Source organism: Neltuma alba, unplaced genomic scaffold (genome assembly GCF_004799145.2).
Source record: "Neltuma alba isolate B1F8T4 unplaced genomic scaffold, ASM479914v2 tig00004558_pilon, whole genome shotgun sequence".
Classification (NCBI taxonomy): domain Eukaryota; kingdom Viridiplantae; phylum Streptophyta; class Magnoliopsida; order Fabales; family Fabaceae; genus Neltuma; species Neltuma alba.
In genome coordinates, this window is record NW_021633765.1 from 421,414 (window position 1) to 563,400 (window position 141,987).

General features: G+C 33.2%; 3 protein-coding genes and 1 long non-coding RNA gene across 5 annotated transcripts; all 4 read right to left on the minus strand.

Moving 5' to 3' along the window:
* Positions 1-2,331: 2,331 nt before the first annotated feature.
* LOC114745205 (probable disease resistance protein At4g27220) lies at positions 2,332-3,705 on the minus strand. The gene has a single exon (XM_028933355.1). The coding sequence runs from the start codon at positions 3,703-3,705 to the stop codon at positions 2,332-2,334; it is 1,374 nt and encodes a 457-aa protein (XP_028789188.1).
* Positions 3,706-11,007: 7,302 nt separating this feature from the next.
* LOC114745211 (uncharacterized) lies at positions 11,008-103,402 on the minus strand. 2 transcript variants are annotated; one of them, XM_028933360.1, is made up of 14 exons: positions 102,976-103,402; positions 102,579-102,759; positions 102,300-102,389; positions 102,098-102,190; positions 101,066-101,161; positions 100,840-100,890; positions 100,471-100,482; positions 100,256-100,339; positions 100,064-100,156; positions 14,416-14,508; positions 12,385-12,468; positions 12,191-12,283; positions 11,880-11,966; positions 11,008-11,771 (listed from the first exon to the last, which is right to left on the minus strand). In XM_028933360.1, exons 1-14 carry the CDS (start codon positions 103,345-103,347, stop codon positions 11,206-11,208), a joined length of 1,995 nt encoding a protein of 664 aa, XP_028789193.1. In that variant the 5' UTR covers positions 103,348-103,402; the 3' UTR covers positions 11,008-11,205. The 2 variants fall into 2 exon arrangements, with proteins under 2 accessions (XP_028789193.1, XP_028789194.1); XM_028933361.1 differs by lacking the exons at positions 100,064-100,156; positions 100,256-100,339; positions 100,471-100,482; ... (4 more) ...; positions 102,579-102,759; positions 102,976-103,402 and adding exons at positions 14,815-14,898; positions 62,878-62,970; positions 63,451-63,507; positions 65,558-65,672; positions 66,028-66,502.
* LOC114745212 (uncharacterized) lies at positions 78,638-83,294 on the minus strand. Its single transcript, XR_003740180.1, has 3 exons — positions 83,083-83,294; positions 82,915-82,982; positions 78,638-79,067 (listed from the first exon to the last, which is right to left on the minus strand). It is a non-coding gene; the product is annotated as an uncharacterized LOC114745212 (long non-coding RNA).
* Positions 103,380-118,732, minus strand: LOC114745206 (uncharacterized). The gene is made up of 12 exons (XM_028933356.1): positions 118,717-118,732; positions 116,392-116,460; positions 112,493-115,303; positions 111,551-111,748; positions 110,712-111,419; positions 109,514-110,353; positions 108,984-109,385; positions 106,590-107,327; positions 105,415-106,245; positions 103,984-104,718; positions 103,443-103,800; positions 103,380-103,414 (listed from the first exon to the last, which is right to left on the minus strand). The coding sequence occupies exons 3-12, from the start codon at positions 115,283-115,285 to the stop codon at positions 103,380-103,382; spliced, it is 7,638 nt and encodes a 2,545-aa protein (XP_028789189.1). The 5' UTR covers positions 115,286-115,303; positions 116,392-116,460; positions 118,717-118,732.
* Positions 118,733-141,987: the final 23,255 nt, after the last annotated feature.

Sequence of the window (141,987 nt, forward strand, 5' to 3'; positions counted from 1 at the left end):
AAATTAAACTAAATAAATGCAATGCAATTTTTGGGGGGTTTTTTTTTTGAAGGAAAATAAAAAATAATGAATAAAGAAAATTAATCAAAAAGCAAAGGGAATCAGCAAGTAAAAAATTCAGAGATTTCTCTTCAGGTACGGTAGAGGGGACAACTTAGGATTTGCATAGATTTAACCTTCATAACCTTAATCAGTTAATTAGACCAAAGGGAAGTGATAAGAGAGTGGAATTAATAAACTTAATTACCTACTTGAAACAAAGGGAACCCTCAATTTCAAAAGCCCTTAAACTATTAGAGAACTCATAACAGTATAAGGTTGGTTGATTAAGCTTATTAAAACCAATGAAAAATTAACTCAATTAATTTTGGAAATTATGTTTGAAATTATCCAATTAAACAATTAGACAATTAACCAACTTAATTAAACAATTAAGAGGCAAAAGAACCCAAATTTTGCAATTCAAACCACATTGATAATTAAACTCATAATGAAAACTCAATTATAAATTCAATTAACAATGCAAAGGTTCTAAACATAAATTCCAACAAGTGTCTAAACACAAATAAAATCCAAATATCAATTTAATCCAAGAATAAAAATTGACAATCTAGAACTAAATTGTCTCAACAAAATTACGACTTGAACTCATTTAAAACTAAACAATTTCAAGTCCTTGAATTAAAAAGATAAATGAAACATCACTCCCTTGTGGTCTTCAAGTGCTAGCCCAAGGCTCTAGTCTCCTCCATGCTCCTCCCAAGTTGCCTCCCTATAAGCTTAAGCTTCCATGGTATTATCTCCTCCCTTCATGATATTGGGAATCATGGCCACCATAGTTAACGGAGAATGGAGAATGAAGATGGGTGTATGTGGCACGTGGAATGGAGAAGTTGATGATGATGTTGACTAGATGGCTCTTGTGCGTGGGACAAGGAGGTGGTATATGGTGGATATATGGGGTAATATTCAAAGGAGAGGGTTGATTGAAATTGGTGGGTGAATGACGTGAATGAGGGGGAGGAGAATTGGCGTCCAAAACTTGTATCCGTGCGTGAATCAATGGAGAATGGAAAGGAGGTCTCCTTAGGCGTGAATTCCTTGTTCTCAAATAAGGAAAATATTTTAATGGGAGAAAAGGAAATTTTTGTGGATCCAAAGCTCAAGCCCATTAGTAATTAATTGATCCACTTGATATTAGCCATTCGATTGTGCTTAAATCCCAAGAAACAATCTTGCACCATTGGATTTTCTATATGCTCTTTCTTGACCTACAAGAATTTAAGTGCATCCATTAATGTAGATTATATCTAAATATAATCAAAAATTAAATATTAAATCTGCACAAAAATTAGGCAAGAAATTGCAAAACTTTCTAAAAATAATCTTTCTAAAAATATGAGACTTGTTTCCAAATAAATAGGAAAAATTAATTCCAAGTCAAAATAGGAAATCACAAAATATCTATATTTTTAATCCAAAATCTCAATTTTTATGCAAAATCCAAAAATCAACCAATTAATCTAATTATGCATAAAAATCCAATTAAGCTCAAAATTATCATTTAAATCCTAAATTAATGTGGGATAAAATATATAAAAATTGGGCTTTATCATGTCCCTTCGCAGAACCCAAGCCCCTTTGATTTGAATTTCTAAAACAGTCAAGTTTGTCAAATGCCTAAGTTCAGAAAGCGAAGCATTTTTGTTTTCCTCAATTAAATCTTCTTGGTCCCATTTGATGGAGGTACTGCCCAAATACAACTCCTCCAATTTGGTCAATTTTGATATAATGTTGGGGGGGAAGATTTCAATTCCAGAATCAGTCAAATTCAACATTTTAAGTTGAGTTAATTGCCCTAGTTCCTTAGGCAATGTTGTCATAGATGATCCTTTAAGGTTGAGAATTTTCAAATTTGTTAAAGCACCAACATTGGTCATGTCTCCCAAAGTACAATAATATAAACAAAGTGTTTGAAGGTCAATGAGAGAATGAAAAGATTGAGGCAATGAAGGTATGTGCATGCGGGTCAAATCTAACACTTTGAGGTTTTTCATTCCCTCAAAGAAAGATTCTGGAACACTTAAAGGTTCATTCTGATTATCCAAGCAGAAAAGTTTAATATTTGGACACTCTAAACTTTCAGGAAGCTTTGCAATGTAACAATCTTGTGACATGATTTGAGTGCATCCTTGGAAGAATTCCTCTGACGGCCATTTTCCCAGCTCATCACCCATTCTAATTTTCCAAACATGTTGATCTCTTGAAGCAATTGAGACTGCTACTTCATGTACAACATCATGCATTTTAACATTCTTGTTTGAGTTGTTTTCAAGCAATAGACAGGATGCCTTTTAAGGAACCAATTAACCTATGAAGTTGACGTCTTATATCATTTAGAGTATAAATTTGCTTGAATATGCCCAAACCCATACCATATGTCAACAAGTCATCGACACAAATTTGTGGACCTAATAATCCACAAAGTAAGAAAAGTGCCTTCACATCATCACCTTCAAGATGATTGTAGCTAAACTCCAAAGCCGAATAGATTTTCTCATTCACCCCTTCCTTATCAATAGTCTTTAGCTGGTTTAAGGCATCTTTCCAAGAATCAATATCATCTTTACCTTTTAATGCTCTTGCCACTGTCACTATAAGAACAACCAATCCTGCACATTTTTGAGCTACTTGGATTGCCACATCATGCAAACTAACATCTTTAACAACATCGCCCACCATATCTTCAAACAATCTCCAAGCTTCATCTTCATTTAAAACATCTATCAAGAAATCTTTTTGAGTTTCCATTTTCTGTAATATTTCTTGATTTCTAGAAGTCAACAATAGTTTGCAACCCTTATGATCATTCAAAGGAATTCCAAGCTTTTCTAATTTGAGTACATCCCAAATATCGTCCAATATGACGAGGATACTTTTCTCATTTTTAAGCCTTTGCCTGAGGCGTAATGCTCTTCCAGGTATGCTCGTCTCCTCAAACCGAAGACGCAAAAGATCTGCCATTTCACGTTGAATTCTTTCAAGTTCTGCAGTTTGGGATATATTAACCATAACAACTTCATCAAACAACTTGTGATCTTTAACCTGCCTAGCAATTTCTTCAACTAGAGTGGTTTTCCCCACTCCGCCAAGCCCATAGACCCCAATCCGACTTAAGTTTGGGTCTTTTAGGGCCAATATAATTTCCTCTTTCTCTTTCTTTCTTGAGCCAAGCTTTTCGCTGTTTGTAACAGAAGTGGAGCCTACTCCCTCTAGACCAGGCAAGAATGTAAGTGGACCAATGTTATCTTTTCCCTGCATTACTTCAGCAACGTCTCCGACCATCTTCTTTGCTTTTCTACTGAGTTGATGTCGTGACTTCAAATCAGGAAAAGGCCACCTGCGGCAACCAGCATTCTTATGACGAGGATCATTACCAAGTTTCTCTACCGCTTCTATAATTTTATCCGCTTTGTTCAACCAGTTCTGTGCACCATCACAAATTTGCCGTGCACTTTTTCTTTCTGCTTCCACTCTATCGCAAATAGTGTCCTTTGCTCTCTTCAGCTCCGCAGCTTGATCCTTGAGATTCTTGAAATTGTCTTCGTAGAAAATCAAATAACCCACTTGCCTTGCAATGGGTGCCACGGTGTAGTCTACTATCGGCTCTGCAACTTTTGCAACAATGGACGAAGCAATCTCCATTCTTGTTTCCTAATTTAGCTGTGCAGAAACTCAGATAAGATCAATGTCCATTAACATTTCACAATGGGTAAGATATTATAACTTTAAAAATTTAAAAATATAAGTACTATATGTATTGTCTTTCAACAGAAAATGCATTCTAAAATGATCATTTTTTTCTAATATATTATGTATATTATATATGATTAATATTATTATTTTCTGTTCGAATGAACTTTAAATTAAATTATCTTACAGTGTTGCGAAAAGTTTTTAAACAGTAAAAGTTGAAGAAGCAGAATATAAGTTAATACAAATTGAAAATAATGAGAACACGCAAAATCACTGGCCAAAAAAAAAAAAACACCCAGGGTCTAGATCTTAAATGCACCCTTAAGCGTTAGATATAACATATTCAAATTTTCATAAACATTGAAATAAAATTACTTTCTAATTTAGGTCATCATCCTTGAGTGAAAACAAGGTATTCCTATTATATAGAAAACCATTTTCAACTTTTTTTTACCACATAACTTCTGAAATTATATTTTTTAAAAAAATATGTCTATCAATTTTTTAGAAAATGCATTTCACCACGAAAAAAAGAAGAAAAAAGAACACAGTGTTTGATAAGTCATGATTTTTATATATTTTATGTCATCTTATTCATATATTGTGGGGATAGTTTTAGGCTAATTTGAATTTATTAGACAATATTTAGATTTTTACCCAATTTTAAGAAATAATACAGCTTTGAATTAATTATAATTTATAAGATTATTGCCCTGAAATTGTTATTATTTTTTTTACTAATTTTATGATGTTTTTAACACCCCACATCTTTTAAATGATGATCTTGTTTAATTTTTGTAGGTTAATAAAGGGCAGATCATAAAATCTTCGGGTGTGGATTTAGTCTAATTTATCCTACCCATGGCGAGAGCCCATGGACCAAAATCTCCAGTCTTTGGGGACTCCAATATTAAACATTTAATCTTTACCAGAGAAATATATTAATCATTTAGTCACGAAGGAATTGCAATCAAATGTCACAGAAGAGAAATAATTATCAACAGTTTATAATGACAAGTCCTATAGTGAGAATGACAACTTCTATGACTTGTTTTTCAATTGTTTTTCTTACTTGTCACCTCATTATAATTCTCTTTTTAATCATTGTTATATTCTCTCCTCAGCTGGGATTCTATTTCCTTCTATCACTATCACGGCGTTGAAATCTTCAAACCGTAAATTCCAAAATGTGATTTGATGGGAGCTTAGCTTCTACGAGTTTTATTGTTTCTATGTTGGTATTTGTTTATTGCCATGTATTCTTATTTGTTGAAAAATGTGCTTAAATGTTAAATATTGTAGAAGTGTCCACGAAAGAGCAATTTGCATCTAGAAGTTTTTTTTTTTTAGTTCTTGTATATCCTAAAAGTTTATTTTTGTGCCCAAAATACCTTACTATTATCCATCATTAAGTTTGACTATTAAATTATACGGTTTAACTAATATCTTTACTAATTAAATTTAATAGCAGATAATAGTTCAGGACAAAAATGTCATAAAATAACATTTCCATGACATATAGGAGCCAAAAAAAACTTCCAGATATTGAGTACTTTTTTGTAGATACTTTTAAAATATTTAAGCACTTTATCCTTTAGTTGTTAACTATGTTTCAGCTTGTGTATTTTGTTAAACTTTTTTAATGTTTCAATGACGTTTATCTTTTTGTTAAAAAAGTAGACATTATAATTAAAGACCAAGGGAGGTCCAATAGGGACATTAGATAAATATTAAAAAAATTATATCATTCCAAAACAATGAAAAGGTAAACCTCAAAAAGATTTAAAAATATTAAGAAAATTAGTTAAATTAGTTATTTGTCATAAATATATATTTATTTACCTAAGCTATCTTCTTTAATCATATGTATTGGATAATTGGAATTATCTTTTTTTGATGAGAACCCTTTATAATCAATGGGGATATTTAAAAAAATGAGAAATAAAATAGACCAAGATATTGTATTTAGAATCAAATTTAACCTTTTAACAAATTTTTATATTAACTACTGAAGGGTAGTGTAAAAAAAACCACCATAAATCCAGAGGCATTGGAAAGGAAGCTTAGATAAGGAAGCTGCAAATTGAAAAGGCCAAACAAAACGTGCAATCACAAGATCCATAGGAGAGAAGAGCTTACAAGGAATGAAGACAAAAGCTTTGCCCACACACGAAGAAAAGCACCTTGGAAATCATTCTGAGGACTACTCAATAATTTCTACCTTACTTGCTGTTTAGTCCTCCAAATTATTCTTGTATACTTTCTTTTCTCAGATTTTTGACTCATGGCTTGTCTATCTTTGAACATCAAGCGCATCTTAAGATCAATCATTTATTTCTTCAATAATATAATTTTTATTTCAAATTAGATATTTTAATCTAGTTTTAACTTTCTACTGAGGTATTTCATATTAACTCATATATACAGATCTAATCAATATTTCAAATTTTGGGGTCTTTCGTTGTCTTATTGATTTGAACCTTTTTAGTCGCCTTAGGTTAAATCAAAAATAAAACCAAATTATACAGTAAAGCACAACTCGGGTCGAGTCTCTTGAAGAGCTTTTTATTAATTCCTTAGTTAACTAAGTGACAAAGAATTGAAATGAGGGGTTGAAAAAGGATTTTTCAATTAATAAAACTAATTAAGAGAGTAAGAAATAAATCTAAACTACTTTTTTGGTATTTTTAAGAAAGAATGAAAAATGCAAATTTGAATTGTAAGAAATCAATAACAAGAATGCTCTTGAGGAATGAATCAATGACTATCCTAGCTTGTTTAATGATATGGGAGTAACTTAAGTGGTTAAGACTGGTTTATATAAGTTATTCCTTTTAAATTAATACTCAACTAGAATATTAATTACTTGTTAAATTCACTTCAAGCATAATTTCTATACAACTCGCATAAAAATCACACTAACAATGACTTAACAAAGGCATAAACATAAATATATGTATAAACCAAGTACTCAAACTTATAAATACCAATCCAAATCTCAGCAATTCCAATCCAAACCAAGAATTACAACTAGCAATTCTTAGTTTTAAACCAAATATAACAAACTTCAAACCAGAAATCATCAATAAAATAGTCTAAACTAAGGACTAGAATTAAACTCCCCTTTGTAGCTTCCAAACTCAAGTCATTGAATTCAATCCCAAAGAGCACAGCAAACTCAGCCTCTCATAGTCTTGAACCAAGCTACAACTCGTGCCAAAGATTCAGTAGTCATGGAGGATAGATGGAGGAGAAGAATATGGAAGATTATAAAGAGTGCAGCTGCCACGTTCTTGACCGAAAAGAATAGGTGAAGACTGGAGGTGGAGAATTGCAGTGTGCGGCGGCGTGATATTGCGTGCAGCTATGAAGGAACTCACGGTGTGTGAGTGCGAGTCGGTGGTATATATAGGAAAGGAGTTGGGGGGTGGCGGCGTGGTCTATGGAATTGAATAAATGGATTTGGAAGCTGTGTATGCGTGTGGTGCAAAATAGGCGTTGGCGGCGTGATTGTGTGTATATATCCTCCGTCTTGCAATTGATGGATTTAATATATAACCTAATATCTTTCCAAAATCCATGCCTTCCCTCTCTTCCGTCCCTTTCTTTCCTTTCTTTCCTTTTTTTTTTTTTTTTAATTCTTTTCCTTTTGTTTCAACTTTCCTTCTATGTTTATTTCCTTTTCTGAGACCTGCAAAAGATAAATTGAGATACTATCATAAAGTCTAAAATCAATTATTTAAAAAGAGATAAAATATGATAAGATTTTCTTTTAAATTTCTAATTTTGTGCCACCAATATTTAATTCAAAATATCTAAAATCAATGCAAATTATTCCACTTTAATTGATAAATATCCCCAAAAAGACATTAAATAATGTATTAAAATAGGGATTTATCACTTATATCTTACTTTTAACATTCCTATAATTATCAATATAAAAAAATTTTGAATTATTTTCAAATAGTATGTTAAAAAAATTACAATTCTCAAATTTCGGGTGAGTAAGAAAAGGTTTGAAATCTAAAAAGTAAGATTAAATACATGAGAGTAGTCGCTCAAAATTTTACATCATTTGAAAATTATTCTTTTCAAAGAATAATTAATGAAAATTTTTTGTTAATATAATCTTTGTTTCATCAAATTTGTCCTTATTTTGGTTTTGATCCCTCAAGTTTCATATTACAGTAGGGGTGTTCAACTGTGTCCTGTCCCAGTGTCTCGTTCCTGTCCCAATTATTTTGGGACGGGACAGTCCGTCCCAAAATCTTTTGGGACGAAACGAAAGCGGGATGGGACAAAATTGTTTCAGGACGGAACAGGACACAGGACGAGGGTGTTCCGTCCCAGTCCCGTCTCAATATATTATCTTTATTTTTAGCTGTTATATATTTGTTTTATTTACCACTGTAATAGTATTTTGGTAATGATATTTATCAATTGTTATTTTTTTATTTGTTTATAAATTGTTTTTGTATGAGTTACATGATATTCTTTGTAGTAAATATGTTAGGTTTGTTTATTTTTTGTCTCTCATGATTACAAAAAACATTTTTCTTTGTCAGTATTTTGTCATTTTTATCTATTTTTCTCACATAGTTTTTATTATAAGTTTTTACATTTCTTGTATAGTTAGTTTTCAAATTAAAAAAATTACCAAAAAAAAAGATGAGACGTCCTTGTCCCGTCCCAGTCAGGTCTTGTCCCAATTGGGACGGGACGAGATACAGGACGGAAAAGCCGTCCCGTCCCAATTATGGGGACGGGACTGGGACAGGATCGTCCCTATCCCTATCCCATCCTGTTCTGTGAACACCCCTAGATTTACAGGTTTTGTTTTGTCAATAGACAAAATGGCCTAAGTTTTTGTTAAATTATAGATATTAATATATTAAATGAAAAGAAATTTGAGGAACTAAAACCAAAATAAGAACAAATTTAAGAAATCAAAATTGTATTAACCTAAAAATTTTAAACGCCGATCGAACCCTTCCATTTCATCATATAGAAGATATTAATATTACATACACACATGTGTATGTGTGTATATATATATATATATATATATATATATTCTGTTCAATCCATTTTATTTAGGTTTGGTGTCTATTAAACCGAACTAAACTAGATTCATTGAATCACTATAATTTAATTTATGGGTTAGTATAATTTTTGGTCACTCAAATTTATTTTTATTTTGATTTTGATTCTTTAGGTTTTAAAATATAGGTTTTGATTCCTAAAGGAATAAAACGGTCTAGGGTTTTATTAAATTATAGGGACTAATGTTTTAAATAAAAAGAAACTTAAGAAATCAAAACTTATGGTTTAAAATTTGAGAGTCTAAAATCAAAATAGGGACAGACTTGAGGGATTAAAATTTGTAGTAATTTAACCCATTTAATTTAGTCTGGTACGGTTTTTTAATTTTGGTTTGGTTTTGCTGACCCCTAAATCAAATCATTCCAAATTAAAACGGAAAAAAATAGTAAAGGTAAGCCTCGGCGAAAGACTTGTGGAGAGGATGCTTATTCCAAATTTAATATACAGAGATTGAAAGGCACTGGAAAGGACGCTTACCGAAAGTGAATGTGAAGGAGAGGTGATTTTGGGGTTGTGTTGTCCTTTAATTTCCTTTGGAACAAAAAGAGACCAATTAAGTAAACAAGAAATATACTTATTCATGCCATTCATAATCCAAGTACAAATATATTCTAGACCTTACCCGAATAGAATTCTGAATGATCAACACCAAACTGAACAATTCTCTCGTCTCTGCACTCTGGTGAACCTCAGATGCAAATGATGCAAGACTTTCTGAGGCAGATTTCTTTTTCTGTTTTTGAAAGAAACGGGATTTTTTTTTTTTTTGGTTTTGTGAAAGAATTTGTATGTTTATGATTAACGACAACAAAAGAAAAGGACCAAACTCAATGCAGAAGAAGATTAAAGATGAGAAAGATCTTTAAACGAAGGCACACATACTCTGTTTTTTTTTGGAAACGTGGCTTATATTAAAAAGAATGACAAAAGTTTGATCAGAAGATTGAGAACAAGCAATCGACAGATATAGTACAGTAGACACAGAAGAAATCAGAGAGCATTATGCAATGAAAGGTTTGAGGTTTGGGAAGATTTGGTCATCAGCTTGCAGGAAAGTTTAGAGAAAAAATTGGAACAAGAAATGAATAGAGAGTGTTGAAGTCTGAGGAATTAGGAGCAACGAAGATCAGATATCTCAAAGAAGACGGGGAAGCAAACAATGATGCCAAACAATTAAGCAAACTTACAAGGAATAAAGAAAAGCACCTTGGAAATCATTATGGGGACTCAAAGCTTTATGCCTTACTTGCTGTGCTCCTCCAAGTTATTCTTGTACTAAGTTCGGTCCTAAATATAAGAGTTAGTTAAAGGTTAAATTTGATCTCAAATATAATACCTCAATTCATGTTATTTTCCAAATTTATGATTTGTTTTGTCAAACAGCCATACTGATTACACATATTAAGGGATTTCCTTCCAAGAAATGAATAAAAAAGATGCTTTAAGAAAATGAACTCATTTGTTTTAAAGAGCTAATTTTCTTAATCTATTCAAATTAGTTAAATAACTTTTATATTAAGGACTGTAGGTAGTATAATTTATTATTTCAGATTTGTACTCGTCTCTTGTCTATATTATAGAAAGCATGCCCTATTGCAATACTAATAACAGATCTTGAGTAGAATAATTTACTCAGTCATCCATTGAACCAATAAGTGCTTGTATCATCCATTTTCCAGTGCAGCTTTACAGTAAATTCTATGTTGGGATATGTAAATATTAAGTAAATATGATCCATGGGGTCTGACCAAATCACATGCACACACGTGTACATCATCAAGAACAATACCACGTAAGCTTGAAGATATTGCTTCTTAACTGAAAATCAATTAATGTGCCACTGGACCATTTTATATATAACGTGACAATCCACCATCATATTAAGAATGGTAAGCCGAATCTTTCCCTACTGATACTGCAATATTCTGTGTCTTCATCTCATCCAAAGACATCACACAGAAACATATAAATTCGAATCTCAGACTTGAAGTGATCACACAGACCCACAATCACAAAATAAAAGTAAGGAAAAAGAAAAGATCAAATTATCAACACTTGATATGCAGGTAAGTACGCATCGGGAGATCACAGCAGATTCTTTAATGGTTCCGTAAAAGATCACATGAACAAGAAAGAAACAGCACCACAAAGACTGAAAAGTTCTGTGGTAAGAAAAATATCAAAATGTTCTGTTTTAGCATCCACGAAATGAAAGAAGTACAAAACTCAAGCATGGAGATGGATGATTCCAATTAATCCTCGGCTCCTTGTAACTTATCTACTTCTCTGCTTTCTTCTGTTTTTCCCCCAATTTTCAATAACGCCACACCGTACCTTCTTCAAATATCAATTTTTCTTCTGATAAACATATATAATGATGAAGAATAAGATGATAAATAATGCATTTATCAGCGTAGATAAACATATATAACCATGCAGCCTACTGGACCTGTCACGCAACAACACTAAGGATTCCTCCATAGAAGCTAACTCCTTGTTGATGGACTCGAGTTGATCTTCAACCTCCTCAACCTTCATCTCCAGGTCTTCTTCATCTCCACATTCCTCAATGCGTCTGTGCACATAACTGATCCAGCGATCATCAAAGCCAACGCCTTGTAACTCTGCGCAACACTGTCTGACGTAGTTTCGATCATCTTCTGTTAAGTTCATTCTCCGAGTGGTCCTCAAAATACGAGTCACCTCAGCAAATAAGGAAAGGAAGGAGGAAGCAAACACTCTTCGTCGCTTTGTGGTGAGCCAATTAAGAACTTGAGGATGTTTCTTCACCCCAGCCTCCAAATATGGGAGCAACTGTACGGAAATGTCCAATTCCTTAAAGCTGTTGCAAACATCTGGGGGAGTTGATGAAGATGGAGCTTCTGAAGCTTGTGAAGGAGCTCGATCATTAGCTGATTAAATAAGCATAAGTAAAATCAGGAAGTATGATGACTTAGTTTTTGAAAAAAGAATAAAGAAAAAGTTATTTTCTTGCTTCTGAAAGGACTAGAATGCCTTACGTGCTCTGTTTTCAGCCGTTATTGCAGAGTTTGTAGTTCCACGGGATAAGTTATTTCCCAGAACTATCTCTGAGCCATCCGATTTTCCTAATACATTTCATTTCATACAACAGAAAGTTATAAAAATTAATTAATTAATAGAAGGGAGATTCCCGTACAAATTAATGAGAAACATCACTACAACAACAAAGTAAAGGGAGATAAAACAGAGTAGAATCTTGAAAACAAAACCTGAAGTATTAGAACCTGTAAATAAAAAATTAAGGGAAAACTTCTAACGTGGAGACTACGATATAATATGATATCAATACCTGCACCGTCGACCATGGAATGACTCGCTACATTTTGAGCATCATGAACTGTGAATCTGCCCTTGGATTCATACACCTCTGGAGTCCCAACGGCTGGAAAAATAATTTCATTGAAATATTAGAAAATACTATGACTCAAGATTTTGGAAAAATTCGAATAATTTTCCCCTTCAACAAGTGAAAAAATACATTACTTTCGCTGTTGTCTGCAGCAATTGAAGTAGTGATCTGGTTGAACAAATTCTTACTAAGATTAATGTCTGAGTCATGTAATTCCTCTATTTGATTTCAATGAATACAATAAAAAAGTTAGAATTATTAATTAATCCAAAAATTTCTATAACCATATTAACATAACAAAGAAGTCTAGGGAATAGATATCGCAAATTTGGAAGCAACAAAACCAGATTCATTAAATGAAACCTTTCTCTTGTACTATGGCAATGTCCCATGCATTTTGTGTAGCTTGAACAAAGGGTTTGTCAATGCTCTCATGCGTCACACGAGTTCCCAAAGCTACATAAAGTAAACCAAAAAGGAAAGAAGTTAGGATGAGAAGATTTTGGCAAAATACACATAATTTTTCCTTCCAAAATGTATAAAACACATTAATCAATACCTATGTCTTGAACTGAGGTAATGATGAACATGTCCTCAGCATCTGGAGCCAACTGTCTTTGAAGTGAGGTATGAGTTGATGTGCTTTCAACAGCTTCAGCAAATGGTGTTGGAATAGCCTTATTCATCTCTTCAGTCCAAATGGCTAAAAAGACAAATTTCAGGAAGAAAAAAAAGAGAAAAGAAAATAAATGTTACCAGATTTGGCAATTTAAAATTGAATATTTACTTCCTTAAGAATTGTAAAAAGGAAAAGTTATTGTCGTTGTCATCAATCACAACTGATCCGATGTGATATGGATGGGCAAGATTTCACATACAATGAATTTCTAGGTCTTCTGATTCGTCTTACGGTTTCTAATACATATGAAACAGGGTTGGAATGTTAATTACATAAGGCTGCACAATATTGGGGAGCACAAAACAATGTTACAATATCTAAACAACCATGAATGTCGTAGCGCTTAGAGCATAAAACTCAATTAATTCAAAAAAAAAATAAAAAAATAAAAGAGAAAATGATGATACAATATTATAAAAACTAAAATGAATTACATTTCACAAAAAGTAGAAAACGCCTTATTTTTTGTATTGTAAGACCATTGTAACTTGGTTGAACAGATTCTTGTTGAAATAAATTATTAAGTATTACTCTTCTGATTCTAAATATAAGACCTATTTTATAAATAAATCATATATTAAGGACTAGAGGAGTGATATGTTTCAGTTCAAATAAAAATAACTTAGAAGAATCAATCAATTAAACCAGTGATTACTGTGCAAGAGAACTATTAAACATAGCAAATCAGTTTTAAACATTTGTAGAATGCTTCTGGATCATCTAATTAATTTTCCTAATATATTTCAATTCACACAATAGAGTATTTGAAAAATTAATTAGTTAATAAAAGGGAGATCTCCATAAAAACTAACGAGTTATTAAACATCGCTAGACGGACCAATGAAAGCTGCGTAATTAAAAAGAGAAGTAAAGGAAGCTAAAATAATGTGCAATATAATCTTGGTGAAGTAAAATAATGCACAATCTTGAAAACAACACCGGAAGTATTGCATTAGAGCTTGTACGAAAAAACCTTAAGAAAAAAGCTTCTACAGGTAGTGATTGATCCTTCGCCAAAACTTAGAGACTACAAAATAACATGATAAGAATACCTGTATCATATAGCACGGTAGGACTCAATACATTTTGAGCATCATGAATTGAGAACTTACTCTTGGATTCTTTCCCCTCTTGAGTCCCAACAACTGGAAAAATAATTTCTCAGAGAAATTAGAAAATAGAATTACATAAGATTTTAGGAAAAGTGAAATAATTTTCCTCTTCAAAAAGTAAAGAAAAAATTATTGCCTTTTTGGTAGTCTGCAGCCATAGAAGTTATGGTATGGTTGAACAGATTCTTACCGAGGTGAATATCTGAGTCGTATAATTCTTCTACTTGATTTCAATAAATACAATAAAAAGTTAGAATCACTATATCCAAATACTTCTATAACTTTTAATATATACACACACATATATAACAAATAAGTTTTATAAAAGTTATGGTAAATTGTGAGAAAATAAAACCAGATTCATTAAATTAAACCTTTCTCCTGTATTATGGTAATGTCCCATGCGGTTCTTGTAGCTTGAACGAAGGGTTTATCAATACTCTCTTGCGTCACATGAGTCCCAGTAGCTACACAAAATAAGTAAAACAAACCAAAAAGGAAAAAAAAAATCAGAAGATATTGACAAATTACAGATTTTTTTCCTTCCAAAATGAATAAAATGCACTAATCATACCTATGTCCTGAACTGAGACAGGGATTAACATGTCTCTAGCATTTCGAAACGATAGTTTTTGAATGGTTCCATGCATCTCTTCAGTCCCAATATCTGAACAACCAAGTTTATTTTTGAGAGAAAAACATAGAAAAAATATAACAACACAATAATTTTGGAAAAGATAAATAAAATTAATTTCTTAGAAAAACAATATTACTTTCTTCGTTATCATTGAGAATAAATGCTGTGTCCTGGACGAGCAAATTTTCACTTGGATGAATTTGTAAACCCTGTGATCCATCTACTGCATTCCAATTTATAGAAGCAATTAATAAACCAGAAAGTACTATATAGTGGAGTCATTTACATATTAGAGCCATATTTTTGCATCATTTGATATGCATATTATATAGTCTACAAAAGAATACAAGTAGCAAGTACCTGCGTCATGAACTGTGGTAGTGCTTAGAGCTAGTTTGGTTGATTGAACCAATGGCCTTTCAAAGCTAATATCATACATCTCTTGATTTTGAAGAGCTACACAATTTTTTTTGGGAAAAAACAATAAAACTCTGTAAACCAAATGGCACTAATTTGCAAAAATAAAAGTAAATTAGTTCCATCTAATAAAAAAAAAAGGAAAAATTCATTACATTTTGGCTGCCAATAATTTTAGAAGTTGTGGCTTGATTAAATATATTACCACTTAGATATTTGTGTGGTCTTCTTTCTTCTATTAGATTTTAGCTCACTCATAATCAAAAGAATTTATATTCAATAATTAAGCTAGAGAGTAGAGTAAACCCAAAATGTCATGAAACAAGAAATTGAAAACAAAGATCAGTACCTTCATTTTTTACTGATGAGATCATGGTCTCCAAAGCTTGTAAAGGTGGATCAACAACTACATAAACAAGTCAAATGAAATTTAGAAAAAAAGGATGATTTATATTTTGGGGAGAGAAATTCTTCATTCTAAAAGAAAATGGAAAAAAGAAAAAGTTGCTCTGCTTTTAGCTACTATAGGAGTTTATAGTTTGACTGGTCCAATTCATGTTAGAAGTATATTTTTGGATCACGTAATTTCTTTAATGTATTTTCATTTACATGCTACAGAGCTTGAAATATTAATTAATGAGAAATAGAGATGCTTAACAATTAATAAGAAATACATCAGATCTAAACGGTTTAGATTTGATGAGTTTGGGTGCTTACCAAGAGTGATGAGCATCCAAACTCATTCCATTAACAAGTTATTACAAATCAAACTAAAATAATAGAGTTGAAACTCAGGAGCAATTCTTATAGCAATTGAAACAAGAAGACATATTAAGGCCAAAAAAATAAAAAACGTAACTTGGAGATTGTAAAACAAAGATCATACTTCATTAGTATGATTTGTGGCAAATAGAAACCACATAATATGATTAATATACCTGTTTCCTGAACAGAGGTTTGAATTAATGTGCTTTCACTAGGCTCAGCTGATGGTATTTGAGTGGTCTCATTCATCTCTTCATCACAAGTTTCAGCAAAAATAAATTAATAAATAAATTTACAAGATTTGGCAAGTTAAAATTAAATATTTTTCTTCATCGAAAAAGTAAAAAAGAAAAAAAAATACTGTCTTTGCCATCAATCATAACCGATGTATAGATTTCCAATTACAACGGATTATTTTATGTTATCATTCATCTAATAGATTTTAATACGTTGGCAAAAAATAATATATTTTAATAGGCATGAAAGAGTTAAAATTTTAATTATATTGGGCTGCATAATATTGGGGAACACAAAACAATGTTATAATATCTGAACAACCATAAAAATAAGCTCATTAAGAAAAACCTTCAAAAGTATTAAGGATTAATTTTTTCATTTGATAATTAAGTACTAATAAGAAGGGGGTAAAATAATAATAAATTCATCACCCCAAGCCCAAAAGTGATTTTGGGTTAATATTAAAGCCCAACGTATGAAGCCTAAGACGTGCCCCGTCTAAGAATGAAGATGAGTTTCAGATTTGCGTGGATCTTGGTCGATCCAATAGCTCCTCACTTCACTCACATTGTGGAACGGAACAGAGTGAGAGAGAAGCAGCATAGGACACCGGGGAAGAAGGAGGGCACGGTACCCACATGCAGCACTGATTTTATGACAAGGTGAGTCTCCTAAACCTTTCCCCCATCTCTATTTTCTTCAATGGTTGCTATTTGGGAATGATGGGGCCGATAGAAATCTACTTCTTTTGAAGCATAGTTTGAGCTTCCTAAGAGCAAAATTTGGTGTTATATGTGTGAATTGTTGAGATGGTTTTTGAACCCAAAGCCCCCTGTCCTAATGAGTGTAGTATCGGATTCAGAGTAGAGAAGGGAAGGGAAGTTTAAATAGGAGTATAATGTATGTGAAGACTGAGTGACTGTGGGTTGAGTTTTGCTTTTAGGTGATGAATATATCTTTTGAGTGTCAATATATGAACAAATAAATACAGAATAAGATATGAGGTTGCAGCAATAATAAAGTAAGTTTAACTAGAGAGCAGTAATATAGAATGTCACCAGACTCTGTAAGAAAACAAAATTAAAGCCAATATTAACTAGAGAGCAGTATAAAGATCATACAGTGTTAATCAGTACCTGTGTGTGGAATAGTGTGTTTGTGCATTTCTTGCTTCCCTGAATCATCAATCTCGTTAGCCTTTGATTCTGCTCCATCTTCCTCGTAGCTCGACGCTCTGCTTGTGCTTGCAGATTCTGATCCATCTTCCTCGTAGCTCGACGCTCTGCTTGTGCTCGCACTCTTTTGAAGTGGAAAATAGAAGGGAATCAATGCAAACTAAACAATATAAAAATCGGCTTTTCTAAATGTTGTGCAACGACGTTTTCTGTTCATGAGAAGAAAATCAAATGGAGTTCATACAGAAAGAACGATTAAATTTTCTCCATGTCTGCAAGAAATATTTTTCCTTCAATCAAAACAAGCCATACCAAGAAACATCAAATTAAATCACATTGAACAATAAATTTGCCATTATTTTCAAATAGCTTTCATACTATGTAAAAAGATATTGCCACTGGAGGATATTACGTATACATGATATTCTGACGCTCATTATGTCATGATTAGTTTCCGTTAATTTAAAAAAACAACAAAACATACAACAAGAACCGGGTCCAATTGGCATCCTTCTCTGCATATATGCTGGAGTTCATTCAATTTATACAGTGTCAACTTCTTGATTTGTGTTTTAATCTCAATTTCTCCATTCTCATCTCGAGGCCTTTCTTCTGGGAATATCACCTTGAAAGAATAGTCTTGAATGAATAGCCCCTCAAGAGAAGATATATTTTGGAGAAACCAATATGGAGAAGTAGCTTGGGCATCATCTAATTCGTACAACCGTAGAAAGTTGAGTTTGGGAAGTTGGTTTCTTGGAACTTGCGATTGAAATACCATGCTAGCATCCTCATTGTTTAGACCTAAGCTCTCTAGGTTCTCAATCACCTACGCCATCCAAGGAAAAGAGTTGATCACTAGGGGAAACATTTGGTATGTTTTAACCGTAGTATTTACAGGAATCCATGGTGCTCCTTGAGAGTTCATTAAATCTTTATTTCCGAACAATGTAGTAGAAGTCGATAAGTAATAATACCATACTCAAGAATATAATTGCGTAACATGCATCATATTTATAATTGAAGGGAACTTTAGAAACTGCATAAATATTATAAAATGCGTTCGAGGTATTAAAAACAAAAAGGCAACAAAGCCTAAGGGAGTGTGAGGCCTAACAGGAAACGGCCTAGAGCCCCACTCTTTACAAGGCTCTGCTGTGTGTGTGATTTGCATACAAAACACGCATTAAATATAGGTATTATTAATGTTTTTATGTAGTAGGCCACGGTAAATAAAGGAACGAGTTTCGGACTCATCATATCTAGATCATTCATATCTAGATTTAATTTAATTTTTTCATTTTTAAATAAAAAATTATTTTTCAAAAAAATGATAGTTAAGATATTATTTTTATTTTCGATTCTATATTAAATTAAAAATAAAAAAATTAAATCTGGACATCTAAATCAGATCTAGATGGTCCAGATATGGTGAGCACTTGAGGAGCACCAAAACTAATTCCTAATAAAAAAAAATGTATTAGATTAGGGTAATGTAAGTGGTAACTAGCAAAAAGTAAAAGAAATAAAAAATTATCATAAAAATTAACAATAAAGATATTAGAAAAATTGCATTAATATTTATAAAAAAATATTTAAGCTTCGGTGAATATTATGATGTTGACGGCGTTGTTTTATTTTCTGAATTGAGGGTATTGATGAAAGTTTTGACCCAAAAAAAAAACTAAAACCCCTATAGAACTGTTATACCATATAAAAAATATATTATATTCTAATTGCATGCATTTGTTTTAAGATATTATATTTGCAATTAATAATGTAATAGTTGTTGCTGCTGACAGAAGTTTTTGCAAATTAAAATGCCATTTTACAAGATATATTGCATGGATTTGCAATGCTGTCAATTGAAAGTAATATGTTAGAATTACTTAAATTGGCAAAAAAAAAAAAACTACTCACCCATGATAAAAATTTTATAAATGATTTTGCAACTGCAAAAACTGAAAAAAAAAATAGAGATATTAATGAGTAATATAGACCTAAGTCTATTTAACGACCTCTCCTAGAGCCCAATTATGCTTGGGCACACCCTTCACAAACAAACAAACACATAAAAAGATTAATTAGTTATTTTTTTAAAAATACGAGCATTACCTCTTCGAGTGTGAAAAGAGGCTGTTGCATTGAGACATAGAGATTGTCATCAGAAAGTCTTCCTTGGTTACTTGTATCTTGTGTCTTGAACAGCTTCAATTTCTGACAATTGTAGACATCTAATTCTTTCAATGATGAACAAGATAAGCTATGATTTCCAGCACAAAATCTTTGCAAATCTTGTAAATCCCAAAGCACCATTGAGGTTAGCTGACTAAACTCAAATTTGACGAGATTATCTAAGGGTTCTTCTCTCTTGGAAACAATTTCCTTCATCTTTTCAGCACTCTTTATTGTAATTGCTTCCAGTTGAGGTAGGCGCTTCGCTATGGAGAATGGAAAAAGGTAATCTAAATCTCCACAGTCTTCAACACGCACAACTTGCAGACTATTAAAGTGAAGACTAGATTGACGATCTGTGCTCCAAATTTGTTTCAGCTTTGGCAATCGAAGCAAGGTTATATTCTTGAGCCGTGTTGTGTCATCTCCACTGCACATTTCCTTGGCACCCAACTGGAAAATTTCCTGCACTGAGTTGCAGTCTTTAACCTTCAACGTCTGCAGAGTTGCAAATACTCCGTTCATGTATATTGGAAATATATGCTGAATTTTCTGACACTTTCTCACTTTCAATGTCTCAAAGCTACCCATGGAATTCGGAGTTAGGACAGGGTGCCATATTGTTTCCAAGTTTTGCAAGTCTTCTATTATTATTGTTTCCAGTTTGGGTAGAAGTACCTGCTATGAACTCAATAGTTTCACTGTTAGTCATAAACCATACTTGGGATAAGTTTGATCAAAACAAATGCATAATTTGAGCAAACTCTGTTTCTGGCAAAAGAACAAGTAAACTCTGTTTGGAACAAGTCAAGCCCACGCCACGTTGTTCGGCAAGTTTTCAAAAATTGAAGGCATACAGATTGGGTCAGTGATTGCTTCCGGCATTTGTGCGTCCGTGTTAAGTGGTTTTGTGCAGTCCACAAGCCCATTTAGCCAGAAAAAGAATTGTATGAGGCTTAATATTCCTAGGGCAAATGGTATAATACTGGATAAATTTTGATTGTTTATGTCACTTCATTGTATCCAGTTACTTGTATCCTTATCAAAATGTTCAACAAAACCATGATAGGTACATGGGAAACCAATGATATGAACTTGACAGGTAGCATTAATAAAGAAAATCATAGTTTTTATCTGGGAAACCCGCATGTACAGTTGTCATGTTTTTATAATAGAAATTATTTGATTGATTGGTAGTAATAACATACGCAATTACATTTTTTCTGTCTCAATTAGTTAATTTTAATTTCACATCGTTTTGCTGGATTTACTGCTCTAATTTTTTAAATATTTTTTGAACTTTTTTTAAATATTCTAAACACTAATAATATTTAGGCTATTAAAAGACTCTTACATTAGAAAAAGCAAAATACAGAACCAGCTCATCTTCATTTTGCCTCATGTCTTCTCACCGATAGCAAAGATGACAATATGATTTATGAACCTTCGTTTAGTGGTTGTTTAAAATTTCAAAATATTAAAATTTATTATATAAGGTATTTAATTAAAAGAAATATATAATTTATATGCCTCATAGAACGTTTAAATAGTGTTTTTACTTCCCCCCCCCCATATCTCATGTATTAAAAATCATTTTATAAATATATATTTCTCAGCACTTCAACGCCGCATAAAACAAAAAACACAAGGCTATGCTTAGAGTTCATAAATCATGCTGTGAAGCACAAGTGTAAGAAGAGCAAGGCTATGCAATGGGCATCATGGCTTCTAAACTAGGCTATGAATGCAGCGCCAACATACAGTTATTTGTTATAAATTATAACCTATATATATATAATCTATTAAAACTCTCAACAAATCACACTATCCATAGTTGAGGAAAAGTAGAGATAGATTATAGATTTTTATTTACCAAATGGTGTGTGAATATTTCATATTACATGCGCAAATTACTTGGTACAAATAACGCTATTTTTTTGCCAACTAGTTTTAAAGCTGTTTCAATGTATTCAAGATTCAACTGTGAAAGGACTCTACAAGATTATTCTCGAGAGCTTATTGACTTCTTCAACATAATTTAATTGGCAGAGAAAAATGTGACTGAAAAAAATAAAATTGTTGTTCCTTGCATTTTTTCTACTTCTATGTTATTTTAGATGAATTATATAGTTTGGTACCTTGCCACATTTTTTCTCATGTAAAGATTGGTTTCCCGTTAACATTAACAATAATTACACACTTTGGTTGTAATCATCCAAAACTAAACAGAAAAGCTGAACTTTCAAGAATTTATAGTTGAGATATGTTTTCAAGAACAAACAGAATATCTTTCACCTTTTGATAACATAAGAAACAAAAGAAGAGTAAAACAATAGCATCTTTATCTTACTTTATGAAAGAAACTAAAGCATACCTTAGCAAGAAAAGACAGAGGCTGTTGACATTGGACTCGAACTTCATCCTCTTCCCTTTTCCCTCCGAGACTTGGTTTCCATATGTATTGGAGCTTAGGCAGATTAGATAGGCAGATTTTTCGCAGATGACTCGCCCCTTTCTCTGATATTGCCTCTTCTTTTGCTGCATCAAATTCAAGCACAACTTCTAGTGAATCACAGTCTTTTACGTGAATTTCTTCCAAGTTCCCCAAGGCTCGCAGCAAATTCGAAGGAATAAGAACATCTGATAAAAAGTCACAATGTTCGACCGCCAGAGATTTCAAATTACAGAATATTTTATTATCAATGGGACTGCTCCAATAGTCTATTAGCTCAGGATACAAGGATAAATCAAGATGCTCCACATCACGGAATTGAATCTGCAAGCAAAGGAGTAGTTACAACAGAATGGCAATGAAGAGCTGTTAAACAACACACCGAAAAGAAACGTACCTTACTCCCATGGACCATTTTTATTGTTCTGTTCAAGTCACTTTCCCACCACCATTCTTCGTCTTTCCCCTCTTTCGTTATTACCTTTCTGAGCATTGGCGTTCTTGTTGCTCTTTCACAGAAGGTTTTCATCCTTGGACATTGCCTCACAACAAATTTCTTCAACAGTGGGAACCTGAAGGAGCATTGACTGCTAGATGAGAAACTATTGAGCCTTGGCAAGCTTTCCAATGCTATAGTTCTCAAACTTCTAAATACAATTTCATCTCTTTCCTCGTTCATCCCATGCGTCACTATTTCTTCAAGTGAATTGCATTCTTTTAATTTTATGTCTTGAAGATTGACCAAACTTGCTGCAGTTGATGAGTAAATTAAGCTTATCAATCCATTACACTTTTCAATCTCCAAATATGTCAGGTGGGAAAAAGTGACGGAGGAAGGAACCAAAGTTTTCAAATTGGCACATTCTGTCACATTTAAAAATTCAAGAACCTCAAGAATTGGGTCGATCTTGCATCTTTCTCTACATATGTGTTCCAATTGTAGATTATACAGAGCTAAAACTTCAAGCTGGGTCTTGATTTCATTCTTGCCTTCCTCATATGCAACTCTTTTGTGTTGGAATATCTCTTTCAAGGAACCATGTTGGACAAGTAGAGTTTTCAAGTTTGGTGCCTTTTGCGCAATTGAGTCCAGAAAAGTTGCTGCTGTTTTGTTGTCAAAATCAGACATTCGAAGATTCTTCAATTTACTCAAATAACGGTCCTTCCATTGTGGGTCTTCCAACATCATTATGGCCTCCTTGTTATTTACTTCCCATAGTTCCAACTTCGGAATCACCTGAAACATAACATACAGCTTCATTATTTTCTCCTACATATAATAACAATACGAGACGTTTACTCACCAAAAGAATACAATAAGAAATATTTACCCATGACCAAAGAGGCACATTTGGGTATGTCCCTGAAAAGCAAAAAGCTTCATGTAAAAGTCCATGCATTTTTCCTTTTTTCATTTAATTATCTTCTGAAACATATTAATATAGTTTTTCCTTACCTTCAAACCATACGATATATATTTTCCATAAGAAATATATTAGAAAGTTGACACACGAACTAGTTGAAAGGAAAAGCTACTACTTTATAACAAGTTAGATATATATTTCTGAGATGAATAAAAATCTGATGACCATACCTCTTCAATCAAGAAGAGAGGATCTTGCATAGAGGGATGCGGATTTCGGTCATCACCACTCTTGCTATGGTTTCTTGTACTCTGTCTCCCTAATAACCTCAATTTTGGACAGTTGAAGACGCATAACATTCTCAATGATGGGCACGTTAAACTGTGATTTCCACTATAAAACCTGTCAAGTCGATGCATGTTCCAAATCTCCAAGGAGTTTAACCGATCAAAGTGAAATGTGGCTATTTCCTCTTTCTTCGCTACAATTTCATTCATTCCACAAGAATGCATTATGAGTTTTTCGAGTTGATGAAGATCAAGGGCGACTGAAAGTGGGAAGAGATAGTCTAAGTTATCACATTCTTCAACATGGACATTTTGGAGATTGTCAAAGCGGAAATTTCCTTGGGGGTCCTTTCTCCATATTTGTTTCAACTTCGGTAGGCGAAGCAGATGCAGGTTCTTCAATTGTGTGTCCTCTTCACTAATGATTTCATTGTTCGGTAATTTGAATATCTCTTTTACGGAACCACAATCACTAACCTTCAATGTCTCCATTCTTCCAAATGTTGTGTGCATATCAGATGGGAAAATATGTTCAAGTTGCTCACAATTATTTACCTCCATAGTCTTCAACCCTTCAAATTGGTAGTACCATACTTTCTTTAACCTTTTCATGTTGCTTATTACGACAGTCTCCAACTTTGGAAACCCAACCTGTGATCATGCGCAACTTGTAAGTCCACATAATAAACGATGGCAGCTATACAAGAGCAAATATTTGATGTTTAATGACTCGGCACTTAATTAAATATGATATAAGATGCAGAAATCGTATAAGCTATAACCTCTTCAATTGCAGCACCATTTCTCCCCTCTGTAGCAATTATCTCCTCCATCATCTCACACTCTCTTATTTCAAGTTCCTCAAGGTTTGAGAAACTGCTAACCACAGAGGAAGAGAATAAATACTTCAAGGTGCTACACTCCTCCACACTCAGCTTAGCCAACTTGTGAAAACAATTGGTTACAGAAAGGTGATCATCTTGCCAAATATTTTCTACATGGATCGAACGCAACTTCAAAGTCTCCAAATTAGAAAACTTCACCTGTAGAAACAATATTTTATTGTTATTGTAGTAAATGAATAAATGAATTACTTGTATAATCATGATGACAATATCGAGAATTAATCAAGTTAACTAAATAATGATGATGTTATTAATCTTATTTGGCCCAAAAATCTGATCTCATGCTCGTATAATAAAATAGTGCTTGAAAATGTTTGTTGTTCGAAAATTTATATATTATATCTCATGAGTCATTCTATGAAAATTAAATAACTAAATTATAATTTATAATTTATCAAATGCAAAATTTACCAATCGTTTCATACTATAATGCTCCATATATTCATTTTCCTTTAACATTTGCAAACATGATCAAAGTGGTTTTGAATTTTATTTCTTTTTAATTGCCAACAATTTTCAATTTCATATCATTTATTAGTAATTTGACCATGGTACAAGGAAAGAAAAACACCAAAATAATAATGAGAACAGTGAAAATGTTGTTGGCAAAAAAAGGTGGAAATGTTGAAAATTTCAATCATACAGCGGATAATGTTTTGGTTAGAATTAATTGATCCCGTAATCAAGTGGCATCATGCACATATATGGTTAAATTTGAAACTTGTTTTCCTAAGAAGATTTTATATATTATGCTTTCATTATTATTTATAGTATTATCTTATTATTTCAAAAATGTATGTACGCACAGTGGAGAAAATACAATATAAGAATAAGACAAGTACCTTCGCATTGAAAAAATATGACGGAACGTTAGTTTGGAGCGACAAACTCTGCTTGGTTGTTAAAGACATCAGCGAACCAAAATAGAAATCCTCAATCCCTGGCAAATATTGTAGGGTCAAGGATCTCAACGAACAGAACTCAATATTGTCATCAACAGTCACTGAGTTTGGCAAAGAGCTTTCTCCAAATACAATCTTTTTCATGGAATTGCATTCTGAAACTTCGATCTCAACAAGTTGGCAGAGAGCTTTGACCATCAATACAGAGAAAAGATACCTCAGCTGGTCACAACTTTTGACTTTGATGGACTTAAGTTGTGCAAACGAATTATTGGTAAATGAGCCATGACATATCTTCTCTAGTTTCTTGAGATTTTGAAGAATTAATGTCTCCAACTTTGGAAAGAAAACATGACTAATTAGTTTTCTCTCCATTGAGTTGATGATGTGTTGAATTTCCCCATTATTTTGGATGCGAAGGTGCTTTAACAAAGGAAATCCTTCGCTATTCAAATCGTAAAGAACATTGAAGATTCCATTTACTTCATCCAAAGACAAATCCTCTACTTGTTTAATAATTTCTTTAATCCCATGCTCCAAAATGGTAGTCTCCAGCTTGAGCATCAATATTTTGGAGGCCTCATAATTATTAGACCATTCCCAGATATCTCCTATCATTATTTTGTATCTTTCGAGTTCGTCAAACATTATGTTCCTTGGCAGACCCCGAGCCCCTTTGATTTGAATTTCTAAAGCAGTCAAGTTTATCAAATGCCTGAGTTCGGTAAGGGAAGCATGTTTATTTTCCTTAATTGAATCTTCATTTTCCCACTTGATAGAGGTGTTGCCCAAATACAACTCCTCCAACTGGGTCAATTTTGATATAATGTTGGCAGGGAAGATTTCAATTCCAGAATGAGTCAAATCCAACATTTTAAGATGAGTCAATTGTCCTAATTCATTAGGCAACATTGTCATAGAAGATCCATAAAGGCTGAGAATTTGCAAATTTGCTAAAGCTCCAATATTGGTCATGTCTTCCAAAGCACATTGATCCAAACAAAGTGTTTGAAGGTCACTAAGGTAATGAAAAGATTGGGGCAATGAAGGTAAGTACATGCGAGTCAAATCTAACACTTTCAGGCTTTTCATCCCCTCAAAGAAAGAATCTGGAACACTTAAAGAGTCATTCTCATTATCCAAGTAGAAAAGTTTAATATTAGGACACTCTAACCTTTCTGGAAGCTTGGGAATGCGACACCCTTCCAACCTGATTTGAGTGCATCTTTGAAGGAATTCCTCTGATGGCCATAGCTCATCAACCTTTCCAATTTTGCAAACATGTTGATCTCTTGAAGCAATTGAGGCTGCTACTTCCTGTACAATGTCATGCATTTTAATTTCTGTGTTTGAGTTGTTTTCGAGCAACAGACAAGACGCCTTTAACGAGCCAATCAACCTGTGAAGTTTCAGTCTTGCATCTTTTGAAGTATAAATTTGCTTGAATATGCCCAAACCCATAGCACATTTCAACAAGTATTCAACATTAGTTTCTGGAACTAGTAATCCACAAAGCAAGAAAAGTGCCTTCACATCATCACCTTCAAGATGATTGTAACTAAAATCTAAAAGTGAATAAATTTTCTTAGTCATTCCTTCGTTATCAACAATCTTCAGCTGGTTCAAGGCATCCTTCCAAGCATCAATATTATCTTTATTCTTTAGTGCCCTTGCCACTGTCACTATTAGAACAATCAATCCTGCACATTTTTGGGCTACTTGGATTGCCACGTCACGCAAACTAACATCTTTAACAACATCACCCACCATATCTTCAAACAACATCCAAGCTTCTTCTTCATTCAAAACATCAATCAAGAAATGTTTTTGAGTCTCCATTTCTTGTAATATATCCAGATTTCTGGAAGTTAACAATAGCTTGCAACCCTTATGATCATTAGAAGGAATTCCAAGCTTGTCTAATTCAAGTATTGCCCAAATATCATCCAATATGATTAGGATATTTTTCTCATTTTTAATCCTCTGCCTGAGGCGATCTGCTCTTCCATTTATGGACGTTTCTTCAAGGGGACGAAGACCCAAAAAATCTGCAATTTCACATTGAATTTTTTCAAGATCTGCAGATTGGGATATATTAGCCATAACAACTTCGTCAAACAGCTCATCTTTAACTTGTTTAGCAATTTCCTTAACTAGAGTGGTTTTTCCCACTCCGCCAAGCCCATAGACTCCTATTCGACTTAAGTTGGGGTCTCCTAGAGCCAAGACAATATCCTCCTTCATTTTCTTTCTTGACTGAAGCTTTTCACTCCCTGTAGCAGAAGTGGAGCCTACCCCCTCTAGACCAGGCATGAATGTAAGTGGACCAATGTCATCTTTTTCTTGCATTACTTTATCAACATCTGCAACCATTTTCTTTGACTCTCTACTGAGTTGATGGCGCGACTTTAAATCAGGAAAAGGCCCCTTACAGCAACCGACATTCCTATGACGAGGATCGCCACAAAGTTGCTCTGCTGCTTTTACAATTTCATCCACTCCGTTCAGCCACTGCTGTGCAGCGTCACGAATTTGTCGTCCCTTTCTTCTTTCTGTTTCCACCTCATTCCTGGTGTTGTCCTTTACTCTCTTCAGCTTCTCAACTTGATTCTTGAGATTATCGACATTGTCTCTGTAGAAAATCAAATAACCCACTTGCCTTGAAATAGGTGCCACAGTGTAGTTTACTATCGGTTCTGCAACTTTTTCAGCAATGGTCGTGACAATAGTCTCCATTTTCCTGATTTAGCTGCGGAACAACTCAAACATAAGATCAGCAAATAATATACATAACGGCAGTTGGTGAGACGAAAACTGAAAAGAAAAAAGGCACTAATACTTATGTAAACAATGGGTAAGATATTGTAACGCTTTAAAATTTAAAAAATATATAAAAACATTATATATACTGTCTTTCCACCAAAAATACAATCTAATTTATCATTTATTTTTAATACTATATATATTATATATAAATAGCTAATAATTTTTTTTGTTTGAATGAATTTTTAAATCAAAATATTTTTCAGTGTTGCAAAAAAAAAATTTAAACATCAAAAAGACAAGAAGCAAAATAAGTTAATTGAAAGTGGAGGAAATAAGATCATGTTTGCTTGAAAGTTGCGTCGAGCATTTGTTTGATTGACGTTTGAGTAATTGTTAAATGATTTTAACTATTTCATTTTGATTTGGGGATCTTACAACATGTAAATTGTGATTATATCTTTCCAAGTAAAGACTAGCTACTTCTTTTAAGACTTTCATGGCCTTCGTTTATAGCGAACAAACAACCCGAAGCCTGAAAGTAGGGGCATTGCTCTTGGCCAATTGATTAAAACACAGCTGAATTTACATTAAAAATCACCAAAATCATACTTTTAACACCTAATAAGTATCTATGGCTACAGATATGTTCCTTAAAAAGGAAAGAAAATACTATCTCTGGTCTTTAATATAATATTTTATTTAACTTTTATTTTTTATTCTAAATATAAGATCCTAATCTATTTTGTCTCTCATATTTATGTATTTTTTTTCTCAAAGTAGTCCTTGTAATAATGATAGTTTTAGCTGATACATTTGATCAGTAAGAATTATTTAGGAAAGACAACACATATTTATTATAAATAACTAACTTAGCTTATTTCCTTAATCTATTCAAATTAATTAACTAGTTTTTATATTTAGAACCGGAGGTAGTACATATAATTCTTTTTTTCTTTTTTGATGAAAAGGGGGGCAAACCGCCCTAATTATTTAGTCATCAACAGAAACAAGTCTAGGGCATTTAAAGCCCAAGGGATCTCTATATAGCAATTGACGCAAATCCTCAACTGCACGCTTGACTCTTGAGATAGACTCGAGTTAGCCACCAAATCTGCACAAATATTGCCTTCTTTGTAAGCATGCACTATACACATGTCCCAATTATTAGATAACCATTGAGACACCTGTCCCCAGGCCAGAACCTGTTCCCTCTTATTATGCAGAGCCAGATCCTCTAAAAGGGACACAATTGGAGGAGAATCTGATTCAATTATAACCCTCCTATACCTCAGGGAGTGTGGCATCCAAAACCCAGACCACATTCCCATAGTTCCACTATGAAAGCGTTGCAAATTCCAATATTATTTACAAATTCCCCCAACCAATTGCCATGCTCATCACGGATTAGCCCTCCACAACCTACGACTCCTGGCTGCCCTTTAGCCTTGCCATCTATGTTCAATAATCTATCCCTTGTCCGAAGGCTTCCACCCCACAGATATCCACACTCTACTATTACCCACAACAATATCAAAATAAGAGTACACATAATTCTTTAACTCCTGATATTCAAGCACTTACTTGAGTTCGAAATCCTTTATATTATACTATTTCCTTGTATCACTATCATGGCATTGAAATTTTTCCTGATAATTTCAGCCCTATTTTCTCTTTGGATGCCACCTATAGGTTTAATATTCCATGACTTCCTTGAGAACAATGTTTTTGGTTTTCAGAGTGCCCTAATTTTTGGAGCGACAAACTCTGTTTGGTTGTTAAAGACATCAGCGAACCAGAATAGAAATCCTCAATCCTTGGCAAATATTTTAGGGTCAAGGATCTTAACGAACAGAACTCAATATTATCATCAACAGTCATTGAGTTTGGTAAAGAGTTTTCTCCAAATACAATCTTTTTCATGGAATTGCATTCTGAAACTTCGATCTCAACAAGTTGGCAAAGAGCTTTGACCATCAACACTGAGAAAAGATACTTCAACTGGTCACAACTTTTGAGTTTGATGGATTTAAGTTGTGCAAACGAATTATTCGTAAATGAGCCACGACATATCTTCTCTAGTTTCTTGAGATTTTGAATTATTAATGTCTCCAACTTTGGAAAGAAAACATGACTAATTAGTTTTCCCTCCATTGAGTGGATGATGTGTTGAATTTCCCCATTTTTTTGGATGTGAAGGGGCTTTAACAAAGGAAATCCTTCGCTATTCAAATCGTAAAGAACATTGAAGATTCCATTTACTTCATCCAAAGACAAATCCTCTACTTGTTTAATAATTTCTTTAATCCCATGCTCCAAATGAATGATAGTCTCCAGCTTGAGCATCAGTATTTTGGAGGCCTCATAATTATCAGACCATTCCCAGATATCTCCTATCACTATTTTGTATCTTTCGAGTTTGTCAAACATTATGTTCCTTGGTAGAACCCAAGCCCCTTTGATTTGAATTTCTAGAGCAGTCAAATTTGTCAAATGCCTAAGTTCAGTAAGGGAAGCATGTTTATTTTCCTCATTTGAATCTTCTTGGTCCCACTTGATGGAGGTATTGCCCAAATACAACTCCTCCAATTTTGTCAAGTTTGATATAATGTTGGGAGGGAAGATTTCAATTCCAGAATTGGTCAAATCCAACATTTTAAGTGGGGTCAATTGCCCTAATTCACTAGGCAACATTGTTATAGAGGATCCGTCCATGCAAAGAATTTGCAAGTTCGTTAAAATTCCAATATTGGTGATGTCTTCCAAAGCACAACTATATAAACAAAGTGTTTGGAGGTCAATAAGGGAATGAAAAGATTGAGGCAAAGAAGGTAAGTGCATGGACGTCAAATCTAACACTTTGAGGTTTTTCATTCTCACAAAGAAAGAATCTGGGACACTTAAAGATTGATTTTCATTATCCAAGCAGAAAAGTTCAATATTAGGGCACTCTAAACTTTCAGGAAGTTTAGGAATGTGGCACTTTTTTAACATGATTTGAGTGCATCTTTGAAGGAATTCCTCTGATGGCCATTTTTTCATCTCATCACCCCCCTTATTTTGCAAACATGTTGATCTATTAAAGCAATTGAGACCGCTACTTCATGCACAATTTCATGCATTTTAACTTTTTTGTTTGAGTTGTATTCGAGCAACAAACAAGATGCCTTCAAGGAACCAATCAACCTGTGAAGTTTAATTCTTGCATCTTTTGGACTATAAATTTGCTTGAATATGCCCAAACCCATAGCATATGTCAGCAAGTCTTTTAACATGAATTTGCGGACCTAATAATCCACAAAGTAAGAAAAGTGCCTTCACATCATCACCTTCAAGATGATTGTAGCTAAACTCCAAAGCCGAATAAATTTTCTCATTCATCCCTTCCTTATCAACTGTCTTTAGCTGGTTTAAGGCATCTTGCCAAGAATCAAAATCTTTTTTTTTTTTAATGCTCTTGCCACTGTCACTATGAGAACAATCAAGCCTGCACATTTTTTGGCCACTTGGGTTGCCACATCATGTAAACTAATATCTTTAACAGCATCACCCACCATATCTTCAAACAAGCTCCAAGCTTCATCTTGATTTAAAATATCTATCATGAAGTCTTTTTGAGTCTCCATTTTTTGCAATATTTCTAGATTTCTAGAAGTCATCAATAGCTTGCACCCCTTATGATCATTCAGAGGAATTCCAAGCTTATGTAGTTCAAGTACATCCCAAATATCATCCAATATGACTAGGATACTTTTCTCATCTTTAATCCTCTGCTTCAAGCGAGATGCTCTTCCAAGTATGCTCGATTCCTCAAAGCGAAGACCCAAAATATCTGCAATTTCATCTTGAATTCTTTCGAGATCTGCAGCTTGGGATATATTAGCCATGACAACTTCATCAAACAACTTGTCATCTTTAACTTGTTTGGCAATTTCTCCAACAAGAGTGGTTTTTCCCACTCTGCCCAGCTCGTAGACCCCTATTCGCCTTAAGTTGGGGTCTCTTAATGCCAAGACAATGTCCTCCTTCATTTTCTTTCTTGATTGAAGCTTTTCACTGCCTGTAGCAGAAGTAGAGCCCACTCCCTCTAGAGCAGGCAAGTATGTCAGTGGACCAATGTTATCTTTTGCTTGCATCACTTCAACGGCGTTTTCAACCATCTTCTTTGCTTTTCTACTGAGTTGATGCCGTGACTTCAAATCAACAAAAGGCCCCTTGCAGCAACCAGCATTCTTATGACGAGGATCCTTACCAAGTTGCTCTGCTGCTTCCACGATTTCATCCACTCTGTCTAGCCACTTCTGTGCAGCATCATGAATTTTTCGTCCATTTCTTCTGTCTGCTTCCACTTCACGATTGATAGTGCCGTTTGCACTTTTCAGGTCCGCAACTTGATTCTCGAGATTCTTGAAGTTGTCTTTGTAGAAAATCAAATAACCCACTTGTCTAGCAGTGGCTTTCACAGTGTATTCTACTATCGGTTCTACAACTTTTCCAACAGCAGTCGTGACAATCTACATTCTGTTTCTTGATTTAGATGTGCAGCAACTCAAATATAAGATCAACAGAAAATACGAGGAACATAAAAATTGAAAAGAAAAGGGCACAACACAAATGTCTGTTTACGTTCCACTGACAATGCATTCTACATATTACACACAGACACATATATAAAATTAAGATTATTAGTTTTTGATTGAATGAATGTTTAAATGAAAATATCTTTCAGTGTTGCAAAAGAAATTTAAACAGCAAAACTGAGAAACCAGAAGAAGTTAAAACAAATTATCAACAACGTTCACCTTTCTTCTTCTAATTTTAAACAAAATTTTTATTTGGTTCTTTGATTTTAAAAAGTATCTTTTTAATATTCTAACTCTAATACCATTGATGATCTGAAATGATATCTTTTATAATATGTTTGCAAAGAAGTCTTGTTTCGAACATTTTGTTATATGTGTCTGAATGAGTTAGTGATAAAGTCGTCGTCGCTTTTATCTGCTTGATTATACGCATGAGCGTGCAACTTTTAAAGTGTTGTGGTGTTGAAATTCATGGACAAAAATGCTAGAATAAACCCCATCTTAGGTGTTATAACAACAATCTTGATCAGAGTTGTTGGAAATATTTAGTGAATTTATTTGTATTTGTTTTATGTCTTACTTTCTTGTAAGCCTATTAGTGGCCCATTAGTTTAGCTTAGCCCTCTTTAGCTTAAGGTTGGAACGCTGCGCATTGTCTATATATACTAGGTCCGGTTTTGGCCCATGTGTGTATTCATTCTAGTTATTAATCAATGAAGAAAATATTCAGTTTTGTGTTCTGCGTTTAAGGGCCTGTGGTATGCGTTGTCGTTCAACATGGCATTAGAGCCGGAGGGCGCCATTGTTTAGGGTTAACAAACGAGCCCATTGACGTAAGCCCACATACCTCATACCAGAGACCTACACGGCAAATCAAATGGGAGACGAAAAGGTCGCAGTCGAAGGTATTTCCTTTTCACATCCTCTATTCTTGCATCCGTCTGACACACAGGGGATGGCAATCATCCCCCACATCTTGACCAGAACTAAGAATTACACTGTCTGGTCGCGAGCGATGACTATCGCGCTCCTAGGCAAGCACAAATTAGGGTTTGTTGACGGCTCTTGCAAGAAAGCCGATCAAGAACAGCACCTGCGACCCCTGTGGGAAAGGTGCAACGCGGTCGTGCTTTCCTGGTTGATTGATTCTATTTCCAAGGAATTAGCAAATGGAATCATATATTTTCAAGATGCGCATGCCATCTAGATCGAGCTGAAGGAATGCTTCAACAAGAAGAGTGGCTCGTGCATTTTCTCACTCCAAAGGGAGATTAGTTCCCTTCGACAAGGCTCAAGTTTGGTCACCGTGTTTTTTTTGAAGTTGAAAGAACTTTGGAAAGAGCAGGCGGCTCTTGTGGCAATCCCTTCCTGTACATGTGCGACGGCCAAGGCATATTCAGATGCCATTCAAGAACAGAAACTGTTGCAGTTTCTGATGGGCCTGAATGAGAATTTCACGTAGGCAAGGAGCCAGATATTATTGATGTGTCCTCTTCCATCTGTAAATGAGGCATATGCGATGATCATGCAAGACGAGGCTCAACGATCTATCTTATTTGCCGATAGAAGTGTCTCCACTGAAGGATTGGTAATGACCGCTAGGGGTAGGGGATGCGAACGAGGAAGAGGCAAAGGAGATACTACGCCCGAATGCACCCACTGCCACAAAAAGAGGCATATTCAAGAAAATTGCTTTCAGATTGTCGGATATCCGGTAAACTTCAAAGGAAATAGGGGGAGGTAGCAAAGGGACTCTCAACAAGGGGGAGCCTTTCAGCAAGGGGGAGCTGACAAAGAATTGGACCCTCAAGGCCATGCTGCGACCACAGTGGCCCCGACATTCACAAAAGAGCAATATGAGAAGATTCTGGAGCTGTTAAAGAAAGACATGGAGCCTACGGTACACGCTTTAACTGGTACAGGTTTGACCAATCCTTTACCTAACATTCACACTTATACACACTGGATTTTAGATTCTGGTGCAACCACTCATATGGCTGGTAAATTGGAATTGTTTGATGAATATAAACAATATGATGGACTGATTAAAGCAATTAAAATATCTAATAGAGATAGGTTGTCTGTCACACATATTGGTTTAGTTACTATTGCTAACAGTGTTGTTATTCATGATGTTCTTTATGCTCATTGTCTAGAATTTAACATGATATCCATATCTAGGTTTACAAAGGAACATAATTGTATGGCTGCCTTCTTTCCTGATCTCTGTGTACTGCAGGGCCTTCAGGATGGGAGGATGAAGATGATTGGTAAAGAATATAAGGGACTATATGTGGTAAAAGTGACAAATACCCCTATTTTAGCAAATGTTGTTCAGAATAGAAACTTGAGAAAAGATTATGATATCCATTTACGGCATAGCAGATTAGGACATGCCCCTATATCTGTGATGAAACATCTGGATCAAATATGTACTGAAAATTCTGTTTTGAATAAAGGTTCCAATTCTTGTGATATCTGTATTCAGTCTAAGCAGACTAAATTCCCCTTTAATTCAAGTGTTATTAAATCTCAAAAAAGTTTTCATCTAATTCATGCAGATGTTTAGGGGCCCTATAAGAACCCCACACATCAAGGTTTTTGATTTTTCTTAACTTTAGTGGATGACTTTTCCAGAGGAACTTGGATCTTTCTAATGAGAAGTAAAAGTGAGACCGAAATACATATCAGAAACCTTATTGCCTATGTTTCAACCTAATTTTCTGTGAATGTGAAAAAGGTTAGAAGTGATAATGGGACTGAGTTTACTAATAATCAGTTGAGGGTTTACTTTCAAAAGAAGGGCATAATTCATCAAACTTCATGCCCCTACACACCTGAACAGAATGGGGTAGTAGAAAGAAAGCACAGAACCATTATGCAGATTACCAGAAGCCTTATTTTACAGTCAAGAATACCCATTAGATATTGGGGAGAATGCATTAAAATGGCAACCCACTTGATAAATAGGATCCTTTCAAAGATAATAGATTACCAGACTCCTTATGAGAGAATTTATGGAACAAAACTAGACTTAAGTGACTTGAAAACTTTTGGATCCCTTGCTTACGCTACTGATTTGAAGGTCAACGATAAGTTACAGCCTAGATCAATTCCTAGTATCTTCCTAGGATACCCAGATAATCAAAAAGGATATATGCTCTTAGATTTAAAAGAAAATACCGTTTTTGTGAGTAGACATGTACATTTCATTGAAGATAAATTTCCCTTTAAGGATGTTAGAAACAGTTTTAAAGAAGGAGTAAGTAATGATATGAAGTCAATGTTCTGGTTTGAATCAAAATTTTTTGAAAAACAAAGGCCTGAGGTAATTACAAAACCTGAATCAAATAATAATAGTGGTGGTCCTATAATTGACGAAATAAATGTTGAAAGAGGTAATGACCTTAATAGCAGTGAAAACCAAGCAAATGTTGAAAATCAAAGGCCTGCTCGTGCTAGAAGACCACCTATTTGGGCAAATGATTATGTTTGTTCTTTATTGCAATATGATTCTGATTGTTTTGTAAAGACTAACTGTAAATATCCTATTGATGATTATCTTTCATATGCACACATGTCAGCTAATCATATGTGTTTTCTTACTTCTATTGATTCAAATTGTGAGCCATCTTCTTATGAGGAGCTGTTCAAAATAAGAACTGGGTAAAAGCTATGGAAGCTGAAATAAAAGCCCTAGAGAGTAATAGAACTTGGACCATAGTTCGTTTGCCTAAGAGGGTAAGAGGGCTATTGGTTGCAAGTGGGTATACAAAATCAAATACAAAGCAGATGGTAGTATAGATAAGTTTAAGGCTAGGTTAGTAGCTAAAGGCTATAATCAAAAAGAGGGCATTGACTATCATGAGACTTTTTCTCCTGTTGTGAAAAATGTTTACAGTTAGAGTTGTATTGAAATTGGCTGCTGTTAACAAGTGGAACATTTATCAAATGGGTGTTCATAATGCATTTTTACAAGGTGATTTAGATGAGGAAGTTTATATGAAAATCCCTCAAGGATTTGAGAGAAAAGGGGAGCAAATGGTTTGCAAATTAAACAAATCTCTTTATGGTTTGAAGCAAGCTTCAAGACAATGGAATCAGAAGTTGTCTGAAGCACTACAGAAAGGAGGTTTTACACAAAGTAAAGCAGATTATTCTCTTTTTGTTAAACATTATACTCATGGTGTTGTTCTTATCTTAGTATATGTAGATGATTTGCTAATAACTAGGAGCACTGAATCTGGAATTACTGAAACTAAGGAATTTTTGCATAGTCACTTTAAAATAAAGGACTTAGGATTAATGAAATATTTCCTTGGGATAGAGGTGGCTAAATCTAAGAAGGGAATTGTTCTATCACAAAGGAAATATGTATTGGACTTGTTGTTTGAAACTGGCATGACAGGTTGCAAACCACTAGGAGTTCCAATGGCTCAAAGCTTAAAGCTGTTGGCCTATGATAAGAAGAGAAATCTTGAAGAGGATCTGCTGAAAGAAACCTGGAAAATATAGGCGTCTGGTTGGTAAGTTAATCTATTTAACAATGACCCGGCCTGACATCTCCTATTCTGTGTAGACATTGAGTCAGTTTATGCAAATGCCAACCAAAACACACATGGTGGCAGCAAGGAATGTTATGCGCTACTTGAAGGCTATACCTGGATTGGGAGTTTTCATCAATTCAGAAGGGAAACCAGTACTGAAATGCTTTTGTGATTTAGATTGGGCATCCTGCGTAATGACAAGGAGATCTGTCTCTGGCTATTTGTTGAAGTTGGGAGGATCTCTTGTAATGTGGAAGACTAAGAAGCAGCACACTGTCTCAAAGTCCTCTATAGAAGCTGAGTATATAGCCTTGAGTATGGCAACATCTGAGGTGGTTTGGGCAGTTAGTTTGCTGAAAGATTTGGGTATAGTTCATGTGGATCCTGTGAAAATATATTGTGATAGCAAGGCTGCGATTTGCATTGCAGCCAACCCTGTTTTTCATGACCGCACAAAACATATAGAAATAGATTGCCATTTTGTTAGGGAAAAATGGGAATCAGGAATGATTGATTTACAGCATGTTAGAGGCAACAACCAAGAGGCAGATCTACTAACAAAACCTGTCGTAGGAAGTATGCAGAAGCATCTATTGAGCAAGTTAGGAGCTATAGATATTTTCAAGCCCCTAACTTGAGGGGGAGTGTTGGAAATATTTAGTGATTTTATTTGTATTTGTTTTATGTCTTACTTTCTTATAAGCCCATTAGTGGCCCATTAGTTTAGCTTAGCCCTCTTTAGCTTAAGGTTGGAATGCTGCGTATTGTCTATATATACTGGGTCCGGTTTTGGCCCATGTGTGTATTCATTTTGGTTATCAATCAATGAAGAAAATATTCAGTTTTGTGCTATGCGTTTAAGGGCCTTCGGTATGCATTGTCGTTCAACAAGAGTTAACTCTACTTACTCGTAAATTTGGCTCTCAGGACCTTGGATTGAATGGGGTACTACTTTGGGATAGCGAACAGTTCGTCACCTAAGGTTCTACTTTTCCAATGCCATTCGACTTACAACGGCGTCTCCTGATGTTCATCGGAGATATTCTAACTTGGCCCCAAGGCCATCCCAGCCAATTGGAGTGTTTTATTCTTCTTCTTTTTATGATGTCGTTGAACTGAAGAAAGGGAAGCTCCGTGTGTGTTGGAGGTGAGAGCAGCGCAAGGGAAGGACTAAGGGTAGACAGGGAATTTTGAAAATAAATACTTGTGTGTGTACTAGACATTGGACAATACAAGCACAAATATTATTCCTCCCTACCAAATCACCCAATTTTAAAAGGAAGGGTTAGGAGGAGAGGGTAGAAAAAAGTTTCCCTCCCCTCTTGGAAATTTTCAAAAGCCAAATTAAGGTAGGGAGCAAAATCCCTCCTCTCTTCATTTCCCATCATAAATAGCAAGGAACAAAAAACAGGACCGGTGACTAAACCGATCGGGACAATGGGTCAAGGGTTACTTGTTGGACCGGGAGTCAGACCGATCATACAAAAATAATACAATTTAATTGGAAACCTTAAAATAGAACCAATCCTAATACCTATTTGACTATTCTGCTTTTAGATTTCATTAACATGGATGTTTATTCATTGGTCTAGATTTAAAAATTTGAAAAGAAAAAAAAACACACACACACACACACATAAAAATTTCAATTTGTGAAACCCATCTCAGCGAAATCCCTCAAGCCTTAAATAAGCTCTTCTTAGCTTTGTATCAATGGCTACACGGCTAATCATACCCCACAGAGACAACACTGAGATTTACCATGGAGAAGATCTCTACAAGCATAAGTCGCGTGAGCTATTGGATGAGATTTGCTTGCCTAAAAGATTACTCCCCTTGGACAACATCATCGAGGTGGGTCACAATCGCTCCACTGGCTTCGTTTGGCTCAAGCAGAAGCAGAGGAAGGAGCATAGGTTTGAGGCCATTTGACGCACCATTTTTTACGAGTGTGAGGTCACTGCCTCCGTTTAGAAGCACCGAATGAGAGAGGTGACTGGGGTGAAGAGCAAGGAGCTGTTCTTTTGGGTCACTATCTTTGATATCTTCATCGACAATCCTGATTCCACTAAGATCACCTTCGCTAACCCCAGCAGCATCTCCAAATCCTTTCTGACAGTAAAGAAAATGGTGGCTACAGTGAGGGTTGATTTCGGCTACGGATCTTTGATTTTGGGGGAGGGACGAAAATGGCGAAGCTGAAGGTTTGGTTAGTGATTGGCTAATTTGAGGATTTCTAAAGCTAAGCATTGCTACCTTGCTGGATCTTTTTTCCTTTCGATTTTCAACTTGAAACAGCTTCGTTTCATCAGTTAAAGGGCAAAAAAAAATCAGGCAACCCATCTACCTGGCAGGTTACCTGGTTTTGACCGGTTGAACTGGTTTTTAAACAATTTGACTGGGGGGCTATTTTTTCATCAAACTAGACCGGGCCAGTAACCGGTTCATTGGTTTCTGGTTGAATCGGCCGGTCCAATCCGTTTTTTTTCCCTTGCTAAATAGACCCTAATATATTAATTTTTATTATAATCTAACTTTTTATATTATTTATAGTAAACTATGTGAGCGTACCCAGGCAAGAGGGGCAAAGAGATAATTTTTATCAATTTATTTATAAAAAAAAAGGAAGATAACAAAGACAATGTTCATATTAAGCGATTTACAACACTTTTTTTTCCTTTTAATGAATTCCATATATTAATACAAAATACCATACTTCAGGAAATTTATTACACTTGAAGCGAGTTTCACCAGTAGTTTATAACATTCTTTTGTATGAACCCCACACTTTGGAAGATTAATGTAAAACGCTTTGTATCATCCTTTTACACTTATGATTTGATTTGAATGATATAAATTTCATAGGGAAAATTACAACTAAAGACTCTCCAACATGTAAAACTATGATTTGGGACTCTCAATCTGAAAATAGCAAATAAGGACCTGGTTTTACTTTTGCAAATATGAAATCGTGGTGAAATGTCTGAAATGCCTTTGAGCCAAATGACAAGTTGACTATGGGAAATGACAAATTCACTTTAGCGAATAACAACTTCAATAGACCAAATCACAATTTGGCTAAAGATATGTCAAAGAACGAATTGACTATGGGAAATGACAAGTTTACCTTAATGAATAACAACTTCAGTAGACCAAATCACAATTTGGTTGAGGGGTATTTCAGACATTTTACCCACATTTTATATTTGCAAAAGTAGGACTCAGTCCTCATTTGCTATTTTCTAAATTCAGGGTTTCAAATCTCAATTTTACATATTGAGGGGTTTTTATTTGTAATTTTCCCAATTTCATATGTCTATTGTTTTATTTTTTCAAAAAAATAATGTATGGAATGAAAATAAAAATGACGATTCGTTATTAAGAATATTAAATTTAAAATATTTAAAAATATCAGATCTTAGCAGTCATAAACAGCATTCCAAGAGAATCAAATCGGAAAGTTACCTTGCCCAATGCGAATAAGAACTTGACCTCCCTGAGCTTGACTGCTTGAGTCGACGGAGGTAAGCAATTAAGGTTCTGCAACTGAAAACCAGAAAAAGAAAATAAGTGAAAAAGAAACATAATATTGTTCATGCCAATCCAAATCCTAAATATCTAATCATCAAGAGGAGGATTTTACCAGTGTCCCTTTACGATCACTCGCTTCACTTTCTTGCGTCTGATAAATCACAGATGAAAACTTTTTTTTTTTCAAATTTACTTCAAATCCAAAGAATTAAATGCAGGGAAGCAGTAAAAAAGGTTCTAAAAATGATTTTTTTTTTTTGGGTAAGATTAACGAGAAAGTAACAAAATAAATCAATGCAAAAGGAGACTGACAGCTTAAGAGCTTTTAAATGAAAAAACCGACATTTTTTTTTTCCGAATGAGTTTCTATTGAACAGGACAGGCAGAGGAAAAACAACTGAAAGTTTTTTTTTTTGTTCTAACTTTTGGATATTTTTATAGGTAAATGGTTGACGCGAACGCAGCAAACGTGATGCAGAAGAAGAAGAAGAAGAATATTTTTTTTGTTTTTTGTTTTTTTTTGGAAATGCAGCAGATCAGATATCTGGAAATCACCAAAACAAACTTGATCAGAAAATTGAGAACAAGGAAACAAATACAGTAAACATGAAAACTGGAAATGCTTTAGAACAACACATAGAATGGTGATGAAGAGTTTGAGAGGATCCAGAAACAATGAAAATGAGATCGCCAAGAAGAAGCAGTTGCAAGCAATGCCAAACAAGCTGTGTGCAATCACAAGCTCCGAAGGGAAGAGAAAAGCTCAGGTACCCATATAAAACAAAGACCTACATTTTTATGTTAAGCAAATCTGCTTAATAAACTATTCATTATTACTAGTATGATATTAACAATTTCGTGACAGATCAACACTATTTCCAAAGTTTGAATCAACTTTTTTTTTGAATAGAAAACTGTATTCAATAAAGGGGAGAAATTACAACAAAGCAGAACCTAATCCGCTTCATCAACCTCCTCCTCTTGTTCTAGGGGTGGAGGTTGATCAAGCATACAAAAATTTCCTACCATCATGTGTGAAGACTTTGCTAGAAAGTCAGCTAACCCTAAATAATCCCTAGGAGTATGGTTAATCAAAACATGCCACTCCCTATGTAACAACAATCTGGCATCTTCGACTATGTCTCTGAAAGGATAAGAACTAGCGCAGCCTTTAGTAAGCAAGTTTAAGGCTTCTATACAATCAGAAAACAACGTAATGTCCCTATACCCTTTAACCCAACAGAGGTTTAGGCCATGTATGATTGCAATTAGTTCTGCCACAGCTGGGGGCACCTTGGTGAGTTTGCACTTAAAACCAATTAACCAATTATTGTTATTGTCCCTGATAACTCCCCCACATCCACTATCTCCACTAGGTAAGACCGAGCCATCCACTTCTAACTTGATGCTTTCACCATGGGGTCTGCTACTCTCTTTATCTTGTCTTCGGAAATTACCGTAGAACTCACAATTATTTATAAGATCCCGATCCCAACAGGCTCGAAAGAAACTGGCCTTGCCATCTTGGAATGTATCAGTGCTTGTGTGGTCAAAAAGCTTTTTACATCTTGAGACCCATATGTCCCAACAGGTATAGCCAAATAAAGTAGCCCATTGTATCTTTTTGGTGTAGTTCTTTCCTGCTTCTACTTCCAAGTTCCATCGTAGCCACTCCATTCCGTCCAGGGTGTTAAACTGAGACCAATCTTCAAGTGAGACCATAGATTGCCATCTATAGCGTGCATTCTTGCAATCTCTAACTAGATGCATCATTGTTTCATCCTCCTCGCATCCAAAGGGACACAAAGCTGTAACTGACAATCTTCGTTGCCTCCTCAGATCAGCTGTATGTATCTTCTCATGAGCTATCAGCCAAAGGAAAGCTTTGATCTTCTCAGGACCTTGCCACTTCCAGATTTGTTTCCAAATGTTCTCGCCCTGTTGTCTGGTACCTGCAGAAAGAAAAAAGTAGGCCGATTTAACAGTAAAACTACCATCTGAAGATGGTCTCCAATAATATTTATCCTCTCCTCTCTCCTCACATGGTGGATGTGCGCACATAAGTTTTCCAAGGACACTAGGGTTAAACCAATGGCTAAGTTTCCTCCAGTTCCACTCTCCCATTGGTGTCACATAGTCAATCACTTTTTCATTGATATTAATCAACCCTTCCCATCCTGGAATCAAATCAATCAATGGACTATTCATCTCAGACCAGTTGTCAAACCAAAAGGATGTTGATTTACCATTACCTATCTTCTTCCCAAGACCCTTGGTGAAACAATCCCAAAGTTGACATATGGCCCTCCATGTGAGAGATGCATTAGCTTTTTTCTTGATGATAGGTTCTGTCTGATCACCGCACTTATATTTTGCTCTTAGCACCTTAACTAATAAAGCATCTCTATCACAAAGGAGCTTCCAGCAAAGTTTCAAGATAAAGGCTTCGTTTTGCTTCGTCAGATTTTTAATCCCTAGACCACCATCTTTCCTTTCCATAGTAACTTGTTGCCAAGGCAGAAGATGGAGTTTCTTGTTGCCATCCTCATCCCCCCAGAGAAAGCTTCTACTTGTCCTCTCTAATTCATTAATCAATCTCTTCGGGAGTAGAATAGTTTGCATATGATAGGAGGGCAAAGCAGAAAGAACTGCCCTAATGAGAGTAGATCGTCCTGCTAGATTTAACAATCTTCTTTTCCAACCTGCAAGTCTCTTATGGGATTTCTCCAAGATGGGGGCAAATAGCGAGTAGGAGGCTCTCCTGTGAATGAGAGGTATACCCAAATACTTACCCAAGTCCCCTGTAAGGCCAACTCCCATTCTCTGACTAAGATCAAAAGCCCGTGAGAAGTGGACATTCCTGGAAAAACAGATTTTGGTTTTCTCTTTATTCACTTTCTGACCCGAGGCTATACAAAATCGGTCTAGACATTCGACCATGGCATCAATTTGAGCAGCTGAAGCCTCCCCAAAAAGAATCAAATCATCAGCAAAAAATAAGTGGGAAAGAGGGGGACTTTTGGAGTTGAGTTTTATCGGCACCCATGTCCCCTCTTCAATAGCATCTTTAATGATGTGGCTAAGTCTCTCCATACAGAGCGTAAAGATGTAAGGGGAGATAGGATCACCTTGTCTGAGACCTCTTGTAGCTTGGAAATCTTCAGTAGGTTCTCCATTCCAAAGGACTCGAAAGGAAGCACTGGTAATACAAGCCATGATTACTCTACATGTCTTCTCATCAATGCCCACTAACCTGAGGGTATCAAGAATAAAGGGCCACTCCAATCTATCATACGCCTTTTCCAAGTCTACCTTGACTGCAAGCCAGCCTTTGTTACCTGTCTTTCGTCTCATAGAGTGAATGACCTCTTGAGTGATGATAATATTATCACTACTTTGTCTTCCTGTGATAAAGCTGCATTGGTGCCTCCCTACCTCCTTATCCATAATGTTTTTGAGTCTTCGACTAATCAGCTTTGTTATGATTTTATAACTCACATTACAAAGAGAGATGGGTCGAAAATCTTTTATTTGATCTGGCCGGTCTGACTTGGGTATGAGCACCAGATTGGTGCTATTTATCTCCTTGACTTTGCTTGGGTCATGGAAGATATCTCTGACTAATTTACAAATATGATTTCCAATCATAGGCCAGTATTCATGGTAGAAGAAGGCTTGAATACCATCTGGACCAGGAGCTTTGAAGGCTCCAAGATCGTAAGTTGCTTCTCGAATTTCTTCATCAGTTATGTTAGCTGCAAGGTTGCAAACATCCATCTCATGCAGGGGGGGAAGCAATTAGTTGTGATCAACTGTTCATCCTGCCTTAATTCACTCCTAAAAAGAGATTTATAAAAGTCAAGAGCCAAGCCTTTAAGGGAATTATGATCAAAGATCCATTCACCTTGAGAATTTTGTAGCCCATCAATTTGATTCTTCCTCCTTCTTATCATAGTTGATGTATGAAAAAATTTGTTGTTCTTGTCTCCAAGCCTCAACCAGTTGCATCGTGACTTTTGGAACCAGAGGAGTTCTTCCTGAGCCAAGACCCTGTTATATTCTTTCCATAACTCTGTTTCCTGTTGGTGGAGGTAAAGGTTGTCTTTTCTTTTTCGTACTCTCTCTACTCCTTCTATTCTCTCCATCAATTTCTTCTTTTTTGTCATAATATTGCCCACTGTGTTACGGTTCCATGCCTCAGCTTCTTTGGTGAAACTTTTAATATTTTCCTTCCAGTTATCTTGAACCCAAGTCTTCTTAATAATATCAATGAAACCTTCCTCAAACATCCAGGCTGCTTGGCATCTGAAATGAGGATTTGCAGATCTCTTAATGTTTTCTCTGGTGCTTTTGACATAAATTGGACGATGATCTGATCCGAACTTCAGTAAATGATGAACTTTTGTAAGAGGGAAAAGCATATTCCAAGCATCATTTGAAAAACCCCAATCAAGTTTTTCTTTCATGCATTGTCTCTCCCAAGTAAACCTGTCCCCCACACTTTCAATTTCATTCAACTGGGTCTTCTGAATACATTCCCCAAACTCCCTTATTGTGGTGTAATTAGGGAGAGAGCCTCCTTTCTTATCTGCACTCGAGAGGTAAGCATTAAAATCACCCACTACTAACCAGGGCCCATTTATGACATTACTAATTTGGACCAGATCCTTCCAGAGGTTCCTTCGAAGTATTTGATTAGGTTCCGCATACACACATGTTAAAAAGAAGCTTTGATTTTCCTTCTTCTTGATACCTGAAACATGGAGGAGCTGTGTGGTAGAGAAATTGTAGTCAATTTGTATCTCATTGTCATTCCACAACAACCAAATCCCACCAGCATATCCTGTAGCCTCAATTCTTATCCAATTGGTAAAACCCAACCGAATAATAATCCGATCAGCTTTAGGCCCACTGACCCGAGTTTCGTATAAAACCAAAATATCCACCAACTTCCCTTTCAGAAGATCTTTAACTCTACCAAGGAAATTTTTTGAGGCAGCGCCCCGACAATTCCATGAGATTAAATTCATAATTATAACTAAATGGAGAAAGGTCAGAACGCTTATCTACACTTCCTACGTTTCTGACATTGTGTTCTCTTCCGTTCTGCTCTCTTCCACTTCATCATTTATCTCAAACCAAAGATCATTCGCCTCCCCATTCTCAGCATCAAAATTTAACTCCCTGGCTATTTGTTGAGGATCAGGAGGTTGAATAGATAAAATATTTGTCCCAGTTTGATCCATTACCACGTGATTTATTCCTGGCATTTGGGCTGAAGACTTACCAGGTATGAGTTCCGCTGTGGTCTGCTTAGTTGTCTCATGTACCTCCCCAAAGCTCTCCTTTGTTTTTCCATCTTGGTCCATATTCGAAATAGCCCCTATAATTATTTTATGGCTCCTCACAGTGGGCTTACGTTTTAAAATGGGAGAGAGGACCTTGGGTCGGTTCATTTGTCCTCTTTTTTTACCTCTCTGGCCTTTCATTTCTGAACTGGGCTTGGCTTCATTTGGGCCTGGCGTTTTAAAAGAAAAGTTTATTCCATTCGAGATAGCCTTGTCTTCTCCCTCAGCCTTATCTTTCGCATCACTCTCCCTCCTGCTTAAGCCGTCGTTTTCAGTCTGCTTCTTGCTACTCTCTCCTTCTTGAAAAGTACTATTCTCCCAGATCTGGTTCTTCTTGCTTAAAATTGGAATTCTTGGCTGCTTTTTCAGTGTTGTCTCTTTCTTTCTCCACTCAGTCGCAGTTGCCTTATTTTTGCTATCACCCTTCTTTTCCATGGATGGGACGTTGTTGACTTCCTCCTGTAGCACCTCAAACCTAGTCCCTGAGGTACTTTTCTGCTCCTTCCCCCTCATCTTTGCACCTCCATTTTCCTTATTTTGTTGCTTTTTTTCTGAATCACTTTTCTGAGGTCTCTGCCTTACTGTACGTTTTGCCTTCATCCAAACCCCAAACTCCTCGTTATCCGTGACACCTGGTGTACTGACCAAGGGGTGTTTCTCGACTACGGCGGACGGTGCTTTCCCAGATTCCGGCTCCGGCGTGCTGGATTTTTCTAATGTGTGTTTCTGGGTATCTACCTGATTCAACGGGCATTGTTCTTGAGTATGCCCATATTTCCCACATTTAAAACAAATAGTATCCAACCCTTCATATTCCACCGTGAAGATTCTCCTTCTGAGCACAAATCGGGACTGCAATGTTTTGTTCAGATCTATTTCAACGCTGACCCGTGCGAATTTCCCCCGCTCTACGTACTTCCTGTTATCGCCAGATTGAGCAAGGGTGTTGATATCCACTTTCAGAGCTCTACCGATCAGATTGCCCAACTCCAACATGCAGTCTTCATCGTATATATGGATCGGAAGAGTGGGAACTCTCACCCACACTGCTACCTTTCGCACTTTGTTACAGTAGGGGCTAAAATTGGGGCTCCATCGTTGTACAGCAAGGTAATGACCTTGTATAAGCCAAGGTCCATCGAACAATAATCTTCTTCTGAGTTCCTTATCTTCCGACCGAAATATGAAATAATTGTTAGGAAGATCAATTATTTCAAAGTTGGAAGCTTTTAGGAGCCAGGAAACTCTATCTTTCATCATCACTAAGCTGACAGACTTCCCCAATAACGTGATGATTAAAGCATCTTTCCATGGTGTACAGAGTTCCTTCAGCTTCTCATCATTCAAATTCATCTTGGGGAGGTTGTTTAGGATAGTTTTCTGTTCCTCTGTTAGCTCTGGCGCTAATTCTTCCTCCTCTTTTAACCACTCCTCCATCAATTCGTCCAGGCTCTGTTCTTTGTTACTTTCTTGTTCTTTACCAAGCAGCTTACTTTTATATGAAATTTGAATTTTCGGAGTCCCCTGCGATGTATTCCCCTTCGAAAAGTTTCCACCCGTGTTCTTTGCTTCACCTTCACTTCCAGTTTTTCCCACATAAGCCTCATTCATGACCGTATCTTCATCATGTTTCTTGATATGTCGCCTTAAAAGATCCTCTTCCTCCTTTGAGGAGACGTGATCCTCAGCCATTGGTACATTATGATCCTTCGGAGAACCAGTGTGCACATCGTTTCTCTCTCTAGGTTTCTCACACATCGTTTCTCTCTAATATGGGGTTTGGATCCTCTCACAGTTCTTCTTTCTTCTTCTTTTTTTTCCTTTCAAAATCTCATCTTTAATATTAGATCAAATAATAGACGATTCATATTTAATATTTTAAAAATTAGATATCCACATTTTCTTTTCTATTTATGTAATGTTGTAATAATAGTTTTATAAATTATAAAATCTAAATTATTCATTATTTAATTTAATAGTAGAGATTAAATACTGAAAAGAAAAAAAAAATTATGAGATGATACAAACCCGTTAACCTGCTCGCTCAATTTAATTCAATTGGTGTGTGAAAAATAATTAGCTGAACTAATGAGGACAAAATAGCTCTTGAAAATTCTGTTGTATCTGATGCTTCAGCACAGCAAACGGTGAATGCGATACATAGAGCCGTACGACTATGTCAATTAAACGTCAAATCTCAAATAAAAAACTAAACGTCACTTATATCTGTGTCTAAAGCGCGCAAGCTGTCTACGCTTTACCGCACACTGGTCCCCCTTTTTTCAGGCTCAACAATTCACTGCTATCTTCGATGCCTTTCTACTGCATGTGAATATATGGACAAAATGGCTCCTTATAATATTCGATATTGAGTGTTTCAATTTTAAATTTTTTGTTTAAAAAAGGACCTTGGTTATTGAAAGATGCCGAGGGAATCACGTGGTCGTGGACTCGTGGGGAAAAAAAAAACAAAGAACAAAATATCATAACAGATACTAAATTAGTTGATGAAGTGGTTTAAGAATCAGCGAGTTAGATCAGAGTTAACAATTTAATTGATAATAACAAGATATAACTAATATTAATAATCTCTACAACAAAATATTTAAAAAAATGACAATGATTTAATTTTAACAAAGAGCAAAATATAACAATATTGAAAATATTTATTTTTACAATTCTTCAATTAATAAAATTAAAAATATTACTTTGGGAAAATATTTATACTTGGTTATAAATAATATTTTAATAAAAATAATATTTAAGAATCCTTTAAACAGCAAAAGTATTACATACGCTTGTAATATGATAAAGGAACTCCATTCAGGGGTGCATCTCTATTGGCGAAATGAGTTTTTTAGATTTAAATGATCTTTGGATTCATGTTTTTAGAATCTGACTTTTGAGGAAGAAGGAAAAAAACCCAGGGGCACATCAAGAAAAAAATATATTTTTTTAAAAACATAATGACATTAAATATATAAATCAAATAATACTACCTTTATTAATTTTTAATATAAGACCTAATTAATTAATTTAGAGAGATTAAAAAAACTATAAATTAATTATAGTATATGTATATGATCTCAATAAAATACTTATGTGTATTATCATATTATATCTTAGTTTATAAGTTACATAAATTTGTTTTTAATAACAATTTTAATATTTTATATTTAGATATATTTTTGTTTTTATAATTTTGATTGCAAAATTTTTCTTAAAATTATCACATCATACACATATAATATATATATATAATAAAGTTCATGTCCTAGTCATTTTACATTTAAACTTAATTTTTTATTAATCATCTAAACAAGTTTCAATTTCTCAAGTTAATTTTTTTTTATAAAAGCTAATTCAAAAATAAATCATATTAGACCACCTGATTTTTATCTAATCTAATTTTTCTAAAATTCAAATTAAAATAAAGTCGTTGTTTGGCCAGACTTTCCCTCTTATAGTTTCAATTTCAATTATATAATATATATTTATATATGATGGGAGATTAAAAAAAATCAAGGCTTTGAAAAACAAAAAGGCTAGGCCCGCAACGTAGACTGATAGAGTCCAAGTATGCGTAGGATTTCCGTGACCCATCTTTTCAATTTATTTTGTCTTTTAAAGACAGACTATTCTTCTTATTTTGCTTCTATTTTTTTTTTAACCTAATTTGTCTCTTTTTTCACAGAACTCTACACCATTTTCATATTCAAAATCAAAGGCTTCAGTCCTACTCCTTCTTTGGTGGACAAAAAAGATAACACTCCAAAGAGGAGGAAAAGACAAAAATAAAACTTAAGATTATATAGCCAGTCTTGAAAGAATGAGCATTCCAGATCTTGCACGTGGTCGTGGGAAACAGGATAGCACTCCAAAGCTTTTATTAGTCCAATTAGCGTTTTCCTAGGCTGTCATGTACAGTACTGGGCCACACCAAAATATACAAATTAATTGGTTTTTCTCCTGCATTAAAAAAAAAAATTATGTTAACATTTTTTTATTTTATCCTTTAAAATAATAAAGTCTTCTTTAATATTATATTATTATTATTATTTTTATCTCTCTCCTATATTTAAAAGTGTAAAAATTAAAAAAAATATTAATTATTCTGACGTCTTATATATTTTAGATCACAATTTTTTTAACCAGTATTAATTAACAAAGCAAATGGGAGGTGTGTTTGTTTTTTAAACCGGTGATTGGAGTTTCAATTTTTTAAGTTTTATTTTTGGAGCAATTTAGTTTGGTGAAGATTCCACCTTCATATATGCGGAGCAAATTTAATTTTTTTTTTAAAAAAAACAAGCTACCTCCATTCTATAATATATATTTCTCTGGTCCTATTTATAAAACACTTTCAGTATGTTTCACATAAATAAAAAAATATTAAATTGCATTAACTCTCTATTAAAATATAACGACTTTCCAACTTTAAGATTTAGTTGCAGGAATAAAATTAACAAATAAGCATTAATTACTCTATAAGTGATTTATATTTTTAATCAAGCTATTTTTCCAAAAATGACTTAGTGAACACGCTTATTGTTTGGAATTTTTAATTTAAAATTTAAAAAACAGGATTGGTATCATCAAGAACCATGACTATATATATTTTTAAATTATAATGTCCAGGTCCTCTTCCTTCACCAGCAGCAGGAGTGTATGCATTGCATAGTACATATTTACCCAAATGTTCAAAGTCATTGAAACGAAACCAATATAAATATTGAAAAAGCCAAGACCTGCCATGGCCTCATTCAAAATTGCTTGTGGACTGTTGGCAGATATCTAAATGAATATTAAAAACTTGCGCTTTTATTCTTCTTATAATTATAAAGTAGTCTCTAGATCTTATAAAAGTGAATATTAACAACAGAGTCCATGTCATTTTACTCAAATGTATTTTAGTTTTAGGGAAAAAAGTTCCAATCAAGCGTAAGAGTTGCAAGAGAATGGAGTGAAGAGAAACTATCAAACCTTCAACTGCCTGTGAAAAATGTTCTAATTTTTTTCTCGAGGACAAATGATTCTCTAATAAGGGCTATCATATTCAATTTTGTTTTTAGCCAATGCTTTAATCATTGTGTTAAGAGCTATTGGGGCAGTGCTTGGAGAAGTCCTCAAAATAGACTACAACACAATTACTGCCATGAAGGCTAGATTTGCTCGGCTGGTTGTAAGACTCGATCTGACTTGGTCTCAACGATTAAGTTAGATGGAGTCACTCAATTGGTGGATATGAAGGTTTACCTGCGATTTGTTATAGTTGTGGTTGGTATGGTCACCTAGAGGTAACTTGCCTACTCAAAATACAACAGCAAGCACTAGATACGCCGGCCACCAATTTCGATAAGGCTGAACCTATGACCATCTACTCAAATCCCCTACAAACAGGTGTTGGAGCACGTGGTGAACAAACAAGTGTGGGCCAGATCTATGGTGAGTAGATGAAAGCACCGTGTTGATCCTGGAGAAGTGTCAGAACAAGCAAAAAGGAAGCTGCGACCAATCCACCTAGCCATGATTAGAGTAGTGATAGGCTTGGCGCCCTTACAACATCGAATGAAGCATATATACAGACAGATGGCAAAACTACTCCTAGGAAACAACCTTGCAAAGGACCTACCGTATATCTAGAAGCTCAAAAAGGGCAAGAAAAGAAGAAGTGGATTTTGGAGTCAACGCATCTTAAGACAACAAATAATAAGAAAACAGCAGGTCAACATAAGCCTGCTACAACTGTGATTCCCTCTCTATAACTCTTTGGCACAGATGCCTATAAAGCATATCGAGTTCCTTCGTCCCTTGATGGTGATAAGCACATGATCATATCTTTGGAAAACCCTAGCAAGACCAAAGCTGCAGTCTTGGCCCAAACAATAATAGTAATGGCCCCACAAAAAGTGGCACTCACCCAAAAGCAAGAAAGGAAAATATCTAGCCTAAACCTCCTGAACGAAGCCCATCTAAAGCTAGATTTAGACTATAGCCCATATTCAAAATCAGAAACTTGAAGTTAAAATCCAAAGACGCCATCGGTGAACCCTTAGAAGAACTAACAAAGGCTCTTGGGGAAGCACTAGAAACGTCTATTGGTTCAGATGAGGAGTTATCATATGTCGAAGCCACAAAAATGAACTATGAGAATGCCTATCTTAATGAGAAAGTCTTATGGCTACAGAAGTCACGTAGTACCTAGATAAAGGAAGGTGATCATAATATGAACTACTATCACACCAAGGCCTTGATACGGCGAAGATGTAATCGCATCAACAATTTGAAAAATGAAGAAGGTGATTGGGAAGTTGATCAAAATCGGCTATCTAGCTTAGCCACTGAATATTTTAAATGGCTTTACTCCGTTGATGATAATTAGCCAGCACTATAAAGGTATACTGGTTTATTCCTTAACCTTTCTAATTGTTATTTAACTGTGCTTCATTGCCCTGTTTATAAGGAAGCGGTGAGGACAGCTCTCTTGACATGCAACCATTGAAAGCCCCCGAAATTAATGGCCTACATGCTTTATTCTTCTAATCCCAATGGGATATTATGGGTGACTTCGTATTCAATAAAGTCAAAGGAATTTTTAAGGGAGCTCTAATTAATCCTAGCTTCCACAGAAGCCTCATCTCCTTAATACCAAAGGTGGAACAACCACAAACAATGAAGGAATTCAAGCCAATTAGTTTATGCACTACATTCTACAAGATCATTACCAAGATAGTTGCTAATCAACTTTAGTTTGTAATGCCAGTGCTATCTCTCCCAAACCAAGCCAATTTTGTTAAAGGGAGAAATATCACAGATAATGACATCATCTCTCAAGAAGTAATCCACTTCATGCGTAACAAAATAGGGAAGAAGGCTTGGATGGCAATCAAAGTGGATTTTGAAAAGGCTTTTGACAGACCCAAATAGGACTTCATTGAATAAACACTACAAGAAGCTAGATTTCCTGACAAACTTATCAAACTCATAATGAACTGTATCACCACCTCCTCAATACAAGTCTTAGGGAATGTCACCCCTCTAGATCCTTCAAACCACACAGAGGAATTCAACAAGGAGACCCCTTTCTCCACGCATCCTTGTCCTATGTACAAAACGACTCTCTCAGACTATTGACACCGAAGTCCCGTTAGGCAACTGGCTTCCAATAAAGATGGGGAAATAAGACCCACCGCTATCGCACCTCTTCTATGCTAATAACTTAATACTTTTCAGTGAGGCCAAGCAATCACAAACCACTTTGATACATCAATTACTAGAAATATTCTGGCAGGTTTTGGGCGCAAAGTTAGTACAGCTAAAACAAGAATCTTTTTCTCTAAAAATGTTCTACCCCAGGATGCGTCTATGATTGGGATACCAAAAGATAGATCACTTAGGTTGTTATCTAGGGGTTCCTCTCCTCTACGGCTAAATCATAAAAGAAACCTATAGATACATAGAGGAGAGAGTAAGCAACAAACTCTCAGGCTGGAAAGCAAAGTCCCTATCTTTAGCAGGTCGAATAACTTTGGCACAATCCATTCTTTCCACAATTCCCTTTTATGCTACGTAATCAACAAGGTTACTGATGTCAACATGTAATAGAATTCCAGCGCTAATCAGAAAATTCATTTGGGGTGATACTGAGGACCATCGGAGTGTACACTTAATGAAGTGGGATTCTTTGTGCCAACCTAAAGAGAATGGGGGTTGTGGACTCAAAAAACTTGGAGGCAAAAAATGCGGCTTTCTTAATAAAAATTGCTCATGGACTAATCATGCAAAAGGGTCTTCTATGGGTCCAAGTTCTCCGAGCAAAATATAAAATGGAAGACCACAAACTTCCAATGCATAACCCTGCCAAGAGCTCACATCTATGGAGAAGCCTTGGCACGGTGTGGGGAGATATTTTCTTATGACTGAAGTGGACCATAGGCAATGGGAGCCAAACGCGTTTAAGGGCTGACAATTGGATAGGAGATTTGGGACCTTTACTAGCTGTTGGACCCATACCTAAAGAGGAGATGGAGTTGACTATTCTAAATTTTTGTAAGTGAGAAGGGAGTCTGGATGGTTCATAAATTTAGAAATCTACTGCCAGATAGTACTGTAAGACTGATAACGAGTAGCAGAACCCCCTCACTTAGTGACCCGCTAGGTATTGTTGCCTAGTACCTAAATGGTAGTAGCAGTTTTTCTGTGAAGTGAGCCTACCGTCTTACTCGGCAAGATGATTGGAACAAAGAAAGTCAACATTGGAATCTTGCTTGGAAATAGAAAGGACCCCAACGGATTTGCAATTTCTTGTGGCTTGCCATGAATAACAAGCTACTCACAAATTGCAAAAAGCTGAGGTGGCATATGTCAACAATAGATAACTGTGAAATATGCGGACAAGGTTTGGAAGATCTGAACCATATCCTCCTTAGACTTTGTGATAAAGCGGAAGCGTTCTGGCAAATGATCCTTCCACCAAACGAGTTGCAGCAGTTTCTCTTTATACCGTACGACCACTGGCTCATGTTAAACCTGTGGACAAACAAGAAATGAACCTGCCTGGCCAACTGGAAGCTCTGGAATGGACGAAATGCTCACCTTTTTACCCAAGAGCAACAAATAGACAAATCAATGAAGCTCTTTCTTTATCAATGCATATCATTAAGACCTTTGAATCCAATCGCACTGGGCGTTTGTTGCCTCACCTTTTATGTAACCCTTGTGTATATTTTATTAGTAAAATCTCACTTTCCACTATAAAAAAAAAAAGGTAGCTACCCAAATAGGACAAAGACGTACATCTTTATGTTGAACAAATATGCTTAGTTAGCTCTTAAGTATTTATTATTATTATCACAACAATTTACTATCACTATGTCACTCATTGATTATCATGATGATAATCAATGAGCAGAGAATGCGGGTTCTATTATTTTTCATACACCAATTGACTCTAATCGATGAGTAGGGAATGCTCATCCCCCATTAGTGGATGAGATACCACCTCCTCTTTTTTCTAAAAGAAATTTTATCAATTTTATTTTTTATTTATTTGGTTTAACTTGTATCTAATATTTTAAAATATTTTTCAGTAACACTTATTATTTGAAATTAATTAGTTTTTAGGATATCTAGAGTATTTTTTTCAATTAGTGAAGCTACTAAAAAAATATTTTAAAGTACTGAACGTGCTAAAAATTAATTTACAATACTATATACTACTAAAAAAATATTTTGAGCTGCTAAATTCATTAAAAAGAGGTAAAATAATCCAAATCCCAACATATTCTAGACCTCACCCGAATAAGATTCTGAATGATCAACACCAAACTGAACAATTCTCTTGTCTCTGCACTCTGGTGAACTTCAGATGCAAATAATGCCAGACTTTCTGAGGAAGATTCTTTTTTCTTTTTCTTTTTTTTTTTTGGGAAAAGAAACTGGATTTTTTTGGTTTTTTGAAAGAATTTATATGTGTATGATTAACGGCAACAAAAGAAAAGGAAGAAACTTAATGCAGAAGAAGATTAAAGATAAGGAAGATCTTTAAACGAAGGCGCACGATCTCTCTCTCTCTCTCTCTCTTTTTTTTTTTTTGAAACGTGGTTTATATGAAAAAGAATAACAAAAGTTTGATCAGAAGATTGAGAACAAACAATGGACAGATATAGTACAATAGACACACAAGAAATCAGAGAGTATTAGGCAATGAAAACTCTGAGATTTGGAAAGATTTGGTCATCAGCTTGCATGCAGGAAAGTTTAGAGAAAAAATGGGAATATGAAATGAACAGAGACTGTTGAAGTCTGAGGAATTAGGAGCAACGAAGATCAGATATCTCAAAGAAGACGATGCAGCAAACAATGCCAAACAATTAAGCAAACTTACAAGGAATAAAGAATAGCACTTTGGAAATCATCTTGGCAACTCAAAGCGTTATACCTTACTTGCTCTTTGCTCCTCCATGTTATTCTTGTATTGATTTGATTACTTAATACAAGAGTTAGTCAAAGATTATATTTGGTTCCAAATATAAAACCTCAATATATTTTGTTTTTCAAATTTATAATTTATTCTCAAAAGTTGTCATATCGATTATACATATTAAGGGTTTCCTTTCAAGGAGTAATCATGAATGAAAAAAATACTCTAAGGAAATGAACTTTTATTTATTTTAAACAGCTAATTTTCTTAGTCTATTTAAATTAATTAAATAACTTTTATATTAAAGACTAGAGATACTATAATTTATCATTTCAGATTTTTACTCATCACTTGTCTATATATTTTCAAAGATTTAACTATTGATAAAGTACTCAATAGCATTGTGTTGTCTATAGCCAACACCACCTAGGATGATAATTCTTGTATTTTAGAAAGCATGCCATTATTCTCGCTCTATTCTGGATTGCAATACCAATAACAGATCTTGAGTAAAATAATTTACCCAGTCATCAATTGAACCAATAAGTGCTTTTTTCATCCATTTCCTAGCACAGCTTCACTGTAAATTCTATGTTGGGACATGTAAATACAAGTAAATATGATCCATGGGGTCTGAAGAAATCACATGCATACCCTTGTATATGATCAAGAGCAATACCATGTAAGCTGGAAGATATCGCTTCTTAATTAAATATCAATTAACGTGCCACTGGACCATTTTATACAGAGCATGACAATCCACCATCTTACTAAGAATCGTAAGCCGAATCTTTCCCTACTGATGCTGCAATATTCTGTGTCTTCATCTCACCCAAAGGCATCACACAGAAATGTATAAATTGGAATCTCAGGGTTAAAGTAATCACAGAGACTCATAATAACAAAAACAAAGAAAAAAAAAAGATCAAATTATCAACACTAGATATGCAGGTAAGTACGCATTTGGATATCATTATTCAGCATATGCATCTTGCACGTCGAGCCTCATAGATATCTGTTTTGATGTGTGACAGCAGATTCTTTACTGGCTCTGTAAGAGATCACATGAACCAGAAAGAAAGATCAGTAAAAAGACTGATAGTTTCTGTGAGATATTTTTCCAAACTGTTCTGTTTTAGCATCCACAAAATGGAGGAAGTACAAAACTTAAGTATGAAGATGGATAATTCTAATCATTAATCCTGTGGATGTATTTAATTATGCGGTACTATTTTCCTTTTCAGATCAAGATGCTGAAGGGAGAGATATACTTCTAGTTGATCAACACGGGTTGTCTCGCAGGACAAAGAGAAACGAAGAGAGGAAACTTGGGTGCAAGGATCTGATGTTATTTGCTTTCCTATGTAGAAAAGATATTCCAAAGGCTTGCATTTCCAGCACCGTTAACCTGGAGAGACTAGCAAGCTTATTTTAACAGAAGACTAAATGATCTTGTGTACCCTATGAAGATGATGAGAGAAGAATTATCCATAAGAATGGGGATCATTTTCAAACTCAGATACTAAGGATGAAACTAAAAGTGATAAAACAGAACCTGTTTTGAGAATAAAAGAGCTTGTTGGGTTGATTTGGCTCCTGCTGCTTGTAACGCAGACAAGCGAGGAAAACTAGTCAATGGACGAAAGGTGAATTCTTTAATCTCTCGATTTATTCTTATCCATTAATGATTGGTTTTCATGGTTGACCTTCATTCATTGTGTGTTTATCATTACACTCGATCAAATTATCAACAGGTTGTGCAGTTTACAAGGTGAAGAAATGTGAAAGGAATTGAACAAGATGATGAAACAGTTAGTGGCTCCCCAACTTCGTCATCAATTATTAATGCACAAAGGAAACTGGATCACCTCTGACTTTAAATGTAAGCCACCTTCTGCCAATTTATTTCTCTGACATGGACACTCAATCTCAGTGTCAATTGGATGGGTTTGATCTCTGCAGAAAATATTTGCACCTCTTGAGTATTTTCAAATTTAATCCTGTTCTGATTTCACCCTTTCAGAGAGATACAACAACAAATATTAGCCCTTTGAAGACTAAAATTTTATCCCTTGATCCTGCTTGACCATTTCACAAATGCAGGTCTTCGTCAATAAAATGTCTTCAGTTTGTGATTTTGGACCATAAAATTTTCTAGTTACTTTTCTTTCTCTGTTTGATGACCAGTTGCGTGCTGGACTTTGAAGAGGTGCATCTAAAGGAGATATTTCGCGGTTGTGTTTGAAATCAGTTTCACTCTTGGTTAATAGAAGTCATGCAAAATCACTACACAAAGCTTTGATGATTATAGGAGATAAAAGTGGTTCATAAATTTGCTAACATGTGCATTCATAGCACAGAAAGAAATGTCCATCTGATTGAATATATGTGAACTAAGTAAGAAATTTGGATCTCTTTAATGTTTGTAATTAGCTGTCTAGATTTAAAATGAAAGCAAACAGAATGAGGAGGGAGCTGACGTGGCATACAGAGCTTATAGCTGGCACTGACATTTTGGTGACCAAAAATTGTGCCTTTAAATTTTAAACGAATAATATAAAGTGAGAAGAGCAACTTGTTCACTCCTCTGCTTTGTCCTGTTTTTCATAGCATTTTCAGTGCCACTACAACTTCATATTACATACCAGGATAGAATTAGCATGAAATATGCAGTATCTTCACTAATCCCTTTATGTTTTGGTTTTTTTATTGTCATACCTTTAAGTTGAACATTATTTTCACTGTCCCATCAATATTGTTGGTTTTGTGAAATGTTTCCATGAAGGTGGACCTGGAAGCCATAATTGCTTTTATTAGAGCCTTCCCGTTTGTGTGTTTGGATTTGAAATAGCAGATTTCAATGACGGCATAGGAAAATTAGAAATAAACTAATTAACTAATCATTATACTTCATCCTGGAAGGATATAATCAAATTCAAAATCAATGGTTGATCCTTATGCCATGAAATTGCTCTGTAGCAATATATATATATATATATTCAATATAAAATCCAAGTTCATTGAATGAGGCATATTCTATCTTGCTAAATATTGGAATAGAGTTCTAATTATTTTCAAAATAAGAAATACTAAACATGGCCTCTTATTTTAGACTTCAAACTAATCTCCAACACCACAATCTGAAACCAAATAATCAAAACAGCATCCAGACAAGGATATAGAAATCCCATTTCCTTCAATGTACCTAACATAAAGAACAACTGCATCGGATTCAAATCACAAATTACTATTAGTGTGCACCAGACAAACTACAAAGCAGCATACGAAAGTAAATAAATAGTGCTGAAAATGAAAATCTCAGGCTCAATACTAAGAAAGAAAGAGGAAGCAAATACTTTTTGAAGTCTTGTAATGAACCAGTGAGGCAATGAAGTGTATGATTGAACTTCATGACCCAATAAAGTCATCGAGCCTACTTGCCTCATCTCGCAATGAGGCTAGGGATGCCTCAGCAGAAGCTAACTCATTTCTAAGAGTAGAAACTTTGGCTTCAGTCTCCTCAAGCTCTCTCATGAGTTCATCTCCATCACCACAGCTCTCAATGCAGCCATACACATAATTGAGCCAAGAAGCATCAAAACCAACTGCTTCTAAGGCAGTACAACACTCTCTGATATAGTTTCGATCATCCTCTTTCAAGTCGCGTCTCCGAGTAGTCCCCAAAATGCTAGTGACTTCAGTGAATAAGCCAGCGAATGCTCTTCGTGGCTTTGTATTGAACCAATCAAGTACTTGGGGATGCCGCTTCACCCCAACCTCCAAATATGGCAACAACCTGTCCACCTCCTTAAAGGTGCTGCAAACATCTGCTACAGGTGTTGTTGATGAAGATGAAACTTTTGAAGCTTGTGAAGGAATTGGATCTGTAAATGATGAGTAAATAAGTAGAAGGAAAAGTCAGAAAAGAAGATGACTCAAACTTTGCAACAAAATAAAGAAAAGTTATTTTCTTGCTTATAAAAGACTAAAATGCATTACCTGCTTGGTTTTCAGCCATTACAAGGTTTGTTGTCTGATGGGAGAAGTTATTTCTATGAATTACTTCTGAGTCATCTGCTTTTCCTAATGTATTTCAAGTCACACAACAGAATGTTAGAAAAATTAATTAATTAATAAGATGGAGGTTCCCATACAAATTAATGAGTTATAAAACATCAATAAAGTAATGATAGTTAAAATAAGGTCGAATCTAGAAAACAATACCTGAAGTATTAGACCCTGTCTTCCTTTCTTTGTAGTTTCCAGCTATAGAAGTTGTGGTCTGGTTGAACAACTTCTTACCGAGGGAAATACCTGAGTCATGTAATTCTTCTACTTGATTTCAGTTAACAAAACAAAAAGTTAGAATCATTAATTAGTCCAAAAACTTCTATAACTCTTCTAACATAACAAAGAAGATAAAGAATCGATATGGCAAACTTGGAGACAACAAAACTAGATCCATAAAATTAAACCTTTATTCTGTACTATGGTAATGTCCCGTGCATTTTGTCTGGCTTGAACAAAGGGTTTGTCAATGCTCTTATACGTCACACGAGTACCAGTAGCTACATAAAGCAAACCAAAAAGGAAAGAAAGTAGAATGAGAAGATTTTGACAAAGCACACATACTTTTTCCTTCCAAAAAGTATAAAACAAATTAATCAATACCCATGTCTTGAACTGAGGTAGTGATGAACATGTGTTCAGCGTTTGGAACCAACTGTCTTTGAAGTGAGGTATGAGTTAATGTGCTTTCAACAGCTTCAGCAAATGGTGTTGGAATAGCCTCATTCATCTCTTTAGTCCCGGTGGCTAAAGAGACAAATTTCAGGGGGGGAAAAAATTAAATGTTACCAGATTTGGCAATTTAAAATTGAATATTTTACTTCTTTAAAAACATAAAAACAAAAAAATTATTGGCGTTGTCATCAATCATAACCGATCCGATGTGATATGGATGGGCAAGTTTTCACATACAATGAATTTCCAAGTCTTTTGATTCGTCTTACAGTTTTTAATACATATGAAAGAGGGTTGGAATTTTAATTACATAGGGCTGCACAATAATGGGGAACACAAAACAATGTTATAATATCTAAATAACCATGAATGTCGCACCGCTTAGAGCATAAAACTCAAATAATTCAAAAAAGAGAGAAAATAATGATACGATATTATAAAAATTAAAATGAATTGCATTTCACACAAAGTAGAAAATGCCCTATTTTTTGTATTGTCAGACCATTGTAACTTGGTTGAACAGATTCTTGTTGAAATTAATTATTAAGTGCTATTCTTCTGATCTTAAATATAAGATTTATTTTGTAAATAAGTTTTATATTAAAGACTGGAGGAGTGATATGTTTCAGTTCATATAAAAATAAGTTAGAATAATCAATTAATTAAACCAGTGATTACTGTGCAAGAGAACTATTAAACATAGCAAATCAGTTTTAAACATTTGTAGAATACTTCTGGATCATCTAATTAATTTTCCTAATATATTTCAATTCACACGATAGAGTATTTGAAAAATTAATTAGTTAATAAAAGGGAGATTTCCGTAGACGGACCAATGAAAGCTACGTAATTAAAAAGAAAAGTAAAGGAAGCTAAAATAATGTGCCATATAATCTTGGTGAAATAAAATAATGTACAATCTTCAAAACAAACCGGAAGTATTACCCAAAAAAAAAAAACTTAAGAAAAAAGCTTCTACAGGTAGCGTTTGATCCTTCGCCAAAACTTAGAGACTACAAAATAACATGATAATAATACCTGTATCATATAGCACGGTAGGACTCAGTACATTTTGAGCATCATGAATTGAGAACCTGCTCTTGGAATCGTTCTCCTCTTGAGTCCCAACAACCGGAAAAATAATTTCTCAGAGAAATTAGAAAATAGAATTACATAAGATTTTGGCAAAAGTGAAATAATTTTCCCCTTCAAAAAGTAAAGAAAAAAATTATTACCTTTTTTATAGTCTGCAGCCCTAAAAGTTATGGTCTGGTCAAACAGATTCTTAGCAAGGTGAATATCTGAGTCATATGATTTTTCTACTTAATTTCAATTAATACAATAAAAAGTTAGAATCATTATATTCAAATACTTCTATAACTTTTAATACACACACTTATAACAAACAAGTTTTATAAAAGTTATGGTGAATTTGGAGAGAATAAAACCAGATTCATTAAATTAAACCTTTCTCCTGTATTATGGTAATGTCCCATGCGGTTTGTGTAGCTTGAACGAAGGTTTTATCAATACTCTCTTGCGTCACATGAGTCCCAGTAGCTACACAAAATAAGTAAAACAAACCAAAAAGGGGAAAAAAAATCAGAAGATATTGACAGATTACCGATTTTTTTTCCTTCCAAAACGGATAAAAGGCACTAATCATACCTATGTCCTGAATTGAGACAGGGATTAACATGTCTTTAGCATTTTGAACCGATAGTTTTTGAATGGTTTCATGCATTTCTTCAGTCCCAATATTTAAACAACCAAGTTTATTTTTGAGAGAAAAACTTAGAAAAAAAGTATAACAACACAATAATTTTGAAAAAAGATAAATAAAATTAATTTCTTAGAAAAGCAATATTACTTTCTTCGTCATCATTCATAATAGATGCTGTGTCCCGGATGAGCAACTTTTCACTTGGATGAATTTGTAAACCTTGTGATCCATCTACTGCATTCCAATTCATAGAAGAAATTAATAAACCAGAAAGTACTATAATTTACATATTACAGCCATATTTTACATCATTTGATATGCATATTATATAGTCTACAAAAGAATACAAGTAGTAAGTACCTGCATCATGAACTACAGTGCTTAGAGCGATTTTGGTTGATTGAACCAATGGCCTTTCAACGCTAATATCATACATCTCTTGATTTTGAAGAGCTACACAAATTTTTTGTGGAAAAAAAAAATAAAACTCTGTAAACCAAATGGCACTAATTTGCAAAAATAAAAGTAAATTAATTCCATCTAATTAAAAAAAAAGGAAAAATTCATTACTTTTTTGCTGCCAATAATTTTAGAAGCTGTGGCTTGATTAAATATAGGGGAAATTGCAATTTAGAATCTTGGAATTGCAAAAAAGCAGATAGCGACCCTTGACAACTTCACTTTGGGTTTTGGTAACTTCATGATATATTATTGTTGTTAAAACCCAAAGTGAAGTTGTCAATGGTCCCTATCTGCGTTTTTACAATTTCAAGATCCTAAATTGCAATTTTCCCTTAAATATATTATCAATTAGATATTTGTGCCGTCTTCTTTTTCTATTAGATTTTAGCTCACTTATATTCAATAATTAAGCTAGAGAGTAGAGTAAACCCAAATGTCATGAAAAAAGAAACTGAAAACAAAGATCAGTGCCTTCATTTTTGATCGATGAGGTCACGGCTTCCAAAGCTGGTGAAGGTGGATCAACAGCTACATAAACAAATCAAATGAAATTTAGAAGGAAAAAAAAGGGACGATTTATATTTTAGGGAGAAATTCTTCATTCTGAAAAAAAAGATGAAAAAAAAAGTTGCTCTACTTTTAGCTAGTATAGGAGTTTATAGTTTGACTGGTCAATTTTTGTTAGAAGTATATTTTTGGATCATGTAATTTTTTTAGTATATTTTTATTTACATGGTACAGAGCTTGAAATATGAATTAATAAGAAATAGAGAGGCTTAACAATTAATAAGAAATACATCATATCTAAATAGTTCAGATTTGATGAGTTTGGATGCTCACCAAGAGTGATGAGCATCCCAACTCGTTCCATTAATGAGTTATTACAAAGCAAACTAAAATAATAGAGTTGAAGCTTGGGAGCAGTTGAAACAAGAAGACATATTAAGGCAGGAAAAAAAAAAAAATAACTTGGAGATTGTAAAATAGAAACCACAGAAAAAGATTAATGTACCTGTTTCTTGAACTGAGGTCTGAGTTAATGTGCTTTCACCAGCCTCATCTAATGGTATTTGAATAGTCTCATTCATCTCTTCGGTACAAATTTCGGCAAAAATAAATTAATAAATAAATTCTACAAGATTTGGCAAATTAAAATGAAATATTTTTCTTCATCGAAAAAGTTTTTAAAAAAAAAAATACTGTCGTCGCCATCAATCATAACCCATGTATAGATTTCCAATTACAACGGATTGTTTAAGTGTTATTATTCATCAAATAGATTTTAATACGTTGGCAAAAAATAATAGATTTTAATATATATGAAAGAGTTAAAATTTTAATTATATTGGGCTGCAGAATATCGGGGAACACAAAACAATGTTATAATATCTGAACAACCATAAAAATAATCTCATTAAGAAAAACCTTCAAAAGTACTCCTCCGGTCCTTATTATAAGACCCAATTTGACTTTTTATTTGGTCCTAATTATAAGACCCAATCCATTTCTCTTTTATATTTATGCATTTTTTTCCAAGATAATCCTTTTAATAATGATAGTTTTAGCCAATATACTTAATTAGCAAGGATATTTTAGGAATAACAACACTTATTTATTATAAATAACCAACTTAACTTACTTCCTTAATCTCCTCAAATAAGTCAATTGGGTCTTATAATTAGGACCGGAGGAGTATTAAGGATTAATTTTTGGGATTTATTTGATAATTAAGTACTAATAAGAAGGGGGTAAAAAAAATAAGAAGGGGGTAAAATAATAATAAATTTATCACCCCAAGCCCAAAAGTGATTTTGGGTTACTATCAAAGCCCAAAGTATGAAGCCCAAGACGTGCCACGTCTAAGAATGAAGATGAGTTTTAGATTTGCGTGGATATTGGTTGATCCAATAGCTCCTCACTTCACCCACGTTGCGGAACAGAACAGAGACACGAAGTGAGACAGAAGCAGCAGAGGCCATCGGGGAACAAGGAGGGCACGGTACCCACATGCACCACTGGTTTTAGGACAGGGTGAGTCTCCTAAACCTTTCCCCCATCTCTATTTTCTTCAATGGTTGCTATTTGGGAATGAAGGGGCCGATTGAAATCTACTTCTTTTGAAGCAAACGTCCTTGCGGGTGAGGATGGTTTGGCATAGTTTGAGCTTCCTAAGAGCAAAATTTAATGTTATATGTGTGAATCGTTGATGCTGTTGGCTATGCTGATAAGTGAGATGGTTTTTGAACCCAAAGCCCCCTGTCCTAATGAGTCTAGTATCGGGTTCACATTAGAGAAGGGAAGGAAAGTTTAAATACTAGTATAATGTATGTGAAGATTGAGTGACTGTGGGTTGAGTTTTGCTTTTAGGTGATGAATATATCTTTTGAGTGTTAAGATATAAACAAATAAATATAGAATAAGATATGAGGTTGTAACAATAATGAAATAAGTTTAACTAGAGAGCAGTACTATAGAAAGCCGCCAGACTCCGTAAGAAAACAAAATTAAAGCCAATATTTGAGCAGTATAACGATCATTTACAAATAAACGAGGAATACAAGACTGTTTTAATCAGTACCTGTATGTGGAATAGTGTGTTTGCGCATTTCTTGCTTCCCTGAATTATCAATCTCGTTAGCCTTTGATTCTGCTCCATCTTCCTCGTAGCTCAATGCTCTGCTTGTGCTCGCACTCTTTTGAAGTGGAAAATAGAAGAGAATCAATGCAAACTAAACAATATAAAAATCGGCTTTTCTAAATGTTGTGCAATGACGTTTTCTGTTCATGAGAAGAAAATCAAATGGAGTTCATACAGAAAGAACGATTAAATTTTCTCCATGTCTGCAAGAAATGTTTTTCCTTCAATCAAAACAAGCCATATCAAGAAACACCAAATTAAATCACATTGAACAATAAATTTGCCATTATTTTCAAGTAGCTTTCATACTATGTAAAAAGAAATTGCCACTGGAGGATATTACGTATACATGATATCCTGATGCTCATTATGTCATGATTAGTTTCCGTTATTAAAAAAACAAAACATACCATATCTTGGAACATCTTGCTGACTGTTCTAGTAAGATCACCTTCCCCACACCATATTCCCTCTTGTTCATCTGTCAGTATCTTTCGAAGCATTGGTGCACTTGTCTCCCTTCCAGAAAAGCTAGTCATTCTTGGACATCGTCGTATTACAAGTTTCTCCAACAGTGGAAGCTTCATGGAGTAGTTACTAGAGCAGAACATCTGGAGTTTAGACAAACTGTCAAGTTCCAAAACTTCTAGGCTGTTGAAGGCAATTTCATTTCTACTCTCCCCTTCCTCTTCTGCCACGATTAGCTCAACTGAATCACACCATCTTATCTTCAATGTTGTTAACTGAATCATACTTCTTGCTGTTGAAGAGGTCATTAAAAACATCAGTCCACTGCAATTTTGCACCTCTAAATATGTTAGGTGATTAAAAGTTACTGAGGAAGGCACCAAGTGCTTCAAATTAGAGCATTCATCCACATCTAGGTATTCTAGAACGTCAAGAACCGGGTCCAATTGGCATCCTTCTCTGCATATATGCTGGAGTTCATTCAATTTATACAGTGTCAACTTCTTGATTTGTGTTTTAATCTCAATTTCTCCATTCTCATCTCGAGGCCGTTCTTCTGGGAATATCACCTTGAAAGAATAGTCTTGAATGAATAGCCACTCAAGAGAAGATATATTTTGGAGAAACCAATATGGAGAAGTAGCTTGAGCATCATCTAATTCGTACAACCGTAGAAAGTTGAGTTTGGGGAGTTGGTTTCTTGGAACTTGCGATTGAAATACCATGCTAGCATCCTCATTGTTTAGACCTAAGCTCTCTAGGTTGTCAATCACCTATGCCATCCAAGGAAAAGAGTTGATCACTAGGGGGAACATTTGGTATGTTTTAACCGTAGTATTTACAGGAGTCAATGGTGCTCCTTGAGAGTTCATTAAATCTTTATTTCCGAACAATGTAGCAGTAAGTCAATAAGTAATAATACCATACTCAAGAATATAATTGCGTAACATGCATCATATTTAGGTTTGAAGGGAACTTTAGAAACAACAGAAATATTATAAAATGCGTTTGAGATATTAAAAACAAAAAGGCAACGAAGCCTAGGAGAGTGTGAGGCCTGATAGGAAACGGCCTAGAGCCCCACTCTTTCGAAGGCTCTGCTGTGTGTGTGATTTGCATAAAAAAACCCACAATAAAAGGCCACAATAAAAAGGGAAGGGGTGTGAAGAACAAGTTTCGGCCTCATCATATCTGGACCATTCATATCTGATTTGGATAGTCTAAGTTTAATTTTATTTTTTATTTTTAAATGAAAAATATTTTTTAAAATGATAGTTAAGAGATTATCTTTATTTTAAATTCTATACTCATTAAAATAATTATTTTAAAAAAGTAAAAATAAAAAAATAAATCTAGACATCCAAATCAGATCTAAATGGTCCAAATAAAAAATGTGTTAGATTAGAGTCAATGTAACTGGTAACTAGCATAAAGTTAAAGAAATAAAAAAAAATTATTATAAAAATTAACAATAAAGATATTGGAAAAATTGTTTTAATATTAACAAAAAAATTTAAGCTTCAGTGAATATTATGATGTTGACGGTGTTGTTTTATTTTCTGAAGTGAGGGTATAGATGAAAGTTTTGACCCAAAAAAAACTAAAACTCCTATAGAACTGTTATACCATATAAAAAATATATTATATTCTAATTGCATGCATTTGTTATAAGATATTATATTGGCAATTAATACTGTAATAGTTGTTGCTGCTGAGAGAAGTTTTTTCAAATTAAAATGCCATTTTACAAAATATATTGCATGGATTTGCAATACTGTCAATTGAAAGTAATATGTTAGAATTACTTAACTTGGCAAAAAAACTACTCAACCATGATAAAAATTTTATAAATGATTTTGCAACTACAAAAACTTAAAAAATAGAGATATTAATGAGTAATATAGACCTAAGTCTATTTAACGACCTCTTCTGGAGCCCAATTATGCCTGGGCACACCCTTCACAAACAAACAAACACATAAAAAGATTAATTAGTTATTTTCTTTAAAATACGAGCATTACCTCTTCAAGTGTGAAAAGAGGCTGTTGCATTGAAATATAGAGATTGTCATCAGAAAGTCTTCCTTGGTTACTTGTATCTTGTGTCTTGAACAGCTTCAATTTCTGACAATTGCAGACATCTAATTCTTTCAATGATGAACAAGATAAGCTATGATTTCCAGCACAAAATCTTTGCAAATCTTGTAAATCCCAAAGCACCATTGAGGTTAGCTGACCAAACTCAAATTTGACAAGATTATCTAAGGGTTCTTCTCTCTTGGAAACAATTTCCTTCATCTTTTCAGCACTCTTTATTGTAATTGCTTCAAGTTGAGGTAGGTGCTTAGCTATGGAGAATGGAAAAAGGTAATATAAATCTCCACAGTCTTCAACACGCACAACTTGCAGACTCTTAAAATGAAGACTTGGTTGGCAATCTGTGCTCCAAATTTGTTTCAGCTTCGGCAATCGAAGCAAGGTTATATTCTTGAGCCGTGTTTTATCATCTCCACTGAACATTTCCTTGGCACCCAACTGGAAAATTTCCTGCACTGAGTTGCAGTCTTTAACCTTCAACGTCTGTAGAGCTGCAAATACTCCGTTCATGTATATTGGAAATATATGCTGAATTTTCTGACACTTTTTCACTTTCAATGTCTCAAAGCTACCCATGAAATTCGGAGTTAGGACAGGGTGCCATATTGTTTCCAAGTTTTGCAAGTCTTCTATTATTATTGTTTCCAGTTTGGGTAGAAGTAGCTGCGATCAACTCAATAGTTGCACTGTTAGTTAAAAACTATACTTGGGATAAGTTTGATCAAAACAAATGCATAATTTGAGTAAACTCTGTTTCTGGCAAATTAACAAGTTCCCGGAGATTTTTGTATTTCCTCATCACTTTGGAACAAGTCAAGCCCACCCCACGTACTTCGACAAGTTTTCAAAAATTGAAGGCGTACAGATTTGGTCAGTGATTGCTTCCGGCATTCATGCGTCCGTGTTAAGTGGTTTTGTGCAGTCCATAAGTCCATTTAGCCAACAAAGAATGACAAGGGGCTTAATATTCTTAGGGCATATGGCATAATACTGGATGATTTGGCACAATAAAAATAAATAAATTTTGATTGTTTATGTCACTTCACTGAATCCAATCACTTATATCCTTATCAAAATGTTCGACAAAAACATGATATGTGCATGGCAAACCAATAACATATAGTTGTTATCAGAGAAACATGTATAGTTGTCATGTTTTTATAATAGAAATTGATTGACTGATAGTGATAATAGTTCATTTCATTTTGTTGAATTTCCTCCTCTGATTTTTTTAAAAAATATTCTAAACACTCATACTACTATTTAAGGTATTAACCGACTCTTACATTAAGGAAAAAAATATTACAAAATTCTTGTGGGAAAACTTTACTATAGACACAAACACAACCAGCTCATCTTCATTTTATCATTCGGACTTAGCCTCATGTCTTCTCACCGATAGCAAACACAACATGAACCTCTTTGTTTAACGATTATTTGAAATTTCAAAATATTAAAACTTATGTATAACCTATTAAATTAAAAGAAATATCTAATTTATATGTCTTATAAAACATTTAAATCATGTTTATACTTTTTTTTTTCAATTATCTCACACGAGTTATAATAATTTTATAAATATATTTCTAAGTACTTCAATAATGCATAAAAGAGACCACAATAAGGTTATCCAAAATATTTCATAAGTCATGTTGTGAAGCACAGGTCAAAACGGCAAGAAAAGCAATGCTATGCAATGGGCATCATGGCTTCGAAACTAGGCCGTGAAGGCAACGTCAACATACAATTATTAGTTATAAATTATAATCTATATATGACCTATTCAAACTCTTAACAAGCCACACTATTTATAATTTAGAAGTACATATAGATTACATATTTTTATTTATCAAAGTTTGTGTGTGTGTGTGTGTGTTTCATTACATGCGTAAATTACTTGGTGCGGATAACGCTGTTTTCGTGTATTTATTGGGTATATATAATCTGAGCAAATAAGCAAGGTTTCGTACCTGTCCAATGGAATACGCGGGCTGCTGATAATAGCTGTCACCTTTTTCTCTTGTTTCCCTGAATCCTTGGATTTTTGACGTATGCAACTCCAGACTTTTATCAAATGAATTCTCCTCAAAATTTTCAAAGCAGACAACTTCTTGAGAGTTTCGTTTCCAGATGTGCTTGAGCTCTGGAAGGCAAGTGAGATCTATTCTTTTCAGATGAATGGTCTCCTTTTCCATTGATATTCTTCCTTCATTCATATTTGGTAATTCAATCAGAGCTTCCAGTGAATCACACTCCCTCACTACAAGCACTTCCAAGTTGGGCAGCGCTTTCAACAAATTTAAAGGCAAAAGGACTTTTGACAAAAAGTCACATTTGTGTACTATTAAACTTTTTAAATTACCAAACATTTCATGCTTAACATCACTGTACCAGAGCCAGTCATCTCCTAACTGAGGATATCGAGATAGCTCCAGACACTCGAAACTACGGAATGCCACCTGCAGTTGTTGTTGTGCATAGGGTCAGCAGAACATAAAGAATGATCATCTGTTTCTCCATGTTTGCAAAGGTTGTTTTTGTTAAACTCAAACATATCCCCAAACATTCAAACTTTGGCTAATTGGGATTTTATAGAAATAGTATTTCCTATGTTCATGTTCAATGATATCCACAGTTGCTTAGAATATATAAAAGCATACCTTGTCTTGGAACATCTTGTTCACTGTACTGTTTAGGTCACATTCACAAAGCCATTTTACATCTTGTTCGTGTGTTAGTATCTCCCGAAGCAATGGTGCGCTTGTGTCAGTCGCAGAGAAGCTCTCCATTCTGACACATTGCCTTATTACAAGTGTCCCCAGCACTGGAAACTTGAAGCAGCAGTTACTACTTGAACAAAACATTTGGAGTTTGGGCAAACCATCAATTTCCAGGAATGTTAGACTGTTGAAAACAATTTCATTCATGCTCTCCCCACCCTCTTCCGCCACAATTTGCTCAACTGAATCACACCCTCTTATCTTCAATGTTGTTAACTGAATCATACTTCTTGCTGTTGAAGAGGTCATTAAAAACATCAGTCCACTGCAATTTTGCACCTCTAAATATGTTAGGTGATTAAAAGTTACTGAGGAAGGCACCAAGTGCTTCAAATTGGAGCATTCATCCACATCTAGGTATTCTAGAACGTCAAGAACCGGATCCAATTGGCATCCTACTCTGCATATATGCTGGAGTTCATACAAGTTATGTAGCGTTAGCTTCTTGAGTCGTGTTTTAATATCAATTTCTCCATTCTTATCCTGAGGCCTTTCGTCTGGGAACATCACCTTGAAAGAATAGTCTTCAATGACCAGCCACTCAAGACTGGATATATTTTGGAAAAACCAATATGGAGAAGTAGCTTGAGTATCTTCTAATCCATGCAACCCTAGAAGGTTGAGTTTGGGAAATCGGGTCCTTGAAACTTGTGATTCAAATATCATGCTAGCATTCTCATTGTTTAGACATAAGCGCTCTAGGTTGTCAATCACCTATGCCATCCAAGGAAAAGAGTTGATCACTAAGGGAAACATTTGGTTTTGTTTTAACCGTAGTATTTACAGGAATCCATGGTGCTCGTTAAGGGTTCATTAAATCTTTATTTCCAAACAATGTAGTAGAAGTCAATAAGTAATAATACCATACTCAAGAATATAATTGCGTAACATGCATCATATTTATAATTGAAGGGAACTTTAGAAACTGCATAAATATTATAAAATGCGTTCGAGGTATTAAAAACAAAAAGGCAACAAAGCCTAAGGGAGTGTGAGGCCTAACAGGAAACGGCCTAGAACCCCACTCTTTACAAGGCTCTACTGTGTGTGTGATTTGCATACAAAACACGCATTAAATATAGGTATTATTAATGTTTTTATGTAGTAGGCCACAGTAAATAAAGGAACGAGTTTCCGACTCATCATATTTAGACCATTCATATCTAGATTTAATTTAATTTTTTCATTTTTAAATAAAAAATTATTTTTCAAAAAAATGATAGTTAAGATATTATTTTTATTTTCAATTCTATATTAAATTAAAAATAAAAAAATTAAATCTGGACATCTAAATCAGATCTAGACGGTCCAGATATGATGAGCACTTGAGGAGCACCAAACTAATTCCTAATAAAAAAAATGTATTAGATTAGGGTAATGTAAGTGGTAACTAGCATAAAGTAAAAGAAATAAAAAATTATTATAAAAATTAACAATAAAGATATTAGAAAAATTGCATTAATATTTATAAAAAAATATTTAAGCTTCGGTGAATATTATGATGTTGACGGCGTTGTTTTATTTTCTGAATTGAGGGTATTGATGAAAGTTTTGACCCAAAAAAAATAACTAAAACCCCTATAGAACTGTTATACCATATAAAAAATATATTATATTCTAATTGCATGCATTTGTTTTAGGGAAAATGGCAATCAGGTCCCACTCAAGGGAATTAAATACAAAAAAGTCCCTTGAAATCATGAAATTATTTTAAAGTCCCAAAAAAATTTTTGTATTAAATTTTATTTTGTTTAATTACCAAATTACCCTTCTTCTTTTTTTTTAAAGTTTGCATTGACAACTGAAAGAACAGTAGTTGACAACTGAGGGTACAAGGATTGACAACTATCGCGGCTGGTTTGACAACTTATGGTGTGATATGCTGAGAAAATGTATTGTCAAACCAACCGCGATAGTTGTCAATCCTTGCACCCTGAGTTATCAACCACTGCTCTTTCAGTTGTTAATACAAAGTTTAAAAAAAAAAAGAAGGGTAATTTGGTAATTAAACAAATAAAATTTATTGCAAAAAGGTCCATTGGGACTTCAGAATAATTTCAAGATTTCAAGGGACCTTTTTGTATTTAATTCCCTTGAGTGGGACCTAATTGCAATTCTCCCTTTGTTTTAAGATATTATATTTGCAATTAATACTGTAATAGTTGTTGCTGCTGACAGAAGTTTTCGCAAATTAAAATGCCATTTTACAAGATATATTGCATGGATTTGCAATGCTGTCAATTGAAAGTAATATGTTAGAATTACTTAACTTGGCAACAACAAAAAAAAACTACTCACCCATGATAAAAATTTTATAAATGATTTTGCAACTGCAAAAACTGAAAAAAAAGAAAAAAGAGATATTAATGAGTAATACAGACTTAAGTCTATTTAACGGCCTCTCCTAGAGCCCAATTATGCTTGGGCACACCCTTCACAAACAAACAAACACATAAAAAGATTAATTAGTTATTTTTTTAAAAATACGAGCATTACCTCTTCAAGTGTGAAGAGAGGCTGTTGCAATGAGACATAGAGATTGTCATCAGAAAGTCTTCCTTGGTTACTTGTATCTTGTGTCTTGAACAGCTTCAATTTCTGACAATTGTAGACATCTAATTCTTTCAATGATGAACAAGATAAGCTATGATTTCCAGCACAAAATCTTTGCAAATCTTGTAAATCCCAAAGCACCAATGAGGTTAGCTGACTAAACTCAAATTTGACGAGATTATCTAAGGGTTCTTCTCTCTTGGAAACAATTTCCTTCATCTTTTCAGCACTCTTTATTGTCATTGCTTCTAGTTGAGGCAGGTGCTTAGCTATGGAGAATGGAAAAAGGTACTCTAAATCTCCGCAGCCTTCAACACGCACAACTTGCAGACTCTTAAAGTGAAGACTAGATTGACGATCTGTGCTCCAAATTTGTTTCAGCTTTGGCAATCGAAGCAGGGTTATATTCTTGAGCCGTGTTGTGTCATCTCCACTGCACATTTCATTGGCACCCAACTGGAAAATTTCCTGCACTGAGTCGCAGTCTTTAACCTTCAATGTCTGTAGAGTTGCAAATACTCCGTTCATGTATATTGGAAATATATGCTGAATTTTCTGACACTTTTTCACTTTCAACGTCTCAAAGCTACCCATGGAATTCGGAGTTAGGAGAGGGTGCCATATTGTTTCCAAGTTTTGCAAGTCTTCTATTATGATTGTTTCCAGTTTGGGTAGAAGTACCTGCGATCAACTCAATAGTTGTAATGTTAGTTATAAACTATACTTGGGATAAGTTTGATAAAAACAAATGCATAATTTGAGTAAACTCTGTTTCTGGCAAAAGAACAAGTAAACTCTGTTTGGAACAAGTCAAGCCCACGCCACGTACTTCGACAAGTTTTCAAAAATTGAAAGCATACAGATTTGGTCAGTGATTGATTCCGGCGTTCGTGCGTCCGTGTTAAGTGGTTTTGTGCAGGCCATAAGTCCATTTAGCCAGGAAAGAATAGCCAAGAAAGAATGACAAGGGGCTTAATATTCCTAGCGCATATGGCATAATACTGGATGATTTGTCACAATAGAAATAAATAAATTTGGATTGTTTATGTAACTTCATTGTATCCAATCACTTATATCGTTATCACAATGTTCGACAAAAACATGATATGTACATGGGAAATATCTCCTTAATTTTTTCAAATCTCTTGACTTCCAATGTTTTAAAGCAGGCCAAAGAATTTGAAGCCAGAATGGGTTGCCATATCATCTTTAAATTCTGCATGTCTTTTATTATTATTGATATTTATTTGTAAGGTCAGGGCTGCTGTTACTGAACTGGCAAATGCAAAACCTAAAATAAACCCCTAAAATGAGAACATGAGAATTGAGAGAATAAACTAATATTATTGATGTTCAGATTAAGGGATAACTTTAAAATAAATTAAGGAATAAGGGATCAGATGTTCCCATAGATTGCCGCAGAGGAACAAGGGTGCTGACTTCACGTGTGGATGCACTCTTCTAATTGGAAAAACGAATTCACTTAATTTAAAATATAAGACATACCTGTAACCAAAAAAAAAAAAAAAAAAGACATACCCTCATTTTTCAAAGTTTATTTTTTAAAATTCCAATAATTTTATCTAAAAAATAAAATAAAAAAGAATGCTATTCAAATTGCCTACTTCAAAGTAAATAATTGTGTAAATTAATAATAAAAAATTAAAACAAGAATTTAATAATGAACCCAGCCTAGTTATTAGTTAATGAGAGAATAGAGAGTAATATTATATGCTTGGTGACAATATCGTCTCATTTATGTATTATTGAATAAACAATCATCTAAACAGAATCCACGCAGCTATTTCATATTTTCTGTCTATAATACTATCTCTAGTCCTCAATATAAAAGCTAATTGATTAATTTAAATAGATTGAGGAAACTAGTTAACTTAGTTATTTGTAATAAATAAGTGTGGTTTTTTTCTAAAATATTCTTGTTAATCAAGTATACTGATTAAAACTATCATGATTACAAAGACTACAATGAAAAAAAAAAAGATAAATATGAAAGACAAAATAGATTGGGATCTTATATTTAAGACTAAAATAAAAGTTAAGCAAGCTCTTATATTAAAGACTAGGGATGATGTGTGTGTGTGTGTGTGATATCGAATTATTTATAATTTGAAAATAGAAGGAGGGGTTGACATTGAATTTCAACTTCATGGAACCGAACTATGATTAATAAAAACGAGTGCAACTACCCAAATAAAATTTTTTCGGTTCAAATTAAATTTACCTCTCTTGGTGCAAAGCCATACTTCTCGTCTATGGCAACTATCATCTCCATCGTATCACATTTACTTATTTCAAGTTGCTTGAGATTTGATAGTCTTCCAATTATAGAAGACGAGAACAAATACTTTAAGCCACTGCAATCTTCTACAGTCAAGTTGGCCAAATTCTCCATCAAACATGGCGTTTTGTCATCCCAAATTGTTTTCAAGTTAACCGAACTCAACTTCAAAGTCTCCAGATTAGAAAATTTAACCTGTGAAAGAAAATGGTTTAAGGTTGACTTTGATACAAGAAATACACAATAAAATAGAATGGACATAATGTTAATAATGAGAAATTTGAATAACCACGGATATCCAAAACCTAACTTCATTCATGTATAATTCAGATGATGCTGATAAAATGTTTCATCGTTGCCTGTTACTCATCTTGATCAATATAAGGGTACCCAAAAAAAAAAAAAACAATTAAAGGATATACCTTGGCACTAAAAAAGGGTGTTGGAGTGTTAGCCTGCAGCGATCTCTGCTCAGTTCTCGAAAGAGACGTCAACTCGTGAGAGTGAAAATTGTAGATGGCCGGCAAATGTTGTAGGGTCAAAGAGCGCAATGAAAGAAACTCAATATTATCATCAATAATTTGTCCGCTGTCTACATTTTCTAGAGACACAATCTTCGTTATAGAATTGCATTCTGAAACTTCAATTTCAACAAGATGAGAAAAAGCTTTAACCACTGAAACAGAGAAGAGACACATTAATTGATCACAACTTTTGACTTTGACGAACTTAAGCTGGCCAAAAGAATTATTCCTAACCGGACCATGACATATCTTCACCAAATTATTGAGATTCTGAAGTATTAGTGTCTCTAATTTTGGAAACAAAGCTTGAGTTTGATTTCTCTTCACGAAGTTGATAATATGTTGAATTTCACCATTATTTTGGATGTGCAAAAGCTTTAGCGATGGAAATCCTTCGCCATTCAATTCAAAAAGCACATTCGAAATGCCACTTATTTTATCCAAATATAAATCTTCAGCTCTTTCAATCAATGTTTTGATCCCTTGTTCCCCTCGAATACTGGTATTCAGTTTCACCTTTAGCAACCTTAAGGTCTCTTTGTTGTTTGACCATTCCCATTTATCTCCGATAACAATCTTGTATCTCTCTAACTTATCAAATGGTATGTCCTTGGGCAAAAGCCAAGCCTCACTAATTTGAATTTCTAGAGTGGTCAAGCAAATCAAATGGCCAAGCTTAGGAAGACTTTCATTTGTCTTTTGCTCACATGAACTTTCTACCTCCATCTTAATTATGGCATTGCCCATATACAATTCCTCTATTTTGGTCAACTTGCACAAAATATTGGGTAGGGTTGTCTTAATTCTAGACTTACTCAAGTCCAACATTCTAAGCCCGGTCAACTGCTCTATTTCACTTGGGAACTCTTCCATGGAGGAAGAGATTAAGCTAAGGATTTCTAAATTTATCAGAGCACCTATTCCAGTCATATCTTTCAAAGAGCAATAATCCAAACACAACGTTTTGAGTTTGGTCAAGTGCCTGAGAGATTTCGGTAATGAAGTCATGATCATGCCTGTTAAATCTAATGCTTCAATTTTTGGTACCCCCTCAAAAAAGGCATCTGGAATTTCTAAAGTCGGATTATCCCTGCTCTCTATTAGGAGAAATGTTAGATGGGGAAAATCTAACCTTTCAGGGAGCTTTTGTATGTAACAACGATCCAAGATAATATGGGTACATCTTTCTAGAATGTCCTTTCTTGGCCAATCTTGCAACTTAGAATCACATGTAGTGAAAACATATTTCGAGGCAATCAAGACGGCTCCTTCACGAACCCTATCATGCATCTTGATCATTCCCAATCTTGCATCAACATCAACCAATAAACAAGACGACTTCAAGTCATCAGTTATTCTATAAAGCCTATTCCTCGCATCCTCAATGGTATCTAGACGTTTGAATATACCCAAACCAATAGCATATTTCAACAAGTCACTTATGTTTATGTATGTTCCCAGTGCACCACAAAGCAAGAAGACTTTCTTTACTTCATCTTCCAACCGATTCAAATTGAATTTCAAAGCTAATACAAGGGTTTCTTGGACGTCTTTGTTATCAACCCTTTTTAGGTTGTTCAAGGTATCTTTCCAATAATAAAAACCTTTATTCTTTAATGACTTTGCAATTGTGACTATCAAAACAGGCAAGCCTGCACACCTTTGAGCCACTTGGGTTGCTATAGTTTGGCACTTAGCATCTTTAACTTCACCGACCATAACTTCAAACAATCTCCAGGATTCTTTGCCATCCAAAACTTGAAGGGGGAAGTTCTTTTGTGCATCATTCTTTTGTAAAATATCTTCACTTCTTGAAGTCAATAATAATTTGCAACCCTTATAATCATCCTTTAGAGGAACCCCCATCTTTTCTGAATCAACTTTTCCATGTGTATCTAAAAAGGGGATTCCTAACTTCTCCAAATCAATTTTCTCCCATAAATCATCTAGTATGATCAGGACAGTTTTCTCGTTTTTTATCCTATCACACAGGCGGTTGGCTCTTCCACTTGAGGTCATCCCTTCTAAATGAAGGCCTAACTGTTCTGCAATCTCATCTTGAATTCTTTCGAGATTTGTTTGGGATATAGTTACTATAACCACTGCATCAAACAATTTTTCATCCTTAACTTGTTTGGCAACTTCTTTCACAAGAGTAGTCTTTCCCACTCCGCTTATCCCATAAACCCCAATTTTGCTGATCTTAGGGTCCTTCAGAGACAACACAACGTCCTTCTTGACTGAGTTTCTTGATTCAAGCTGATCACTTCCTCTAAGGGGAGGAAAGTTTTTTATTATATCTAAAGGTGGAACACGCCCAACTCCTTTATCAAAATTCCCCTCTTTTTTCAATTCAACAATGGTTTTTGCCATTTTCTTTGCTTTTCTGCTATGCTGATGTCGGGACTTCAATTTAGGAAAAGACCATTTGGAGCATCCCGCATTTCCATCACCTGAATCTTCACAAAGTTGCTGTGCTTCTTCTAAAGTCTTAGTAACACTTTCTTGCCATCTTAGCACATCACCTTCTATCTCCCTTCCATTTCTTCTTTCAGCGTCAACTTGATGGTCGATACGTTCTTTCGTTGTCTTCAGCTCCTCTACTTGATCCTTTAGCTCCTTAAGAATGTTTCTATAGCATAATAAATATTCCGCTTGCCTTCCAACGGGTTCTACAGTAAGTTCCGCTATTTTTGCACCAACAGAAATGAGAATGTCCATTCTTACTTCCTGAATAAAATGACAAGCAAATTTAATACTTGAATAAACAAAGCAAGGATGAGAACGAAGGGATTGAGGGAATGTTGGAAGAAATATTTGTAATGACAAGAAAAAATGGCATTATTGGTTATGTAGCTAATAAGTAGATAAACCCCAAGACAAAGAAGCCCCTTCGATAGGCATTTAACTACCCAAATGCAGATAATTTACCGGCCGAAAAGGAATTAATTGAAGAGCATCAAATTCTAACACAGGAAAGACAATACAATTTGATGGCGTAAAATGCAAATACCATGAATATCATTGAGGTAAGAATATCGAACGTTAAATGTTGGAAGGGCAAGTGATAATTTGGCAGTAAATACTAATTATTTTAAGTATAAAAAAACAGCCAGTAGAGCTTCCATGAATAACTATGTCTTCTCTCTTTACTGCATCATGATATTGTAGTTGTGGGTTTGGATACTTTTATCTGTCCGTTACTACTTGCACTTCCAAATGTTATATACATGGGTTGAGGCATTTACATCGTTATTATTAGGACTACTTTCAGTGCCAAGTGGAAATTAATTAATACAGTTTCCGAGAATAACCAGTTCCTTGTATGTTCGATCATAAGTGTTATCATGATATACTTGGATTCACTCTAGATCGTTAATGGTAAAACTTTTATTACTTACTCTTGCAACTGGTAGTAATTATCTATCACAATATTACAATCTAGCACTCATCAGCACCTGAAATTTTTTTTAGCTCTTCTATACCTTGAAAGTTTCATTTCATAGCATTTCATCCCTGAACTATATATTATTCGTTATTAAATTTCCGTCAAAGATATCGGTCAAATTACGTAATTTAATAGTCCAATTAACAGACAGGTTATTATGCCACGAAAATAAACTTTTGGGACATGTAAGAGTCCAACAAACCTTCCAAGTGTTAGGTGCTTTTTCGTGAATACTTTCAGAATATTTGAATACATTATCCCTAATTAAAATAATTAGATTTTGCAATTAAAAATAATTAAATTCAAGAAGAAATTAATCGAACAGCCTTCATAGTTCCACTTGATTTTTAATCAATTACCTACATTTTTATTAGATCTTTACATTTTTTTCAATTACAGATTAAATTTTGTTAGTTAATTAGGGCTCACATGGATATTTATAATTTCACTTAATCTTTGCTTCTTCATTTTATTTTTTTTATAAAACTTTTTTATTTTGGATTATTGGGAAACTTACATGTCTTACAGTTGGCATTCATGTCAGTTCTAATTAACAGATAATGAGTATTTGGACTAATGGCTAAAAATAAGAAAACTATAAAGATCTAATACAAAATACAAGTACCTAACAAAAATCAAGTGGAACTATAAATGAACTGATTTTTTCCTAAATTTTGTTATTTTTAATATAAAAAATATAATTGTTTTAATTAGTATAAAATGATATTAGAATAATTATTAGATAGTGAATGAATGAATAAATAAATAATAGATATTAGATAATCCCCCCGTGGCCTTAGCCACACGAACACTCAACACTCCATGAATTTCCTGTGGCATTCACAACAGCGTTTAAAGTAGAAGAGGGATAGCGAATGAAAAGGTAGAGCTTCCATGATTGTGGTAGTACACGTTTTGGAAGCACATTTTTCCCTCTATATTTTATGTCGTTTATTTTTTACTCAGTATTTAATATCTTGGGAAATTATTTCCTGATCCTTAAATTCTACGAAATTTTTTTGACCCCAATATCTTCCCCCCCTGTTTGGTCATTAGTTTTAAGGAATTTTGTTTGGAACCTATTGCCCGGTTAGTTATGTATACAGGAGTGTATATTAATTACTACTTCTAGCCTTAAATATAAGAACTACTCAGAGATTCAATGGTTTCCATTCTAATGCAAATAATTAATAATTAACTTAACTACTTTTTGTAATATTTATAAATTAATCATTTAGTTTTTATTTTAAGTATCAGGGTTAGTATATTTATTCTTTTATAAAGTTTTGAGCTTCCTAAGGTGGCTATATGGAGGTCTCGCCTTGGTAGTTACCCATTTTCCTCTTTTAGTTACTGTGAAACTCTTAAGTTCTTAGAAGATCAAATTGGTAAATATGTTTTTCACCTTTATAGTATAGGCAGTGACAAACCATTTTTATTTGGAGATTACTACCTCCGATCCTAAATATAAGAATCAGTTAAAGATTCAATTTGTTTTAAAACATAAGACCTTAATATACTTTATCTTTCATATTTGTTCTTTTTTTCCCCCAAGGCAGTCCTCACAATGACTACACATATTAGAGGGTTTTTATTCTAATGGAAACAATAATATTTTAGGATAGACAACATTTATTTATTATAAATAACTAATTTAACTATTTTTCTTAATATTTACAAATTAATTATCTAGCTCTTATATAAATAACCAAATGTTGTATAATTTTGGAGTATTTGCCGCTACTATCTCTATAATTTTACACCTACTAAACCAAAGCTTAAATATATTAATTTCTTTATAATTTTAACATTTTATATCTGTATCCGTCACTATACGCAGGGGGGGAGATAAATAATAAATTTACTGTAATTTATAAAGTAAAAACATAGATAACAAACAATTGAAAAAGATTCTCTACCATTTGACAAAAAAATGGATGGGATGGGGTATTTTTCGCCGAGAAGGAATCGGACGTGATTTGATTTTTTTTTTTTTGGCCAAAGACGTGATTTGATTTGAATGACGTGAATTTCTTACCCTCACGCCCCCGGCGGAAACATATTGTCATTTTTTAGGAGAAATTAATCTTTTGTCCTTGTAATTTTAATTAACTCATTTGTAACTTCATTTCTAGACTTTAACTTGATAAAACTTAATCTCTATAATTTTAACTCAATTGTAATTCAATCCTTAAACTTTAATTTGGTATAACTTAGTCCCTATAATTAGCCATTTATAAATTAGTCTGTATATTTTAGAAAAAAATTAAGAAAAACTAATATTTTAATCTTCATAATTTCATTCAATTTATAATTATTAGGTCTCATATATAGTTTATATTCTTTTAATTAGCTTCCCGCACTTTCAGTCTGTGAGTGGCGTTCCTTCTCACTACAGTCTAACATAATCGCTGCTTTCTATTGAAAGTGCTAGGTCTTGGATAGCAAAATTTCAGGGCTAATACTCTTCAAGGGTTGACATTGACGATGATTTCCTTACTCTTCTATTTCATTTATGTCATCTACTCTCAATGGTTTCTCTTTACCTTGTCATTCTTTTTATTGAAGTCATAGCTTATGTCTGAACAAGCAAAAGGATAAGGATCCTCTGTTTGCCTATGTTTTTGGCCCCCCAAAAAGAGCCAACGGAAATAATATGCAGGGAGTTATAAATAGTGAGAATGATGGCGATTCGCAGACTGAAAGTACAGGGAGTTCATTAAAAGGATATACACCATGGTTACAAAATTGAATGAAATTATAAAGATTAGAATATTAATTTTCTCCATGTGGCAAAGAAAATTAATTTTCTCTAATTCTATTTTCTAAAATATAGGGACTAATTTATAAATGGATAAATTATATTGCATCAAATCAAAGTGTTAACAATATTATTTTTAAAAAGATTAATTTGTCATTGTTTTATTTTTAAAAATATGCAAGACATGGAAATAATCTCTTCGTCGCCAACTTTAAAAAAATGATGATTCGTCATCAATAGTATTAAATTTAAACTATTCAAGAAGAAGACTTTTTTTTTTTTGGACAAACGGATTAAAAAAAAAAAAGATCTTATCGATCAGTAAACGTAACAATACTCTAAGAGAATCAAATCCAAAAGTTATATACCTTGCTCAATGTGAATGAGAAGTTAATCGTCCTGAGCTTGAGATGTGAGAAAGGCAGCAGCTAAAGTTCTGTTGTTGAAAACCAGAGAAAGAAAATAAGTAAACAAGAAACATGTTGTTCATTCAAATTCAAATCCGAAATATTTAACCATCGAGACAAAGATTTTACCAGTATCACTTTATACGATCAGCTCCACTCTTGCGACAGATAAAGCACAGATGAAGGAAGCACCAAAACTTGTTCTCATTAAATTGCAGACTTCTTCTTAGTCTTTTATTGCCCACAACAAAAGCAACAGTAGATGCGGAAGAATATAGTAGCAAGAAAAAGAAAATCTTCAAACCAGCTTTTTTTCTTTTTTTTCCCTTTTTTCTGTTTTTTTTTTTTTAAATTTAGTTCAGATTTAAAGACTTAAATGCAGGGAAGCAGTACGAAACGTCCTACAGAACGGATAGATTGACAAGAAAGTAGCCGACTTAAAAGACTGGTAAAGCTAAAGAAATTTTTTCCTTTCTAATTTTGAAACATTATTATGGGCATATGATCGACAAGAACGAGACAAACTTAATGCAAAAGAAGAATAACAAGTTTTTTAAATGTAGCTGATATCTGGAAATCACCAAAACAAACTTGATCAGAAAGTTGAGAGCAAGTAAACAGACATAGTAAACATAAAAACTGCAATCGCTTTAGAAAACGAGAAACTTTTTTTCTTTTTAACCAAAAGGATCCAAACTTAATGCAAAAGAAGAATTAACAATTTTTTTTTTGGGGAAAACGCAGCTTACGTCGGGAAATAACAAAAACAAACACGATCAGAAAATTGAGAACAAGGAAACAAACACAGGGAACATAAAAACTGGAAACACTTTAGAAAATGAGAAGCTTGATTGTCAGCGAGTTGAAGGAAACTGCCAAAGAAAATGGAAGAGCACAGACTGGGTGATGAAGAGTTTGAGAGGAATCAGTAACAAGGAAACTAACGCGATGAGCAAGAAGAAGAAGAAACAGCGAAATAAGGTTGATAAGAGAGAGGATTGAAATGGTGAGCAACTTGAAGAAGAAAGAGTTGTAAGCTGGGGAACGCCAAGAGCCACAAGAAGAAGATAAAGGGCGGGCTCGTTGGGATTGCCGTTGCAAATGGTAAAAGCGCACGAGAAAGTGTGAAACCGAAATTTGTGGCTTGTTATAAGTCAGAAGATTGTTTGGATGGAGTTTCTTTTCTAATTAACTTATAGAAAAAAATAACTTTTCTAACTGATTTATTCAACGCAATTTAGATCAATTTTTCTAAGTGACTTATGAGAAAATTGTATAAAACTTACGATCTAATTAATTATGTAATTCCATTTACTTTAATTAAAAACTAAATAAATTTTAACTTATATTCATGTTTGTCCATTATGTATATTTAATTAATTATTTACAATGTATTTTCAAATTTTTCTCCGTAACAAATATTTTTATTCTATAATTTCAGAAATAAAATATTTATATTTTATCACAATAATTTTATGTGTTTTTTTAAACTATTATCACATTAAAAATATAAAATTTCAAATACTACTCTATATCTTTTTCAGTCATTTTACAATTAAACTAATTTTTCTATTAATCATCCAAATAATTTTTAACTTTTTTAAATGATTTTTTAAAAACACCTATCTGAACATAAATTACATTATGCTAACTGATTTTTACTCCAATTTCAGTTATAAAAGTCAGTTAGGTTATAAGTTAGTTTATGTAATATCAATCTAAATATACCTAAAGACGATAGCTTTAAACCATAGCCAGGGCAAGGACTTTCTCGATTGACCCAAAGTGCAAAGACTCTTCAGAGTCGTCGTCAACTTTACCATTCCATTCACAACTTTCCACACAACTTTACTACTTTACACGCTCCCACACGTCTCCGAACAGAACACGCCTCCTGCCTCCCCAGATGGTAGACGTTATAACCAAAAGCAAATTGAGATGAGCTGCAAGGGGGTGTTTTGGATGGGCCTATAGATATTCTTTAAAAACATTTTTTATAAATCAAAATAAACACATCCACGTATTTATTTTATAAATTTTAAGATTATTTTTAAAACAAAAAATTTTAATTAAGTCTCATTCAAGAGAATTAAATACAAAAAGATTTTTTTGAAATCATGAAATTATTTTGAAATCTTAAGAGACTTTTTAATGATAATTTTATTTATTTAATTATCAAATTACTTTTTTTTTCTTTTAAATTTATATTGACAACTGAAAGAGCAGTGGTTGACAATTTAAAGTACAAGAATTGACAACTATCGCGGTTTGTTTGAAAATATATTTTCTCAACAAATCACAAAATTTATCACAAAAAAGTCTATTAAGACTTCAGAATAATTTCATGATTTTAGGAGATCTTTTTGTATTTAATTCTCTTAAATAGGACCTAATTGTAATTCTCTCTTTTTAAAACTATAGGTTTATTTTTATCCAGTAAATTGAAAGTAGCAATCTGAAACCTGCAAAAATGACTGTACATGAAGGGCCCACATGGTTGAAGAAAAAGGGTACGGCTCGCCCTTGCAGTTCTCACAAGTCACAAGTCACAACGCCCATCGATGGCAGCTGAATATGCAGAAATAACAACGATCCAATCTCGGAAATCTGGATAACAGTGAAGTTTTAATAAGAATAACTGAAGCCCATTAATTTTAAAAGCCCCAAAACAATTTAAAATGTTACTGCTAAATGAAATTAACTTCAAAAAACGAAAGACGCTGTTGCTTCTCAAACTGTGACTCTAAAATTTGGAAAAAGAAACAATTGCGAAAATTGTTAGGTCTTCCCTCTTTTACTCTCAACTCTCGGTATGAAGCCCTTCCTTCGCTCAAAAAACACAAATTTGTGAAATGATAATATGGATGATGTCCCCAATATTCGGTTCATTATATCCTATATATATATAAACATATATCTATATGAACTAAAATTCATAGCGATTCGTCATAATCATTCATGAGTTACGATCAAATGAAACTTATTCTTCACATTTCTTATGATCAAATATCTTTTTACCGAATTTCTTAACTAATGATACAGAGTTGGGGTCTGTCTGGTGTGAATGTGCGATGAACGGGGAAGAAACAGAGTAGCAACTGGAAGACACTTTCCGTTGTCAAAAATCACGTGTGGATCCCACTCGGATTTGTGAAACACGCTTGTTTACTCCGCGCACTACCGTCTAAAGCGAGGAGGGTGGACCAATGAAATGAAGAACGTCATCCATAGAGGACAACGACTTTACGGATTGACCCGAAAACTCTGCAGAGTCGCATGGTAGGTGTGTTTCGGTTGGCGGGGGAGTAGTAACTTTTTTTTTAATCTGACTTTTACAGAAGTCAGATTGAGTAAAAGTTAGATAGGGTTATGTGATTTATATTTGGATTGGGTTTTCAAAAAAGTCAGTTTGAAAGGTTAAAACTTGTTTGGATGATAAAAATAAAAGTAAGTTTGCATGTAAAATGACTTAAAAGGACATGAATTTTATTAAATAATATATATCTCATATTAATTTGACTATTTTTTAAGAATTAAGGAAGAGAAAATTATTAAAAATAAAGAAATTTAATTTATTATTAGAAAGAAATTATATATATAATATGACCATTTTAAATGAAGTATTAAAAATTAAATAATTTAAAAAAATTTAAGTTATATTAGAAAGAAATTGAAAAATAATAAAATACTTAATTAAATATATGTAATGGATAAATATATAAATTAAAAATCATACAAACATAGTATTTTTACACACGATACATCAAATAATTAATTAGATGCCATACATCAAATAACTAAAAAGCAACACGCACTTGCAAGCGTGAGCGAGGCTTCAGATCGTGTGTTGTGTGTGTTGTGTAAAGCCGAACTCTCTTTAATATTGAGCTGAGAGAAAATAAACATGCAGCAGGTTGGTAATAAATATGTAACCGTTTTTTACCTCAACATCGTCGTGCTCCAGAAAAAACTCAAAAAGCCCTTGCATTGAGCTTCTGCCAGAAGTCCATCAAAGCTTAAGAAGTCAGATTATGTAGATGTGGATCCAAACAAGCTCATGTAGAGAAGTTCAATGGAGAAGCTCGTTTGGCTTGGAAGCCCAAACATGATGCCAAACGAGCCCACTCAACTTTGCCGATCCGCGTTTCTTTACTGTCCCCGAACGTGCTTCCTCCCCATCCAGATTCCCCCAGTTAAAAAGAAGAATTATCATAAGAATGAATTAAAGGATATTTAGATAAAAACCAAACTTAATTTAAAAAATAATATTATAACAGCCGATTTTATTGGTCGGCTCCTCTTTGTATTCACCGTCTTATGAACAGTGCAGCTGCTATATTGACTCCAGTACAATGCCAGCTCGTGTTGGGCTTGGTGTCTTGAGTTTTAAATTTTGAAATTTCCATCCTTTTCTAAGGTTTAATCTCAGAAAAATTCTCACGTATTGACCCAGAGTACCAACACGTCCCTGCTCTGACGAAAGGCTGTAAGTCCTGCACGTTTGTCTTTTTCCACCTTTCCACTTTGCAGATCTGAAAAAAACAAAGCCGTTGCTTTTTCATTGTTGCCTTTGCCACTTGCGATGCAGATCTGAACTACCAATAGATTTTTTCTCTCCTCCCTTGTTCATTTTTCTGGGTTTTTCAATGTCCATGGGTGCTCGAAAATGGTTTCATATTTGTATTTGGTTTTGGCTGTAAATTAGATTTCTGGGTTCTTCAATGCTCATGGGTGGTTCAGTTTTTGGCATGGAATCTAAATCCTACTGTTTTCAATTTTAGAAATACAAATCAAATAACCTTCCAAGCAATTGCAGATTCCAGCCAGTAAGTAAAATAATTCACGACCTTCTTTTCATACAAGTTCCAGCTTCTGGAATGGAAATTACCATTTATGTTTTGTTTCTGGACTTGTTTGAGGAAAGATCTTTAATTCAATTCAAGAAATGCAACATAAAACACAAAAGTTGGAGACCATTTATTCAAAAATCAAACTGTATAGCATATGGTCAAGATAAGAAATAAATACAAAAGAAAGGGTCACAGTCGCTAATGCGGAAGATGCCGCTACCGTCTCTGAGAAATGACAGAAAAATCGGGTGACGAAGAGAGGGGAGAGAGATTGAGACGGAGATCAAGAATAGAAGGATTGAGAAAGAGGAAAGAGGGGACAGCAATGGAAATCAAAATATCTTAGATATTTTTGTGTTTTTTCAAACAACAAATTAATAAGAATAATAGACAGACACATGGATTAAAATTATCTAAGTTGGAGTAATTTTACGGGGCAGAGTTTAATTGAGCTGGTATTCTGACAGTACCTAAGTATTTCTCTAAAAATATTTCAGCTATCATAGCCTCATTGGTAAGAGTAAGGGACCAAACTGAAATTAAAATTAAAATAAGATTATAACAATACCCATCACTTTTATTTTTCCAAAAAATAAGTATTAATGGTAGCTGGAGCTTTAGAGGTTGAAGGTCCAGCTACCGATGCTCAGGCGGCCGTGGATGGAGGTTGGACCTCCATTGGCCGGAATTTTTTTTTTTTTAAACAAAGTGACTAAGAGGAGGTTTGAACTCATGACCCCTTAGCATATCAAAAATGATGTAACCACCAAACCAAGCAAACTATTCAATTATATAATGCAAATACAAATATATATAACAAAATAAACGCAAATGTCCAAATATAAATGAACAAATGAAATTCAATAGTTCACAAGTAAAATTCAGTAATTTACAACAAAAATTTGACAATTTACAAATAACATAATGGAATTCACAACCCCGAATACAAGTTTTTAAGTATAAATGAGCAAATAAAATTTGAAAATTTACAACAAAAGTTTACATATTTATGGTCCAATTTTGGATATTTATAAGAAATATAAGAAAATTTACTATCCAAAATGTAAGTATTTGAGTATAAGTGAACCAGTGAAATTCGACAATTTACAAGTAAAATTCAGTAATTTACAATAAAAATTTGGTAATTTACAAATAATATAATAGAATTCAAAACCCTAATCACAAGTGTTTAAGTGTAAATAAGCAAATAAAATTTGAAGATTTACAACAAAAGTTTATAGATTTACAACCCAAATTTAGCTATTCACGAGAAACACAAGAGAATTTATAACCCAAAATATTTAAGTATAAGTAAACAAGTGAAATTCGACAATTTACAAATAAAATTTCAACTATTTACAACAAAAATTTGGCAATTTACAAATAACATAATGGAATTCACAACCTCAAATGTAAGTGTTTAAGTGTAAATGAACAAGTAAAATTTAAAAATTTACAACAAAAGTTTATGGATTTACAAGTGAAATTTAACAATTTACAAGTGAATCCATAAACTTTTGTTGTAAATTTTTAAATTTTACTTGCTCATTTATAATTAAACACTTGCATTTGAGGTTGTGAATTCCATTATGTTATTTGTAAATTGCCAAATTTTTGTTATAAATTGTTAAATTTCACTTGTAAATTGTCGAATTTTACTTGTTTACTTACACTCAAACACTTACGTTTTGGGTTGTGAATTCTCTTGTATTTCTTGTGAATAGCCAAATTTGGATTGTAAATCTATAAACGTTTATTGTAAATCTTTAAATTTTACTTGCTCATTTATACTTAAACACTTGCATTTAGGATTGTGAATTCTATTATGTTATTTGTAAATTGTCAAATTTTTGTTGTAAATAGTTAAATTTCACTTATAAATTATCAAATTTCACTTGTTTACTTATACTTGGATATTTGCATTTATTTTGTTATATATATATTTATTTATATCACATGATTGAATAGCTTGTTTGGCTTGGTGGTTAATCACTTTTAATGTGTCAAGGGGTCATGGGTTCAAACCTTTTTTTGGCCACCTTATTTTTATAAAAAAACTTTCGGCCATTGGAGTTACAATAGCAGCCATCGGAGGTCTAACCTCTAGTGATGGCTACCTAAGTGTTGGTGGCCAAAGTTCCAACGACTATTAATATTTATTTTTTAAAAAAATAAAAGTGAGATGTATTATTGTAATCTTACTCTTAATTTTAATTTCAGTTTGGTCCCTTGGTTCTGTGGTGATATTTGAAAATATTTTGAGGGCTGACTGATATAAATTCTCGTTTGCGGTCTTTAAATAAAATTTTCTTTTTAAGTTTTCACTCTCTCTTTTCAAAAGTACTGTAAGTATGGACGGTAGAAAAAAAGGCAGAAAGCCGGAATACATTCATGAGCAGACCTTGTCCGTGATCTCCCTCCCATTTCAATCTGCAATGACTACCTCTTCTTACAAACGCCAACAACATTCATCCCCGTCACTGGTATATGTTTCTTCCTCCCTCATCTTCTTTTCATATGGAAAAAAAAAAACATACAATCATGCATCTATGATTGGAAACTTGCCATAATATATATAAGAAAATTGATTTGATGTAAATATTGTCTGAATAATAAAATCCATGTTTGAAAATATTCCCCATAGTTTTCTTTTTTTATCCCTGTTAAGAAGTAAACACTATTTCCTTAATGCTTTCATTAAAATTTTTAAACCCTCATTAATAAAAGAACAAGGAATTAGTTAATAAGTTACTTGTCAATTTTTTAATATCATTATTAAATAAATAAATAAAGATATATTTTCAATATCATTTATGTATTTAACATACTCGTATTTATAGCTTCCAATTACCCGGCCATGATAAATTGCTTGCTTTATATTTTCAACTAACAGAGCCCATCCAAATACTCGTAATAAGAAGGGCAATTTTCTTATCATATTTATTATATATAACTCATGCACTTGCCTTGTGAGCATCTGGTTATCCAAATTTAGTAAACAAGTTATATCTTTTCAATGGTCTTACTTTTGAGTATCTGGGAATAGATTAATTTTGAAATGAGATTAGTATTTTCTGTAGTAGTGGAGTTACGCAATTCAATAAGCATCTCGTGCATTAATTTTTTTAGGTAATTTGGACTAAATTATTCTTAGAAATAAAAGTCTAACGACATGGGGGAAAAAGTGCCTCTTCCATTTGTAGGTCTTTGGTGACGGGACAGTTGCCTCGGGCAAGTCCCAGCAACCAATTGGCAAAGGACATTTTTTTGAAAATTTTAGAAAGATTAATTTTAATCTTTTAATTTTATATAATATTTTAATTTGATTCTTTAATTATAAAATTATATTTTTATTTCTTTAAATTATTAATAAAAAATAATAATATTAAGATCTCGAATATTGATAAAATATTCTTAAATACTAACATACTAATTTTAATTTTTAAAATGACCATAATTATTATAAAAAAATGTCGTTTAAGACTAATAATTTTGATATTAAAAGATTAAAAATATAATTTTTAAAAGGACTATAATTATTAGTCATTTTGAAAATTCTAAAGTGAGATGAGTGTTTTTCAAAAGTGCTATAATGCAAATTAAATAGACACCTTCAGTGGTTTTAACGAAATCATTTTGAAAAATAATAATTTTCAGAAAAATATAAGTTTATTATCTTAAAAATGTAATCTTTCTGTTCAAGATTGTTTAGATGCTAGCAGTGGAATCTCTAGCTACCAGCGACAGCCAACAAAATCTCGGGTGAAGGTCATTTTTGTGAATGCTTGAAATTTTTAGTTACAACCAAACCTTTCACGCCCCCCCCCCCCAATCATATTAATTGATCAAATCTGACATTTATTTTTTTAACGAGAAAAGCGAAATTATTCACGATTTCGCCTTTGCTGCCTTGGATTTCGTGCTTTGTGAGAGTTAAGAACGAAGGTGGGGTGAAAAAGGAAAAGAGTGGTGGTAGGAAAATGAATTGGGAAATGACAAAGAGAGAGAGACAGGGCCTAGAGCAATAAACTTAAAGATGTGAGGCAGCGGCCTAATTACATGAAATAAATGTAAAGGTGAAATCCAAGGCAGCAGAGGTGAAATCATTTTGGCTTAATGCAATTTTTCCATTTTGCACCATCAAGTGTTTTTTTGTTTTTTTTCCCGGCCACCACCATCAAGTTTTATTGAAGCTTGTAATGAGAGGGCCTAATAGATACTCCCTCCTTTCTTATATGCACGATGTAAATAATTTTAAGCTAAAATAAATAAATAATTAAATTATATAAATAAAAATATTGTTAAAAATGACATCACGGGGCATGAAATTGATGACATGACATCAAGATCAAGATCAAGCCAACAATTAATGTTTGATTGCAGTTTTCATAGGAGTTCTTTTCTAGGTTTAAATGTAAATTTATCCAAAAAAGTCTTCACTCAGCATATACCGAGTTAGATATCTAGAAGTTTTTTTTATGCTTAAGGTCGCTTAAAAGGTTTTCAATTGCAGCAATGTGGCCTGTTGTCCAAATTTAACTATAAGTTAATTAAATATGCTAAATTGACATGTTCATATATTATCCATTTCATTTTTTGATAAGGTACAAATTTATTCAGGAAATTATCATTTAGAAACAAGTATGCAGAAATTTTTCTCGGGTGAAGGTCATTTTTGTGAATGCTTGAAATTTTTAGTTACAACCAAACCTTTCACGCCCCCCCCCCCCCAATCATATTAATTGATCAAATCTGACATTTATTTTTTTAACGAGAAAAGCGAAATTATTCACGATTTCGCCTTTGCTGCCTTGGATTTCGTGCTTTGTGAGAGTTAAGAACGAAGGTGGGGTGAAAAAGGAAAAGAGTGGTGGTAGGAAAATGAATTGGGAAATGACAAAGAGAGAGAGACAGGGCCTAGAGCAATAAACTTAAAGATGTGAGGCAGCGGCCTAATTACATGAAATAAATGTAAAGGTGAAATCCAAGGCAGCAGAGGTGAAATCATTTTGGCTTAATGCAATTTTTTCCATTTTGCACCATCAAGTGTTTTTTTGTTTTTTTTTCCCGGCCACCACCATCAAGTTTTATTGAAGCTTGTAATGAGAGGGCCTAATAGATACTCCCTCCTTTCTTATATGCACGATGTAAATAATTTTAAGCTAAAATAAATAAATAATTAAATTATATAAATAAAAATATTGTTAAAAATGACATCACGGGGCATGAAATTGATGACATGACATCAAGATCAAGATCAAGCCAACAATTAATGTTTGATTGCAGTTTTCATAGGAGTTCTTTTCTAGGTTTAAATGTAAATTTATCCAAAAAAGTCTTCACTCAGCATATACCGAGTTAGATATCTAGAAGTTTTTTTTATGCTTAAGGTCGCTTAAAAGGTTTTCAATTGCAGCAATGTGGCCTGTTGTCCAAATTTAACTATAAGTTAATTAAATATGCTAAATTGACATGTTCATATATTATCCATTTCATTTTTTGATAAGGTACAAATTTATTCAGGAAATTATCATTTAGAAACAAGTATGCAGAAATTTTTCTCGGGTGAAGGTCATTTTTGTGAATGCTTGAAATTTTTAGTTACAACCAAACCTTTCACGCCCCCCCCCCCCCAATCATATTAATTGATCAAATCTGACATTTATTTTTTTTAACGAGAAAAGCGAAATTATTCACGATTTCGCCTTTGCTGCCTTGGATTTCGTGCTTTGTGAGAGTTAAGAACGAAGGTGGGGTGAAAAAGGAAAAGAGTGGTGGTAGGAAAATGAATTGGGAAATGACAAAGAGAGAGAGACAGGGCCTAGAGCAATAAACTTAAAGATGTGAGGCAGCGGCCTAATTACATGAAATAAATGTAAAGGTGAAATCCAAGGCAGCAGAGGTGAAATCATTTTGGCTTAATGCAATTTTTCCATTTTGCACCATCAAGTGTTTTTTTGTTTTTTTTCCCGGCCACCACCATCAAGTTTTATTGAAGCTTGTAATGAGAGGGCCTAATAGATACTCCCTCCTTTCTTATATGCACGATGTAAATAATTTTAAGCTAAAATAAATAAATAATTAAATTATATAAATAAAAATATTGTTAAAAATGACATCACGGGGCATGAAATTGATGACATGACATCAAGATCAAGATCAAGCCAACAATTAATGTTTGATTGCAGTTTTCATAGGAGTTCTTTTCTAGGTTTAAATGTAAATTTATCCAAAAAAGTCTTCACTCAGCATATACCGAGTTAGATATCTAGAAGTTTTTTTTATGCTTAAGGTCGCTTAAAAGGTTTTCAATTGCAGCAATGTGGCCTGTTGTCCAAATTTAACTATAAGTTAATTAAATATGCTAAATTGACATGTTCATATATTATCCATTTCATTTTTTGATAAGGTACAAATTTATTCAGGAAATTATCATTTAGAAACAAGTATGCAGAAATTTTTCTCGGGTGAAGGTCATTTTTGTGAATGCTTGAAATTTTTAGTTACAACCAAACCTTTCACGCCCCCCCCCCCCCAATCATATTAATTGATCAAATCTGACATTTATTTTTTTAACGAGAAAAGCGAAATTATTCACGATTTCGCCTTTGCTGCCTTGGATTTCGTGCTTTGTGAGAGTTAAGAACGAAGGTGGGGTGAAAAAGGAAAAGAGTGGTGGTAGGAAAATGAATTGGGAAATGACAAAGAGAGAGAGACAGGGCCTAGAGCAATAAACTTAAAGATGTGAGGCAGCGGCCTAATTACATGAAATAAATGTAAAGGTGAAATCCAAGGCAGCAGAGGTGAAATCATTTTGGCTTAATGCAATTTTTCCATTTTGCACCATCAAGTGTTTTTTTGTTTTTTTTCCCGGCCACCACCATCAAGTTTTATTGAAGCTTGTAATGAGAGGGCCTAATAGATACTCCCTCCTTTCTTATATGCACGATGTAAATAATTTTAAGCTAAAATAAATAAATAATTAAATTATATAAATAAAAATATTGTTAAAAATGACATCACGGGGCATGAAATTGATGACATGACATCAAGATCAAGATCAAGCCAACAATTAATGTTTGATTGCAGTTTTCATAGGAGTTCTTTTCTAGGTTTAAATGTAAATTTATCCAAAAAAGTCTTCACTCAGCATATACCGAGTTAGATATCTAGAAGTTTTTTTTATGCTTAAGGTCGCTTAAAAGGTTTTCAATTGCAGCAATGTGGCCTGTTGTCCAAATTTAACTATAAGTTAATTAAATATGCTAAATTGACATGTTCATATATTATCCATTTCATTTTTTGATAAGGTACAAATTTATTCAGGAAATTATCATTTAGAAACAAGTATGCAGAAATTTTTTTAGTTCAACGTTGCTTTGGAATGTTTGCGGGTGCATGTCACGCCAAAAGGATCACATTATTATTAGATTATAATTACAGAGGAAAACGACATGTATTTGTTGCATTTAATCTCTTGAAGTTAAGGTACAAAACACCTTCAAAGTACTTGCATAACAACACAGAAGGTAGCAGTTTTATCTCTTCATATTTATTAAAAAAATTTCCATTTTAACATTATTTGCAGACATAGAAACGGTATTTTTTGTTATCCTTTTTGTGACTTTACTTGTGCACTAAAATGAAAGTTATAGTTATTTTCGATTAAAGAATTTAATTCAGAAAACTTTTGGACAACAACAACATAGTCAAATAATGTCTGTGATTACTATGTAATAGACATGAAGACCCAGAATGCACAAGAAGCCAGATTTGGACATAAAAGCTAACACCTTTCTCTCTTTTATTTGTAGTTTTGTCAAACCACTAGTAGATCCCAACCAGATTTGTGAAACACACTCACTTATTTTATACATAACATTACCATATAAAGTGAGGATGTACACCAGTAAAATAAGGCAAACCTTAACCCTGTGTTTAGTTTGAGGGAAATGGAGGAAAGATAAGGGGAGAGAAAATTTTAATGAGCTCCATTTAGAAAATTAGAGAAGTGGAGTTTGAAAATTTTAATAAAAAGAAAATGTAAGATAAAAAATTAATTAAAAGTTTTTAACCTCACTTTTTTAATTCTCCAAATCAAGTTTATTAAGATTTTTTCTCCCTTTTCCTCTCCGCAGTTTCCCTTGTACCAAAGGAATCATAAGGCTGAAATCACAGTTTTAGAGATACTTAAATTGTATTAACAGAATCTTCACAAGCTAACTATTCTGTGTGGTGCCTACTTCATTGTTGAAAATGGGAACAGAAGACCTCAGTGGTAAGAAAAATATTTTTTCACGCTGTTCTCTTTCTGTATCTGCAAAATGAGAAAAAGTACAAAACTTAAGTATATTTTCAAATTTAATCCTGTTCTGATTCTCACCCTTTCAAAGATATAAAAACAAATATTTGCCTTTGAAGACTAAAATTTTATTCTTTGATCCTTCTAATTCATCTTGAACATAAAGGTCTTCATTAACAAAATGCCTTCAATTTGTGATTCTGGACCATAAAATTTTCTGATTGCTTTTCTTTCTCCGTTTGGTGAGCAGTTGTGTGCTGGAACCTTTGGCTAATAGAGAAGTCATGCAAAAATACTATACTAATGGGCTTTGATGATTATATGAGATATAAGTAATATTCATCTAATTGAATATACGGGCACTAAGTAGAAAACAAAAGTAAAAAAATATGCATCTTTTAATGTTTGTAATTAGTTATCTATATTTACAATGAAAGCCAACAGAATGAGGAGAAATTTGACGTAACAAATAGAGATTACGGGGGGCACTGACGATTTGGGAAACAACAATTGAGCCTTTAAATTTTAAATGAATAGACTTGTTCACTTCTCTTTGCCGTGTCTTTCATCACATTTTCAATAACACTTCAACTTTATATTTCAAATTTTCTTTGAAAGAACATATGTATTTACGAAGAGTAAGAATTTAGATAACACATTTATCAATTTCTTAATAAAACACTCATCTCTTGTGTTCCAAAAAGACCCCTGATTAACTAGGCTTGTAGGCCTCAACACTGGCAGCAGAGGAAGAAGAAGAAAATCCTGTGTTGTGTTTACATTGAACAGGGGAACTCAGAAACAACAACTCAAGAGAAAACAACGTTATTGATGCCGCAATGAACCAAGTTTTTAATCTCTTACATGTTTCTGATTTCTAATTTCCATACCTTCCAGTTGAACACTACTTTTACTCTCCCATCAATATTGGTTTCATGAAAAGTTTGGAGGCCATAGTTGATTTTACCAGAGCGTTCCTGTTTGTGTTTCTGGATTTGAAAGAGTGGATCTCAGTGCTGGCATAGAAAACTTAGAAATAAACTTAGAGTCATTATATTACTTCATTCAAAAAGATAATCAAATTCAAAATCAATGGTTGATGTTTATGTCATGATGCTATTGTTCTGTAACAATGGATATTCAGTACAAAATCCAAGTTCATTTAATGAGGCATATCCTGCTTAGCTACATTGGAATAGAGCCCTACTTATTTTCAGCTAATGAACAGTAAAGTACGGAATACTAAACATCTTCTCTTATTTCAGACTTCGAACTAATACTCCTCGGATACTTAATATAAGACTTAATTAACTAATTTGAGTAACATACAGAACAACAATTTAGAAATACCAATTCTTTCAATGCCTAACATGCAGAACAACTGCATCAGGTACAAATAAGAGATTCCTATTAATGTGCATTGCACAAACCACAAAGCAGCATACGAAATTAGATGCATAGTGTTGAAAGTGATAATGTTAAGCCATGAGGTTTATGAGTGAACTTCATGGCTCAATAAAATCATGGAGCCTACTCGCCTCATCTCGCAATGAGAGCAAGGATGCCTCAATAGAAGCTAACTCATTTCTAAGAGTGGAAGCTTTGGCTTCAGTCTCTTCAAGCTTTCTCATGAGTTCGTTTCCATCACCACAGCTCTCGATGCAGCCATGCACGTAATTGAGCCAAGAAGCATCAAATCCAACTGCTTCTAAGGCAGCACAGCACTTTCTGATGTGATTTTGATCATCCTCTGTTAAGTCGCATCTCCGAGTGGTCCTCAAAATGCCAGTGACTTCGATGAATAAGGTAGCGAATACTCTTTGTCGATTTGTATCAAACCAGTCAAGGACTTGAGGATGACGCTTCACCCCAGCCTCCAAATATGGCAAGTTTTGTTTCGGAATATCACTAAACCACTTGTAGTCATTATAAGTATTCGATTCTGGTATTGATGAAGTCATAGTTCCTGGGGCTTTTGAAGGTGATGGATCTATTACTGCTGGAGATCAGAAAATTTAATAGAATGAGTCAAGTTTTGGGAAAATGAAATGAAATAAAATATCCTCTTACTAAAATAAATGCATTACTTGCTCTATCAATTTATGTTAAATTAATGGGATCACACCAAACAAAGACAATGCTGAACCTGCATGGGGAATCATGGTAGAGTTTGGTACATTTTGAGTGGTTAAACTTGAAGGCTTCTTGGTGTCGCACCTCTTAAGTCTCAATATATGAATTATATGATTTTTATTAACACTATGGTAGAATTGTTGGTTAATCCAAATAGTACGACAGGAAAACAAAGCAACAAAGATATAAAATAGGATAGAAACCTCTGTTTTGTGGTGTGGCAAGTTTTGGAGCTTGTGAAGGTGAGGGATGCATTGTTGCTGAAAATTAGAAAATATGATGAGCTAAGTTAAAAATAAATAAAATATTCTCTACCTAAAAGTGAATTACTCGCTCTATCAATTTATGTTAAATTAATATGATCTGGCAAAACAAAACTAATACCTGCATTAGGAATCTTGGTGGAGCTTGGGACATTTTGAGCAGCTGAAATTGATGGCTTTTTGACGGTGCTACACATCTCTTGACTCCCAATAGATGAATCATGTGATTCTTCTGGTAGATTTTAAAAAACACCATGAAAGAAATGTTAATTAATACAGTGATTAATAAATAGTTTTTAAAAACAAGATAAAGCACAAGATAAGAACCTGTATTTCGTGCTTTGGCAAGGCTTTGTGTGTCTTGGTTAGCTTGGAAGGTGTTATGTATTTCTTGTGTTCCAGTAGCTACAGAAATAATAAAATAAAACTGTATGAGACAAGACTTTTTTTTAATTTAAAACTAAAGTATTTTCTTTCAAAAAGTAAAAAATTTATCACTTTGTTTCTTCTTGCCAATTACAAAAATTGTTGGTTGGTCGAACAAATTCTCAGGAGGACAAGCTTTTGAGTCATATGGTTCTTCTGACAAATTTTAGTTAACATAATAAAAACTATAATAATTAGTTGATTAAGCTGGAACATTAAGTCAAAGATATATCAGAACAAGATTAGAACCTCTGTCTTGTATTGTAGCAGGGTTCTCTGCTTCTTGAGTTGTTTGAATTAAGGATTTTTCAATAGCCTCATTTGTCTCTGGAGTCAAAATAGGCAAACAATAAGTTTAGATACAAGATATCTAGAAAGAGAATGACATAAGATATTGGAACAAATTATAAAATACTTTCAAAAAGTTTAAACACAAAATTAAGGGAAAAACTTCTACAAGTATTTGATCCTTCATGGCAACTTGGAGACTACAAAATAATATGGTATCAATACCTGTATCATAAACCACGGTAGGACTCAATACAGTTTGAGCATCATGTACTGAGAACCTCCTCTTGCATTCATACGTCTCTTGAGTCCCAGTAGCTGGACAAATAATTTCTAAGAAAAATTAAAAAATAGAATGACACAAGATTTTGGCAAAAATTGAAATAACTTCCCCCTTCAACAAGTAAAAAATGCATTACCTTCTTTGTAGTCTACAACCATAGAAGTTATAGTCTGGTTGAACAAATTTTTACTGAGATGAATATCTGAGTCATGTAATTCTTCTCCTTGATTTCAATTAATACAATAAAAAGTTAGAATCATTCATTAATCCAAAGATTTCTATCTTTTAATATAACAAAGAAGTTAGAGAATAGACATGACAAATTTAGAGACAACAAAACCATATTTATTGAATTAAACCTTTATTTTGTACTATGGTAACGTCCCATGCATTCTGTGTCGTTTGAACAAAGGGTTTATTAATGCTTTCATGCGTCACACAAGTCCCAGTGGCTATAAAAATAAGTTAAACAAACCAAAAAGGGGGGGGGGGGAAGAATGAGAAGATTTTGGCAAAATACACATTTTTTACTTTCAAAATGTATAAAATGCACTTATCAATATACCTATGTCTTGAATTGAGGCAGGGATGAACATGTCTTCAGCATTTTGAACCAACGGTCTTTGAATGGTTTTATACATCTCTTTAATCTCTGTATCTAAACAACCATGTTCATTCTTTACAGAAAAAACAACAAAATAGAATGACACAAATTTGCAAAAAAAGATAAATAAAATTAACCAAAAAGCAATATTACTTTCTTCGCCATCATTCGGAATAGATCTTGTGGTCTGGACCCGTAAATTTTCACTTGCATGAAGTTGTAAATCCTGTGATCCATCTAGTGCATTCCAATTCACAACAGGAGATAATAAATCAGGAAGTACTATGATGGAGTCATTACATATTACAGAGCAATTTCAGATCATTTCTTGCATATCATATAGTCTGCAAAACAATACACGTCATTACCTGCATTACAAACTGTGGAACTGCTTAGAGCAATTTTGGTTGATCGAACTAATGGCTTTTCAATACTGATATTATACATCTCTTGATTTTGAAGAGCTACACGATTATTTTCTTAAAAAAACTAAAACTCAGTAAATGAAATGACACAATTTTTCAAAAATAACAGCAAATTAGTTCTATCTAATAAAAACGAAAAAATGCGTTACTTTTTTTTTTTTTTTATTGTCAACAATTTTAGAAGTTCTTCTTTTTCTGTTGATCAAAAAACTTACTTTCAACAATATAGCCAGAGAGTATTGAACCCAAATGTCATATCGAAAAAATTTTAGATCATTTATGGAAACTGTAAACCAAAAACAAGTTCGGTACCTTCATCTTGGATCAGGGCTTCCGAAGCTTGTGAAGTTGATGGATCAATAGCTACATAAACAAATCAAATGGAATTCAGAAAAAAAAAAAAAAAAGAAAAGAAGTATGATTCACATTTTAGGAGAAAAAATTTGTCATTCTAAAAAAGATTTTTTTTTAAAATTACTTGCTCTCCCCCCCCCCCCCACAAAGCATATACTCAAAGACTGTAGAACAAAATTAGTACCTGCATTGTAAACCACGGAAGAGCTTACTACATTTTGAGCAACTGGAACTAAGGCGTTGTCTAAGATCTTGTACATCTCTTGATTCCTAACACCATCTGAATGTAATTTTTTTAGCAGAGTTTGGTTAACGTAAAAGAAAATTAGATTATTAGATGATCAAAAGAATATAATAATAAAGACCAATTAAACTAAACACATTTTATTTGAAAAAAAAAAAAAAAGAATGTTGTGTTTTAACAAATTAAAAAGCAACATTGGTCCAAAAACTTAAGATTTAAGTTGTCAGCCACACGCACAGTCCTCACTTCACTCATATTTGTGGAACAGAGCAGAGGGAGAGAGAAGAAGCAGACGACATCGGGGAAGGAGGGGGAAGAGGAGAGACGGTACCCACACACAACACTGGTTTTAAGAATGATGGGGCCTATTGAAATCTACTTCTATTGAGGAAGAAGCCAACTTATTAAAGATGAGAAACAAGTGTGTGAATGTCTGTGTGGGTGCATGAGGGTGATGCTTGCTGAACCGAATTGTTGAATCTTGAAACTAATTATAATTTGCTGTTTTGAGGTTTCCTAAATGTTAAACAAGTAACTCAAAGCACTAAAAGTATGATTAAGGATGCTTAAAATTATGATTAAAAATGTTATTTTAGAGGCTAAGATAATATTCCAAAGCTGGAAAATTTCCGGACTGTTAGATATGGTCCCATGGTTTATATGGAAAGGCAAGGGCTAGGATGCCTAAGATAATATTCATATATAGTTATGCGTGGATGGAGAGTGAAGAATTGAGTCTTGGAAGTTGGAAATTTAACTAGAGGTTACTATTGTTGCCTCTGCGGGATCAGCAACAAAATTTGATGGTTAAAAGTTATGTTAAGACTGTTTGGAGGATGATTACACTGTTGATTATAAAGCCAGAAGGTTTTCAAGTAGGGGCTGAAAATTTTGCTGTTCTTGAGCTCCTAATGTAGAATATAGTTTTAAAATATTTATAGAATACTCAAACTAAGAAAACATGAACAGTACCTGCATCTTGAACCATGGTAATGCTCAATGTGTTATCAGCATCCTGAGCAACATCTCCTCCACAAGTTTCATGCATCTCCCGAATCTCAACAACTAAACAAACAAGTTTTTTTTTTTAAAGGACAATATATATTTGTAAAATGCTAATAAATCACTTCTTTCCAAGTAAATAAAAAATAGTATTGCATAACTGGATCAGCACCTGCATCAACTTTTGTAAGACTTAGTGTGTTTTGACAAGCTTGATCCAAGAGCGTCTCAGCGATTTCACAGATCTTTTGAGTGTCAATACCTAAATAAATAAATATAAAATGTGATATGAGGTTGTAGTAATAATAAAATAAGGTTAACTTGGGAAAAGTAATATAGAAAGCCACTAGAATCTATAAAGAAAGAAAATTAAGGCCAATATTTGAGTGGTAGAACGATTATTTATGAATAAACGAAAAATAGAAAACAATCATAATTAGTATACCTGTATCTGTATGTGGAATAGGAAGTCTGTGGATTTCTTGCTTCCCTAAATCAACAATCTCATCATCAGCCCTTGACTCTGCTCCATGCTCCTCAATGCTTAATGCTCTGCTTTTGCCTACACTCTTTTCCTGTATCTGACTGCTTGAAGATTCTTTGGGGTCATCTTCAATTCCTTCTCCAATTGCCTAATTGAGTCAGGCAAGGAAACATCATATTATGACACTTAGTATTGTTATATAGTTTTTCCAATTGAGGTCAAAGGCAGACAAGTAGAGTTTAGCGCTCTTGGGGGCAGATAGAAATTTTGGGGGGGGGGGGCGGGGACAAGAAGAAGAAGCAGCAGCAGCAGCAGCTAAGAAGTGCATAAAAATTTTTGGAATTCACTTTTTTGACACACATACCTTGTCTATGAATAACTGTTTAATGGTGGAGTTAAGGTCCCCTTTCCAACGTTCCTTTCCATCTTCCACTTCCACGGATTTCACAAATGGGGCAACTATGAATCCAGATGAAAAATTTTGCATTTTGTGGCATCCTATCACTTTAAGTGTCACCAAAGATGGGAATATGAAGGCGTGATTTCCAGAGCAAAAGCTGTTGAGGCCTGTTAAACAAGTTAGTTCCAAATACTTCAAGCTTTCAAATTTGACCTCTTCTTCTGATCCTCCTTCATCATCCGTCATCACAACTTCCTCTAACATCCCACAATTGCTAACCTCTAAGCTTGTGAGGTGGACGAGACTTTTAGCAGTGCAAGTTGTCATGAAGTACATAAGCCCATTGCAATCCTTCACTTTCAAGGAAGTTAATTTTTTGAAAAATGCAGAAGGTGTTGTAAATCTTGTTATCTTTGAACATTCCTCTACACGTAGATCTTCAAGGTTTTGAACTAGGGGATGAGATGCTGAGTCATCATCATTCCATATATGCTCAAGCTGATCCAATTGAAATAGCCACAATGTTTTAATTTGAATGGGACTATCAATACTGAAACAACCAATTTCTTTTGAAGGAAAGAGTGTTTCAAAAGAACTACAACGTGCTTGAAGTGTGGTTATAGTAGGGAATTTTTGGATCAAATCATTTATAAGCTTTATTGGAGTTTCTTGAAAGTATTGCAGATGAAGCCTTTTTATGCCTTGAAATAGATTTTTCTCATAGTTGCCATTTAATATCCTCATAATGTCCTTTTCATTTAATGGCAACTCCTCCAAATTTTGGGACACCTGAAAAGACAATATATAATTTGTTTCACCATATAATCAACTAGTTAACATAAACATTTTTTTATATATATAGTTTTACAAGATACATGTGTAATTATAGTTTTCCTTAACCATGCATCTTTTTGTGTAGAAAGAATGAAATTAAAGATAGATAAATAAAATAAACATAAAAAGAATGCATACCTTTTCAATATAAAACAAAGCTTGTTTAATGTGCAAATCAATGCCACCCTCTCTAAGCTGCTGGGAATTGGAATGGTCAAATGCAAATATTTGCAATTTTTCACATCCACGAATATTTAACCACTTCAATGATGGACACTCTAGAGTGTATTTTTTTGGATAAAAATTAGTGAGCTGTGTCAAATCATGTAGCTGTAAGATTGTTAATCGAGAAAAATCAAACTTGAGTTCTTCCAATCCTTCTTCAGTTGAAACGATTTCCTCAACACCACAGGAGTCAATGAGAAGCTCTTCAAGTTGCCTCAAATTTTGGCACAGTGATGGTGAAAACACATATTTTAAGTTGTTGCATTTATCAACTTTCACAATCTGTAAATTTTCAAAGCTAATTATTTCTTCTGCTTCTCTGTTCCACACGTGTTTCAAATTTGGAAGACTTGAGAGTATTAATTTTTTCAACTGGCTCACTTCCCTTGATTCCATTGCTTTGTCTTCTAATGCTTTTACATCAAATATTGCTTCTAATGAATCACACTCTGATACTTCCAATTCCTCCAAAGTGTTCAACAATTGCAATAAATTTGATGAGAAAATCATGTTGGATAAGAATGAACATTTACGGACCACCAGATGCTTCAAATTGCAGAATATTTTCGGCTCAACTTGGCCATACCATAGTTCTTTCAGTTCTGGATATTGAGAGAGTTCCAAATGATTGAAACTCCTGAATGCCACCTGTGAAAATTATTATCAAAGCAATAATAAAAGGGAATTAAAACAGGTTAAACAATGTCTTGGAAAGATTGATGCATGTCCCATGAACAATGAACTTATTGACTATTGACAAAAATTAATTGAACGAAATTATTTTCTTTGCTGTTTTTATGTTTTAACACAATTAAATAACTTTTAGAATGCATTTAGATAGATGGATTTGGATTTTACATTAAAATCTCATATTTAAAATGATTTGTTTAGGTAATATAAAAATTTTAAATTTTAAAACAAATATCAACTGGCAGAAGTTTGAGCTATAACAGTAATAATGATTTATTTAGGTGTGAAATAACTAGATTGAGGGAAAATGTAAAATTAAAAAAACTATAATAGAATAATTTACTTCAAATATTGAGATAGTTTCGGGTGCTCGAAACTATAAAATGCAACCTGCAAAAGTTGTTTGTATATGTTAAGTGAAAAATAAAAGGGAAGCAATGCAAACTAAACAATATAACAATCGGCTTTTCTAAATGTTTTGCAATGAGGTTTTTTATCATGAGAAAAAAATTGAATGGAGTCCATATAGAGAGAATGGTTCAATCAAAACATAATATGTGAAAAGAAACTGCGATGGAAGGACATTACATAGAAATGATATTTTGACGCTCTTCATGTTGTGATTAATTTCTGCTGGAAAGAAACAGAACATACCATATCTTGGAACATCTTGTTGACTGTTTTAGTAAGATCACCTTCCCAACACCACATTCCATCTTGTTTATCTGTCAGTATCTTTTGAAGCATTGGTGCACTTGTCTCTCTTGCGGAAAAGCTAGTCATTCTTGGACACTGCCTTATTACAAGTTTCTCCAACAATGGAAGCTTCAAGAAGCAGTTACTAGAGCAAAATATCCGGAGTTTTGACAAACTTTCGAGCTCCAAAACTTCTAGGCTGTTGAAGGCGATCTCATTTATGTTATCCCCTCCTTTTTCTGCCACAATTTCCTCAACTGATATACACTCCCTTATCTTCAATGTTGCTAACTTGACTAGACTTCTTGCTGTCGAAGAGGTAATTAAATAAATCAATCCATTGCAATTTTGTACCTCTAAATATGTCAAGTGATAAAAGGTTATGGAAGAAGGCACCAAGTGGTTTAATTTGGAACAATGATCTACAACCAAGTGCTCAAGAACTTCAACTAGAGGGTCTATTTGGCATCCTTGTTTACATATATTCTGGAGTTCATTCAAGTGTGTCAGTCTCAAATTTTTTATTCGTGTTGTGTTCTCACTTTTTCCTCCTGGATTGATAAGTGCTTCTTCTGAAAATATCTCCTTGAAAGAACTCCCTCCCACAATGAGACGCTCAAGGCTGCTCATGTTTTGAAGAAACCAGTATGGGAAAGTCATTTGATCATCTCCAATCTCTAGCAATGCAAGAAATTTGAGTTTCCTGAAGTTTTCCCCAGAAAAGTGGCCCTGTAATATAATGGTCAAATGCTCACTGGATAGGGCCAACTGCTCCAGGTTGCTCATCACCTATACCATATGATTGGAGCATAAAATAGAGCTTCATTATGTACTGGAAGTTAGAATATCATAGATTAAAAAGCTAGCATTCATTTCTTGTCCAGAGCAATGTCGAACCAGTAAATTAGTTTGATGAATGTTTAGTGATATACTCTATATATGCACAATGGTTGTAAGTTTTTCACTAGCCAAGCTTATTCATAGCCTCGAGAAATCTAATAACACAGGCAAATTTGACAGTGTTTATACTAAAGAATTTTGTAACATGCTAGTGACAGATTATATACATAATTAAACATGACTGTTAACTTTGGATGAACATGAAGATTTTACTTGTTGAGAATGAGCCATACCTCTTCGAGTGTGAAAAGAGGTTGTTGCGTTGAGACACAGAGATTACCATGAGAAAGACTTCCTTGGCTACTTGTACCTTGTGTCTTGAACAGCTTCAATTTTTTACAATTAAAGACATCTAATTCTTTTAATGATGAACAAGATAAACTATGATTTCCAGCACAAAATTCCTGCAAATCATGTAAATTCCAAAGTACCATTGAGGTTAGCTGATTAAACTCAAATTTGACAAGATTATCTAAGGGTTCTTCTCTCTTGGAAACAATTTCCTTCATCTTTTGAGCACTCTTTATTGTAACTGCTTCAAGTTGATGCAGGTGCTTAGCTATGGAGAATGGAAAAAGGAACTCTAAATCTCCACAGTTTTCAACACGTACAACTTGCAGACTCTCAAAGTGAAGACTTGACTGACGATCTGTGCTCCAAATTTGTTTCAGCTTTGGCAATCGAAGCAAGGTTATATTCTTGAGCCGTGTTGTATCATCTCCACTGTACATTTCGTTGGCCCCCAACTGGAAAATTTCCTGCACTGATTTGCAGGCTTCGACCATCAACGTCTGTAGAGTTGCAAATACTCCGTTCATGTATGTTGGAAATATATGCTGCATTTTCTGACACTTTTTCACTTTCAATGTCTCAAAGCTACCCATGGAATTCGGAGTTAGGACAGGGTGCCATATTGTTTCCAAGTTTTGCAAGTCTTCTATTATTATTGTTTCCAGTTTGGGTAGAAGTACCTGCGATCACCTCAATAGTTGTACTGTTAGTTATAAACTATACTTGGGATAAGTTGATAAAAACAAATGCATAATTTGAGTAAACTCTGCTTCTGGGAAAATAACAAGTAAGCTCTGTTTGGAACAGGTCAAGGCCACGCCACGTACTTGGACAAGTTTTCAAAAATTGACGGCATACAGATTTGGTCAGTGATTACTTCCGGCGTTCATGCCTCCGTGTTAAGGGGTTTTGTGCAGTCGACAAGCCCATTTAGCGAGAAAAAGGATTATATGGGACTCAATATTCCTGTGGCATATGGCACAATACTGGATGATTTGCCACAGTAAAAAGAAATAAAGTTTGATTGTTCATGACACTTCATTGTATGTAATTACTTATATCCTTATCAAAATGTTCAACAAAACCATGACAGGTACATGGGAAACCAATGATATGAACTTGACAGGTAGCATAAATAAAGAAACTCATAGTTTTTATCTGGGAAACCCGCATGTACAGTTGTCATGTTTTTATGATAGAAATTATTTGATTGATTGATAGTAATAACACACGCAATTACATTTTTTTTGTCTCAATTAGTTAATTTTAATTTCACTTCGTTTTGTTGGATTTACTGCTCTAATTTTTTAAATATTTTTTGAACTTTTTTTAAATATTCTAAACACTAATAATATTTAAGCTATTCAAAAACTCTTACATTAGAAAAACCAAAATACAGAACCAGCTTATCTTCATTTTGCCTTATGTCTTCTCACCGATAGCAAACATGACAATATGATTTATGAACCTTCGTTTAGTGGTTGTTTAAAATTTCAAAATCTTAAAATTTATTATATAAGGTATTTAATTAAAAGAAATATATAATTTATATGTCTCATAGAACGTTTGAATAGTGTTTTTACTTTTGCCCACCAAATATCTCATATGTATTAAAATCATTTTATAAATATTTATTTCTCAGCACTTCAATGCTGCATAAAACAAAAAACACAAGGCTATGCGTAGAGTTCATAAATCATGCTGTGAAGCACAAGTGTAAGAAGAGCAAGGCTACGCAATGGGCATCATGGCTTCTAAACTAGGCTATGAATGCAAAGAACTCTACAAGATTATTCTCCGGAGCTTATTGACTTCTTAAACATAATTTAATTGGCAGAGAGAAATGTGACCAAATAAATAAAATTGTTCCTTGGATTCTTTCTACGTTTATGTGTACAAAATTATTTCAAGTACATTTCCACAACTCTATACGAGTGTGTGAGAGAGAGAACTTAGAAGCAAGTCGCACACCTGTGCAATCGAAGATGCTTGTTGCTGATGCTGGAATTTAGCCTTATCTTCTTTTTTTTTTTTTAGTTTAAAAACTTGTTTAGATGCATTATGTAGTTTGCTACTTGGCCACATTTTTTCTCATACAGAGATTGCTTTACTGTTGGTGAATAACAATCCAGTCTTGTTTTTACATTAGCTATAATTACACGCTTTGGCTATAATCATCGAAACTAAACAAAAAAGCTAAACTTTCAAGAATTTATAGTTGAGATATGTTTTCAAGAACAAACAGAATATCTTGCACCTTTTGATAACATAAGAAACAAAAGAAGAGTAAGACAATAGCATCTTTATCTTACTTTATGAAAGAAACTAAAGCATACCTTAGCAAGAAAAGACAGAGGCTGTTGACATTGGACTTGAACTTCTTCCTCTTCCCTTTTCCCTCCGAGACTTGGTTTCCATATGTATTGGAGTTTAGGCAGATTAGATAGGGCGATTTTTCGCAGATGACTCGCCCCTTTCTCTGATATTGCCCCTTCTTTTGCTACATCAAATTCAACCACAACTTCTAGTGAATCACAGTCTTTTACGCGAATTTCTTCCAAGTTCCCCAAGGCTCGCAGCATATTTGAAGGAATAAGAACATCTGATAAAAAGTCACAATGTTCGACTGCCAAAGATTTCAAATTACAGAATATTTTATTCTCAATGGGACTGCTCCAAGAGTCTTTTAGCTCAGGATACAAGGATAAATCAAGATGCTCCATATCACGGAATGCAATCTGCACGCAAAGAAATTTCCGATGTTAGTTACAACAGAATGGCAACGAAGAGCTGTTAAACAACAGACCTATACTTGTTATTATCAATACTCTGTTAGACACCAATTTTTAAAGGGGAAAAAACATACCTTATTCCCATGGACCATTTTTATTGTTCTGTTCAAGTCGCTTTCCCAGCACCATTCTTCGTCTTTCCCCTCTTTGGTTATTACCTTTCTGAGCATTGGCGTGCTTGTTGCTCTTTCACAGAAGGTTTTCATCCTTGGACATTGCCTCACAACAACTTTCTTCAACAATGGGAACCTGAAGAAGCATTGACTGCTAGATGAGAAACTATTGAGCCTTGGCAAGCTTTCCAATGCTATAGTTCTCAAATTTCTAAATACGATTTCATCTCTTGTCTCATTCATCTCCTGCGTCATTATTTCTTCAAGTGAATTGCATTCTTTTAATTTTATTTCTTGAAGATTGACCAAACTTGCTGCAGTTGATGAGTAAATTAAGCTTATCAATCCATTACACTTTTGAATCTTCAAATATGTCAGGTGGGAAAAAGTGACGGAGGAAGGAACCAAAGTTTTCAAATTGGCACATTCTGTCACATTCAAAACTCCAAGAACCTCAAGAATTGGGTCGATCTTGCATCTTTCTCTACATATGTGTTCCAGTTGTAGATTATGCAGCGTTAAAACTTCAAGCTGGGTCTTGATTTCATTCTTGCCTTCCTCATATGCAACTCTTTTGTGTTGGAATATCTCTTTCAAGGAACCATGTTGGACAACTAGAGTTTTCAAGTTTGGTGCCTTTTGCGCAATTGAGTCCAGAAAAGTTGCTGCTGTTTTGTTGTCAAAATAAGACATTCGAAGAGTCTTCATTTTACTCAAATAACGGTCCTTCCATTGTGGGTCTTCCAACATCATTATGGCTTCTGTGTTATTTAATGTCCAATTTTCCAGCTTCGGAATCACCTGAAACATAACATACAGCTTCATTATTTTCTCCTACATATAATAACAATACGAGACGTTTACTCACCAAAAGAATACAATAAGAAATATTTACCCATGACCAAAGAGGCACATTTGGGTATGTCACTGAAAAGCAAAAAGCTTCACGTAAAAAGTCCGTGCATTTTTCCTTTTTTCATTTAATTATCTTCTGAAACATATTAATATAGTTTTTGCTTACCTTCAAACCATACGAGATATATTTTCCATAAGAAATATATTAGAAAGTTGACATACGAGCTAGTTGAAAGGAAAAGCTACTACTTTATAACAAGTTAGATACATATTTCTGAGATGAATAAACATCTGATGACCATACCTCTTCAACCAAGAAGAGAGGATCTTGCATAGAGGGATGCGGATTTCGGTCATCACCACTCTTGCTATGGTTTCTTGTTCTCTGTCTCCCTAATAACCTCAATTTTGGACATTTGAAGACCCATAACATTTTCAATGATGGGCACGTTAAACTGTGACTTCCACTATAAAATCTATCAAGTCGAGGCATGTTCCAAATCTGCAAGATGTGTAATTGATCAAAGTGAAATATGGCTGTTTCCTCTTTCTTTGCTACAATTTCACTCATTCCACAAGAATGCATTGTGAGTTTTTCGAGTTGATGAAGATCCAGGGCTATTGAAAATGGGAAGAGATAGTCTAAGTTTTCACATCCTTCAACATGGACATCTTGGAGATTGTGAAAGCGGAAATTTCCTTGGGGGTCCTTATTCCATATTTGTTTCAACTCGGGCAAGCGAAGCAGATGCAGGTTCTTCAATTGTGTGGCCTCTTCACCAGTGATTTCATTGTTCGGTAATTTGAATATCTCTTTCACTGAACCACAATCAGTGATCTTCAATGTCTCCATTCTGCCAAATGTTGTGTGCATATCAGATGGGAAAATATGCTCAAGTTTCTCACAATTATTCACCTCCATAGTCTTCAACCCTTCAAATTGGGAGTACCATACTTTCCTTAACCTTTTCATGTTGCTTATTATGACAGTCTCCAACTTTGGAAACCCAACCTGTGATCATGCGCAACTTGTAAGTCCATATAATAAACGATGGCAGCTACACAAGAGCAGATATTTGACGTTTAATGACTTGGCACTTAATTAAATATGATATAAAATGCTGAAATCGTATAAGTTATAACCTCTTCAATTGCAGCACTATTTCTCCCCTCTGTACCAATTATCTCCTCCATCATCTCACACTCTCTTATTTGAAGGTCCTTAAGATTTGGAAAACATCCAACCATAGAAGAAGAGATTAAATACTTCAAGGCACTACACTCTTCCACACTCAGCTTAGCCAACATGTGAAAACAATTGGCTACAGAAAGGCTATCATCCTGCCAAATATTTTCTACATGGATTGAACTCAACTTTAGAGTCTCCAAATTAGAAAACTTCACCTGTAGAAAAAATATTTTATTCTTATTGTGGCAAATGAATAAATGAATGAATTGTATGATCATGACGAGAATATCGAGAATTAATCAAATTAACTAAATAACGATGATGTTATTAATCTTATTTGGCCCAAAATCTGATGTCATGCTCGTATAATAAGCTAGTGCTTAAAAATGTTTGTTGCTTGAAAATTTATATATTATATCTCATGAGTCATTCTATGAAAATTAAATGATTAAATTATAACTTAGCAGCTGCAAAAGTTATCAATCGTTTCATATTATAATGCGCCATATATTCATTTTCATTTAACACTTACAACCATGATCAAAGTGGTTTTGAATTTCATTTCTTTTTAATTGCCAACAGTTTTCAATTTCATATCATTTCTTGGTAATTTGACCATGGTACAAGTATGAAAAAACACCGAAATAATAATGAGAACAGTGAAAATGTTGTTGGCAAGAAAAGTGAAAATGTTGAAAATTTCGATCATACAGTGGATAATGTTTTACTTAGAACTAATCGATCCCGTAATCGAACAACATCATGCACATATATGGTCAAACTTAAAAATCATTTTCCTAATTACATTTTCATTATTATTTATAATCTTATCTTATTATTTTAAAAATGTATCTACTCACAGTGGAAAAAATACAATATAAGAATAAAACAATTACCTTCCCACTGAAAAAAGATGATGGAACGTTAGTTTGGAGTGACAAACTCTGCTTAGTTGTTGAAGACGTCAGCAAACCAGAATAGAAATCCTCGATCCCTGGCAAATATCGTAGGATCAAGGATCTCAAAGAACAGAACTCAATATTGTCATCAGAGTTTGGGAAAGAGTTTTCTCCAAATACAATCTTTCTCATAGAACTGCATTCTGAAACTTCAATCTCAACAAGTTGGCAAAGAGCTTTGACCATCAACACTGAGAAAATATACTTCAACTGCTCACAACATTTGACTTTGATGGATCTAAGTTGTGCAAATGAGTTATTCGTAAAAGAGCCATGACATATCTTCTCCAATTTATTGAGATTTTGGAGTACTAATGTTTCCAATTTTGGAAAGAAAACATGACTAATCAGTTTTCTGTTCATTGAGTTGATGATGTGTTGAATTTCCCCATTATTTTGGATGTGAAGGTGCTTTAACAAAGGAAATCCTTCTCCATTCAAATTGTAAAGCACATCGGAGATTCCATTCACTTCATCCAAGGACAAATCCTCTACTCCTTTAATAAGTTCTTCTATCCCATGCTCCAAATGAATGACAGTATCAAGCTTGACCTTCAATATTTTGGATGCCCCATAATTATTAGACCATTCCCAGATATCTCCTATCATTATTTTGTATCTATCGGGTTCGCCAAACATTAGCTCCCTTGGTAGAACCCAAGCCCCTTTGCTCTGAATTTCTAGAGCTGTTAAGTGTTTCAAATGCCTAAGTTCAGAAAGGGAAGCATTTTTGTTTTCCTCAGTTGAGTCTTCTTGGTCCCACTTGATGGAGGTATTGCCCAAATACAACTCCTCCAATTTGGTCAATCTTGATATAATGTTAGAAGGAAAGATTTCAATTCCAGAATCAGTCAAATCCAACATTTTAAGATGAGTCAACTGCATTAGTTCACTAGGCAACGCTATCATAGATGACCCATTGAGGCTAAGAATTTCCAAATTCGTTAAAGCTCCAATGTTGGTCATATCTCCTAAAGCACAATGATCCAAACAAAGTGTTCGAAGGTCACTAAGATAATGAAAAGATTGGGGCAATGAAGGTAAGTGCATGCAAGTCAAATCTAACACTTTAAGGCTTTTCATTCCCTCAAAGAAAGATTCTGGGACACTTAAAGATTCATTCTTATTAGACAAAAAAAAAAGTTTAATATTAGGACATTCTAACCTTTCAGGAAGCTTAGAAATGTCACACCAATTCAAGATGATTTGAGTGCATCTTTGAAGGAATTCCTCTGATGGCCATTTCTTTAATTCATCACCCCTTCCAATTTTGAAAACATGATGATCTCTTGAAGCAATTGAGACTGCTACTTCATGTACAATGTCATGCATTTTAGCTCTGTCATTTGACTTGTCTTCGAGCAATAGACAAGATGCCTTTAAGGAACCAATTAAGCTATGAAGTTTAGACCTTGCAAGTTTTGGAGAATAAGTTTGCTTGAATATGCCTAAACCTATAGCATATTTCAACAAGTATTTAACAGAAATTAGTGGACCTACTGATCCACAAAGCAGGAAAAGTGCCTTCACATCATCACCCTCCAGATGATGGTAACTGAACTCCAAACTTGAATAAATTTTCTCTTTCATTCCTTCCTTATCACCAATCTTTAACTGGTTTAAGGCATCTTCCCAATGATCAGTATTATGTTTATTTTTTAGTGCTCTTGCCACTGTCACAAGAAGAACAATCAAGCCCCCACATTTTCGGGCTATGTTGATTGCCTTGTCATGCAAATGACCATCTTTAACAACATCGCCCACCATTTCTTTAAACAAGTTCCAAGCTTCTTCTTCATTTAAAACATCTATCTTAAAATCTTTCTGAGTCTCCAATTGTTGTAATATCTTTAGATCCCTAGAAGTCAATAATAACTTGCAACCCTTATGATCATTCGAAGGAATTCCAAGCTTTTTAAATTCAAGTACATCCCAAATATCATCTAATATGACCAGGATACGTTTCTCATTTTCAATTCTCTGCTCGAGGCGTAATGCTCTTCCAGGTATGCTCATCTCCTCAAAGCGAAGACCCAAAAAATCTGCTATTTCACGTTGAATTCTTTCAAGATCTGGAGCTGGGGATATGTTAGCCATAACAACTTGATCAAACAACTTGTCATCTTTAACCTGTTTAGCAATTTCTTCAACTAGAGTGGTTTTCCCAACTCCGCCAAGCCCATAGACCCCAATCCGCCTTAAGTTTGGGTCTCTTAGGGCCAATATAATTTCCTCCTTCATTTTCTTTCTTGACCCAAGCTTTTCACTGCTTGTAGCAGAAGTGAAGCCTACTCCCTCTAGAGCAGGCAAGAATGCAAGTGGATAAATGCCACCTTTCTGTTGCTTTACTTCAGCAACAGTTATAGCCATTTTCTTTGCTTTTCTACTGAGTTGGTGCCGTGACTTCAAATCAGGGAAAGGTCCCATGCAGCAACCAGCTTTCCTATGACGAGGATCATCACCAAGTTTCTCTGCCACTTCTATGATTTCATCCACTCTGTTCAGCCAGTTTTGTGCAGCATCATAAATTTGGCGTCCATTTCTTCTTTCTGCCTCCACTTCATTACTTATAGTTTCCTTCTCTCTCTTCAGCTCGTCAACTTGATCCTTCAGATTCTTGAAATTGCCTTTGTAGAAAATCAAATAACCCAATTGCCTTCCAATGGGTGCCACGGTGTATTCTACTATCGGTTCTAAAAATTTTCCAGCAATGGTCGTGACAATATCCATTCTTGTTTCCCGATTTAGCTGCATAACAACTCAAATATAAGATCAACTGATAATATGAAGAGCAGCTGATAAGAGAAAAGTTGGCACCAATACTAATGTCCATTTACATTCATACAATGTGTAAGATATCATAACTTTTTAAAATTTTAAAATTATAATTACTAATAATATACGTGTATTGTCTCACCAAACCGAAAATGCATTCTAAAATTATCTTTTCTAATACTATGTTTTTTATATTATACATAATTAAGATTAAGATTTTTTTTTTTTTTTGTTTGAATGAACTTTTAAATTAAAATATCTTTCATTGTTGGAGAAGAATTTTAAACAGTTGAAGAGAAGAAGCAGAATAAGTTAGTACAAATTGTCAGCATAAAAAACTTCCCTTCAATGTAACAGATAAAAATTATGAGATAATCCTTAAAAAAAAATCAGATCAATTAGCGCATTAATGAATTTTTGCCCCAAAAAAATCAACTTTTTTTTGCCATAAAAAATCAACCTCGTGCCTACTTATCGTGAACAAATTGAAAATAAAATTAGTGAGAATAACGAAAATCGCTTGTTAAAAAAAAAAAAAAACCTGGTTATATATCCAAAACTTCTAAAGTGCACACTTAGATTTTCATATATGATTGTTCTCAACAAAAGTAACGGTATATGCAGAAGAATAGTAGCGAGAGGAGGAATATTTAAACCATCTTTTTTTGAAAAAAAATTAGTTCAGATCTAAAGACTTGTGCAGGCGGTACAAACACCTTTCAAGAAAAAAAAATAGACTTTTTTTTTTGGCAAGATTGACGGCAAAAGAATTTTTTTAAAAAACTTTTTCCCCTAATTTTTAAATATTTTTATGATTGAAAGCCACCAGTTGATGCAGAAGAAAATGAACAAGAGAGATATGTACACGAAAAATTAAACACAAACCCCTTTTTTTGTGGGGTTAGGAGGTTTAAAAACTAGCTTGTAGAAGGAAAATAGAAAATAAGTGGAGTTCTGCATAACCCAAAAAGAGAAAAGAAGTAAAAAAAGAAAAATATTATTGTTCATAACAATTCAGGTCCAAAATATCTAAATGTAACCATCAAAGAAAAAGATTGTACCTGTATTACTTTATGATCAGCACCACTTTCTTGCGTCCCTAGTAAAGCACAGATGAAGATGCCACCAAAATTTGTTGTAAACTATACACTTCTTCTTCTTAGACTTTTTTCCGCCCACAACAAAAGCAGCAGTGTATGCAGAAGAATAGTAGAGAGAAAAGAAGTCCTCAAACCATTTTTTTTTTCTTTTCTTAAAATTTAGTTCACATCTAGGGATTCAAAATCTAGTTAAAAAAGAGTTTTTTTTTTTTTTTCCTTTTTAACTTGGCAAGATTGACAAGAAAGTAACCTACTTGATCAACGCAAAAGAAGAGTGACAGCTAAAGAGATTTAAAACGAAAACACCGCCATTTTGTTTGACAAGAACGCAACAAACTGTTTTTTTTTTTTTTTTTTACCAAAACGCAACAAACTTAATGCAAGAGAAGAGTAACATTTTTTGAAAGTTAACTTATGTCTGGAAATAACCAGAACAAAGTCGATCAGAAAATTAAGAACAAGGAAACAAACATAGTAAACATAAAAACTGGAAACATTTTAGGAAATGAGAAGCTTGATTTGAATTGATCTGGTCAGCAAGTTGAAGGAAACTGCCAAAGAAAGTGGAAGAACACGGAGTGGTGATGAAGAGTTTGAGAGGAATCAGAAACACCAAGAACACGAAGAAGAAGAAGAAACAGTGAAGTAAGCTTGATGGGAGTACCGACAAGAAGGAAGTGAACAAACACACAGAGTGAGGATTGAAATGGTGTGCGACTTGAAGAAGAGAGAGTTGTAGGCTGAGGAATGCGAAGACCAAGAAGAAGAAGATAAAGAAAGACGATAGCTTTAACCATCGTCTTTATGAATTCACCCAAGGACTTTTCAGAGTCGTCGTCAACTTTACCATTCCGTTCACAACCTGTCCACACAACTTTACTATTTTACACGCTCCCATCTGTTTCCGAGCCGAACACGCCTCCCGCCTCCCCAGATTGCAGACACTATAACCAAAAATGAGATGAGCTGTAAAGTTGAAAGTAGCAAATCTGAAACCTGCAAGAATGACCGTACATGAAGGGCCCACGCGGTTGAAGAAAAAGAGTACGGCTCGCCCGTGCAGTTCTCACAAGTGACGGCGTTCACATTCTGTGCTCATCCCGCGCTCATCACCTGATAAATAATCTGGCCGTTCAGGTCTAATTTAGACGGTTTAAATTTAATATTTTTAAATAATTATTTAAAAATAAAAAATTATATTTTAAAAAAATAATAATTAAGAGATTATTTTTATTTTTATTCTATACCTATTAAAATAATTACTTTAAAAAATTAAAATTAAATCTGAACCGTTCAGATCTAATAAGTATTGGGTGCTCATCAAAACTTACGAGCACTCAATGCAAATCCTAATATGAGCAGCGTGCTTCATTTTATGCATGTTTTGTGCTATAGCGACAAAGAAGCCACCAAAAAAGCTAATAGAGCCAAATAAGGTACAGCTGTATGATATTTTATTTTAACACACAGTGGTGAATCTGAACGTGAAATTGAGGGGTGTTGAGGAAGGATAAATTTCCAAGTGGGCATCATAATTTTGGAGAATTTGCCTCTACTATCTCAATAGTTTTACACCTACTAAACCAACCAAAGCCTATAAATATATATATATATATATATATATATAATATAGAGAGAGAGACGCGCACGCACATAAAGAGGGAAGAAGAGGAGGAGAGAGCGATAACTTTACTCAGTTTAAAAAGAAAAGGCAAAGATAACAAATTGGAAGGGGGCAGATAAGATTCTCTATCGTTTGACAAAATTGGGACGTGGCTTTTTTACCAAGAAGGAAATGAGACATGATTTGAATTAAATAATATAAAATTCATATTATATTATTTTATTTTTAAAAAACATGCATGAAATGAAAAAACTCTCTTAATATTTTTTTTTCCAACAATAATCTCTTAATATTGGTAAAGCTTAAAAGAAATGATGATTCGTTATTAAGAATAATAAATCTAAATTATTTAAAACTGTCAGATCTGATCAGTATGTAGACAATACTATAAGAGAACTAAATCCTAAAGTTACCTTGACCAATCTGAATGAGAAGTTGACCTTCTTGTGATTGAGATGTGAGAGAGACAGCAACTAAAGTTCTGTAGTTGAAAACCGGAGAGAAAAAAATGAGAAACAAGAAACAAATTATTGTTCATGCCAGTCCAATTCCAAAATCTGTAAGCTAAGAGAGAGATTTTACCTGTACCACTTTATTACAAGTACCACTTTATTCTTGCGTCTCTGATGAAGGACGGATGAAGAAAGCACCAATACTTGTTCTAAATTGCACACTTCTTCTTCTTCTTAGATTTTTACATACCGTTGATAAAAACAAAGGCAGAAGTATACGCGGAAGAATAGTGGCAAGAAAATAAATCTTCAAACCAGTTTTTTTTTCCTTTTCTTTTTTGAATTTAGTTCAGATCTAAAGACTTATGCAAGCAGTAAAAAACCCTTCAAAAGAAAAGACTTTGTTTTTTGCTAGATTGACAAGGAAGCAACCAACCTAATCAATGCAAAACAAGAGAGTGACAGCTATAGATTTTTTTATGAAAAAACCAACCTTTTTTTTCTGAGTGAGTTTATATTGAACAAGACAGGCAGTAAAAGAAATTGGAACAATTTTTTTTCTTTTTTTTCCCTGATTTTAAAATATTTTTATGAGCATATGATTGACAAGAACGCAACAAACTTAATGCAAAAGAAGAGTAACATTTATTTTTTGTTTTTGGAGGTGTAGCTGATATATGGAAATCACCAAAATAAACTTGATCAGAAAATTGAGAACAAGGAAGCAAATATAGTAAACATAAAAACTGGAAACGTTTAGAAAATGAGAAGTATGATTTGAATTGATTTCGACTGCAACTGGAGGAAAGTGCCGAAGAAAGAAAGAATACAGAGAGCTGATGATGAAGGGTTTGAAAGGAATTAGAAACACTGAAAATGAGATCGCCAAGAAGAAGAAGAAGAGGAAGATGCAACCAATGCCAAAGTTCAAGATCTGTAAGGGAAGAACGTATAAAGAGAAGAGCAGAGCTTACCTACCCACATAGGACAAAGACCAACATTTTTATCTGGTTAATTAACTCTTTGTATTATTATAACAAGTTAGTAATAGACCAAGAATTTTTCCAAAGTTAGAGTCAACTTTATTATTCATAACTTGCTCAATTTAATTCAATTGGTGTATGAAAAATAATTCTATTGATCAATACAAAATGTTTTTATTAATTTCACTGCCATTTTGTAATATTGATCCTAGGGACCTAGTGAAACTTTTATTTGATACTTATGACTGTCTGTTTTGAATTCAAATTATTTTTTTGCTTGCGTCTTACCATTTCAGCTTTTTAATATAAGAGGTAGTTAACTAATTTGAATATATTAAAGAAATTAGTTTAGTTATATATAATAAATATGTGTTGTCTTTCCTAAAATACCCTCGTTAATTATGTGTATTAGCTAAAACTATCATTTTGGAGGTGTTTGGATATTTCTTCAAACCATGATTTTTAGAGAAAATTATCTAAACACCACATTTTTTCTCAAAATCAATTTTAAATTTGAAACCATGGTTTGAATAAGAGTAACCAAAACACCTTAATTTTTTGTAAAATCACTTTTGATTTGAAAACCATGGTTTTGGATATAAAATCATGGCTTTTCATGAAGTAAATTTTTTTTTTTTTTTTGCTTTTGAAGGTATAAATACATAGTTTGGGATATAAAAATATATACACGTATCAATTACTACTTTCAATCCTTAATATAAGAGCTAAACAACTAATTTGTCAACATTAAGAAAATTAGTTAAATTATTTATTTATAATAAATAGGTGTTGCATTCTCTCAAATATTTGTTAATGATGTGCATTGAGACTACTATTTGATAGAATATTTAACATGTGCAAATTAGCATGAGGATTACTTTTAAAAAAATGGATAAATGTGTGAGACAAGATAAATTGGTGTCTTATATTCAAAATCAATATGAATATCCAATTCGGTCTCATATTAAGGACCGGAGGTAATATTAATTAATTTTTGTCATATATCATTTAGTATTTACAAATTTATTATTTCAAACAAAAATATAAAGTAAAATATATTTTTATCTAATTATCATATTAACTTATGTTATTTTTTCTAATTTGCACATGAAAAAAAAAAGAGATGCTAATAACAACCATCTAAACATTCTCACTTTATCAAAATCACTTTTTTTAAAATTTATTCTCCAAATTCATTCTTCCAAATCTATTCTTCCAAATCATAGTTTGGTTCTATCCAAATACCTTAGTAAAACCTTTAACATGTGCACCTACTATAAGGACTACTTGAAGGGGAAAAAAGTTAATATTTGCAATATTTTTTTTTAAATTCAAAACTTTTTGCTTGCGTCTTATTAAATTTGCAATATAGTTAAATTCACAAGTCAAGTTTAGAATTAAAATCGTTTCTTGACTTTTCTGTTAGGATTGTATTTTATATATGTATGTATGTATGTATGTATAAAGGGCAATACTTAAATGAAATTTTGAATATTCATTATATCAAGTTTCTAATTATACATGATCATATGACAATGTGATTTGAGAATTTAGCATAATAGATATAAAAACTTAATCTAAATATTTTTTTTTAATAAAATACATTACTAAGATGGGAAAATTGGGAATAAATCCCCATTTAAAAAGTTAATTGTTGAATGGGGCATAACCTTAGATGGCAATAAGTTTGAGAGGTAAAAAGTCTAAATAACCTGAGTTGCATATTATTAATCCCAAGTTGTATATGTTTGATTCTAATTACATATTGCATGTGTCTAATTACATATAGGACCTAATTGCATATTATTGATCCCTAATTACATATGATTGATCCTCATTGCATATCGCATATAAGACCTAATTGTATATCACTAATCTTAATTGCATATCCGTGATCTTGGGTTGCATAAGCTTAATTTTAATTGCATATTGATAATGTCTAGTTGTATATAAAACCTAATTACATATCACTGATCTTAACAACATATCCTTAAATCCCAAGTTCCATGTGCCTAGTCCTAATTACATATTGAGGATGCCTAATTGCATATAAGATCTAATTGCATATCACTGATGCTAATTGTATATCCTTGATCTCCAGTTGTATATGCGCTTGATCCTAATTACATATTACATATGCTTAGTTGCATATAAAACCTAATTACATATCACTTATCCTAATTACATATCCTTAATCTTGAGTTCCATATACTTGATCCTAATTACATATTGAAGATGCCTAATTGCATATCACTGATCCTGATTGTATATTCTTGATCTCTAGTTGTATATGCTTAATTCTAATTGCATATTACATATGTCTAGTTGCATATAAGACCTAATTGCATATCCTTGATTCTAAGCTGCATAAACTTGATCCTAATTGTATATCGAGGATGCCTAGTTACATATATAATTTAATTGCATATCACTGATCATAATTACATATCATTGATCTCCAGTTGTATATGATCCTAATTGCATATTATATATGCCTAATTGCATTTAGGCCCTAATTGCATATTCTTGATCCCGACTTGCATATGCTTGATCATAATTACATTTCATTAAGGGTATTGTGATAATTTATCTTTCTTTTTTAATTCTCCAAAAAGATCTCAAAAGTTCAGGTCTCATTCTATAATTAACTTTTAAAATGGGGATTATCCCCAATTTTTCCTTGGAAGATTCCCTCTTATACGTATTTAGTCACAACATCTAAATTGGGTAAACAATAATTAAAAACTAAAGGATGGTTCTTAATCAGGATGAATTCAATATTATTTTCTATTTTCAAATTTTAAAAATAAATCAAGTTAATTAGTTGAAATAACAAAAGTATGCAAATGCAAACTCTCAAAAACTGATTAAAATTAGGGTTAATATAATCTTTGGTCTCTCAAGTTTGCCCTCATTTTGGTTTTGGTCCTTCAAGGGATAAAATGATCTAAATTTTTATTAGATTATAGGTACCAATGTTTTAAATGAAAAGAAACTTGAGGGACTTAAACTTATGGTTTGAAACTTGAGGGAACCAAAATCAAAATGAGATCAAACTTGAAGGATCAAAATTTGTATTAACCCTTAAAATTATTATCAATTGAGTATGGACGCATACGGAGGATGGCCATGACTTTGACTTTTCAAACAATACTTAAGCGGTAAATCGGTAACTTCCATTGCAATATACTACCTTCCATTGCAATATACTACCTTATATCTTCAATATAAGAGTTAAAATTTATACAAAAAAGAAAAGTTAATTTAGTTTACATAATAAACAAGTTATCTTTCTAAAATGTCCTTATTAATCATGTACATTGAAACTATTTTTTTATGAGCACTCCTTAATATATGGAATCATTATAGGGAGTACTTGAAAAAAAATCAATATTAAAAACAAGTGGATTGTGGTTTTATATTTAGAATTAAATTAAATTACATAGAGTGTTTAATATTTTTAGTTTCACTCTTCCGTTTTTTGCCATCTTTTATTTCATTCTTCCATAAAATTAAATATTATAAGTAATTGACTCATTAAATACTACCGCTGCAGGTAATATTAAGGTTACTAAAAATGTAAATAAATATTACCTCAAGTCCTTAATATAAGAGCTAGTTTAACTTTTAATTTGGTCCTAAATATAAGATCTCAATTCACTTTGTGTCTTGTATTTAACTATTTTTTTCAAAATAATCTTTGTAGTAATTGCACATGTTCAAGGTTTCATCAAATAGTAGTTCTAGCTAATACACATGATTAGCAAGGGTATTCTAGGAAAAATAACACCTATTTATTACATATAATTAATTTAACAAACTTTCTTAGTCTTCTCAAATTAGTCAATTAGCTCTTATATTAAAGATCAGAAGTAATATTCCTTTCAGTTTAAAATATAAGTCACTTTTAACTAACTCATCATAATAGAATAATAGTTAACTTATTAAATTTACCAGTCAAATCTATCTCACCTCCCTCCTATTTCTCCAAGTCCTATATGTATGATAACCTCTCAAAATTCCTACTGAATTAAGCTGATTTAACATTCTTTTATTGGGTTTATAAGTCAATTTTGCAGGAAACAAAGCCTGAGGAAAGTAAAGAATGGAGAAGGAGCTGAAAAGAAGCATCCGCCGCGGCCTATGGAAGAATCCGCCGCGGCGGATCACACAGAGAGGGAAGACTGAGCCTCTGTGAAATCCGCCGCAGCGCCCTGCTGCATCCGCCGCGGCGCCCGAGCTACATTAGGAAGCAACCCGTTCGGTGAAATCCGCCGCAGCCTATTATCACGTGCGCCGCGGCGCCTGAGTGACAATCCATTCTCTAATAGGCGCCACGGCGCCTGAAGCAATCCGCCGCGGTGCCTGGCCCCTCACAGCTGTGCGTTTTACCTCCTAACTTAAAAAATTAGGGCTTATAGAGTGAGAGAAAGGGGTTTTTGAGGGGAGTTCGACTTTTGGAGCAATTTTGGAGGCTGGCTCTGCTAGGGTTTGGAGTTTTGGAGGCTTGGAACTTTTGGGCTTGAAGCTAGAAGAGATTCAAAGCTTGTATCTTAAATTTTCTGGGTTTCCTTCTTCTTCCCTTCTTGTTTCTGCTATGACTACTAGATATTCCTATAGTTGTAGTTCTTTACTTGCCATGTATAGCTAAATCCGTTTTTCTATGGTTATTTTGATCTATTGTATGGATTGAGATTTGGGTTTTACTATCTCTTTAGTGTTAATGATAATATTCAGTTGTTTTTACTTTGAGCTTAATGCTTCCTTTTGTCTGGCCATCATTTGGATTGATTGGTTGATTAGTTTAACTTGAGAAAGTTAGACTAATTCGTGAACTTAGGTAAAAAATGCTAGTCCAGAAATTTATTTGAGTGAATAGATGGTTTGTCGATTGATCAGAGATGTAATTGTTGACCTAGCATAGACTAAATGGGTTTTGGTTTTTAAAGAGCAACCTTTTCAAACAAAAGCAAGAGATTACTGTGTTTTAATGGTGTTTGCAACATTTGGTTTTGACTTGAGAAAGCTTAATCAATTCTATAAACCCAGGCTAATTGAATTTATTGTGAAACACTATTTGAGAAGTAATTAATCCAGTTTCATGAAGTACTTTAGTGAAGAATAACCCTAGTCTATTAATTGTTTCAAGGTCGATTCGATTTTATACTGCTTTAAACCATTGTTTCCTTAACTTTCATTTCACAAACTCGTTTACAACAATTATTTCACTTAACCTAATCAAATACACAATTATGATTATTCAACTCATCTAGCCTTAGTCTCTGAGGGAACGATACTTTTTATATTACTTGCGACCCGTCCACTTGCGGTCAAGTTATTTGGTGAACAATGTACCACCAGGAATAAGTAGAGGTAATTGAAAATGTTAACTAATAATGGAAAAGATGTAATTTTATCCCTCACCTAAAGATAGATGTAAAATTGTAATAAAAAAGATTATGGATAAAATTACATAAAAAAATCATAAGTAAAATTACACCATTAAAAATATTAGGGGTAAAATTACGCCTTTTCCCATTAATAATTTTGTAAGTGATTTATATTCTGCACCTGGAATTTCTTTTCGAAAGTGCCCTATATTTTGGACTCGAAGCGAGTAAGTCATAGGAATTATGCTTGACATGAAGCATGTGTTCGGGAAGAATGCTAATAATTAACAATTTCCATCACATCTAAAACGCAAGTTGTTTATTTTAATTGATTTTTAGAGTCCACTGTTTGCTTTTCTTCAGGCTCACCTTGGTCGCGTCGCGCTGCATATATGGACAAAATGGCTCTTTATAGTATTCGATTGCTAATTTTAAAGATGAGAATCCAATGTTTGTGTTTAATCTAGATCTTCTTCATCAACACAAATATAATCTAAAATATTATACTTTTATAATTGCCAAATTTGTAGTACAAATGTGATTTTTAATCTGAAATATAATTAAAAAATTTTAAATTTTAAATTTAAATTATATTGGAGGTCAGAGGCTTGGAGCTATAAAAAGAATAAGCATCCAAATATCAATGTGCTTTGTAAACAAATTTTGATTTTGTGATTTTCTTGGCTGTCTTGCGGTAATTAAACAAAGCAAATAGTGTAAATGGAAGGGTTGTTCAGTTTTAAATAAGTGATTGCAGTTTTAATTTTCAACTTTTGTGTTGGGGAAATCTTAGTTAATTAGGAGAACGTATAAAGAAAAGAGTAAAGCTTAGCTACTCATTTTGGATAAGAATAAGTTTCTGTCCTCATCGCAATGATGTGTTTCATGATACTTATTGTTGAGGTAAAAGCTAAACCGTTCAAAATTAGTTTTAATAGTCTAAGTTTAAAATTTTCAAATAATGATTTTTAAATAAAAATATATTTTTTTAAAAAAATTACAGTTAAGAAATTACATTTATTTTGAATTATGTACCTATTAAAAAAATTTTGAAATAAAATATTAAATATTAAATCTTGACTGTCCTATTAAATTTAAATGATCAAACACCATGCTGTTTGTCACTCTGATGAATAGTTCTACAATAGACAAGGACTAGTTCCAAAGTTGGAGTCAACTTAGGAGAAAATTAGTTTTTATCATATATGGTTTGATTTCCAACATCTACAAATATGGTTTTTTTTTTTAATCAGAAAAGGCATATTCTTTAAGCATATCCTTTATCCTCAATATTGTAATAAAAATCAGTCTTTATCATGGGCAAATGAAAGAAACACTCTTAGACTATGGGTATATAAAATAAATTTTATAAGTGAGAGGTAATGAGTTTCTTATTGAAGGTTGCCAAGAGGGGAACCATGTGGGCGTGGGAACAGGATAACACTCCAAAGGAATAAATAGAAATAAAAAATAAAATAAAATAAACAGAGCCACCACGTTATTAAGTCCTGATTAAAAAAGACAACTTACTAGTATTATAAAAAAAATATACTATGTAAAACACTGAATATTTTTCCCAACAAAAAAAACTGCATTGCATCCAAGAGTGATCTCTCTTTTTTTTTTTTAACAACAAGAGTCACATCTACGAAATTGTATATTATAAATATAAATAATGAAGTTGCAATTATTGTTAAAAAGTAAAATTATATTCAAAATCTTGTAGTAAATTACTAAAATCTGCGGACATAAATTAAAGTTGAGTAATGAATTTAATTTTTGAAAAATAAATATAATTTCGTGACAAGTCTAACTTAAAATTGTAAATTATGGGTGGATGTAAATTTCCTATCACATCCCATCATACAACTCTGCAGTAGGGACATGTTCTCAATTTATCTTGCGGAGGATAAGATGAAAAACTAAAGACGGTATCTTTAAATTTGAAATTTACCACCCTCTCCCCCCAAAAAAGATAAATAAAAATTTGCATTATGTTTGAAACATGTTTGATTAAAGTTGGGTGGGGATTAATTAAGCAACACAACTCCTAACATATAAGGTTCTAAAAACTTTTTATCTGTTTTGAATTTTGGACTTTTATAAATTATAACCCTTTGTAAGATCATATATTGTTGAATAATGTGACGTTAGGAAACAATAAATTTGTAAAGTAGAGCAAAATATTGAGAATTAAAAATGCTTAAGCACATGGGTGGCTTCTTTTCCTTTGAATAAAAATAATTATTATCATTCAATATTTTTCTTTGCCATTAATAATAATTATTCAATATGATGTCTTTGTTCGAAAACATATATAATTATAGCATTTTTTATTGAAAAAAATAGGATGCACCCCGCTATAATTAATACTACCTTCGATCCAAAATATAAGAGCTAATTGACTAATTTGAGTAAATTAAGAAAATAAGTTAAATTAGTTATTTGTAATAAATAGGTGTTATCTTTGCTAAAATATCCTTGCTAATCAAGTTTATTAGCTAAAACTACCATTATCAGAAGGACTATCTTGAAAAAAAATAGATAAATATGAGAGACAAAGTGGATTAGAGTCTTATATTTAGGACCAAAATAAAAGTCAAACAAGGTTTTATATTAAGGAACGGAGGTAGTAATTAAGCGGTCGCATTCCCTTTAAAAGGATTTTTGCTTCATCCTTATCATTACTCCCTTAAAATTTTTTCCTTTCAAATCACATGGGCTTGATGTTTTGACTTTCGATGAGCAAGAGATTAGGGAACCCATCAAATGATTATCAACAACAGGAAGAGACGTCATGAGTTTGGAAATTTTAGTTTTGTATGGATAAGTGATAAGATTAACGGTTTGTTTATGTTTTCTAAAAATGGTTTAATTAACTTTAACGTCAAAGCCCGAAATTATACATTATCCATCCCATAATATATTATACACTTCATAGACGACGACTTTCCCACATTGTGCCATTTTTTCACTGAATTATTGGATATACTATGTTTAAATTTCAATTATTGTCAATGTCTTGCTTATCACATGCAAAATGGACAAGGACTTGCAATTTACAAAGTGTATGCATCTGGTCATATGCTTAATCTTTGTTTTGGGGGTCAAAGTTAAAAAGTTAATCATAGGTAGTAATAGTTCATTGATTTACTCATTATTCATACGATCAAGACCATTTCCATAGTATTTTTATTATTCGACAACTGATTGATTATTAAAATAACTCACATTGTTAGTAAGACTAAGTGTTCAGTTATAACTTTAGAATTCTCAAAAGTACTTTTGTGAAACTAGACTTTGGCCAGAGGTGTGTAAGTTTTTTTTTTTTTTTTCAATTATTAATCTGCATTATTTCTAAAAGCTCCATACAAAAACTGGTTTGGGTCCATGGCAAGAGGATTAGTTACAAGTAAGCTTGCTCATGAGACAAGATGGGTCTCATCCCGGTAAATATGGACGGGATGGGATTTCCGTCCTGTGTCCCATCCCGTTCTAACGGGATCAAGACAGGACGTCATTTTTTTTTTGTCAAACCATGTAATTTGGGCCTGGATTTTTTTTATGTTGTAATATTTATTTTTTATTGGGCTTCTGGAGATAAAAAAAACTAAAAAAATATTATGTAAAAAGTCTAATTATATAATATAAAAATGTGTAAAAATAATATTATAAAAAAAGCACCATAAGAGAAACATTATATAATGGCTTTATGAATTATTTTATTAAGATAGTATTACAATTTAAGAGCTAAGATCACTATAAAAAATAATTATTCTTAAAAAAAAAGATTGAATAATCTAATAAAAATTATTAACAAATATTTTTTTAAAAAAACTTTGGGAAGGGACAGAAAGGGACGACCCATCCCGTGTCCCATCCCATCTCATCCCGATCACCGTGCTATCCCATCCCATCCTGAATTGATCAAGATTGGGACGGAAGTTAAACAACTCTAATTACAGGCACCAGTGATAGATATCCTGGTGTTATACCAAAAAAAGAAAAACTGGTTTGATTTATTTTTTTAAAATTTATTTTTGGCCATTTGAAATTTGGAAGGAGACTGGGAGCATTCATAATGCTAACAACTTTGAATTTACTAAACTGATTTTTTTATAAAATATATTCAAACATAAATTTAATTAATGATTAACTTTTTTTAATCAAACTTTCAGTTTCTTTGAGTCCATTTTCATTCGTATTTTCAACACAAATAGGACGAAATGGCTCTTTAAAAAGTTTATTGTTCTAACTCTCATGTAGTATCTAAAAATGTTTTAATATTCGTTACTATTACAATCGGGTCGATGCTTCAAATTTTAGTTTTAAATATTTAATTTTTATCAAATAAAATTACAAAATATATTTAAACAAGTTTTAACAATTATGATTTTTTAAAAATTGACTTTTAATCAATGCAATGAGGATTCGGATCTCTTATAATCTATTTAAGAACCATGGTCAATAATTAGGATATACTAACTAATAGTAACTTGTACTATCCATGAAAGATCTTAATTTCCATAATTTTCATTTTCAGCATTATGAACTACGAAGTCCCTTTTTTCTTTGCAGTTATTGTTAAAGATCAACGCCACTATTGAACAATGCAATTTTATGAAACAACAAAATTGAGAGTTAAAGAACAATTCCAAATAAACATGTTTTAGCACGAACATTGATAGCTTCAAAAACTAAAATCTATAACTTCAAGGCTTATAAAACGATTGAATGACATAGAATTAATGAAATATGGGAGTCACATATGGAAATGAACGAATTGAATAAGAAATGGGAAAGAGTGAGCGAAGAGCGCATCACATATCTAACCAATGTTAGGAAGATACAAGCAAGATAGAATATTGTTGACAGCAATATTATTATTATTGGCTTCTGATGACGACGACGACGTGTCTTTCTTCGTCCAGTTTTGAACCATAACTTGTGTTTTTCTGCTTCTTCTCTGACTCGTCTTCTTCCCGGAATGGACTATACATCACTAGGTATCTCTGTCTATAAGCTGCATACGATTTTTGTTCATCGTGAAAACCTCACAGATTGAGATCGACTTGAACAAAAATGATCAAATGGCTCCTCTTCCCCTGCGATAGGTTTCTGGGTTAGGTTTCTTAAGAACTTTGCATCTGCTGATGCTTGACGAATCAGTTTAGCTTTAGCCAAGCTTGCTTCTCCCATTGAATGCTTCTCAAACCCTAGTTTACTCTTCCTCAATAATTTCTCGTCACTCTCTCTAGATTGCTGGCTTCATCTGCTTTGCCATATATATATATATATATATATATATATATATATATCAGAGCCGGGGACATCAGATTTTAGACACAAAAGCAGCTATGTGCACTTCTTAGAATCTATTTAGTGTTGCTTTAGGACAATGTGGGCATTTTAACTGAAGAAACATGTTTTAACTTTTTCTTTATTCCTGGAACTATAATTCCATTTCAAGTTGGAAGTCAGATTAGGCGTCGCACAACTCAAATTTTAATTTGAAGAATAAAAGCAACGTGGTGTATGTAAATCCAAAGGATCGCATTATTATTATTAGATTATGATTGTCGTTGGCGACTGGGGGATGAAACAAAACGACATGTATTTGTTGCATAAGGTATCTGAAAGTAATTGCTTTGCTTCTTTTTGAAATCTAATAAACTTTGTTCTACTTCAAGTCTTCATGTCATATTTGATTTGATTGACTTTTCATTTGTCTTCATTACTAACCTCAAATTTTTTTTTTTTGCGAAATAATGTTGTGGGATCTGTGTAATTAATCTCATCACTTGTTATTTGAGATATTGTCAGACATTAAATGTAGACACCCTCCCAATAAGAATTTAAATATTAATTTATTATGTTGTGAAAGATTAATTCATTTTACTAGACTCAACCCTTGTGGTTAACAAGGCTTTTTATTGTTGAGTAGGAAAAAAAATTCTGAGGTCAAGGATTGAACAGCCTTCATTTTGTTGGGTCTTATATAACTTGTTGGATTGATGTGAAGCCCAACCCAAATCGGCAAATTATCATAGTTTTGCAAAGTAGCCCAAGCCCAAACCAATCTTAGTAGCCTTTTTTTTTTGGTCCAACTTAGTAGCTTATGTATACAACTGAAGGGGATGTAACGTCTTGCTCTTTCATGTACTAAGTTTTTTTTTTTATTCTCATAATAAAACACTTTAAATACTTGCATCATAATGGATTTGGTCAAAAAAAGGGAAAAGCAGAAATTGGTTTCTAAATGTGTAAAAGTCATTTCAAAATTTTTTCAAAGAAAAAACCGGGACTTTAGTAGCATTATCAGCTATGGATCAGTGTTCATAAGCAATGTAATTTCGATTGAACCAGTTACAGGGTCTATTAGTCTTTGTAAAAGAGACTATAACAGCTTAACAGATTTGAATATATGTAAATGCAGAAATATTATTTTAAGAGTTATTCCAATTGAATTCGAGAATGTTTAACTTGAACTAGTAGAACTTAGAGAGAATTTCCTCCCTCGTTTTTTCGCATGTATCCTCTTATTAAAAGTTACTTGGAACACTATCAAATACTAAATTTTCTCCTAACGAGAATTTAAACTTTTGTTTGTCATGTTGTGAAGGGAGAATCTCCTTGCCCTCATATCTAATTATCTATACCTAATACTGCAAGAAATAATGCACACTCGGAGATGTTAGGGAGAAGTTTATTTGTCATATGATGTTGATTCAAAAACGTGAAGTTGACAGACGACAGAGCAAATCTATTGGAAAGACAAGCAAAGATAGATTAGGAGACATCTGATATGATTAAATGGTGGATGAAGCATCGCTATCCAACGTTCCCATGCAGGCAAAACTAGTTTAATAGTGAAGACACCAAACTATACAAAGTTAAGGTAGTAATAATACTCTTGAAAGTTACATCCCATTAATTAACCATCATAACCAATAATCAATTAACCGTCAACAAATTTAATTCAAAATTAAAAATCTTCTTGCTTGGGTCTGCGGACCACAAACTTCGGCGCTCCCTACCTCACCTCACATCAAACCACAGAGGGGCGCGCGCGCGCGCACACACATATATGAAACTGTAGGGATTTTGATGTCATAATGAAGAATCTTGCTTGCTGTTTGTAGTCGTAGATGATTGCTTGAACATAAGAAATTAATATCAACAAGGCTACAAAATCACAAGATAGAGCGGATCTTGCTTTTGTCATAATCATATTAATTTGCGCATCATTTTTTTTTTTTTTGCAAATTTTTTGATCTCTTACCTCTTTATTACTATAGTTTGATGGTTTAATTGGACAAAAAAATGGTGATATACGTACGTTATGAGTGGGATTTATTATTCACAACAATTAAATACTATACAACCCGTTTTCTCTGTTTGCTTGAACCTTTTAATATAAACAATTCGATGTCCACATAGGATAGATTTTTAATTCGGTCTCTTAGAATTAGAAAATTAATTTTCAATTTAATCTCTCACATATAGATAAATAAAACTGATAGTCACGTGAAATTTTTTTTTTTTTACAAGAGTGTTTTTTTTCCTTTTACAAGAGTGACTCTCTATATCTTATCGAAAAATAATGTGTTTACATACATCACATCTGTTAATTTTATTTAGAGTAGATGTGTAGAAGGATAGACCAAAGATACCAAAATGAAAAAAAATTTTTTTGGGTGAACAACAAAATGAAATTTTAGTTGTTGCGTTTGTGTGTTCTAAGCAGATGGGAAAGTGGGCCATATAATATTGCTGAAATCAATCATCTTTATGCATATTAATTAATTAATTATTATTGCATGTGCGGAAAGAAATTAAAGAAACGTACAAGAATGCATAATTGAACAAATTAAATTAAATGTCTTTTTGCATCTTTCGATTAAAGAATGTAATCCAGACAACTTTTGAATAACAATAGCCAAATAGTGCCTGTGGGTGTTATTTACTATACATGAAAATCCATAATGCATAAGAAGCTATGTTAATAATTTATATTGTAAGCTTTTACCAGCTTGACCAGGAGACAAATTGCAGAAAATTGGAAAGATTATTTTGACTATGCCTTCCTCCTTTCATGTTTCCCATAAAGTTTAGGGCCTTCTCGTTTTAACGAAACACGATGCTGTGGAAAAAGTCACCACTAACCTCTCAAGGATAAAATGATTTGAGGAAAGGAAAAAAAAAAATTACTTAAATAATGTAAATAATATAAAGTAGAAGAAGAAAGAAAGGGAAAAAGAGAGAGAGAGAGAGAGAAAAAAGTTGAAACCACTGCTTTCTGCGCTAAAAAGTAGCAAATGTTGACCAGACTTGGAGTTGAACAAGTCCATTGAAACCAAATCTGAAATAGTAATAATGCAAAAGAAATTGGCCCATGCAAAGCAAGGTCTCTCATTAAAAAGAATTAAATAAAAAGGAAAATAAAACAGGTATCTTGTAAATAAACAATTTCTTTGCATCATTAAATACAAAAGTAATAATTATTATTATCACTCACAAGTATCGACAACAAAAACTAGATATAATTTTTAACATATCATATAAAATTGTTTTTTCTGTTTTTTTAATGATTAAATAAACCATTACTCTTGGTTACTACCATCAACAATTTGCATAACAAACATAATGTAGGGATCTCTTCCATTTCCACAGCATGCCAAACAAGATTTTGGGTGATTCCATTTCCTTCCGTTCTCATTTCCATTTCTCTTTTCATTCCTTCAAATTAACATACCAAAAGATATATAGGGTTGTCAGGATCCTCGTAGACATACTTTTTTTTTTTTTTTATCACTCTTTCTTTTACCCATAAACTTGTGAGATAATAATCCATATTCCTAATTGAATTAGTATTCAGCATTAATCAATATAAGATGCACCTCAATATATTCGGGTGTCGTCTGTATTGAATTTTAAATAAAAAATTATACAGGCCTTACAATTTTAAGTGACAATGTAAAGCTTAAAATCTGCACAGTTGCCCAACCTAGAAATATCTACAATCCTAATTAGTGTCATCTGGTTACTGGAAAGAGAATAATAAAATTCATCTCCCCCCCAAAAAAAAAGGTCTTGTCGTGGCGATCATTATATCTTAGATTGCTTGCGGTGAACATCGTCTTTCAATTTGAGAGAATAACATTTCCTTTCAATTCAAGACTTGGAACATTTTTTCTCACATAACTAATTCGGCCATATATAATTCAATTACAAAGAAAAAGAATTTTGAGGATAAATTTTGGGATTACTTATTAAATTTACATCTAGATTGTGAGACCCCTGTATTATATGAAGAGAGCATTACAATTAGGTCCCAAGAAAGAAAAATAATTGCCAAAAAAGTCCTAAAAATTGTCATTTTCTATTTTCTACTCTGAGACTTGTCATTACAAGCTGCTTAGGTTGTTATTGGAATTTTTTAGTAATTGTTTTCCTTCCTTAGAATCTCATTATATTTCTTCCTTATATGAAACCTCGTATATACTGTTCACAATATATGAGTATTACAACTTCTTGTAGATTTATTAGAGATACACACACACACATATTACCTCTCGTCTTTAATATAGAAGTTATTTGAAGATTAAATTTGGTCTTAAATATAAAATCTCACTCCATTTTAATTGTTTCTCAAATTTATAATGTTTTCTCTAAAATATTCATATTGATTGTAAAAAGTTCTCAACAATATATAGTTTCAATGCACATGATTAAAAAGAATAGTTTAAAGAAGTTAATACATATTTATTATAATTAATCAACTTAACTAATTTTCTTAATCTTCTCAAAATAGTTATCTAACCATTATATCAAGGACAGGAGATAGTGTTATATACACACACACACATATAACTATATATGGCTTGATTCCGTACCATTGGAAGGCAAGTTTATAGTGGGGCACAGCATAAGGCACACGCGTGCTAATGAAAAAAGAATATAACTAAATAAGCTGTTGACAATTATTCTGCAAAATATATATATATATATATTTCTGATGAGGAAGAAACAGGGGATGGAAAAGAAATAAAAAAGGATGCTTCAAAAATTATTCCTTGGATGAAAAGCAAGTTTGAAATTCTGTTCCCACGAGACAGTGGAATGGATTATATAATGTAGTGATTAAAGGATAAAGCCATAAAATGAAGTGCCACATTGATAGGTCACCGAAGTTTGAAGCCATTTACATATGTGCACACTTATATCTGGAAAATAAATCCATGCCACACACACACACACATTCTTGTTTTTCTCCGTTTGATTTCTTCAATTTGTAACCTAAACGATTCTTTCAATCTGCCTCCTTTATTGTTGTATCACCGCGTTCTTTCTCACTTTTTTATGAACCACTTGGGGGGGGGGGTTCATTATATGGTGTGGTTTATAAATTCAGGAGATTATCTTTCCTATAATTAGTATTTTAGGATTGAACTCTCTCTTTAGACTTGTATTCATAACATTTCTCAATATTTTTATCGATACAATGACTAATTTGAAAGAAAAGGAAAATACCTATAATTGTTATAAATGGACAATTAGACTATATTTGAGCGGCATCGATTTTGACAGAATAATTAACTAAATGTTCTTAATAATTAAATAATGATGCGTATGGCACTAAACACAAACCATTTCTAAATAAGTTAATCATTTTTATTAATTACGTCTAAATCATATTGGGACTAAACAAATCCTTCCTTGGAAGATAGTAGTCACAAATACTGATCGATGGCGAGTGAGCTAAGCAGATTACAGAGCCATCATTTCCCTTAAAATTAAATTAATAATACTTGTGTTTTTTTAATAACAATAATACATGTGTTGCTGCTTCAGCCTTCACAAGATTATTATTATTATTATTAAAATTTGAAATACTACCTGTAGTCCTTAATATAAGACTACTTAACTAATTTAGTATATTAAAAAAAATAGTTAAGTTAGTTATTTGTAATAAATATGAATTGATTTGCCTAAAGTACCCTTTTTAATCAAAACTACCTTTAGGTTTTAGATGGAAACTCTTTAACATGTGTAAGCAATAGGGATACTTTAGATAGTGAATTACAAATTTGAGGGATACAGTGCATTCATATCTTAGATTTAAAATCAAATTCCATCTCTAACTAATTCTTATATTAAGAACTGGATGTACTATATACATAAGAAGTTGCAAAAGCATAACATATACGGAAATATCAGTACAAGTGTGTGAAATGATATCGTTAATTTGAAGCAATTATTGGTCCAAAATTTCAAATGACGGAGAACGCGAGTTAATGTGACACTGATTTCTTAGCTTTCATGTTTCTTGTCTTTTTCCCATGGCGTGATTGGAAAATTAGTCATTTAATTAGAATTACTATTGTCACACTCACAGGCATGCAGCCTCAAAAGCTTGGATAATAATATAAAAAATATATATGTTTTAATGGAAGTTTTATGCTCTATTTTCATTAAGAAATATTTTATCCATATTATATTGTTCAAGTTAAAAATGATTTTGTATATGAGTTCAAATTCTCTCCGATTTCATTAACTGGATAATAGGCTTTCTCCATATTTATATATATAATATATATATATATATAATATCTTTCTGTTTCTATTATAGAGCTCCTTCTAGAAAAAATGCTCTTGAAATTTAGTATAATTGGTATTAGAAATGACTTGAATTTGATGATAAATTGATAATAGTATTAATTATTTTTTTAGTACACATGTGCATATATACTACATGTTACTTGATTTATATTTAAAATCGAAGTAGATACACGCATAGCTAGTATTAATACTCTCTGATATTTACAAACCTCAAAGTCTTGCAAGTTGAGGAAATTTTGAGGAAGAAAATAACCGTGAGAGGAAAATGGGGAAGCAATTAGGGAAGAGAACTTGGGGAAATATAAATATAAAAGGTAGAGAGTTTGGAATGCTTATTGTTGACTTTGGATCACAAAAATGTGCACATCATCTTTAGGAAGGAAAAATAAACACTGATATGTTTAGAGGCTGTCCTCTCTTTAAGGTGTTAGAATCTTATCATTTATAAATATATGCCTGTGATGTGAGCAATCTGAACATAAAATTGCGTCTGTCTAATGTTGTCCTTTCCTTTGACTTTAAACACAAATTGTGATGAAACTTTGTAAAATCATCAACAAATGCAGCCTTCATTTCTCTTTGATTGTCGAAAATGAATTGAATATTGATATTGTTGATATTTATTAAAAAAATTCATTTTAAAATTATTTTCAATATTGCAACGAGGCAAGTGATGATTGGGGAAGTTCACTCTGATTTCAACACATTTAATGATGTACTACCTTCTAAAAATCAGTTGACTAATTTAAATAGATTAAAAAAATTAGTTAGGTTATTTATTTGTAATAAATGTGTGTTATTTTTTTTAAAATGTCTTTACTAGTCAAGTATATTAGTTAAAACTACTCTTATTATAAGAATTATCTTAGAAAAAAATAGATAAATATGAGAAACAAAATAGACTGGGATTTTATATTTAGGACCAAAATAAAAGTAAAACAAACTCCTCTATTAAGAACCGGTAATAAGTGATCTCCATCGATTTACAAGACTTTTTGAACAGTAATTTTAGGTTTTATGATATAAGATATTTTGAATAAAATAATATTAATGGTATTGGCCACTCTAAAAGTACCTTTCATTAATTCGGTGTGGGTTAATTTGGGATTAATATCAAATGAAGGACATTTTTAAAAAAAATTTCGTACTTTTTTTTTGAAAAATGGAAACCGTATTTAACAAGTTTCATTGATCTTCTCAATTTGCTCCAAAAATATTTTGCGAATCAAAATGGAAGGAGTTGGTGAAGAAGATCTTTCATGCAATAAACTGAAGATGCACAAAATATACTAGTATTTGCTTAAATTATTTTAATACCACTTAATGCATTTTATTCATCTCAATAAAATAATTAATTTCAGTGCAAGGTGTGAATTTTAAAACACGAAAAAGAAAAGGATCCAAATTATTAGATATAATTTCTTTGATGGTTTTAGAATTTGCCCCTTGGATCAGATTAGTTCTCGAGCTTCATCCTTTATCGTGGTGTATACTGTATACCATTAATGTTAATATTTAGTAGCAATAAATATTAAAAAACAAATTGCACGAAACAAATAGTTGGAAAGAGTACAAACTAGTTTTGGAAATTTGTGTTTTGCAAGGAAATTAATCATAGAGGAATCATTATAGATAGACTTAGAACGCACCCATATATACGACTTCACTGTTTATTTGGGTCAAAACCTGCATGGAACACAAAACCACCATTATTACTCTCATAATTAATTATCGATTTCCTTAGTGACGTAAGCATGATGCTACAAGTGATGATTATTTGCTTTTTAATAAATTAAACAAAAAGGCAAAATTACTAATACTAAAGCTCTGGATTAGTGGAAAAAATAAAATTCTAAACAAAATAATGATCAATAATAATAATAAAGTTGGTGGGCAGTTAATATCAGAAAGATCTCATGTTAATTGAAGCCACATCATGCTTTTTACAAAGCTGCTTTACTTGTTCCTCTTAAATGGGCATATTTGACTTATTTATAATTTAAATATTTAATTACTTTACCTTTTTTTTCCCCTCTCATCTGCTTATTCACTTGGTTTGGTCGTCTGTTACTTGTACATGCACCAGCATGCACAAGCCTCGAAAGTCCTCAAATTAATTGAACTCCTTTCATACCAACCCAGTTTCAGGCGTGACATACTATAATCAAAAAGAGATAGTTAAATAATTAAATTTGCCTGAAAATTAAAAAATTTCAAATTACACTTTTAAAATCATGAATTTCATATTGAGAATCTAGCAACAAAAAAAAAAAGAAAGAATTACGTATTGAGAAATGAAAAAAAAAATCACTTCAAACTTTAATAATAGTAATATTAGAAAAACGTAATTAATACTCCACTTAATGATTTATAATAAGAACCATTCATTCATTCATTCCAAAACGTGATTTATAATAGGAACTGAAGTGGTATAGTCTCATTAAATCCATAAATAATTTTAACTTATATGACGCATACATGTGAAATCAATTATGCACATACTTACATAATTAATCAGGCTCCACACATGCACACTCGTTATTTGTTTGAAAATGCTGCTTTATTTTTTTTTTTTCAATTAAGATGTAGCTAAGAGTTAGGTAATAAAGGACGACTTAATTTCAATCCTGCTGAATCAAAGATTTGGACTCTCCTTCGCAGAAAGAGATTATAAATTGAAAGCAAAGTCAAAAGTCAAATACCATTATTGCATTCTTCTATATATATGCGTGTATGTGGTCGCCTTTGATTAAGGCCTTATATCTTATGTTTATGATATATCGTTGCATATTTTAGACAAGAATTTATAATCAAACCGATTGAATTGTCTAATCAATTTTGCAAAACTAAAGGAGCTATTTGGTTTTTTGATTTTGGTCCATTTGATTCAGTTGACATGATTTTATTCATTTTCTTACCAAGTGGTTTATTTTTGTAGATATATATATTATTTATTTATTTTCTTTGTGAATTTAATTTACTTCAAACTCAAACATTATATGCATTTTTCACCGAATATTCATGAACTATTAATATTTAATTATCACTCCCAGAAAATTGCTAAAATTTTACATATGGGTCCATCTAGCTAGCCATTTGAAAAGTGTACGTCCCCACTAGATCCAAACTTTAATTACTCCCACTCTCAAGAGTGGTCACCGCAATAACTTAAGCTGCTTATACTATTAAGAATATTTATCTTCAATTCTGAATTGTAGCAGCTATATAGTTAAACTATAGAGATTTGTAAAAATCGTTATATTAGTTATGTATAAACAATGTGGCACTTTTTTGAATCATATGTATTGAATACTACTCTGATCTTTTAATAAAAAAACCCCCTAATATATAAAATCAATATAGAGATATATTATAAAAAATTATATATTTAGGAAACAAAATAAATTGAGATATTATATTTCTAATCAAGGCAGACCCCGTTAGCTACTAACTCTTACATTTAAGACCTGGGCTAGAATTAAGTATACTAAGTTTGAAGTAAACATCATATCTTATCAATATAGCATTACATCAACTTTCTGGGTCATTGTAATTGTCAACATATTACTCAAAGGAAAATGGAATGGGAAAAATACATTTCACTTCCAGGTACGACGTGCTTTAAGTTTCTCTCCTTTTCTTGCGTGTTAGGTGGTGGGAGAGGGAAGGGAAGTGAAAGAAAGAAATGAATGTGGTGGCAAAAGGGGAAAAGCCTAAGAGCTATGAAACATATAAAGGGAAGAAAGCGTCATTAAAGTGGTGGATGAATGGTGAAATCAGTGGACACACCTCAACGTACTATCGCTCTCTCACAATCACACCTTGTGAGGACCCACTCTCCCCCTTCATGGCAGACATATATGTCTTCTCCTTTGGCCTCTTCCTCTCTTCATTTTATCACCTACACGTCACTATATATATATATATGAGCTTGAACAATATAATGAAGGGTAATAATATATATATTCTTCATTAATTTGATATATAAAATAGAACTACTGAAGTTTTTTGAATTAAAAGAATAGATACTAACGGTTTGAACTTACAAATAGAAGTAAATGACTTACTGTTTACAGAGGAATATCCATGCCACTAGGCCACATAGAATTGTGATTTTTGGCTACTCTCTTTTTAGGCATTTGCAGCTATGACTATAGCTTGGATTTCAGAAAATGTGATGTTGTTCAAAAATTGCTGCAATATACAGAAATCCATGCATCAAAGTTCAAACAAGCACACCCTTTTTGGAATCGTTTGTGCTTTGCATGAAATTATTTCTTTTTTCCTGTACATTTAAAACTAGCTAATTAATCTGCCTTCCCTGTCTTTATCCCCAAAGGAAAAAAAATATGATGAGACCAAAAAACTTAAAAAAAGAATAAAGTTCCTTTTCTCTTGATTCTCCATATATACCATGACGAGACAAAAAATTCACCAAAAAGAATCTAAATGAGAGATAAGGACATTTCAAATTTTTTCTTATTTCATTTCCGATGTTTTAAAAAAAATCATGTAAACTAAATTAAATTTCAACTAATATATTTGGAATATTAGTATTTTCATTATCAAAACAAAATTTAGATTGTCGAAATGGGATGTGAAAAATTATTTATTATTTACATAATTATATTATATCTGTAAGATTAATTTTTCAGAAATAAAAAAATTAAAATAATCTTTTCTGAGTTTCAGATGGATGCAAATTTTTATTTTCCAATGGTCAATTTATGCTCTTGAATATATATAATAAACAGATTAATCATCGAAATATTTTCAACGTAGCCCAATATATTGTGGAATAATTTCTCTCCGCCTTTCATTTTCGTATGGTGAAGCTAAGGAAAGATATAAAAAAACAAAAAGAACAATTGCGATGGAATGAGGTCTGGAAAAAAAAAATTATATTCGAGTCTTAAAGGTAAAGCAAATTACTATTACCATTACTTTTGTGGGAATATCACTGCTTTGTTCTCCAAAGCAAATTGAATTCCTTTCATACCGTTGTCTTCCATTAATAGTGTGTCGCATGCATGCCCTGTGGCTTACTCTTTCTATTTCTTATTATAAACTACGTTCCAAAATCAATCCATAATTTTTAATTTTTTGTTATAAATTGCTAAAAGGAGAATTTTAGTTCTAGTTCAGTTTCTCCATGCGTGACTCCCCGAATGTTGTGTTTTTTTAAATAGGGGTAAGTTGAATTTTTTATATTTTATGACAATTTAATGAGTTAACTACTATTTCTTAATTATGATAAAATGATTAAGCAAAAGAGCATGCAATGCTCCAAAGAAAAGGGTTTTTTAGAACTTTGTGCGGAGGAAGGAAAGGTTAAGAAATCCAAAGTATCAAGGAACAACATCGATATATATTCTTATTTAGGGTTCTCATAGTAAAAAAAAACAAAGATTTCTTGAGGAAGCAGCCAAACTAGAAAAAGCAAACACACCACCCCATCAGCTTCTTTTCGTCAAGCCAATATGGCT

Bases quoted from the DNA above. Each gene is read 5' to 3' on its own strand.
- LOC114745206 (XM_028933356.1), bottom strand. From the start codon at position 115,285: ATGGATATTGTCACGACCATTGCTGGAAAATTTTTAGAACCGATAGTA. The intron at 107,328-108,983 runs GTATGCTTTAGT...AGGTGATCGCAG, and splicing joins CTCTGTCTTTTCTTGCTAAG to GTACTTCTACCCAAACTGGA. The intron at 106,246-106,589 runs GTATGGCTCATT...CATATGGTATAG, and splicing joins CTCTTTTCACACTCGAAGAG to GTGATGAGCAACCTGGAGCA.
- LOC114745211 (XM_028933360.1), bottom strand. From the start codon at position 103,347: ATGTACTTCATGACAACTTGCACTGCTAAAAGTCTCGTCCACCTCACA. The intron at 102,760-102,975 runs GTATGTGTGTCA...TGACTCAATTAG, and splicing joins AACAGTTATTCATAGACAAG to GCAATTGGAGAAGGAATTGA. The intron at 11,967-12,190 runs GTATTGATATCA...GAAATGTATTAG, and splicing joins TTCCATGGTCGACGGTGCAG to GAAAATCGGATGGCTCAGAG.
- LOC114745205 (XM_028933355.1), bottom strand. From the start codon at position 3,705: ATGGAGATTGCTTCGTCCATTGTTGCAAAAGTTGCAGAGCCGATAGTA.